This window comes from Amia ocellicauda, chromosome 16 (assembly GCF_036373705.1).
Source record: "Amia ocellicauda isolate fAmiCal2 chromosome 16, fAmiCal2.hap1, whole genome shotgun sequence".
NCBI classification, from domain to species: domain Eukaryota; kingdom Metazoa; phylum Chordata; class Actinopteri; order Amiiformes; family Amiidae; genus Amia; species Amia ocellicauda.
The window spans coordinates 6,326,235-6,470,413 of record NC_089865.1 but is presented as its reverse complement, the minus strand read 5'-3'; the positions used below and the strand labels follow the sequence as shown (position 1 = coordinate 6,470,413).

Genomic DNA, 144,179 nt, shown 5'->3' with positions numbered 1-144,179 from the left:
GGAAATGCAGACCAGATGAGGTGTTTTTGCCAGGATTCAGGGCTAAACGCTTGGGGAGGTCTGGCACAGGAGTTTCAGCACTGATCTCAGACAGCGAAGCTCAGATTCGAAGTCGATGATATTGTTTAAGGACCCTGGACCACTGAGAATATGCAGGATGTATCGAAATTGATGGCGCAAGGAAAAGATCTGGAATGAGAAGGAAAACAAAATCCCCACCCCCACCACCAAAGAAAAAGGTTGCGCAGTGGATAGTATTAAAACATCACACCACAACATATTTACAAACAACATTCCTGGACTGAAAGACTGCAAATGTGACTCATGATCGTTTGCACCGTAACAAACCTTGCAGCAGAGCCTCAGGAAGGAATGTGGAGAAGAATGCAGGAAAGCCATGACTGACACTAGCCAGAAGCAGTGACGAAAACGTATGATCTTCAAACCAGCATTTTAGTTTATACTTGCACACTCTGAGCAATTCTAATAACTGTGATTCGTTCTGATAACTTGGATTAATAAATTATGATCCCCACAAAATTTGGATAAAGCAGAGCACACACTGAACTAACAAAATCACAGAACCCTTTAAACAAAAATGCTCTGAGCTGTAATTTTTGCAGCTTTCCCCACAATGTTGAGGGAGATCCATCTATCATGCCTTTAGCAACTAATGATGATTGAGTGTCCAGAGCACAGGCTGAAATGATAAAACCGAGTGCCAGTTTAGGTGGATTTGAAGCCTGCAAAAGGTTGTCACATTACGTAATCTAAACCTGCTCCTTCATCAAGACCATGAAGTGAACGAGAAGGACAAATAAACACTGGTTGAGGGGAGGGATGTCCCACACAGGGGTCTATTGCTTCATGCCACTGCCTGCTATAAAAAAAAGCTGTCATGCATATGCTGTGAAACACCAGATCTGCAAGCAATATAATAGCACCTGGGTCGCTGGAATGTCTTTGATAAGGAATGTATTTTGCGGACAACTAATTGTGTAATTTTGCTGACATTTACATAGTATCTACACCATAATTGTCCTATATTTCTAAACAATCTGCTCAACAGCACGCTGCATTCTAACCTTAAGCATGTTTGTGTGCTGCAAACATTTTTCTCGAGCACGTAATTATTCACACTCTTTAAGACTCTTTTCTTTATAAAGAGGTTTCAAAGAAGGGGCATGTGTTCTATGCAAACCAGCTGAACTCCACGGAAAGTTTTAAAAATCTCCCAGGCTTATTTTATAGCCAGGGATAAACCTTAAAAGAGATTTCACTCAGTTTCCCGTCCAGCTTTGGTCTTTAATTTGGTATAAATCCCCATTAGAATAGGCAGGCTTAAAATGCAATCAGAAAAGAAATAGCATTCTCTTAAGCTACAGCTCACTGCCGGAATAGTATTGTCACAGAGACAGGTGCTGTGTAAAAGGTAGGATCACTTCTTCCTTTTGTATCCCTGTATCTTTAAATCCTCACATTCATAATGTTACTTCAGAACCCATTCAAAACTATTCTATTATATTTTGTTGCTTTGTGTCAGTAATATAAAAGCATTTACATTTAATGGGTACTCATTTTTGTTTTCTCAGATGTATTCACCTTAACATCAAAGTTTACTTGACACTTAAGTTTACTTATTGTGCTTTCAAAACACCATCAAACATGATTTAGCTGTCAATATAACATGTAGTGCAATAAGTTTGGACAGCAGTGAGAACGTTTAACCTCTTGCTTCCACACCATGACCACTTTCTTATTAGTGAATACTATATTTGAGTAAACGTGTTTAGTAACACAGCAGTTAGGATGAGGAATGTCTTTTTTGAATATTTTAAGCCTTCAACGTGTCATCTGTTGCTGGAGTTTGTTTCCACATATCTAGAAGTTACCATAGCAATAGTATTTTCAGAGCGATATCAGGATGATGAATGATTTTATACTGGGTTGCCACACCAAAGACAGTTGCCGACTTCAAACTGCTTGGGGTCTTGAAACAGAGCCTAGCCTATAATATAAGTGCTTATTAAGGCCCATAACTAACGTTGTTATGTCAGTTAAATGTGATGGAGAAAAACTGTCTCCTTCACAATACACTTAAATGAAGTAATGTGGCTAAGGAGGTCAGAGAGTCTACATCAAATAAAAGTAATGCCTTGCAGATTTTCATTGAAAGTGAAACAGACATAAATTTGCTTTGAGATGTAAAGGATTGGTAAAATACCTTGTGGTCAACCATAGTTTAGATTAGATTAGTATTCATTTTGCCTTTTTTTTTTGTTGAATTTCTGGAAAGCTGATGACCAAGGCAATGCCCAATGACACGGTGGCCATTTCAGTCCAGACCCTTTGTAAAGTATTAAATAGCCTCTTAAATGCAGTGCACCTTTTATCTTCTTTTGAAAAAGGCAAAGAAAAGACGAATTAATAAGAAGCATTGAAAAGGTGATTGAAGGTCAATTTTAGGAATGAGACAGGAGTTATCTGAATTCATACACCATTTCATTATGTAAAAGAAAATGTTCTTAATTTATTAACCAATAATCACATATTGCATTGCTTTTACTGTCTGCAGGTTTTCTGATACCTTCAGCCTTTCACTAGAGTCCTAGAAATCTGTACTGAAAATGAGGATTCATAAGCCCTTTAGCTACATCAGAAAAGAAGCATCTTCATTTTCAGTGTTTCCAGACAGAGATTGTTAGGAAAATCCCTCTTGTGTGGATTTGGGAAGCATCCAAATGAAAGCTTTTTTTTTCCTTGTATGCTTCTCAAGTACATCTATTTTAAACACAACCAGTTATCAGCCAGAAATGAATCTCAGGAAGTTGTCAAGAAAGAGATTTACAGGACACATGTACTTCACATGATTCTCTATTTTTTTTAATTAGATCTTTTTACAATTACTTTTTGTAAAAGTCTAGAATGGATTTGCATATTTCCTTATCAATCAAAGCAGTCTTAATATAGATATCTTTCAATATGTCTTTTCTTATCATATGCTTGTTTTTAGGCGAACCATAGTAAATGCAATAATCGATTTGTTATGGTATTGTAAGCGTGGGGATTTGCAACAACTCGGATCAGCGAACACGTCGTTTTTCTAACCCAGTCCAGGGCTCTTCAATTCAGTGTACTACAGTGTGTGGCTACAGTCCAGCCTTGCTAGAACGCAATCTTAAGATCAACAACTCACACAGTCTAACACAACGAGACAGGAAATGATGCCTTAACTAACACAAGCTTTTAAGGTAGTCCCCCTAGCAAACCCCAAAAAGCATACTAATAAAATAAGATATGTAAGTTCAATGCAGTGCATGACTTTATACAGCAGGATTATTATTTAATACTTTTTCTGTTATAGTAGTAGGACTAGGGCCTGTGTCATACACACATAGATATTCAGTATACCTTCCCATTTTAGTGAATTACTTCTAATCTTGTACAACTCAGTTTCCAATAAATTCAGGTTGGTCAACACTACAGTCGGAGTTACAGAATCGACAGGGGGGAACATATTACACTTGTTTCAATGCCAAGTTCTGCTTTAGCTGGAAACGCTACACAATTGAATTGGCTTTGACAGATACGTTGAGAAGCAGCATTTTCTTTCATATCCAAGAGACACTTATGTAATTGTTAAGAACACGAGAGTCCTGGGTGATTTGGGATCTGCAAAGAGCACTATTAAAAATCCAAGCAGGTTAGTGTCAAAATTATAGGAGACAAAACTCGCAACAAAACTGCTGTGCATGCTTACATAATAACATGAATGGAATATTCTTCTTGCCATGTAAAAGTAGAATGCATGTAAAGAGAGCACGTATATAATATATATCCCAAGGTCTTATATTCCTTATACTTGAAATTCCAAAAACTTGTGCCATGCAAATGTACTGCTACAGAGATTTATGGGTTGAGATAAAGTTGACAAACAGTAGAGGATGACTGGACTGTAAAACATGCTTGAATAATGAAATAAAAGGAGAAACACGACCTTCTACATTATATCATCAACCTGCTACAGACGCGTTGCCCTTGAGAAAGGTAATTGTATTTTCATGTTATCTTTTTATTCAATCCAAAAAGGAACTCTTGAAAACTCTTCTAAATATAGAATCAGTTCCTCAGAAGCTGTAATCTCAGCCACACACAAGTGCTGCAGTGAATATATGAGGGAGGTGCACACATAATTTGTTCAATGACTCAAGGCACTACATACAATAACTGTTCTTTCTTTATCAAACAAATTGTCTACTTTATTGCCCGTGGACATTTGTTGATCGTTGTCTGAGAGCATTCATGTACATTGCGAAACTGCAGGGAAACAAGGTTGTCTGATTGGCTCAATTCCAAACTATGTGATTATCAGGTAATGATAATCAACACATGTAAATCCCAAACCAAGCTTGATGTCAAAGACCTTTCGGTACACTGTTACAAGAATAAAGTTTATATATGTCTATGTATGTATGTGTATGTGTGTGTGTACACATATATATAAAGGTACAAATTATTTAATGTGGCCGTGGTTGTGTAAATGTTTGATAAAGCTGGGAAAAGAAATGCTGACATGAAAAGCAGTGTAGAGTACTGTGATTTTCAGAGAGATCAAAGCACACAAAGTTAATTGGAGCCATCTGCAGAAATATAAACATGACAAGGTTTATGTTTTTAGAGTCGAAGTGGAAAGGTTACAGGTCTGGAACTCAGATGCATGTAAAGACTCTTGTATTGTGTGCTACTAAGCTACAAGCTTTATGATTAAATATAATATATATAATTTAAATATACAATATACAGCTCTATATTTATTTTCCTTCACTTTTAGGATATATCAATCAAAGAGCTTTACACATTTAGTTTAAATCATGAATGTCTTTAAAAAGGTAATGCATTTTCTTCATTGTGCATCTAAAAACAAACAAATCAATGAAATAAAGCCATAAAGCCGTATGTCAACTGCAAACCAGTCACCTATACAGAAACCCCAGGGGACCTGCTCTGAAACCCAAGTAGGTAACACTTTGCATATTCCAAATGCTGAAATGTCAGATTATCAGTCATTTTAAATGGAAACACATTTTTCTGCACTATGTCAGTTGTCAGCAGTAGTATGAGCAGGACTGGAAAGCCTTAAACGGCTGGGTTTTGGTCCGCTATCTCGGGCACGTGCGGTTTACCAGTAAAGCAAGAAATGATGGGGGGGTCACAGGCTTAGGTATCCATGGCAACAGCTGCTTCTTGACCCTCGGAGAGCGTTCCTGTCTGATAAGCCCTGGCAGGACCATCAGAGGAGACGGTAACGCACTTATGTCAAGGTACCTCAGTATCTGAATGGCTATGACTGACAGTGCTTTCCATGTAATACCTGCAGATTCCTTCAGTTCTCCTCTCCATCTTGCTTTTCCTGGTGGAGCAGCTACACATTTTCAAGCCACTGAATGCCAGCAGTGTTACCTCATATCTGTGGTTATGATGTTTCTTACACGAAAGGAGTTCTATATTCTACTAGCTTTAGCCCAGGTTCAGCACAGTTCTGTCCATTAACAATCAGCGTGATGATATCGCTCTATTCGAAATAATGTGAATAATAACTTATTTTGTTTAGTGCTCAAAAAGGACGGTTTGCAAAGAAAATCCATTGAGGGGAATATAAAAGTGACCTTACAGCGACAAAACTATAATTATTCGTGACTGCTAGTGCCTAATGATGTGTTGTTTTGCAAATATGAAGGCAAACTTTCCTATTCCTATGTTGTAACAAATGAGAGATAGGTACACTCTAGAATATAATAATAATTATTATTATTAATATATACCATCAAACAAATCAGGAGAAGACTGTGGTATATATAGGTTTCTATAGAATTAGAGGAGGTTTGCCATGATCAATTGCAAATGTCATTTTAAATCCTCTGCTGGCTCTTGGTGCCAAGGTTAGGTCAGATTTATTTAATCCCCCAAGTCTTTGACTCCACTTGTAGAGATTTATGAGCTCTTTACCGCATTTTTTATACATTAGGTACCTGCCACTCACTACATATTTGAGGTAACTATTCCAAAGAAAATACAGCCACACTGTTGGCTAAACCACTGGGTTTGAATATGAAATGTGCCTTTGCGATTCAACTGAAAACAGAATAGTTTAAAGTTTAAAGCCCAGGTTAAGAACAGATTTTCTCCATTAGCAATAAACATTATGATATCCCTCTATCCAAAATGATTTAAATAATAACATCTTTGTTCAGTGCTCAAAGAGGGTTGTTTGGAAAGAAAATCCATTGAGGGAAATAGTAAAGTGACCTTACACTGAGAAAATAATAATTATTCATAACATCTAGTGCCTAATGATGTGCTGTTTTGCTGATTATACTTTCAGAAAACTTTGAAAAGAATGCCCTTCTGAAGGCTGTTTTATGTTAATGCAGCCAATTATTTTAAAATTCAGTTTGCAAATATGAAAATGAGACTGGCTAATCATTATGCATTCCCTTTTGTAGAATATATCATATTTAACTGATTGACATGGAAAAACAGACCAAAACTGTAGCATTTTTTTGCAACAAATATATATAATTCTTATCATGGCTTTTTCTAATTTCTTAATTTATTGACCACATGCAACGTAATGTATTATCTTGATGGCAGAGGATAAATTGGTGCTGCGAATCACTTACAATTACATTAAGCATATTGTTTTGCCCGGGGTTTTAAACCAGGTCCTGCAATGGGAGACCTTTTCACCACTCCTACAGAAGCAAGAGAAGAGGCCATATTGAACTATCAGAGCACATTTAACTGGGTAACATGAGCTATAGATGAGCTTCTTATCTTCCTGGGGCAAGGATGCAGTTGCTGGGAAAGAATTCACACCCAATTCAGTGGCATACCTTATAATATGATCCCCCACACCCTAAGAAAAACACGTTATATGTATTCCTTTCACTGATTCTATAGGTGAGTATATTTAAGCTTTGTCACTAACCAGAGAATAAAAAGCCCAAACATTTGAGATGTCACATGAAGATGGCATGTCAGTTCAGCTGAAATATCAGTTTTTATGTTCAAACATCAGAAAAAGTTCAATCTTTTAAACAATGACACTTTTACTCCTGATCTATTTAGATGAACATTCTGCGATTTTTAAATAAAATACGTTTTACTCTTACTCAAATGTGCAACAGTGCAGTGGCTTGTGTTTCTATCAGCTGTCACTAACCAAATTGCTATTGTTGTTGTTTGGATTAAACAAAATATGCTTAAAACATGTCTACACGCCCACCTTTGATAAATAGATTTGTTTATTACCAGGGAATTTTTAAGGTCTGAACTCAGCGTGTGAAGATTAAATATGCTATGTTAATAGTTTGGTCAGTGCAGCTCTACAAGGAAAATCATCTGAATAATGTATTTTCATGATTGTATATCAATGCACTTGATGTATGAGCCTCCGTCTCCTGATCGCTCACCAGCTGTTCCTCACTATCACTGACACCACCCATGCTGGGGAATCAGATGAAATCCCATATGCCAACAGGGATGTCTTAGTTCAGTATTCTCATTTAACTTCACTTCCATTGATTGAAATGTTTTACCTCAAAATGGAGAGAATAATATTGTTGTGCGGCTGAAAAAATGTTTACATCCTCTCCGACAGGATTTCCTCATTGAGTTAGAGCGGCCTGACATCTTTCACTTGCGAGGGATCGACGTTTATTAGCTATAACTTTGACAGGGGAAAAAACCCAACGTGAACTGTTTAGGCATAATGGGTTATTTGATATGGAAGCTGCACCATTGTGGTGAAACGGGTTACTGAGTGTTTCTATTGCTTATTCACCCGCTGTGTCAGGAATTCCATTTTCCACTCACTATTAAAACCACATCCTTTGTTTTTCCATATGTCATTTGTGCTGTAATAATATAATGCCTTTAGGTCTGTGTTGTAGCAGAGAATACATTTTTGTCTGCCCGCTTAACAGCAATCTATTTTTAATGTACAGACGTGAACCACGGTCATAAAAGGGTTGGGGTTGAGCAGCCGGTGCTTTGGATAGTTCCTTCCTGTGGAGCAGTAAGTGAAGCCATGCCAAGTCCGTGGCTCCCATTGCTTCCTTCGAGACCCTGCAGTAAACACCCACGAATACAAGGTGCTTAACATTTGACACACAGATGGTCCGAGCCCGTGTTCGGCTGAGGAAGTTCTTTTCGATCAAACTGTTTCGAGTGCGATTGCTTTCAGGCTATGTAAACTGAAGAGAGATTTCTTGCTATGCTCTAAACAAGAGATGCTTATATAAAATATCCCACTGTACATTTAAAACTTTTCCTGAGGAATGTGCTCACAATGAGCAATACATTTAAAAATGGGCAGTTCCATAAAAATATAGAATGATGGTATAAAAATATAAGAATATGCATATTTTATTTCTGATTTCATGGATTGGAAAAGCATAATAGAATTTAAACCATTTTACTGCCCTAACTTCAGATCATATACATGAGTGTAATCTGGGAAAATTGTTGATTTATGATCATTGTCAGCTCAATTCACATACTGGAGACTCAAAGCACAGTGGGAATGCGGGACTGGCCTGAACACCCTGTAAAATGCTTTGGAAGAAACAGGCGGTGGTGACAGCTGATGGGGCCACCTTCTCTCTAGTGAGACTGTTAAGGCATCCCTGCAATTCCCTGAACAAGACTACATCAGGATAAAACTAATTACTGTTAAGATATAATGTTGTCAGTAATTGAACAAGCTTGTGATGTGTGACTGTTACAACATATTTTATTTTAAAATATTGTCTATGGGTGTATTCTATCCTGCAGTGTTACCCTGAGGCTATAGCTCAGTGGATATTACACTGTAGACAAATATTACAATAAAAGCAGCTGAGACCATCACACAATTACAAAAAGCGTGCATACAAAGGTATCTTGTAGTGGGCTGAGATATATCTGTTAATAACTATTGCATTATTATAGCCAGAAACATCATTTTTATATCACTGGAAATCAAATGACACCAAGATTGTCGGTGTTGTGTTGAGATATTGTTTGTGCAAAGTAGGGAAACAATATAACAATGCTTTCATGTTCTTATGCTATTTTCACCCAACAACTTCTACAAATTAAAATATGAGTGGTATTTCAACGTACACTTTTCATATCAAAATTTCCTATAGACTAGAAAACGGTCAAAGAGGTCAACATTTCAAATAATTAATTTCTGTTTTTGTGAATAAACTTGGTAGTACTGTAATATTGTTTGTCTAATAAACTATGCAGAATATTACAAGTACAAGTTGTCTAGTTTCATTTGATAGGTGTCACATACCTGTACTCCTTATAATGTCCATAAGAGGTTCCAACCCGGCGAAAATGGGTCTGAGTTTAAAGTGTTTATATTCTTCCGATTCCTTTAATCATCTCAATTAGTCACTCTATTAACACTCATTGGCGCTTTGATTAAGCTTGAGCAGCTACAGACATTCATTTAGTCATGCATCACTTTATTACTAATATGTCTCATTCAAAATTATTTGTAATGTGTAAATTCGTTTTATTTTTAATTTAAATTTAAATCATTTAAACGAACACATAATATGTCAACAAGAACAGCCCTGATTCCTGAAACAATTTATATAAAACACTGAACTCATCGTAATACCAGTTGATCAAGGCACACAGTGGCATTCTTTGAAGTTTACTGCCAAATTCAGGACATTTAATGCCCACATAATAGCCTTTGCCACAGCTGGGAAAATCATTTTCCAAAAGTGGATAAGCTGGTTGCAACTGTTACAAAAATGAAACATTGCCCAAAAATAACATTTTGCTTTAAAGACCACCTGACAGAAGCAATCCATCCAGAATGCTGTACTTTACCCATAAAGGTGCCACCTGAACCCCACATACCACGGTGGGGCACTTGGCATTCAGCTGCTGAATATCAGTCCAAATACATCCCTTTTTTATTCCAGGATTTGATGCTGACTGTAAATTGAAAAGGACAAATAACCTACCAAGCATTAGAAAATAATAGAAAACTTGAATAACTTTAATAGCAACATTTATTGCACAGGACATTCTCTTAATAGTATGACTAATTGAGATAATTAAAAGAATCTGGAGATTATTAATCAATACGTGGTTTAATTAAACTGGTTACATGTCAACCTTGCGCTGGGAGGTAATAAATGCAGCCTCACATTTGGTCTCATAAAACACCGGGCCGTAACTGTTAGACAGCAAAGTTATAAACTAAGGTGAAAATAGACCCAGCAGTCAATAAGTGGCGAGAGCTGCTGAAAGAGGGAGAACAGAGGACAAGACTTGACCGCAGTGTTGGAGAATTCACAAATCCCCAAGTATTTGGTGAGGTTTTGTGAGGATCCTTTTAGTTGTTGTTTAGAAAAGGGGACAAATCTCCATCCAGCAACATTCCTCTGGACCAAACAACTCAGCTGGAACTCCACACCTATCAATTACAGTCAGTCTTACCCTACCAATTTGTCTGTTTTTGTTTTTTGTTTGTTTGATCGTTTGTTTTGAGAAAATAAAAAATATTCTTTGCATTTTAAGATATTCAGTATGCGGAGAATACAAAGCAGTGCTTCAAATGTGGAGACCTCTTACTGAACTGTTACAGGCTGTGATGAAACAGACATCATAACCTCACTGCAGTGACATCGGCTGTTGTTCTCATCACTTTAGTTTTTGATCATGGAAATAATAGACCAAAATCCTGAGGTAAATTGGACAACCTGTGACAAGGAAAGAAAGACAGACCGATAGAAAGAAAAATAAAACTTTCCTATAGATGTTCGTCTTTGGCACCAGAGCTTTGAGAGGAATAAATTGGGCTGCATTAGTAAACCTGACCATGAAACCAGGCAAATACAAGAATGAGAACAAACACAGATGTAATTTTTTTTTTTTTTTTATATTTTATTCTGATTTTATAGCCTTTTATCACTCTTTCAACAATGCAACTACAGACAGCAATGCGTTTTACAATTTCACATTAGGAGAAGTTATATTACGGCGTCTAATTTCCATCTAAATCACATTTTTAAATATTTATGTGTATAATACCGTCTCCTAGAGATGAAAAGGGGCAAAAGCATTGCTGTAGAATAAGAGCAAGCAGAGCCAGATTAATGAATATTGCTCTGCTTCTGAAAATGGCACTAGTGGCCTTTCACATAACACTTTTCCAGCTGAAATATTCATTAATGTCCAATATAGTTCAACTCATCGCAATACTGTGTCATTATTATCAACTCTAAAAGGCTGATTAGCATAAGCAGAATGGCATGTCTAATCTGTTAGGTTGCGAATAAGTAAATGTTTTCACTCTCAGGTGCATAAAGCCTGAAATAAATATTATTTATATATATATCTCAAGGTCATATAATACTTCGGTCTTCCAGAAGATTTAACCTTCTATGTCAGAGTGTGAACTTCTTTTGTTTTATCAATGCATGTAGCTATTATACACGTCTTCTTGATTAAAGCTAAATCCTAGTTTGACCTGAGAATGTGTATCCTGCACAAAACAACTGACGAACGCAAGCTTTAATGAAGCATACAGATACAAATAAGTATGTTTAGAGAGTATGATTCAGTATTTGAGTTGCATTTTTATGTAAAGTGTTAAAACTAGTGTTAAGTTTTGGTCCGGGCTAGGATTAGGGTTAGTATACTATTTACTGACCCTCTTAGTATAAATGAATAAATATGATCAGAGAATTGGGATGCCATAAATATGTGTGTGTGTTTACCAAAGAGAATGGACATTTCTAAGTACCGCGGTTGGGAAAGTAATGGAGGCTTGATGTTTGTCTAATTACAGCTCTGTGTTGTGGTCATTCCTCAGAGGTGGAACTACTAATGCCAATTAGAGGTCAAAGGTTAAAATCCACAATAAAATTACTTCTTCCGTACTGTTACATGATTAGCAGAGATGTGTGGAGTATCTACTAATGGCTTAACTTCCACACTTACCCTGTGGATTTTAACAGTCTTAAATCTGATTGTGTGCTTTTCAGCAAAAAATCTATCATATTACTGTTTAACTTCCTAATATCCTTATGAATCTCTTGTTGTCAAGCCCTACTAACCATTCTCTTTTAAAATAAACATTTCATGTTTTAAGTAAAGCAGCCGTTTCCTCAAATTAAATACTGTGTGTTTACAGCCACCGCCGGAGAGATCTGAGTGCAGGTAGCTGGATGAGCTGAATATTAGCTTTACAAAAATAATAATAATACATAACGGAATTATATTTTTAAATATTATGATCAGCATTTCCTCTCCCTTTAATCGAACACCATGTAAGAAGATATGAGTATAATAATGTTCAATGTCTTTACAAATGCCCTGTTGCCACACAGACAGGGCTCTGTATATTTTAGAAATTGCTGAAAGATGTTTCCATTTATGTTAGTGGACACTGAGAAGATCTAGACAGCCTCATCAACGATTCTTGCTCGTGGCTTTAATACGTGCCATCATCCATCACCTTTTATGAGATTCAATTCAGAAACATTCAGAGCAATACAGGGTAGATGCAACATACCCTTTCTCTGCAGTCACCTTTGTTGTAAAATCTGATATCCTTTATGCAGCACAGCTGTAGTGTGTTTCATGGAGGCTTGTCTTTTGCTTAATCTATATTTTGTTATATTTGTGTTTCAGTGGAGTAGCCTTACCCTTCCAAATGACCACCTGCTGAATTAATGTTTAATATTGTGAATTGCTTTTGTAAAAACCTCAATTTCTGTTATGAGAAACAGTACATACCTTTTCATTACATAAATCAATCTGTAACACCCCCACCCACCCTACTCCAGCCCCACTACCTCACTTTGTTATTTTACAGGGCAGCGCACTTTATATTTCTTTTCATACGACTCGAAGTGTTGACACAAACCCACCTCGGTGTCTCATAGGAGTACGTCTGAATGGGGATATATTGCTGTAATAAATAATTCTGTCCAAAGCAGCAGACTCATTTTTACCTTGCTGTGGGTCCCCATTGGCCTGATACCTTCCTGATCCAGGAAAATCATCCGTCACGCCTCCCCCCCACCACCCCCAATGCACCTTAAATGCTCTGCACTTTGCAATGCTAATGCACTGTCTGAAATAGGAGCTGTCCATTCTCAGACTGAACCGGAAACACATTCCTGTTTAGAAATCAAGGGGCTCAGGGCAACAAAGAAACGTTGAAACCCAGCTGTCATAAGAGAGACTAACAGGTAGCCCTAACTCTCAACCCTTTCATGGTGAAATCCCTGTGGATATGTATTACATCGGTGGGATGAAATCCACACTTGAAAGCATTTTTCTTTTGTTTGAAATGATATTTATGATTGTTACCAAAGACTATTTTCAAACACGATGCTCAAATTATGCTAAGAAATCAAGGTTTATTCAGACAAATCCAATTTTACCACTCTAGACCGCAGTGAAATGTTGTTGTAGGATATTGCACAAGAAGAAAATGAATGTTTAGTCTTATTTTATTCTTCAAACTATATTGAATTCAAATGTGGTTGTGCTGGCTAAATCATTTTACAAAATAACAATATCAGATTAAATATATACATATATATACACACACACACACACACACACACGTCAAGGGTGAAAGGCCACACCAGAACCTACCAAATGCTTCTGATGAAACTCGACTACGCCACCCAGTGGTTGACTTAAGACGCTGGGACCTGTTGGGGGAGATTCTAGTCCCCATTAGCCACAATAAAAATAACTTTTTGTTTTGTTTGTGCAGGTACTCCGTCGGGGGTTCACAAGCCAGGAGCACACAATACCACAGATACATGCAGCTAAGATTTTATATTTCTTACACAGAAAAACTATGAAAACACAACTGGGGGTGGGGTGGAAAGTTAAAAAGTCCAAAACATAAAAGTTCTTCCAGAGACTGCTGGCATCCACAGACTGTATTGGGAAAAATGGGAGGCGCAGGCAGAAGTCCAAGCTTCCCTTGATCCTTCTTGCATATGCATCTTGTACTCAACCTGTCTCTTGGGCCTCCCTGCTGTTGTTCACTCTGCACTGCTATAAACATGGATTCGCTGCTGATCTTTGAGTTTCCCCCTCAGTTTCAGTTTCCCTGTGTACCTGCTTCAAATACGTCTCCCTCCTTTGTTTTCAAACCTGAAGGCTTTTATACCCCAGTCCACAGGAGTTCCCTATTAAACATCTTCTCAGGTTAAAGGTAAATTGAAACCAGACTAAGACATTCTCTCTCTCCCAAAAGCATTAAGTCACATGAAAACAATAATTCAATTAGTCAATACTCATGCACAACCGTGATTAGAAAACAAACATGATATAAAGCCTGATTTTAATAAATAATTGTGTTCATATAATGATTTTATAATGAATACATGAAAAAGAAACCACACACAAAGAAAAAATACCAAATACATTAATCACACACTTTCTTAGTTTTTAATATCTGACGGGTGACATGAATAAATATTGCACTTTCACAATAAATAAATAAATTCCCTTTCCATAGCTTTAGCCGAAGCTATAATAACATGAGATGCTTTACTATGAATTAGAAGTTTCTTCCAGTTGGAAAAGGAAGCAGAATTCAGATAATGTACATGCTTCATTTACAGGACATCGCAATTCTGTTTTCATTCTCATCTCCATTGTGAAAAGACAGACTGCTTTGCCACTTGTTCCCAGTTGCGAACATGAATGTTGTCTACTTTCACTCTTTGTTTCTGTTCAGTGTACGGTTGTGGGGGACACCATTTGTTTGCCATTATGCAGAAATAAGGAAATACAAGGAGGTCACGGGAAGTGGTAGTGGGAGAGCAGTTTAAGCATCTGTGAATAATCAGCCAGGTTTAATCGCAATAACTTCAAATCAAATGACATTTCAAGAAAGATTTATTTACACTGTCAAAAAACACATACCTGTTCCTCATTAATACTATTCTTAGCAAAGACCCTTATCCAGGGCAACTTACAATGGTTTTAATATATCACCTAAAATGGAGTAGGTAACCAACTGATGTCACACAATGGCGTACAATCTAAAGTCTCTCAATGTGTCAGTGCAATAAAAATTCTGATTATTATTTAGGCATCAGACTAATGAATATGTATTCATGGTTGAAGTGAAGATTGTGATGTAGGCAGGTCAGTAATGTAGTGATGTAATACAATAAGACAAAGCACAGCACTCTGGTAGGGAAAAAAACTGCTTTTCATTATAAAAACAAAACATTGCCTGCGTTTGCTTTTATCACTGATTCGTGTTTTTAAGCTTCTTCTTCTTAAAGCACAAAATCGCTTCCCTAATGAAAGGCAACAAAGGGGGCCTGTCATTGTCTTGAACCATGATGCAGAGAGACTCCTCTAAGTGTAGCCCTTTATTATACAAAATCTCCAGATTATCATGAGCGGGGAAGCCAAGGATCCCGCTGTGCTGAGTGATGAGTAAAACTCCATTCCAGGCCTGCCCTTGAGTGATTTCTCTGTACTATCTGTGCCTGCAAATTCTTTTACATCTTCTGAACCACACTTTTAAGGATTGTACTGAAAAGACCAACATGACTACGTTATATTTTAAATCATTAAAGAAGGTGCTCTCAGCTTTCCTTGCTTATCTGCAGACACAAGTACAAGTTGCATGACGGTGAGTAATGCAAAAGACTTGTACTGGTCCATAATTCTGTCCCGAATATCTGCCCACTCTTACTCCTCTTGATATGTTCTGTCATTAGTATGAAATACAATGTGCATCATATCCAACACACAACACACCTGTAATTCATTAATGACTCATTTAGTCCTTGCCAGTTGCATACACAATCCACAACACACAAGGTTATTTCTTACGCAATAATTTCAGGATATACAAGATTAATACGCAATCTGCTGCAGTACGCTCAGACGGCCATTCTAACCTGTAGATAACATGCCACAGGTTAACAATCAGTCCAGTCAAACCCTAAGAGAGATCAGGATAAATAGGAGGAGGTACTAAAGGGACTAGCAGAATTAAAAACCAACAAATCACCTGGGCCAGATGGTATATTTCCAACAGTACTTAAAGAAATGAGGTAAATTATTTATAGGCCGCTAACTCAAATATTCCAAATGACACTTAGAACAGGGGATGTGCCAACTGACTGGAAGACAGCAAATGTCAAACCAATCCACAAGAAAGGGGACAAAACTGAGCCAGGAAATTACAGACCAATCAGACTCACCTGCATGACCTGTAAAATATTGCAAAAAATTCTTAGACAGAAAACAGAGGAGCATCTTAATGAAAACCATATTCTTGGAGATAGTCAACATGGGTTTAGACGAGGCAGATCATGTCTTACTAATTTATTAGATTTTTTTTAACATGCAATTGCAGCTGCAGATCATGCGAAAGCATATGATATGATATACTTAGATTTCCAAAAACCTTTTGATTAGGTCCCACACCAATAACTGATCCTCAAACTGGCTGTAGGCATTCAGGGTAATGTAAGTAGATGGATTATGAACTGGTTGATGTCTAGGAAACAGAGGGTGTCGATTAGAGGAGTCGCTTCTAACTGGAGTGAGGTTGTTAGTGCAGTTCCACAGGGATCAGTATTGGGGCCTTTGTTGTTTCTAATCTATATTAATGATCTGGATTCTGGGATAGTTGGGAAACTTGTCATATTTGCAGATGATACCAAAATAGGTGGCTCAGCAGATACAATCTCAGCAGCACAGGTTACTCAGAGGGACTTAGATAATATTCAGTTCTGGGCCGACACCTGGCAGATGAAATTCAATGTGGACAAGTGCAAGGTAATACATGCAGGTAACAAAAATGTCCACTATAATTACACTATGGAAGGAATAGAACTAGATGAAATAACACATGAGAAAGATCTAGGAGACTATATGGACGTCAGAATCTGGAACAAACTCCCCGGCGATGTGGTTGAAGCTGAAAATTTGGGAACATTTAAAAATAGACTGGATAGGATCCTTGGATCACTTGGTTATTAATGCACACCAAATGAGTATGATGGGTCGAATGGCCTCCTTTCGATTGTAAACTTTCTCATGTTCTTAAAACCTTCTCATCTCCTGTGCTAAGGGAGTACTTTGCATAAAATGCCTAATTTGCATATGAAATAACCCTTGTTTAAAGGCCCAAATGAATATATGCAGAGGAAATCTGTGAAGTAAATTGGGGTAAAAGTTCAGTGTTTAATTGTTAGTTTACTATGCATTTAAAATCCCCTTTGTGTTCCATCTTTTGAAACAGGAAAGGAGAAACTATAATAGCCCCTTAACTACCCTGGAATTAGAACCGTTAGACATCAGCCCTCACTGTGACTCCAGAACATTGCATAGAAACTTGTGAAGCATATCTAAGCTCTTCAAATGTGAAAAGCAAAGTTTACAGTGTGGCTCTCATTAGTAGTTTTCTTTAAAAATGCCATTATATTATGAATGCCCGCAAAAAAGAGGAGTTCACATAGTTCTTCTTTTGACAATATTGGCTCTGCCTAGGCGAAATGTCACTTGTGTCAAAATTAATTGGCCAGGATTGTGATGCGAATAATTGGCGGTGAAGGATTTAATATTTAAAGCCATCCCAGAAAGCCGAGTGGTAATGCATCTTGAATTCACCTCCGCCAATCACAGCACAGCTCTTTCGGAGGTAATGGCAATCTTGTGTTTTGCATAGCCTAAATAAGTCCCCACTTGACCTCTGCACATATGTTGCATTAACTTTAATAATCTATTGGCAGCACTAAAGGTATTTTGTTCATATTTTCTTGTAATTTATCCCTAGCAAGGAACACGAGAGACAAGGAAAACTATCACTAAACCTAATCACACCAGAGTGCTAAAAAGCCTTCTCTCAGTGTTCATACTTTTGACCTTCACTGCTTACTCTTTTGTTACAGCCCCTTCATAGGAATGAAATCAATTACATATAAAACTTCATGGCCTGGAAGAAGGTTATCCAGCAAAACCCTGGTGTCTTCTGGCTGGTGGTCTACTTGAGTCAGTTACACCAGTTATTCCACTGGGTATTTCTAGGTTATAAGACTTGTGTTGCTTTAAATATTAATTTGATAATGTTTCCTTCCAGAATTGATTTCCACACTGTATTGATTAGGTCTGAATGATCTCTTCTAGTGGTGTTCTTGACATATTGCTTCTCCTGGGCCTATAATTATTTTATTATTACTATTATTATTATAATTAAACTCTGTAACAAAAATCCACATCAAGTATGGGCAATTTAATATTATACAGAGTTGTAAACACCTAGGAGCATAAATCAGTCAGGCTGCAGGTGACAGACAATATGATGATCGGGTTCTGCTGTCAGCGGTTGTGTACATGCATTGGATTTATTGTTCTGCTACTGACTATTTAGGCTGGGATTGGGGTATCCATTACTATTCAACACACCTCTAATCTGATTTAATCTGAATCCAAGAGGTTTGCAGACTACTGACCTCTGGTGGACAGATAGTTAGCACTGAAAACTATGCAACAAACTGCCCTCCAGTGCGTTCTGTGGTTTTACAAGGGAGAACGTCTCAATCATACGTTATATTATTTACAATATTTATACAAAATCTTTATGTCTGCATTAAAAAAAAGGTTTATGCGAAAAAGTCACAAGGTTTTTGTGGATTGCGGAAATTATTATCGCAGAGATGGACAGTATTTTAAAAAGCATTTTAACGAATCTTCTTTACAAGATAAAGATACGTATTATATGCCGTATGAGGAATTAAGCTCTGCTAGGTTTTTAGAAATATTTATGGCCACAAACTCTTTTCAAATTCTCTGTTGTATATTTTGGATTAACCACAGGCCAGATTCATTTAGCCACAGCAGACAGGGAAGTACAGAAGGGGACACTTTTTCAAATGCTATGTTTTATGCATGAAGCGCTCTCTAAAATATTATATTTATAATGGTTATAGAAAAATACTGCGGTCTGGTGTGTGTGTGTTATTTTTTTAACAGCACATTAAACCGAAGTGGATCCAACACCAAAAGACAGAGAGGTGTACAAAAATGCATAATGTGTCCCTGACCATGTTTTTCCCATCTGCCTAATTAATAGGTATATGTAGATTAACTAATTAAAAGTGAAAAACAATATGTATATTCCTTCTGCATAATTCCTGTTTCAGTGACTCTAAAGGAAATGTTGTATTATTCAAGTATTATCTTTATTATGCTAATTAGCAGTTTCTAAATTAGGCTACATTATGCTAAAGCCCAAAGGTTACAGGTGTCCTGATTCCTGAATGGATCATTAGAACTACTAATTTCTCATTATAATTAATAATACTAATATATAATTTGCATTCTCACTGACCACACATCCCAGCCTGGCACACAATCACTTCTGCAGCAAACAGATTACACAAACAACATCTCATAAGAAATTAAATTATACTGAATTTATTGGTTTTATGCAAACTACATGAAGTTTGACCTCCTGTGCATTTACCGTATATACTGGCTGACAATCTGTTTAGTCTACAGTGAAAATGAGTAATGATTGCTTTTAACCTTGGCTCTGCACCAAATGGGAATTAATCTATATAATCATGATATCCATAATTCATTAGCGACGGATATTATTTGCTCAAACTTTAGCCACGATGTACAAAGACAGTTGAAAAGATGAAACAAGATTTAGCTTTGAAAACACTCACAGACTTGCTGGCCTCAAGAAAGTGGACTTCATTGTCGGCTCTCAGTAATGGTGTATATTTTATTATACAGGCAAACTGTATGAGATTAAATATTTCAAGGACTTTTTGCAAAAGTGACATGTTTTGGTATTTTTAATCACTTGCAACTGTGAGCCCCCTCACTCAAAATAGGGTTTGTTTTTTGGTTGGTTGGTTGTTTTTTAGATTGTGGGGTTACTGTTGTTAGACCTCTTTCACACTTTGCATGATGATCCTAATGGATGTCAGCTACAAAACGATTTTACACCTAAGCCCTTTTTAAATGAAAAAAGCTTAAAAAAGGGAACAGTTTTTATGTTTAGTCTGCAGAAGGTTTTATTCTCTCCTCTAAATTCCGTGTTTTAAAGTTTTATTGTTTGAAAGGGTTTCATAAAACATGTCTCCTATAATTCAAAGTTACTGTTATTATAAATCACTACACACTATAGCTCGGTTTAATAGCAATAAGTAACAAATGATAAACCACACTTGTATTACAGATCTTGCAGATACTCTGCAAGATGTAAAAGCTGGACATCAAGGACAACTCCATTTACAAGTCAGCTTTCAATTACTTCAAAAGTCCCAGAATAAGGTCATGTTACTAGGAAAATAAATACAAACATAAATAATATTAATAAATCAACCGCCTTCACATTTTTACTGGTCTTAAAAACACACACAAAATAACTATACAATTGTTTTAATTAATCCCAAGGACAATATTTCAAAAAGGTCCAAGAAACATAGGTGAGATGGGCTGACGGCCGTGCTGTGGTGTCTAGGGCTAGGTTTCTGGTTTTTACTAGTAAATCTTAGGGTTGGTATCTTAACCTCTTACCCTCATCCACACCAGATACTTTTTTCCTTTCATTATACATTCAGCCTGAAATATACCATGTTCTTCAAGTGAAATTAACTTCCAAAAATAAAGCTTTTCCATGAGTTATATTTCTGAGTGCGCACATATATATTTCAGCTCTGTTTTACCTCGTGTTATACAAAAAGTCAACGTCAGAAGAATGCATCTTTTACAAAATAACTGCCAAAACATGAGACTCTAGACAGGAAGCATGAAAGCCGTGGGTAACCATGCATGTGACACTGTTTGGATCAGGGAGGAGCAGGCATAGCAACTGCACCGTAGTAAAAGGCTGTGTAAACTGCACGGACAGTGTTGAAGCGGAGTTACAGTAAATAAATAAATCTCTCGGACAGCCTTGAGGTACCAAAAAAAGCCTAAAATCACTTGCAATGCGTGCTTGAAGTATTATGCGGGTATCAAAACATGCTCAAAGAGTTTTTCGTATTTATAATTTTAACAGTAGTAGTGGTAAGATTTACTTATGCTACATGTCATGTCATTTTACAGTGCATAGATCCATATAATTGAGATAAATAATGTATATATCCTCCAAATTCTGTAAAGAGAATCTTAAACATAGATTTAGATTTAAGTTAAAGACTTTTTTGCCTGCTAAAGTGTTTGTTTCTGTAGTAGTCTGAGAGTCTAAAACCCAGTAAATACCCAGTATTTCAGTGCTCTTAGGTGGCACACGTCTCTTTTGTGTTTACTGCTCACTTGCCTGCACACCAGATGGACAGTTAAGCTTCGCTGCAGAACGGTACCTGTCAAGAATCCAGTAGTTAAGGGGAAATTAAATTACACAATCTGCTCATGCAGACACAAGTGGAGTCTCTTCTCTTCTACAGCTGACTCACCTCCGCAGAAATGACACTCCGAAACTGCAATCAGAGTCAAAGCTGAGGGACAGGTTGTAACGGCATCTGTGAAGAGCAGATTTAATAGGGACAAACGTGCCATTATTTTATAGCACTAACCAGAGCATTTTAAATGTATTTTCCAAAATAACAGGGGAAATTAAATGAAGTTGCCCTAATCTAATGTTCATAAATGTACTTATTTCTTGTCTTTGAAGTAAACACTATCTTAATGATTTGCTCCCTAATACAACTAATGCCGAGCCATAGGATATTTCAGTTTGTCTGGGATCTGCGACTATGACAGTATAATAAAATAATTGTTTGATTATAACAATGTATTGTTACAGTTGTTATATTATTTTAGAATTCTGGGATTATTATAAATTGTACCAAAAAAACATGCATAATTCTTTTGAAAACCTGGCTGGCTTGCAGTCTAGACAGTGCTAATGGAGTTTATTGTTTTTGAAGTGCCATGAACCAGCAGGAATCATTTTCTCGCACCCTCACAGATATAGAGCACTAATAGAAGTTGAAATGGATAACATTTTGAATCCATAGATGCTGTACTTGTCATATGTCAAGCATTTGCAGTAAATTCACACAATATTCGATACACTAATTCAGTGAGCTGAGTGTTTTCTGATGATGTTTCATTGAACACATAGGTAGCTCTTCAGTTCTGTATCTCTCATTGTGTGTAAATAAGTGGCCCATGTAGAAGACGTGTTTAAAACCAGAGAACTAGGTTCTGTGCAGGAGTCCTGTTTCTTTTGAGATCAGATCGCTCTTCTAAGCACAGGCTGCTGTGGGTAATAATCAGACCGCCGAAGCATTGTCATTCAGAGAGGAAGCTGAGGATTTTTGGCCTCTAAAACAGAGACGAGAATGATTTTCTGACAAATAACTTGGAGGTTAGATCTCTCAATTGAAAGGCTTTTGTTCCTGTCAGGACAAATTCACTGCGCACGCATCCTCTCATTGAATTATAGTTAAAAGTCAGTTCGAAGACTGCTGACCTTCAAACTCTGTTCTTTTGATAAGCATTCATTCTGTGATTAGCTTTTAGCATTCCTTTCCTATGTATTATTGGAATACATCACTTATTAAATCATGGTTTGTGAAATTAGTGAAAGGGATAATTAGATTATGATTTTAAGAAAACCAAACTAAAGCTCTCCAGACAGGGTGTGTTTAAAAATCCCCAGAGAGGTTTACCAGTTACTCACCCTGTTATCGATAATACAGACACATATAATGTACAATATGGCAACCTCTTTGGTTTGACATTTGTTGTTGAATGTATTATATTTCTATATTTATACTATTTGTTTCAGTAACTAATACATTAAGATTAAATGAAAACCGAGTTCCACCCAAATTACCTCATGTTTAAGCTGACTGAGTAAGAAAACAGCCTCAGAATTCAGTGAAAAGGGTTTTAAGTACAGCTGCTACAGACTTAAATATAAGATTGTGAATAAAATATGAATAAAAGTACATATGGAGGAGTGAAATGCTTCCAAAGGGGGAACTAAGTATAATTTAGTGTCTTATCAAGCAAAAATTTTCACAGAAATCTGTTAGTTCAAGATATTTGCTAAATAATTCAAAGTGTGCCTAACCAAGATGTGCTCTTACATAAATGAAAAGTGTCCAGCATTGGACAAATATTTTTTATGAGCCTTGTTCATTTTATTCCTCAGCAATGTCTATAGGTGTTTAAAATGACAATAATGCATTGCTATTAATGGAAGTGGAGGACATATAAAACACAGGCATTTTTACTAGGTTTCAAATGTTCTGGAAGATGGTAATCTATTTGCATGCAGTTTAATAGTACAGCATTCACTGATATCCTCTGAACTTTAAATGTATTAATTGTGTATATGTGAATAATCTAACATTTATAGTTATGAAAAACTTGATGATCATTCTCTGAAATTAAGATTAAGGTTTCTTTTCACCTCAGTATCAAGTTTTGCATTCCTAGTGAGTATACCATTATATAGATGTGTTTTTATATGTAAAGATTGTGTGTCTCTCTCTCTCTATATATATATATATATACACACACATTTCAAATATTTAGATTTTAATTAAATATAAATGTATATATGCACTTCTTGCCAAGGCCTTCTTATTAGCCAGCATTTAAATCCTGTTTTTCAGGTAGGCATATGACAGTCTAAAAACATCCTTACTGCACTGGCGACTATGGTGCTTAGTTTCTTTATCTGAAATAAATTATATTACAAAATAGTTAAGACCTATATTCTTGAGCGCTGTGCTATTTGAGTCACATTACTGGGAATTTTATAGCTTGCTCTGTTTCTATAGCAACCTGGTTTCTAACCAATCGTAGGAGGGAATTGCAGACACAATGGGATGGCGACCAAATATTTACTGTTCATTCCATAATAACTGTACTTGTTATGTTTTCCTTATCAACATTCTGTCTGAGGCGTTCACGACATTTTGTGAATCTTTCCAAAAATGTCACATTTTTCATTTCTTTCAGGTTTTTCAGAGTGTTGAAATGTCTGTCATTGATTATACATATGATTTTTTCTTTAACTGATTCCATAACTGCCAATATTCTTGGGTATGTCAGCAGCAATTGTATTTCTTCTCTCTCCTGACAGTTTCCTTGTAAATCAACCTGCCTTGAAAAATGTAGTGTGTAGACATTACATCTAGTTCACTAGCACTATGTGCAGTGCTTGTTATTCTATTTTAATTGTATAAGTCTAAATGGTCCAATTTGACAGTCCTAAAAGGTCCATGTACTTACAGACTGTTCTAGTTAAAGGGGAACTACACCCAATTTTGTTTTATCTTGATTATGCTAGCTGTATATATTGTTTTAAATATGGCAATGTCAAAAATAGTCTGAAGTGAATAAATATTTAGGAAAAACTTGATTTATGAATGCATAGGTGGCCACCATTTTATCTCTAGCAGACAATCAGTGAAGTCAGCGCGTCCTTTTTTTCCTAAAGCAGTTATACCCAAAACCATGCTCCGTTTCTGCTAGAGTGCTGATTGGAGAGATTCAGAGAGATTCAGATGGAGAGGGGGCTTAATGTTTTCGTGCCCGAGACCACAGAGTACAGTTAGAATTAGGTAGAATCAGGTTCGTTTTCATGCATCACTGCCATATTTTTTCAGGGCTCAGTTAACTTATATTCCCATCACAATAATCAAGTGATCTCAGTTTGTTTCGTATTGATAAAACACCAGATATGTACATTTTATATAATTAGTGCACATAAGAAATGGCAGCATAACACTTACAATAACAAATATATATGACAGTAATAAAGTGACTACAAACAGTAGTCCAAACACATTTGACAGTCTATTGATACAACCAAATACACGTGCGTTCATCTAATCATTCTGCGCAGATCTGACCAGCAAAGCAAATTTTTCAGAATCTATGACGAAATCGTGAACGCATCCAATATTTAAATGCACTGTATGCTGTTATTCAATACAGCAATAGGCAAATGTTGTTTAATGCTGAATGGTGATTGTTTTGTGTATATAAAAAATACAATACAGTAGTGTGACATCCCTTAAATATCCATCTAGTAGTATTTTACTGCTACTGCCATACCTAAAAATATAGTGCTACTTCTCATAATACATTAAACACAATGGTGTGTATTCATCAACGTTTTTTACAGCAATTTGTTATTTCTGACACAGAAACAAAAGTACAAATAAGCTGCTAAATGAGTGATAAATTACTCGCTCACATGCAGCATCTTTAGATGCTAAAGAAACTGGCGGCAAAAGCAAAGATTCTTCTCTAGCAACCAAAGGCCGGAACTCCAGGCGAGCGCGTGAGCGATATTGACTCAATTGATATTGACAAGTTTTGCTCTCGCTTTTAAATTATTTGCTTTCAATTTTTTTAGTTTAGTTTTCACAAAATATTGTTGATACGTTTACAAGTTTATTTTTCTTGTTCGTGATATATTTTATTTTGAATTTGTTACTTATCGTGCTATTTTGAGCACATACGAGACCACCTGTCAGTGGTCACTAAAACTGTTTCCCAATTATGATAGTTACAAAAACAAAGAAGGAATTATATATACATACATCCAAACAGAGAGAGAGAAATCCTAAAAACGAGATATCCTCTGAACATATATGTTCACTATAGCAGTAATAAATGTAGATAGCCTGTTAGTTGTGGTGATAAGTCCCTCAACCCCAAAGCAATATTACTTGAACTGGCACACAGATGGCTTTGTATTAATGGTTGGGGAAGGGTGCATTTCTAGCTAGTCCATATTTCAATAAATTATTCAGTGAGGATAGCATAAGTCTTATTTTTCTGATTGAAAGAAAGTTAAATAATTCATGTCGCAAAATTAGTTTTAATTTCATAGTCTCTTGGGGTACAAGACTAAATTTCTGACAGTAAATTAGGAATAATAAAATGTAGTGATTATTTTTTAAATGTTTTTTATATATTATATCCTGGAGGACTTGAATTCATGTCATATGGAAGACATTTGTAAATTTGACATTTAACTTTTATTTCAATAGGATAAACCTGGGGAAATTCAGGATTTCACCTTGGAAAAAAATAACTGAAGCTCTGTGTGAGAGCCCCAACATCAAATACACTTTGGCTTGTAGCTGTAAAAAAACAAAACAAATAATAAATTGACAAAAACACTTCAGAGATTCATCAGAACAGATTGTTTGTTTTAGATATTCAAATATATTCAGTACAGCAACATCTAATGATTGTTTCTGTAGAGAGGGAAACCGCTCCAATCCTCCAGATATCAGCAGAGGTATTGTATGAGATCAAAAGCGATTCAGAAGAAATTACTTCCAAGCAGACAAATATCACAGCGCATCTCTCTGGAGCGTTTCTGATGAGCACAGCTGGGGATCTGTGCAAAAGCACTGCCACCCAGGTGAGAGAAAGATATCATTAACTGATGAGAGATCAGACAACATGAATCATCGCAACTGTAAACTGCTTGGACACAAGTGATTAGTTCCTGACAATTAAGGGCTACAGAAGAACACTTATTTAAATTCAGCTTTGGGAGATCCCTAACCTATTTAGAAAGCAGGGAATATCTACATGTGTCAGACTATATAGCAAGAATTGAGTGATGTCTTCAGTTTCAAGCTATAATTCTGTACTTCCTTCAGGAGTGTCACTTCTGCTTCAAGCTAAGTGTGTCATTAGACATTACAGCCTTCCGGTTTTTTTTTGCCATGGAAACCCATCAATTTATTCCTTGTGGAAAAACCCGTTGTTGATCTCTCATGACAACAAACTAGGCTCTCCTGGGGAACATTCCAGTTCTTCATTAACATCCAGCAAAACAGTCTTGCTCCAGTGAGGGAGGCCGGTAATCAAGCAGCTTCTGATTAGGTTTGTGTGCGTCCCCTTATCAGATGTGTCTTAGGAATCTTGTCTTGTGCTGAATCTGCCATATGAGGTCAAGCCCACAGGGAGTCATCTGGAATAACTGTCTGTCTGTGTGCCTGCTAAAACTGTCCGTCACAATCTGAAATTCAGTGAGGAGAATTCTTGAAGATCTGGGTGTCATTTAAGAAGATGCAATAAATGCAGGAACCTCCCTTATCACCTGCCAAATTAGGATCATTCACTAAACCCAACCAAAGCCTTTAAGGATGAGGATGTGTCCAATTCTTATTTCATTTTTAACTGTTGTGGTTGACGTGAGTTGCTTTCAAAAGAAACAAACAATTTTTTGCATTCCATTGCTCATCCACAAACACTAAGGCCAAGATTCTTTTTTGCAAATGGTGTATGGAAACATAAAGCAGAATTTATTCAAATGATAATGCAAACTGGATCATCACTATGCAATATAATCATTAAGGTACATTTATGCACGCATTATTTGGGACAAAATGAAAATGCAATAATCCTATTTGCACTTTCATTTTCATATACTAGTACACACATTTGCTGACAATATTAAAATGTTAATGCAAAAGCCAATTATGATTGCATTTTCAAAGACTTCCTCCGCTTAATGATAATGCAACTGTGAAAAGAGAAAAATGCCGCCCCTCTTTGAAAATGTCCTAGCCCTTTTCCCGGACAAAATTAAAATGCAAATGCAACTGCAGTTGGCTTTTGCATTAATATTTTAATATTGTCAGCGAATGTGTGTACTAGTATATGAAAATGAAAATGCGATTACTGCATTTTAATTTTGTCCCAAATAATGCGAGGCTAATTGGAACATGATTATGCAATTGTGGGATTACATAATGATGTTCCTTTTTGTATTATCATTTGAATTAAGTCCTCTATATGTTTCCATATTGGTGAAGTCCAGTTTTTTTACATACGTGTGCAGTGCTTTGGCAAAAAACTAATCTTTAAATAGCCAAGTGAAAATTGTATGTTAACTTGCATTCTTTATCTGACAATCTTAAACGTTTTCCAAGGTTGTTATTGCAAACCAGCGTTTAAAGAGATCCAACAATCCTTTAACCTGCAGTATCCCAGAGCTGTGCAGTTTGTGTCAGCAGCGATCATTGCTGAAGACAGTGATGCTGGAATGAGCTAAAAGCCCTGCGCTCTGATCCAGTGAACTAATCACCTGTCAAAGCAACACCCTTTTTCAAAGCGTAAGTATGGAATTCTTTTAATAATAGGGACTTATCTTAAATTTTTTTAAAGCAATCGTCAGTCCAAACCAGAAATAAAGCACACCCAGAGCTCTCAGGAATGGAACTTATCTGGATTTCTTTTGAAAGCCCTGTTTAGTGGTGGTCTTACAACTTACTTACAGAAAAATGAATAAAATAATTAAATAAACAAAAGCCCCAAGGCTGTCATTACCGAGGTCACCTTCCTGCCTGCATATCCACAAGTATCGTCTGAATAAATAACAGAGACTAGTACTGTGAGCCTGGGATCTAGTACATGACAAGAATTCATGACTCAAGATGGCTCATGACTATTCTTGGCAGTGTCTGGGATAGTTGCGTGTGATATGAATGAATTTCCTCAAACCACAGAGCTACTGTACTCATGTGGTTCATTATTTAGGTTTCCTTTGAACTGAGTCTTATTACCCACAAAATCCTGCCCCTTTCTCAACAACAACCAAAAACAAACTTAGAGTATATCTTTATCATACAACTATCATTCATTATATATACAGACAGGTAACAAATTAAAGGAAAAACTGAATAAATTAGTGGAGGAACATAACAAATGCAGATGCCTCCAAATAGGTGAACTGCATGTTCAATAACATCCTATTGTGCTCTGTGGCATGTATACAAATGCTGAGCAGGCCCAATTGACCTCGATTTTGGATCAAGATGGTAAGAGGAAAGGATTTTGAAGTGACTTTGAAAGAGGGGTCATTAATGGGGTATGAATGGCAGGAGCTTCAATCACACAGATGTTCAACTGGCTAGTTTCAATAGGAACAGTGACTAAAGTTACATCTGCATTTAGATCTATGGGAAAGACATCAGTAAACAGGGTTCGAAATTGTGTTGGAAAGCACACATTCGATGGCCATGAGGCTTGGGCATTACTGCAATATGTAAGGAAAAACAGAAGAGCAACTGAGAATGTCAATGCAGGACGTGTCAGCAAGAACAGTCCGTCGAGAACAACACAGAGAGGGGTATTATAGTAGGGCTGCAGTGCATAAACCCCTCATTACAAAGACAAATGCACATTGGAGAGGTCAGTGGTGCAAAAACCATAGGCACTGGTATACAGAGATGTGGACATAAGTGATCTGGTCAGATGAGTCATCCATCACCATATTCTGGACAAGTGGGCGAGTGCATGTGTGGCGACACCAAGAGAACAGGACAGGCCTGACTGCTGGACCCCTACAGTGAGGGGGTCCGGAGGCTCTGTTATGCTATGGGGGGCATTTTCCTGGCATGGTTTGGGTCCACTTGTCCCCTTAGGGAAGGGTCACTGCAAATCATGACAAAGTGATTCTGAGTGATCACCTTTATCCTATCCTATCATATATATAATGATATGTACCATATGTATATATAAAACACTTCTAAAACCTGTTAAAATATTGTAAGCAGATTTTAGAAATACTTTTAAATAGGATTGCTGTAGGTTGTTGATTTATTGTTGAGACTCTGCAAACCAAACTATATTATCTTGCTCAATTCATAACCAAAATAGTATTATCTCTCTGATTTCAATACAGTGTTTTGCAATTCCTTTATTATTCCATCCCAGTGCTGACTATAAACATAGCAGAATAAATCTAATTTGTTCCCGCTGTAAGGTGTCAGTGCATTCAAAGACTTTTTAGGTCTACAATGAAAACAGACAGTTTGGGGTCTCTGCTTGAATGTAATTTTACATTATGAATAAACATCACCTCACCTCATGTTCACATGAAAAATGCTTTGGTTTGATTTATTGAAAAATAAGCAAAGAACAAACATATTTCATTATAAATAAAGCACAACAGAGTGAGGTACCTTTCACATCTCTTAGTGTTAAGATCAAACTAGACATCTATTCGTTTTATATATGTTGTTTAAACTCCTAAAACGTGTCACCTTATCTGCAGGCCTGGTTTCTAGACAAAAATCGAGTTCTGATCCAGAGCCAAACAACAGAACAGCAGCCAACAGCAGAACCCTCTTCAAGTGACACCACCACCCAGACTCCCCAAATCCCTGCTCACGTGGATCACGACGGAGGGACATTGATCTGATTCAGAGGCTCGAAGCCGCTGCGTGAGGTCTTTATCTCCCACCAGTAGAAAGTCTCCAGATTACGAGGGATTTGTGGACTTTCGTTGCATTTTAACGATTTTCCAACTGGCACTAATATGTATTTCTCAATGTTTGACATGGGAAGGGTTATAGAGGGTAAACATGCCCTAAAATAACTTATTATTCTAGTTTTATAGATAGATTGATATAGATATACGCCATATATGTGTTTGTATTAAATGGCCAAATCAAGCTGTCAAAAATCAATTTTAACAGAAGAAATACAAGCAAAATGATCAGTATATTAATCTGAACATCATAACGCTTTTTTGTTTTATTGTGTGATTATCACATCATAAGGGAAAGGTTAATTATGGATTCATAATTAGTTGATCACGTAATTACCACATATTTTTTCCCTTTGTTATTATTGTTTGTCATTACCTACTAAACAATAATCCAATGTTTGGATTAATAGGGTTGTATCCTATGCAGAACTGGAAAATAGTAGCAGCTTTAAAAAATAATCAAGATTCTGTTCCCATTGGTTTACTGTACGGCCCACATCAGTTAAAATCAATTCATAACATAAATAATGACTGAATCATAAAATAAAGTGATTTGATTCAAACATGTTATTCTAATATTTTAATTAATCAGTTTCACCTGGACACAGTCCAATATTTCCATCTTTGGATAATTAAAAAGGATTTTCAAAATCAAAAACCATTTTATATGTCAATACATAAATATATGAATCTGAAATTAAAAATACATACATTAAAACATATCTTCCTTTTCACCACTAAAACCATAATCAAATTATATGGCTGGCAAACTTTTATTATTGCCACATAAATAATAAATAACTAAAATACAACAATACTGACACCCAGTGGCTACAATGTATTATACACATATAAAAAGTTAATTTAAGATAAAGCTGAATAATGTTAATTTTGCATTTTGCTAGAGTTTAAGTTTTGTTTTTTTGCTTTTACTTTATTCTGACGCCTTTGTACATCTTCTGTCTTTTCAAATGCTACTTGATCTGTTTTTCAAACACTTCAAATACTTTTTTTTCCCCTTCATCTCAGATTTCCAGTGTTAATTATTTAAATTATGAATACAATAAACACCACATTACAATGTTTAAATTATGGGCATCCTGAAATCTATTTTAAATGTACATAATTCCTTTTTAAAAAAGCAAAGCAAAGGAACTAGTTAATGTTCTTTTCACATGATTAAAAAATAAAATATTAATATAAATATACCTATAAATTATGTAGAGGCAAATGCAGGCAGACAGAATCAGTAGGGAATGTTTGACCATGCAGTTAACCATCTGGGTGAGACAGCCAGAGGCAAAGGGGACAGTATTAGACAGACAAAAACAAAATATATTAAAAAATAAAGAAGTCTTCGAATTCTGTGTCATCCTCATAAAACTAGGGCCTACTAATCAATCTGTCCAGTCTGGTTGTCAGACAGGGATGAGTGTAGATGGCTTTGGTTAAGCAAGACAACATTTATAACAGGCTTTAATTAATTGTGAAGAGCATACCTACAGTACATTTACATTTTAATTAAATATGTCTTACAGGCTTTCAAATGTTGAATGTCTGCAGCTCCCTGCAGTGTCACATCTGATTTTCAAAAATAATGAAGTAAATAAAAACTGCTGAAAGTATATGTACACATTAATAAACACATCTCTCTTTTCCATCCATTGTCTTTATTTGCTTCCACAAATCTTTTTTACACGTATAAATCCAATCAATATTTTAATTGCTTTTCAGCCCAAATGCTAGGACATTGATGAAAGATTATTTGTTTGGAACAGATATCCAGTACTACAATACCAATCCTATCAAAGGAGATACAGATATAATAGAATCATGTTTAGCATTATTCTAAAACAGTAAATAATCTTTTTTAACACTATGAAGCAAATACAAACTAGGCAAGATTGTAAATATAAGAACAAAAAAGTAAATTGGGTCCTGCACTGTGGGTTATACTGTAACTATGTTTAGCTGTCAGAAAATGTACAACAAACCTTTAATTAAAAAAATCATTTAACCAGAAAAGTGTAAATAAACATTCCTATACACCTCAATTGTTTGCAAAACCATCCATAACACAACTATTGTACAGGTTTGTGTAGAAATGTGCGGGAATTTGTATTTTTGACGAACTACTAAGTTGATAAATAATGAACAAACATTCTGGCTTTTCCAGCAAGTATGAACTGATAAGCAAAAGTCGTCAAGTGAACGTCAGTAATATTTAGTCAATAAAGCACGTCTTCATTCTGCTCATTGAACTACATACATTATTTCAAATATTCAGATCATTATCAACCCGATTAATTGTGTGTACATAAGTATGTACAATATAATTCTTTGTTTAGTTGGCTTCCTGGGTAGGTTTTCAACAGTTCAATGGTATTCTGGGCTACGGATCGGGTCCATTGGTCCACTGCGGAGAGAATATGGCTCTCTTAGTCGCCCCGTGTTATAGGAGCTGGAGGAGGCGGCTGCACCCAAAGCCGTGTCTGAACCGTCAGCGGATGCAGCCTTCAGTTTGCCCTCGACCATCTGACAGAACAAGAAACAGCTGGAAGACGGGCCGACGATCTCAATATGAGCTTCTGACGGAATGATAAGAACCGTGTCATGAATGTGGTTCGATTCCTTACAGATCCGTAACAGCTCCTCCCGCTGGCGTCGGTCGTCACTGGTGTGCTGGATGATCTGAGTCCTCAGACGCGGCTGCAGGCCGGCGATCAGCAGCTCAAGCTCTGCCTGGGCTCCGACACAAGGCTGCCCTTTGGTGCTCAGAGTAACTTTGGTCACCTCTCCTTGCACCTCTATGGCAGGCGCGACGTCATACTTACGCAAACACAGATCAAAGTCTTCCTGCCTGAAATGCTGAATGTACCTGAACACGTTGGTATCCACCCAAACCGAGCACTCCCGTTGGCCGGGGGGGTCCATTACTGACGGTTTCCCCGACCTCTCTGGGCTTAGCTGAACCTCTCTGCTGCCGAGAGGACTCTCATACCCACCAGCTCTTAAGAGCGCTTCCCTCACTTCCTTCAAGGCTTTGAAGGGCCCCTCCAGCAGAGCCCTGCCGTGTGGCTGCAGAGAGGAGATCCTGACACAGCGGTGTGTCGCCTGAAGATCCTCGATCAGCCGCTCATGATCACTGAACAGGGAGAAGTCCACTTCTGCGAACGCATAGCAAAACACCTACGAATGGGGCAAACCCACTGTAGGACAAATCAATACGTAAAAACTAAATCAGTGCAAAGGGGGAGAGTTTTGTGTTCAACCCAAAGTAGAGATTAAAGGCGTTTTTAGTTCTTTAGTATTTTTAGCAGGCGGTTAGATTGTCTCATTGAAATGCTACGATAAAGTCAAAAACACACTCGCCAAAAGCACTGGATTCAAACAAATGAGGGAAAACAATACAATGTACCACAAAGGGATTTCACTAAAGAAAGCACAGTAAAAAGTGCAGTTTAAAGTAGCTGTAATGTATCCACCGCCACATACATTTTTTGTGTCGCAGCATCCACTGTGCAAGAAGAAAGTCGATGCAACACAGATACACACCGCACTCCTGTTAGGCAAGGTTTTTCACATTTGATTAAAATAGGACATTGCACGCCCCTGTCTAGGAGGGACATTAAATCATTGGATTGAATGTGTGGGAACAGCAGATCAGTAGTAATTATAATCAAATCCATCTGGGTTAGAATCTGATATTTCCTCCATGATCACTGCATAAGAGTAATATGTTAGTGATTCAGACCAAGCATTCCCTCTAAGCAGGCCAGTATAAAATGGCAAACGACAATAAACTGAGTGTAAATAGTGCAGAATTGGGTCATTTTTATCGATGCAAACATACTTACATCCTGAGTGAACTGAAACACGGTCAGAGGATAGCCCTTTGGCAATGCTTCATCTTGCAGCACCTGTTGCACTTGCAGAACCCGGGCTGCATCTGCAGTAAAGAGATTGCAATTCATTAACAGCAGCAGCATGCAAGCTCAAGCTGAAAACACACCACGGTGTGCAGTTTAAAGCAGTCGCGTTGCACCCACTACGAAGCACATTACACTACTATTGATGATGCCTGGATTGCATCTAAAAATAAATATAAATGAGACGCGTTGAGACCCGAGACATGAGACATGCTGCTGCTGACGATGATGATGATGATGATGATGATGAGATTACCTTTCTGCTCTTCAAACATGACGAAGGCGACACCCCTGAAGGATGTGGGGTACTGGATGGCCGCCACGTCCCCGCCTCCGCTCCTGGCTCTTTGGAAGTGGATGACCAGCTTGTCCGCCATGGTGCCGCAGTCCAGCAGCCCCTCCGGGACCCCGGACACCACCACGGCCCGGGCTGCGGCGCTGTCTGCCGTCATTGAGGACTGATTACTGGCACTGTGTGGAGAAACGGCGGGTTCACAGTGAAAAGGGGGTCTTTTTTTGGGATCCTATGGAGGCTGTAACGGCTCTGAAACTTGTTGATAAGAAACCCATAATGCACGTGTTTTACTTCAATACGTTGCATCAAATGAAAGATTAAGAACGACAGCCTTACCGAGTGTTGCCAGTGTCTTCCTGATTCTGAAAAGCTTTGAAAAGTATTTTCCTTTAAAATAAGAATACATAAAATCCGTTAAAGTACAACTACTTCCTTCTTCAGATGCTGTCTGTGACCCTGGCAACACGGCGGTTCTGGGTATTGTAGTGACGCAGACGCACGGCGTAGAACTACATCCCCCACAATGCAATTCTCTCGCATTTCAACGCGAACACCTGCACTTAGGGATAGTCAACCTTTAAACCAACCGCAAGAAAACGTTGCTCAAAATTCAATATTGCAATGACCGCTGGCAGACTATGCCAATACGCTTCAGGTTGTGCATTAGTGGTGTATTGTAGCGCCCTCTCATGGCCAAAGCCTAAGCAGGGGTTGCTGCTGGGGCAGAAGTTTCCTCAGGACCACTGCCATGTCCCCCTCCTGTTGGATGAGCCAATGACATTATCACACTAGTAGTTTGTTCTGAACCATACATACATTCTCCCCAGCAAACACTAATGCGTTATTCTTGTAGGACACCTGTATCTATATAGTTTCAGGTAGTTTTGTATTTTCTGTAGTGAGTGTTTGAAAGTCACCCTCTTACACACACTGTTTAACTAATTCACACAAACAGGCAATGAAAGGAACAGATTACATGTTTAGGATGTTTTTATTGATATTAGAAGAGTTCATGATCATTAACAGTATCATTTTTAATAAGGCCTATAAATCCAGCTTTGATATTTATTTTATTCCCAGAAAACCTTACACAGCCCACATCTGAAGAAAGGTTTTTTGAATATGTTTGGGAAGATATTTTCAAGCCATTGGAAAATATATAACAGTGCATTTAACCTTGCAGGTATTAGGCACTACAAGGCCCATGCCAAATCAACATTTTGTCGCACCTGCTCATTGCAAATTAAAAGCACAGAACTTGTTCGCTGGTTTGCATTAGGAAGAGTCATCCTCTCGTAAACCAAAAGTACTGGAGTTATAAGATTGGTGAGCAACTCAAAGGTTTTGATTTGGTCCAGCCTTGTTTGATCTTCAGGCAAAATCAGAGCATACGATTTTCCCCGCAGTAAAATATAAATGAAGAGGATATTGCATATACAGACTTACATTTGAATAAGACTGTTGTGAATGTCAAGATGACTATATTTGCAGTTTTACATGTGATTAACACTCCAATACCGTACAGTTTATCCTAACGGCCTTCTAATGGTTTATCTTTATGACCGCAGCTTTGCTTGTATGATGATGATGATACCAAAAAGGATTTTTCATGACACAAGAAGGAATATCCGATTACTTGAAAAAAAAGTTTCGAGCTTCCAACCAAACTTAAAACTATTCCGCTTCAACAGTGTCTTCATTAAAGTAGGCCTCGGCACTTCCGGTGGTTTTGGAAATGTATCTGATGCTCTCCACCTCCCCCCCGTAGTTGCTGGGTTTCTGAAAATGGATCTCCAAATTGTCCTGCAGGTCCTCCTCATCAAGGGCATCTTCAATGCCTGCCAGCAGGACCGTGCGTTTGGACACGCCACAGAATGTCTGTGGGGAAAAAACAGAGAACCCTCAGGGTGGCGACGAAATCATAAACTGTGCCGGCATGACATGGAAAAGGGAAGCTATGGATCGAAGGAAGTGGAAACGCTTTGGGGAGGAATTCATCCAGCAGTGGATTAATATAGGCTGATGACTACAGTTAATAGATTGAAATAATATTAATAAAACATTCTTACCTGGAATTTTCTCATCTGATACTGGAAGTCCGGGCTGACACGGATCTCTCTGCATGGGTGCCCTGTATCCACTGGGTATTTTTTCTTGAGAGTTAATCTTTCTGCCACTGCAAAAAGAAGACAGTATTATGTTAGCTTTCACCTTGTCTTACTGAAAAATAGCAATTCTTTCTGACCATTACAGGAAATGGGTTTGACCTGTGCCACGCTTGCATTTATCAGCCTGGAAGGGAAATTACATAGTTTGGTCTGACTGTTTACTCCGCGTTTCTGATGTCCCGAGATTCACAGACAAATTCCCATCCATGTTCACAAAAGCCGACACACAAACCTCCAGTGTTAAGAAACGTCACGAGGCCTGTCCCGGACTCCTTGTTGTATTCCACAGACTCCACCTCCCCACCTCCCAGACTGGGCTTTGAGAAGCTCATCTCCAGCCTGTCTCTCATCCTCTCATCTGATAAAACGGGAGGAGCGTTCGAAAACTTAACGGTCTTCTTTGACACACTGAAGTGCACCTGTGACACAAGATGTGTTTTTCACTACATTGTATCAAACAAGGAGGTGCCCTTCTTAAGACAACAAACAATGGTTTCATTTTCGGTTCCTACCTCAAATTTGACAGAGGGATCCATCATCACATTGAACGGCTTCACGTCCATCTTGGCGTTGTCAAACGTCACTGTGCACTTGGGTATTTTTAAGATTCTTTGTGCCACTGGAAATCAGAAAAATACAGTCACGTGAATTCAAATTAAAAGATCTTTAAAACTACTACTTGAACAGTTTGTTTTATTCACTTTATTGGACACACTACACAGACTTTCAGCAAAGTGTCATCAGATGCTGCTGCATTTGTTTAGAAGACCTTCTATCAAACCAGTGCACCACGTTATGAAAATGCAAGCATAAGAGCCCTCCTCCCGTACCTTTCTCTTCCTCAAAGGTGATGAGTGCCTGGCCTCCCTTCAGAGTGATCGAGGGTCTCTGTATAATGGTGAACTGGCCTTCAATGTTGACAGAGTCTTCAGAGTCTTCGGAGTCTTCGGAGTTTCTGGTTTTGGTGAACTTCACTTTCTTTTCTGGGATTTCTGCGATTATCTTTGTGAGATAAGGAATTAAACATGAAGCATAGTTAACCCTTCATTGTGACAATAAAGACTCATTTGGGCAGTAATGGTCCCAAACTATAAGATGTTCATAATGCATCCACATCCATCCAATATTTGTTAATTTGAATATCCTGCAACCTTGATATTATGCAAGAGTTAAAGAAAGGGAATTACATCAACACCATTTATGATCATTGGTGATTACATGATCTGCAGGTTTTAACACTTAAACTGGGTACCTTATGCTGTTGCTGGAGAGATGCTTGTTCATTTTTCTTCAGTTGTAGCTGTTCTTCATAGTCCTTCAGTTTTTGTTTCAGCGCATCATTCTTTTTCTGAATGTCCAGAAGCCCTTCCTACAAAACATACACAATTAGTTTTCAATCGTATGGTCAGTCATACAATTATTTTTTTCAGAGGGCTGGCTTGATCTTCCTTTTTTTCCGTATAAATGCACTATTGATCATTAACAAGCATTACACCAGTAAGAATACCAATAAGTACAACACCAAGCTAAAACACTAACTTAAAAAAAAAAAAGAGATGACACTGAATCTTAAAAAACTATTGCTGATTGAAATATATTAAAATAGCTGTGTTATCCATCTTGAAATGCTTAAGATAGTTAAAGTTTTTGTCATGCAGATAATAAAATGCTTTTCAAAAGGAAACTGTACTGAATGTATCGGTATTGAATACAATATAATGTATGTAGTTTGAGAGAATACAAAAAGATTATTTCATTTCAAGATACATGATACGTCAGGATTTATTTTATTAAAATCTTTATTTCAGCCCTACAAACCCAATAAAATAGGCTATATTTTTTATTAAAATCAAAATGGGACCCAAAGCCTTACCTCCATTGTCTTTTTTTTGTTATTAAACGCGTGGGTATTAAGATCCTGCTGTTTGAGGAGATCCAATGCCTCCCTCTCGGCTCTTTTCTTATTTTCTTCTGTATCCAATTTTTCCAAAATCAGCCTGGACTTTTCAGTGTCTGCCTTTTCGTGCTTTAGCTAAATATATAGATAATGAGAAAGGATTTAACCGCTTTGTCCATTTCACAGTGGAATACACTGTCAATGATTTAAAACAATGATAATATCAAACTTACTACCAATCAGTTTAGAGTCACAGTACAGAAATGGTATATTAATGTCAGTGAGGCCTGTACTATTTAATTAACTGTTAATAGTGTTGTGTTGTTGTTTTGTTGATTTTTGCTGCGTTCAAAGCAATAAACCTTCTGAAACAAAGTGAAGTTTTAGACTTATTTAGCATATAACTGGTGATATGTTCATATAATAATTCAGATCATATAATAATTGTCGCAGTGACCTGACTTAAAATAATAAAGCCAGAGCAAACATTCAATAAATAAACAGCACAATTTGTATGCCATGGTTGGATCATTAGAAAAAACAGCAAGTTTCTAATGACAGACAATAGTATAGATCACACATCGGTTATGTCCATTCATTGTTCACAAATAAATACATGTGTGGACATGTTAACCCTTTACCTTCCACTCTTCCAGTTCTTCCAAAGCTGCTTTGAGTTCCTGCTGCTCCTCAGGGGACAAGGTTTCACTTTGAAGGGACTTTTTATGGGCATGAAAACGAAATACCACAGGTAACTTTGCTTTAATGGCATTACTCAATTATTTAGATGCAGATGTATCTTAAATAATAGGTGTATTCTATTCACTTAATTGATCATTCTTAGTTACAATACATCACATTATTGTTTACATACAACTACCCATTTATACAGTTGTGTATTTACCATTTTAATCAAATAAAACACATGTTAAAATAGTGTTAGAAGCTAATTATGTTGGTGTATTGTTACCCTATAAATTGGTATAGCCCAGGGGGTTTCAAACCGGTCCTGGAGTACCCCCTGCCTGCTGGTTTTTGTTCCAACCTAGGTCTTAATTACTTAATTGAATGGTATATTGCTTTGTAAGGTCAATTAAGGACTCAATTAAGCAATTAAAACCAGCAGGCAGACCGGTCTGAACCCCCCAGGTATAGCCTATACTGATGCAAGGAAGAAGAATAAAAACATTTCATATAAAACATCTTCAGTACTCACGTTTCCATTTAAAAGTGGAGAAGCCGTATCTTCGTTTGAACCCATTTTTACCTTTTTACCTAAAACAAAAGAGCGACGTGTAATATTAACTGCGTGTTTATCAGGAAATCTCTTTCGGTTTCAGTCATTTCCCCAGCAGCCCCCTCTCTGTAACTGTGAAATAATAATCTAATAATCAGTATTTTAAAAGTAGCCCACTTTTGGACTATTTTCATATATAACAACTTACCTGAAGCAGCTTTCCTCGCAGCAGCGGGCTGGGGTCTGAACTGTGAGCGCTTCCGCGTCTGACAGCGGCTTTGCGTGTTGTTTTGGTCCGCAGTTCTGCGCGGGTCTGCGCGGCTCCACCAATGGGAGCACCGGGATTGTGCAGATCTGCGCAGCACTGCGGACATCTGCGCTACAAGAACGCGAGCTCCTGCCCGATTCCCCGAAATCACGTGACGGCGAAAGCAAAAGTTAAAGTGCAGCCGGATGACTTCTGTTACAACAGCGCAGTCCTGCCGTGTGTTTGAGCTTGAATGTCAGCTTTGATTTCATCTGACCAGCACAGGGTTTCCCCAGTGCAAACCCAATAGCAGTGTCTATAGCCCACATAATATGAATGCACTGTGATTATCTGCTGCCTGCTCATGTAAGACAGCGCTGCACAGTGCACTGGCAAAACTGAGTTTGCACATTTTTTTGCGTCCCACTGAAGTGCCCTATCTGGCCAAAACAATGACGGTAGCTTAGCCTTGTTTTCGTGCAACGTTAAGAATGTTAATGCATTATTAGTAATATTTATGCAACATAAAAATAGTAACTTATGTGTAGGTATATCATGCAATGTTTTGTATAGTGATATTGCCCACCAGCACAGTCATTCACGGAAGTTAAGATCAGCTATAAGTACATTTCTTTCACTTTCGGTTAATGATGCATTTGTGTTTCCCAGGGATTGTCTTGTTCGCCTGGGTTGGCATTGGTAATTAAAAGTTGATCGAGTGAGTGATCTTTTAGGGTAGTTTATGCATGTGTTGGGGATAAATCACACCCCATGGCCATGTACTTGGTGGTGTTAGAAGGTCTCCCGGATGACCTGGATCGGGTCAAGCCTAGACTGGATTTATATTTTCAGAATAAGAGAAGATCGGGAGGAGAAGTTTTGGAAATCCGACATCATCCCGATGACAGAAGAAAAGCTGTGCTGGTGTATCTGGACGAAGCAGGTACAGCTTTAATTGCATTTCCCTTGAGGGTGTCCTGGTTTTCTTGTGATTGTGTGTCAGACAACAATATGTGAACTGAATAAATAATGGCAAGAAAACCATGTTGACAGAGGAAATATGTAACATCTTGAAATAAGGTGGTGCGGTTCCTCATTAAATATAGGGATAGCACAGGATTAAAACATCAATAGCTCATGCACGTCATCTGAGCACATAACCCTGTTATACAGGTGAATAAAATCAGAAACCAGAATGCATGCCATATTCATGTTAATCCTGTGCTTTTAATATGTTCATTCATGAGGAATCATACCTCATTTTGAAGTCTGACCAGTTTTTTTTTTTAATTTGCTTTCTCTCTTCAACTTCCTTTTCCGTATCTCTAGCCAAGAACAAGGTGCTAGAAAGAAAAGTCCATAAGGTTGATTTTAAAACTCTGGGAACCATCAGCCTACAGGCGAAACCTTTTGATGAGGCTGAAAAAGGCAGGTCTCAGGTGAAGCAAATTCATCCAGCAAGAGCACAACATGCAAACACAGAGACATCTACACTCTTGGGGAAATCTGCAACAGCCACAGGTGGAAAGGTAAATCTTGAATTGAATACATCATTATATTAAATAATATGACCTGTGCTTTGTTTTCATTAAACATTTCAAACTGGGAACAACAAAGTGTTTGCATTGCACATAATTGTGTCGCTATTTGTCGATTTTTACACCGAGATTATGCTGACCCTGTTTGAACACCACTCTCTGCTGCTTTCAAAAGTAATTTTTTTTTCCCATTGTAAATGAAAGGATAACTGATCAATAATATCAGTTAAGTAAAGGTATAATCATACATTTTGTGGATTCTGTTTCTCATTTTGTAGAAGCACCATGACGTTGAAGACAAATCTCTTTGCCCAGGAGGTAGGATAACCTGTGTTGTTTATCCTGAGATTCATGGCAATCCTTCCTTTAAGCCAATGCACATTATGTGTGAAACAAAAACAAAGATTTATTGAGAATTAGCCATGACTACCCATAGGTCATTTACAACAGGAGGAAGATAAATTAGCAGGCAACTGAAAGGAAATTGATTAGTCTGTTGTTTCTTAGATTCACATGCAATTCAGCAGAGCAGGACAGACAACATTCATGACATTTGTTGTTCTGGGACTGGGGATAAATGTGAATTAATCCACTGTGTTAATTGCAGAAGCAGAAGACTCGTGGAGGCACCAGGATGATGGCCCACCGCGAGATGCATTGCTCTTGCTAAGCAGTGATTGTCCCGTTAATAAAGAGCTCCTCCAGCTCCACTTTGAGCAATACGCTGAAGATGTCGAAATTAATAGCCACCAGACAAACCAGTGGATACTGAAATGTGACAACCAGACAGGTAAGAGCTTTATAACAGCAAGCTATGGTGTGCTGTGAGGCACCTACAAGCCTCTTACCATATTTATTTCCATATCTTCATGTCAACTCACTGCTGTTAACAAAAGGTTGTTCTTTTTTCGACCTTATACAAACTTCCAGATCTAAAAACAGTCCTTACCAAGGAGAAGCATGATTTAAATGGCACCACCATCACTGTGAAGTTATATGATGAGAAAGCTGAAGAACAGAAGTTCGACCCCCGCAGGGTCATCTTGAGTGGCTTCAGTGGGGACACCAAGTGGAGCTTCATTTCCCTTTATGTCAAGAGCTGCAGCAAGGGAACCGAGCATGTGTGGGAGATTCTGGAGGACGGGAGAATCGCAGTTACCTTCATGCAGGATTTAAGTCAGTCCTGTCACAAGCACTTGCACTGTTTTGGAAATTGCAAAACAGCTGACTGAGGCAACCAGAAATCAAAATGGCTCAGAAAGGAAATGTCATTTGGTTTTCCTTTCTGTGGTTAAAGCAGCAATAATAGATAAGGAACTTCAGCTGCCTTTTTTCAGTTTTTATTGTGTTTTATGCTAGCCTTTCCTATGTACTGTATCATGAAACCCATGTTTGTGCTGTCACATTGAACTCCTGAATAATCACATCTAAAACAAACCAAAGCACTGCGCTATAATTTAAGCCTGCAGTTGAAAGTTTTAATTTGTCTTAAACAGTTTCATGTATTCTTCTTTTAGATATAAAATCGTTTCTGAAGAAATGCTTCAATAAACCACTGCAGAACAGTTACATCACAGTGTCACGCCTGGAACGCACCGACTCTGTCCTGGTTGGAGGACAAACTAGTAAGATCTCCGAGGAAGTCCTGAAGCTCTATTTTTCCAACTTAAAAAGAAGCAAAGGAGGGCAAATAAAATCACTGACCAGGTACACAGAAGCAGAAGGTGTCATTATTGCCTTCGAAGACTTTCATGGTGAGTCAAATGAAGAATCCTATCCTGCTTTCCCTTTTATTGATTATATTATAAGTCAGTAAACTTTTATGTAAACAATGTAAATGTTATAATTGTTCATTAAAAAAACTCGTGCAAAAGCTGATAACATTTGGATCAATTGTAGAAAAACATTAGAAAAGAGTTCCTAATGGTGCAAATCGAAAATGTTTTGTCTATAACTTAAGACTTGTCTATTTGGACATTAGTAAGCAATACTACACCAGATTGAATTCATATTCTGTAACCGTGTATACATTTTGTGTACTATTTCTTTGCACGCCTTTCTCTGTAAAGTTGCAGATTAAATACATCGTCCTTTCTGGTCTTATTCGACAGCGGCGTACCGAGTCTCTGAGCAACAGCATGAAGTTTGTGGAGTCAAGTTGACGGCTCACCTATACTATGCGAGTTTGCAAAAAGCTTTGACTGGCGAATTGTGCACACCACCGGGCCTGCCCAGGAAAATATCTATCCCTGTGGACCCGCTGCTTCTTGACTACATTAAGTGCACAAAACAATATCAAGAAGCGTTTGAAGAAACTTTAAGTAAGGTTTATGCTAAAGTCTATTTTGAAGGATCTCCCAAGCCTCATCAAGTGTCACTGGAAGTCACAGTCGCCAGCAACTCTCTCTTGCTGTACCGTGTTGCTCCTGACTGGGAAAGCAATGTCAGGCAGATGGTTCGGTCCTTTCTTGACAAATATGGTGTAATCCAACTTGAATCAGAGATAGAAATCTGGGAAAAAATTAAAACCAAGTGCCTGGAGATAATTTCCGTTGACTTACATGTGTCCTTTGACTTCTCCTCCAGCACAATAGTGCTGATTGGACAGCGAAACAAGGTTAAAAGCCTTCAAGCTACAATACAGGGCCTGATGACCGAAGCAAATATAGAGCTGGTGAATGAAAGGAACACCATAGAATGCAACATTAAAATGGACAGCAAAGAGGAGATGGATTTCTTGTGGAATTTGATCTTCCCCAAGCTTACAGATGTACTGCCTACAAAAGACGAGGCAGGCTTGGTCTTTCACCTTAAGGGGCACAGAGACAAAGTGAGCCAAGCAGAATCATTAATCAGGGAGACCCAGCAGAAACTTGTAACTCGGACTCCACGTTTATCAGCTGGTATAATGCAGTTTCTAAAGACAGTGGACATGAAGAAGTTTGAGCGGGACCACTTTCTCCAAAATGGCATTTCAGCTACAATCTTAAACCATGACTCCATGCAGATCCTTGCTGAAGAAAAGGACATAAAAGAAGCTGAAGATAAACTAAGGGAGTCTGTGTCTGAGGTTATAATCACCCTGAATGCCGATCAAGCTGAAGTTGCCAAAGGTGAAAAATGGAAGCAGTTTTTCAGTGAGCTAAAAGAAGAAGTAGATTCCAACAGTAAGGTTCCCAGCCTCAGCATTGGACAAACCGATACCCAAATAACAATTTGTGGGTTTTCGGATGTGGTGGCTGATGTTGCAAGAAAGCTCAAAGGCTATTTAGCTAACAAAATGCCTGCAACTGAAGTTATTCTGCTCAAAGCAGTGCGTGAGTTGGAATTTGTGGACAGTTGCATGAAGCTCTCTGAAGATGCTGAAATCAAGGCCCTGGGTGCCACAATCCTGCCAGTGAGAATTCCAGCCTCTCCTTGCTTAAAAGTCACCGCCGCCACTGAGAACATTAAGAATGCAGTGGCGGCAGTGAAAAAGAAAACTGATTCTATTGTTTCAGAAAAGGTCACCTGGAGCAAAGCTGGAGAATCCAAAGTGCTCGAAAAACATCAAGATTCCTTCAAGGCTAGAGCTGCAGGGTTTGGGTGTAAACTGTGGTTTGCTGTGGAACAAGCCAGGAAAATCGCTACGACCACATCCTACGATCATAAAATTGGCGACCTGTTAAATTTGTCCATCGTCCACGGGGATGTTACAAAGCATGCTGCAGATGCCATGGTTTGTCCATTAAATGGTGACCTAGCCTTCGATAACCCAATCTCTCAACAGTTTCTCAAAATTGGAGGGGCTCAGATAAAAGTTCGTTGTGATAGTCGTCTGAAAGAACAGCAACCCATTGTAGCTGGAGATGTGATACTATCCAGCCCGGGAAATCTCGCCTGCACGTGGCTGATTTTTGCAGTGACTCCCATATGGGGGAAATGTAATTCTAGGGAAAAGACTTACTTATACAGTGCAGTTCTTCAGTGTCTCTGCTTAGCTGAAGTCAAGCAATGTAGCTCCATTGCCCTGCCAGTCCTGGGGCAAGGCAACTTTGGGATTCCCACGCTTGACAGTGCCAGCGCCATGCTGCAGGCAGTGCAGGATTTCTGCAGCAGTAATCGGAAAACCACCCTGCACCTGAAAAACATCTTTGTGGTTGAGTCTGACATCATGATATTTGAAGAGCTTCAAAACGTCATCAAAGGAATGGTAAATATTGCTTATGTGTAGGTGACACAACTGCAAATATCATTCTTGATCTACAGTACTGAGATCACGAGAAATCAAAATAAAAAATAGGGGGGTAGCTGAAAAACTAAGGTTCGTGGGCAACATAGTTTAGCCTATTCAATAAATATAATTCCTCTTGCATTTTATTTAGCATACTCTGGTATCCATATTCTTCATTAGCAGAATGTACCTGAAATGGTAACCGGTTTTCTGTTGTTAACCACACCTTCACCTTCATAATATTATCTCAGACCCAGAGTCCAGGTGCTTTCACAGAAACAGCTACAGTACGTGTCTGGCATACCTGCCTGAGCTGGGCTTCCCCAGATAATGGGTGCTTTCCAGTCTTTCTCAATCTTAACGTATCTAATTAGGCGCAGATCAAAATCCCCTCATATCTTGCCAGTGTTGGATATTAAGATTAGCTTCCTTATTATGTTATTATAATTTTTTTTTAACTTTACAATACTTTCTCATCCATAAATAAATACAACATGATATAATACAATAACTGCACATGTGTTGTTTCTACATCTCCACAGGGAAAAATAAGTGCAGGAAAACTGGAAAGTGGAGCACCACGATACATCCCACATCTTCCACTTAAACCATTATCACTTCTGCTTAAAGGTATTACTCCGATCAGAAAGTGTTTTTAATCATTACCTGTAAACATTATTCTTGTTTTTGACCCATTAGTATATAATCAACAGTACACAAATAATTATTTCCATTTTTAAATTGAACCATCTTCCTTTTGTGATGTTTTTTCTTTTCTTATTTTTTTAGATCCAGAGCTATTTAGTTTTAGGGGAAAAGAGACTTGTATTAGTCTGCACGAGTCGAAACCATGGACCATCCAGTAAACAAAAACAGGGCTATATATCACTTTTACTTTTTGTTTCTGTGCTCTTGTGCCAAACATACCATCATTTTCAAGGGCACAATCTCTCTGCCCTTTAAAGGCCCATGTCACAGCAATGTGTGAAGCTTAGTGAATGATTTGGTATTCAGTGCCGTTTTGTTTATAACATTATCTTCAACGTTTTCCGGCATCCTTTCTTTTAGCAGCAGCAACGGTCAGTGTCCATGGGATCAGAGTTACTCTGAAAAAGGGGGATATTACCACAGAGGCCGTGGATGTGATTGTGAACTCTACTAACAGCAGTCTGAATCTGGACACTGGTAAGCTTCTCTCGTCTGTAGTGGATCACTGGCTCCAAGGTCCGAATTTGTGTTTTTTCTCTGTAAAGTCCCTACTGTGCTCAGGGGCAAAAACACTAGCTGGATCAACAAAGCATACACCGATCAGCCATAACATTATGACCACCTGCCTAATATTGTGTAGGTCCCCCTTTTGCCGCCAAAATAGCCCTGACCCGTCGAGGCATGGACTCCACTAGACCTCTGAAGGTGTGCTGTGGTATCTGGCACCAAGACGTCAGCAGCAGATCCTTTAAGTCCTGTAGGTTGCGAGGTGGGGCCTCCATGGATCGGACTTTTTGTCCAGCACATCCCACAGATGCTCGATTGGATTGAGATCTGGGGAATTTGGAGGCCAAGTCAACACATTGAACTCGTGATTCATCAGACCAGGCCACCTTCTTCCTTTGCTCTGTGGTCCAGTTCTTATGCTCACGTGTCTAGTGTAGGTGCTTTTGGCAGTGGACAGGGGTCAGCATGGGCACCCTGACTGGTCTGCGGCTGCGCAGCCCCATACGCAACAAACTGCGATGGACTGTGTATTCTGACACCTTTCTATCAGAACCAGCATTCACTTTTTCAGCAATTTGAGCTACAGTATCTCGTCTGCTGGATCGGACCACACGGGCCAGCCTTCGCTCCCCACGTGCATCAATGAGCCTTGGCCGCCCATGACCCTGTCGCCGGTTCACCGCTTTTCCTTCCTTGGAGCACTTTTGATAGGTACTGAGCACTGCAGACCGGGAACACCCCACAAGAGCTGCAGTTTTGGAGATGCTCTGACCTAGTCGTCTAGCCATCACAATGTGGCCCTTGTCAAAGTCGCTCAGATCCTTACGCTTGTCCATTTTTCCTGCTTCTAACACATCAACTTTGAGGACAAAATGTTCACTTGCTGCCTAATATATCCCACCCACTGACAGGTGCCATGATAACAAGATTATCAGTGTTATTCACTTCACCTGTCAGTGCTCATAATGTTATGGCTGATCGGTGTATATCAAAACAGTGCTTCTCTTCAGCAATGTGAGAATTCCCTTCTATTCTGATTGGTGCTTCAGTTTAGCAATCTGTCTTGAACTCAGTCTTAATGTGTGCTCCATATAACGAGTCTCAGTATAAATATGTAACATTTCAAACTGGAACTTGATACATCCTTGGTGGCTACAGCTGGGAAATTAAATTATAATTTCTAAGCAAGCACAAATACTCTGATGGCAATGTGTTGCCAAAAAAGCATGAAGCCTTCTATATTTAAGTAAAAATCAGTTCAATTTTAAATTATTCTTTACTATTTAAACTGTGGCAAAGCAGCAAGTTTAATTAAACTAATTAGACTGATTTGTGTTATGTACTTGGGTTGATGCCAAAGAGTAAAATCTGCATGGAGTTATAGTTCAGTTTTATAGAGACTTTGACATTTATATTCCATTTAAATATTTAAACTGGCAATTTATCCAACCCACACTGGATCTAGCGGTTCTTAATTAAGGTCAGTGAAAATAATAACTAAATAATAATGTTGTTAAAATGTGTTGTTTTTCCTTTCAGGTGTCTCTGCTGCCATTCTGAAAGCTGCAGGGAAATCTGTTGTTGATGAATGCACCAAACTGGGTAATTGTACACAAATAGGTTTGAGCAGCAGTAAAAAACAGACCTTATAAAATTTGACATTAAAAAATGCAATGTTGTGCAAAATTTAGTTTTTTAGTAATCTGCCCATCATTATAATCATAATTAAATGTCAGAGCAATACAAATTGTTGAGGTTCATTCAAAAGAAGGATCTCTGTTTTGTCAGGTACTCAACCAGCAGATGGGGTGGTGTCCACTGGAGGGGGGAATCTCCAGTGTAAACACATTATCCAAATGGTGGGGCCCATCAACGTGGCAGGCATCACGCTATCTGTGGAGAAGGTCATGAATGAGTGCCAAAATAAGCAAGCCACCTCTGTAGCACTCCCAGCTATAGGCACAGGTAAAACAGCACTAGCCCCTTTGATTGTTTTAGCACTAGCTGGCAAACACATTTACATGTGACTGCTTGTGTTGGTGCCTCGAAACAAAGTCCAGAAGCGGAGTGCATAGTTCACCCGCCAGTGGAAAACATTTTGGCACATCTTGGCAAATGAAAATCCAGCTGTGTGTTCATGCGTTGTTGTATCACGGAAGTGTGTTGCATTGTATTACAGGAAGAGGTGGTATTGCACACAGACAATCCATTGAAGCTGTATTGAAGGGACTTGAAAACTATTTCTCAAAGACCAGCCCAACAACTATCACATCTATATACATCATTGCTTTTGAGCAGAAGGTTTATGATGCATTCCAGGCCTACTTTGCTGAAATAAATCTGCAGTCCGGTGGAAATGTGCAGGTAAATGTCTCCATGTACCTGTACTTTGCATTTGCTTGCCCTGTTCAGAAGATGCAAGCATGTTTTCTATCTCACCGAAGCACTGAAGCAAAGCTGAGTTACATTTCACTATTTAAAATAAGCGAGGCTTTCTGTGCTTAATCTGGATTCCATATTTGATGTTTGTACAATTTATTTTATGCAGGTTGCCTCACAATCTCATCTAAGAACAGCTCCTACAAACCTTTCTTTGAGTCAAGGTACTGTATGTTTCTCAATTTATTAATTTTTTAAATATTAATAGGTATGAAAATAATATAAATAATTCCCGAACAACTTGTATTCTTCTGTATTTCATGGGTCCTTTAACATAAAGAAATACAAAATATAATAATTGGGTGATACTTGCCAGAGGATTATATACAATTTTCTTCAGTGAAACTAAAACTGTCTAACCTATTTTTCTGATTTTATTAACTATTATTAAATTAGATACTTCTGCATTATCATATTTACTATAATATTTGTATCTGAGTTAACGTGCATTTTTGGTTTCAGGGCTCCCTAATGTGCAGGCTATGCTGTCTCCATTTCTTGTGAAAATTTGCAATGTTACAGTAGAAGTTAAGAAAGGCGATATCACTAAAGAAACCGTTCGTGGGATTGTCAATTCAACAAACCATGGCTTGAACTTAAAAGGAGGTATGCCGATCTTTGTTTTGTGTTTAATTTCAATATAAACCGAGCAAATAAACACACGGTCACAATGACACGAAATAAAATCCAATCTGTGTGTGTTTGCTGTAGTTCATATTTGTTATGCTATGGTGTAAAGAGGACTGTTTATTTCCTGCTTGGATACATGAATATGCATGTTTTACACATTCTTTGCATTTTAGTGATTCTGTTGCATATGTTTTATTATGTAGGGGTTTCAGGAGCTATATTTAAAGCTGCTGGGAGTTCAGTAGAAGATGAGTGTAAAGCACATGGTGAGTTACAAGTTATATAATATGAAACCATAGCATACCAATCACTATATCAAACCATCATCAAAATGAAAACTACCAATTCTTCATTTAAGTTGCTGAACACATTTCCCTGTCAGGCAAGTGATGGAAATATCTGGGGTTTAAATCATGATTAAAATACTTTGCATGAATAATTTAATGTACACAGTATTTAAAAAAATGGCTACCCTAAAAATAAACAGAAATAACTTCTTGTTCAGGTAAGCAGGCTGATGACGGGGTTGTAGTGACCAGCGGAGGAGAGCTGTACTGTGATTTCATCATTCACATGATTGGGCCAAAATCCCTGCAGGCCGTGGAGGCGCAAGTGCAGAAGGTTCTTCAGGAGTGTGAGAAGAACCAGATCACCACCGTCTCCTTCCCTGCTGTGGGCACAGGTCAGTGTTCGACAGAAGAAGAAGAAAATACGTTCCTTTTAGAAGTTCCACTGGTGGATTATGTTTTCAACGTTTTCTTCCCTCCGTTGTTGTGCAGGTGGTGGGGGGCTGAAAGCCACTGAAGTGATGGCATGGATGCTCCAAGGGTTTAAGAATCATTTATCTCAACAAAGCCAATCTGTCATCAAGTTCATATATGTCATCGTTGCGCAAGATAACATCCTGGATGCCTTTAGGGATGGCCTGAAGAAATGGACAATTAAAACACTAGTATGTAATGATGATAACTTCTATTTCTGCTACTACTAATAATAATAATTCCTAAATCATAATTATCTGAATGACATTTCTTTTTCCTTGGTGTTTTTGTATCAGGTTGGTTCTGTGGACGACAGATGTAGTGACAGCTGGGAGTCAGCGTCTGAAGAAGACGGTAAATACGATTTTATTTATGTCCGACGGGCTTTGAAAGGGGTTTTAGTGAGATAACACACAGTTGCCCATAAGAATCCAGTGAGCTTTACCACAAGGAGACTCGTCTGTTTATGTATTGTTCTTGTGACCTGACAGATTCATCCCAGCCGCCGGACAGCATTGAAATATTAATCGGGCGGATCCGAGTAAAGGCAGTGTGTGGTGACATCACCAAAGAAAATACGGATGCCATCGTAAGCAGCACCAACACAACTCTCAATTTAAACTCAGGTGAGCAAACAGCATTGCTTAGATTTTTCATACACTGATAGCAAATGCATTGTATATACGTATATTTCACCTACTATAAGAAAACATACATAATGATGAAGATTTGTATTACAATGTTCGGGCTAAGGGAAGTCCTTTAGCAGCAGACCATCTAGAATGGTGGTAAAAATGCAAATGTATGCATCTGTCTATGAAAGTCCCCGTTCGTGACATTTGTCCTGCGCCCTGTGAGGGGGGGATGCCTCTGACCATGTTATCTACCCTCTGCAGGAGTTTCCGCAGCGATTCTTAAGGCAGCGGGACAATCGGTTGTGGATGAATGTACAGCTCTCGGTATGACACCAATTATTTGCTTTTCCTTTGACCAGAAATGGTTCCTGCTTTGTATTTTAATGGCCCTGTTATGTAGGGTTAAAATGTATGCATTTTCTGTAAAGGTTAATATTGCTTATCTGAAATACCCAATACCACTCGCTCTCTTGCCTACCAGGGACCCAGGCAAGCAACGGCTTCGCAATAACGTCCCCTGGAAATCTGCAAGTAAAGCACATTGTGCACATGGTGGGGCAAACCACAGAAAAGGCCATTACGGAGTCTATGTGTAAAGTGCTAACTGCTTGTGAAGAGAAGAAGATGCAGTCCGTGTCATTCCCAGCACTCGGAACAGGTGCGGTATTATGCATAAATGATCAAATAAGTGTCTAAAGCTAATCCATGCAGTCATGGAAAGCTTTGGAAATTCCTTTCTACATCCATATTTAATAGAATAAACATGTTTTATGTATTATTTTCAGCTGTAATCCATTTGCATGTCATAAAACTTAGATACATACTTTCATTTTACATACTTTCATTTATATGTATAAACATCTAGGTTTATGTATGTTGTCTTTAATGCATCTTCTACTCTATTCTGGTGTAGATGCATCAAAACTATATATATATATATATATATATATATATATATATTTGTTTTTATTTTCAGGAGCAGGAAATTTAGGTGCAACTCAGGTAGCCAGTGCCATGATTAACGCAATAGGTCGTTTTGTAATCGACCACGTCAAACCTTCGGTCACCTTCATCCGCATCGTAATATTCCAGAAGAAACTGATGCTGGATTTTGAAGACATCATGAAGAGGTTCAAAGTAGTCACTCCTAAATCCACACGGCAAGGTGAGTGTCTACCTTGGTTGGAATCCACATAGCTAGAGATCAAATGGAAGAAGGGTCCAGGTAACCAAAGTCACAAAGTCAGTCTTTTCACACCGATCAGCCATAACATTATGACCACCTGCCTAATATTGTGTAGGTCCCCCTTTTGCCGCCAAAATGGCCCTGACCCGTCGAGGCATGGACTCCACTAGACCTCTGAAGGTGTGCTGTGGTATCTGGCACCAAGACGTTAGCAGCAGATCCTTTAAGTCCTGTAAGTTGCCAGATTTCCATGGATCGGACTTGTTTGTCCAGCACATCCACAGATGCTCAATTGGATTGAGATCTGGGGAATTTGGAGGCCAAGTCAACACCTTGAACTCGTGATTCATCAGACCAGGCCACCTTCTTCCATTGCTCCGTGGTCCAGTTCTGATGCTCACGTGCCCATTGTAGGTGCTTTTGGCAGTGGACAGGGGTCAGCATGGGCACCCTGACTGGTCTGCGGCTACGCAGCCCCATACGCAACAAACTGCGATGCACTGTGTGTCCTGACACCTTTCTATCAGAACCAGCATTCACTTTTTCAGCAATTTGAGCTACAGTAGCTCGTCTGTTGGATCGGACCACACGGGCCAGCCTTCGCTCCCCACGTGCATCAATGAGCCTTGGCCACCCATGACCCTGTCGCCGGTCAGTGGTCATAATATTATGTCTGATCGGTGTACGTGTCTCGGTTTGAGAGATAAGTGAATCTGGACCAGTGACATTTATGTTTTCTGTTAACATCTCCAGTGCAAAGAGAAGGAAAGTTAATAATGCACTGTATGTAGATAATTAATCAGTATTTTTTTTTTTTTATTTACAGCAAAAACAAAGTCACAACCAATCACTCCGAACAGCAGCCTGAGAAATCTCACAGCGTTGGTGACACATCCTGTCATGACAGTGGAGGTGTATGGGACCGCTAAGGAAAGTATTACCCAGGTGAAGAAATGCATCGAGGACTTGGTCAGAGGAGAGTGCACCAGCCAGGATGTCGATGCCAAATACGCTGACCATTTCCTGGAAGTGGAAAAACAGGAGATAGCTGGCCTGACCCAGAAGCACCAAGTCAGAATCGAAGTAGGGCCCAGCAAGATGACCGTGACGGGGAAAAAAGACGACGTTCTGACCGCGGTCCTGGAGATCAATGGGTTCATGCAGAAGGCCAAGGACAGAGAGAGCAGGAAAGAGGAGCAAGAGAGAATGAAGAACATTGTCCAGTGGGAGGCTGTGAAATCTGAGAAACCAAAACCTCTCTCCTCCGATATAAACTACGAGCTGGAACTAGCCTATCAGAAAAAGGAGAAAACCTATGTGTATACATGGCATGGCGAGTCCTTCACCATAGATTTTGAGAAAATGCAGCAAACGGGCAGTAAAGGAAGAGTCATGAAAATTAAAAGGACCCCTCTGATCAATTCCGAGACAGGTAGGTTAATCCGAGTGAATTGTTTTACACGCACACAGGGGTTTTGTGAGTCATTTCTTGCACTGTTTATTTTGCGTCTAGAAGAATTTAATTTGTAAGATGGTTTACAGTAATTCCTTGAAGCATATTGTTCAGAAGTGTAGAGTTTAAAACTTGGAGATGATGATAATATGAGAAGTCAACTTTTGAATTATTTTAAGTGTATTTTCTGTATTTATTTATTTTATTTTCAGCCCTCATAGAGCTACCTGTGGAATGGACAAATATGAAGGGGCAGAACATGGAAGTTATTGGGCTTTTATCAACCTCTGAGGAATTCCAGAAGATCTCAAAGGAGTTTATCAAATCCTGTCAAAAAGGCAGTTGCAATGTTGAAGTGGTACAGGTAAAATATACTTTAAATACATATCTTAACCAAAATACTTTAAATCTTTCAAATCAAAATTGGGTTGATCATTGTTTTAATTGAAAATTAGCATAAATTTACTCTGTCTGGTATCATATGTAGAAATCAGGAATTAAATGTTCATGAAACTGAAGGCATACCTAATGTCTGTATTGCGCAGAAAGCTACCAGATAGGGTTTTCAACTCTAGTAGGATTTTATTATGTGGCTTAATGAGCACAGAGCACAGAACATATTTATTTTGTGTTTCAAATGCATATGTACGGAACATCCAAGAACCTCTTAAGAGGATGAATCTAAATTGCTTTACTCTGGACATTTAGATTAGATTACTTCTCCTGGATTTGTCTAAACATTGTCCTGGAGATGAATCTGTAATTACTAGGAAACTCCAGCAGTGCTATCATCTACAGGGACACTTCAGTGTTTGTGTGCTGTAATTTTATACATTCTCATATAAATGCCATATTATTATGAGGATGTATTTTGATATATACTACTTAAGCATCTGATTTGTATGTAGATTGAGAGAATACAGAACCGGGAGCAGTGGGAGAGATATGCAATAAAAAGACAGGCCTTGGACAGGAAGTATCCCAAGCAGAAGAACGAGCAGCTCCTCTATCACGGGACAACAAATGACATCTGCCAAAAAATCAACAAAACCGGCTTCAACAGGAGCTTCTGCGGCAGAAACGGTAGGGTCATCTTTATCCTGCGGCCCTTGCCAATTCATCCTTTCTGGATTGTAACTACTTCAGATAAGGCACGCTAACCCTCAGATGTTTCTTTTTCAGCTACCAAATTTGGCCAAGGAACATACTTTGCCAAAGAGGCCCATTACTCTTGCCACGATTCCTATTCCAATCCCGATGCCGTGGGCCACAAATACATTTACAGAGCCAGAGTGCTCACAGGAAAACTCTGCAGAGGAGTCGAAGGCATGAAGGAGCCGACGCCAGTTAATCCCAACGATCCTCACTCGGACCTGTGCGACTGTGCCGTTGACAGTTTATCAAAACCTTTCGTACATGTCATCTTCTCCGACTTTGGAGCATACCCAGAGTACCTAATCACTTTTAAAACAGTATGAAAAAGAAGTATTTTTGTAAGTGCCTTTTCAGCTCCATTTTTATTACCGCTACTATACAATGTCTTCCGCTCCGACCTAACACTTCACTTCTGCAGCCCGCCCAACAGGTCTCTTGCAATAATAAAATGTGTGGACTAACAAATACTGCAAACCACACAGATTAATATTTCAGGAGATTTCCAAGTAGAAACCAAATCAAAAACACAGATGCATGGATTATTTATTGATTTATAGCTTTTAACATTCATAGAAAAAGATTGATCATGTTTAAATAGAATGGTTATCTGGGAAAACATAAGGCCACTGAAATAGCTGTATTTTATTTCGGCTTCAGTGACATGAGTAGTGAAATGCCGACTCTGCCCTCACCCTGTCAGAAGAGGTCTAGGCTTCTCTGCTCCTACTTCCTTGTTCTGGCCTGTGACTTAAACACTGGTCACTGGAACTGTTAGGATTTACTTTTACCCATCTGCAAGTATAATTTTAGAGAATGCAGAGAAGTCTGTCTTCATCATTCAGCTCTTTGCTTAGTGGCCACCATAAAAGCACCACCTGTGCCTTAATTTAATGAATATTTTCAATCTAAAATCAAGTTTACGATAACCTATATTTGCTGTGTATGTTATGTAGCATCAGCTTGAACAATGTTCTTTATTACTCGGGGAGATGTATTGCAATAAAAAGTTTGAAAATGTGCATTCTGCATTTATTTAAGGACGATGCCTGTCCCTGTGGAAGTACCGAGACATTTTTATATATACGAAGCCAAACATTTCCTTTCAGCTAATGTTCACTGCTACCATTAGTACACCCAGAAAACACATATTGTGCCTTTTTTCCAATTAAATAAGTAGCAGAAACAGCAGTTTTCTTTAAGCAGCCAATACACAAGAGCAGAAACTAATGAGGCTTTTGGACAATAAATATATTTTGAGTTTGAGAAATGGAGAAGTGAAACCATTTTAAAGTCTACCGACGCTTCTGCAACATCCCTGACAAAGCAAACCAAAAAACAATGATTTGTTGAAAAACATTTTTATTCCTATTGTTAAATGAGAGCTGGAAAGTAAAATCAACTGTAACTTGAAGAAAACAAAAACAAATCTGCTGCGATGGCAGATTATACAAGTATGAGGGGACACAACCTATATATAAAACATTATATGTCATCCCTTCACATTGCGTCAATCAACCTGGTTTTCTTCATTAGGTAATTGGTAAGTAAAACGTATGTTGTCTCAGGTCTAGGAACATGATAGATATAGTAACTCTGTGCCAATGTCTCACATGGCAATTTTAATAAACACACGCACACATCCATGTTTCCTCATACGCAAGCAACCATCTCAGTGTCTTTCATCATATGCTAATGAGGAACAATTAGGCAATCAGCATCAAAACAAGAAGAAAGGAAGTACTGTTCAAGCCAGTCAGGAGTCACTTGATTATATTTACCCATGCAAAGGAAGTGGGGAAATACAATTCCAGGCCTGTACAGAAAAAAAAAAAAAAAAAAAAACGCCTTCTATCAGCAGATTCATCAATATAATTACATTTACTCAAACCCGATGTAAGAAAAGTTATTGCACATTAGTAGTGGTCAGTGGGCTACATCTGCTGGGTCGAGTTTCCATTCCAAGTGTTATTGTCATCCTCGCTGTCTCCTTGAGTCCTTAACCTGTAGATTTTGCCGTCTTTTTTAAAGTCCTCTGGACGTTTTTCCAGCACTCGCTTCCGAATAGTTTCTCTAGGGGAAAATAAAGAAACGTAAACATAACGGTTAGGTTTGTAGAAGGTATTGATCCCATTCCCCCCCCCCCCCCCCAAAATTCTTCACGGCGATAGTCTGGCCCGATGCTCTAGCGTACCTCTTTGGCTCTGCTGTGGAGGCTGAGGGGTGTGGGCGTTGAGACTGCGCCCCCTGACTTGTGGAAGAACTGGGGGCAGGAGGGCTTGAGGTCAGGAAGCTGCTAATAAACCTCCAGAACGCGAGGAGAGGATAGAAGATCGTCCCCAGGATGGACCAGATCCCCCCTCCTGAAGACTGAACCACTGTGTTAGTTGGCCTCCCCGTCTGCTGTAAGATGAGAGGAGAGATTCCTCAGAACCTGACCTGGTAAAATCCCAGTTCAAAAGCACCTAAATGACTCCTAACCCACACTCACCGGCAGCAGCACTACAGAGGCACTTGGGGCTAACTCAAGCTCAAGGAGGGTTCTGTCAAAATCTTCTCCGGTGAACTCTCGTCTTGGGAACATGGTAGCCAGTGAAAAATTGCCATATCTATTGCCAACCTCCTGAAGAGACAATTACATACAAGCTCGTTAAACCTCCTTGCGCATAACACCGATTCCCTTCTTAAACATTATTCTTTAGTGATAAACACTGAAGTGCATTTAAATATACTGCACAAACCTGTACAGCAAATAGCCTGGCTTCCTCTAGCCTGGCTTCAGATGGAAAATGATTGGTAAAGGAAGAACCATCTGGCAGCCGAAACTGTATTCTTGCTGTGGCACTGAAAGAAAAAAGCACCAAGGACTTACGGAGACATTAGTCACACAATAGCAGGAAAAGCCAATATATTCAAGAAAGGTCCAGGGTGTTGGGCTCAGTACCACACCTCCTCTCCCTCTGAGAGGCCTCTCTCCGGGCGTCCAGCTCTGCTTGTCTGGCCTGGAGGGCAGCGGCCTTCACGGCATCCATCTCCTCCTTCGTCTTGGCGTAGCGGGCCGCTCTATCCGCACGGTCCTGGGGACGGAAAGAGCAGAGCGATCTACGGCAACCAACACGGATCACGTCGAAATAAGACAAAACCAGACAAAAACGAAGCCACACAGAGGGGCGCGGGCTGAGATCTGTCGGAGAGGCTAAAACCGATCCCTCATCTTCCAGGCTCAGTAACTGCACGCTTACTGCCCGCCAGGCCATGACCTCTAAGGGGCCATATACTCCTTCCTATGGGCTATGGGGGCAGATGGCCAGAGGCGGTCTTTACCAGGGCGATCTGCTGCTTGACGCGGTCCCTCGCCGCCTTCTCTTCGGCCTTCTCCCGGTTCCTCTCCTCCAGCATGCGCTTGGTATTGTCTCCCTCGCGCTTCTTCTTGAAGTCCAGCATTTCCTTCCCCAGTTTCCTGCGTTCGACTTCTTTCTTTAGTTCATTCTGTACAGGGGAAGGGGGGGACTAATGAAACGAAAACTGACATTTTATAACGCACAGTGTACAGCCTTTTGTCAATGTCAATGATTTCAGAGGGGTGCTGCAGATATACATGCGGAAATAAAACGTTCAACATGAAACTAGAGGGTTTAGTACAGACATGGCTCTGACACCACACCGTTACCTCCTCTTCGCCTTTCTTTTTCTGCTCCCTTCTTTCTTCAAGTTTCTTCGTTAGTCTAAGGGGGGGGAGAGAAAAATAAAAACACTTAGATCAGGGATGGAAACAGACTACAGAGACAATGTTGTGTAAGTGTGATGCACATTTATTTGTATGGTTCAGAAAATATATATTTCTTTTCTGACACAAGACTTGTATATTGAAGTTCTGTCTAAACGATGAGATATATTTCAGTAAAAGAGATTTTGTCACCTTATTATATCACCTGTCAAGTCGGTCAGTTTGGCACCACAACACATCACAGTTCAAAAAGCTACAAATGAGTCCATATTAGATATTGAATTTGATCATATAATTTAAAGCACGTTTACAAATTGCTGTACAAATCCTATATTTTGAGTCGCTGAATATCTGTTCAAATTGATTTGTATTGTTTTTCCAGCACACGGCACCAGAAAGATCGGATTCCACACTCGACTCGATCTCGACTAACCTCTCGACCCGCAGATTGATGTTGTCGTCAGGCTGGGAACTGGCCGATCCTTCATCAGGCGAGATGCTCATGTCCTCTGCCGGGGTCACCTGACCGGAGCCGGGGCCTTCCTCTGTAGGTCTGGACAGGGATTCTGAGCAGAAAGACAGAAAAGACACACAGTCGACATCAGCTACTAGGAGTCTTTCCCCTCTGTGAAAGGATGATTTAGCCGTAAACACTACAGACACGTAGTTGCCGTATCTATTTCAGAAAGGGATCGGGGCTCACCTTTGGATGCAGCCGGTGCCGTGGTATTTTCGTTCGCTCGAGCCGTTTCTGAAGCTGGGCTGGGCTGTGGCTTGCTCTTTTGTGGGGTCAGTGAATGCGGGGTTGCCGATTCTGAGACGGACACGCCGGCCGCCTCATTTCCATAAGGGCCTGTCGACTTCTGTGTGTGCATCTTTTGTCAAACAGGGAGAAAACGTAAATAATTCAAGTCACCAGGTTGAAAAGGCAGTCAAATCAAAACGCATCCATAAAAATATAGAATTGTCCAAATAAGAGTCTACTGTGGATTAAACAAGTTGTATATATTCAACTGATACCGAAATCTGATTGGATATTGAATTGTATGTGTCCCAAGTCCTACAATTTGAAAGACAAACTCTAAAGGGCTCTTTGTGTTTCATAATGCATTCCATAGAATGCATTGGCTCCTTTTCACAGGATTTCCACAACAACTGCATTACAAAAACTATATAATAATGCCAATTGTACCTGCTTAACTTTTTCAATTCGCTTCACTAACTCCACAGCGGGGACGCTCCCAGCGATGACCTCCAGAGGAATCCCGTTGTCTCCGATAAAGAAACTGGATGGGACGCACACGACCGGGTCTTTACAGAGCGTTAAGGAGAACGCCTCTTTACTACACGTCTATATATTGCACGGGTAACACTGCATTTTGACAAAATCTCTAAAATGGAACAGACCGGGCTTTTGAGAGCATCATTTGAGAAAACACATCTTACACAAACTAGTCTTCAGAGAAAGAATGCCCAGACACAGTTGTCTGCAACTCTAAACCAAAATGAAAAGCCAAGGTCAAAGGATACAGATTTGTGAAAACTGCACACAGGTTTCACTGAAAGATAAAAAATAAGAAAAGTATAATTAATAAAAAGTCAAAATAAATGTGAAACAGACATCTTAAAGAATAAACCCCTATCTAGATGCATCTGTATGTGTGCATAGCACGTTTATGTTAAGAAAAACTGAATTTGTAAATACTCAGATTTTGACTGTACTCAATTCTTGTTCATTATAATACATGACTAGTTTAGGGACAAAAATGTGCATAACATACCTCTTGGCATCAATCTTAATCGCTACAAAAGAGTTGGCTGTTGCTTCACCAACCCTTTCATCCTCCCAGCTGGAAACCATTTGTATTGATTGTTCGTCATCTCCTAAAAGGCAATCCCAAAACGCCAGGTCAATGATTAACCGGTCAATGGAGGGGCACACTGCAGTGGTCTGTATTGGGCCCTGGCATCAGGACAGTTGGCAGCTTTCCCTCACAGCTCCTGACAGTGAGCTGCATTTTCACAACACTCAAGTTTTCAGGTTTAATCTCTGCAGTATTAACATAAGTAAATCAATACATAAGTCAAGTGCAGAGTTCAATGTGTGCTGAGGAGAACGCCATTATTAAATATATAGTGCCAGCTACAGTGTGACATGGAGGTACGTCACAGCTCAAGATTAAACATCCTGTCTGCATTTAAAAGGGTAAAGGCAGAGCATGCATGTGCATCCTATGGTACAAATACAATCATCTGCAGACTGAGACGCGGTGTTTATACTGTTAATATGCTTCACACAATGCGCTGGCGAGCTATGGATGCGCACAATACGGATCAACACAATCCGCGACATTGTCAACTTTACTGCCACAGCCAATCACGGGATGTCATTGTTTACACTGTAAAGTTTACACCCGGACCCCCTTCATCCCGACAGTCGCACACACTGTAGTCCACCCTTCACAGTCATTCAGCGACCTGTTTTAAACCACTACACTCCGCATCTTAAATCGCTATTTAAAGTCACTCGGCGTCTGTCCCATCCCCTCTGTTGATTTAGTCATACGGTTAATTCGCAGCAGCCCCGTTCACACTTCACGAATCGGCTGATTGGGTGCCTTTATCCACACAGATAATGGCAGAGGTTGTTTCTTGCTAGGCCTATTTTCCACAACTAATCCCCTAGTTGTGCAGCTGGGACACAACCGCAAACAAACGGCGTATACCTGTGATAACGACGACAAAAATGCAGTTCTGCTGCTTGGCGGAGGCGATGGCGGCAGGGATGGTGCCCTCAAACCAGAGCATTTTGGACAAAAGTAACGTCGGTCCCCCTGTTCACGGCTGCGGCTCTTTGATCGCATCAGTGATGACTAGACCCTTCAATCTCATTCCGGAACAAGGCTGCGTTACAGCGGAGAAGGGCACGACGGGAAATGTAGTCCCCACAGGTGCGTGTGGCTTCTGGGAGTTGTAGTTCATTAAAACAAGAATGACACATGGTTATAAATTGATAATAACGACACACACACATTGCATGATAAATTATTACATCATTGCCTGGAAGTAGTACGATCGGGGTTGTTGTTGCGACGTGAAAGTGTAGTATTTAGTACAGCACAGTACATTACTATATTGCATATTAAAACAGTAATGGTGAACATAGTGTTGGGGACTTTTTCCACTGTATGACCAGTTATTATGATCTGTTATATTAATAATATGTAGTAGTGATACTAATAATTAGCTGCTCATGCCCAGAAGCTATTATTATTGTTAATTGATATTAGTAGTATTGGATTAATGAGGAAGCCACTGTCCCAGCTTCAGACAAGATTTTTGTAAAAGACTGGGTTATAATTCAATTCTTCAATTGCGTGTCAAAACCATTAAAGGGCACATACCAAGTGGCAAAACCAGTGGTGACACTCAGGTCTAAGGTCAGATATATTGTGTGTGTGCGCTGGGATGTTAATAAAATCAAAAATCAATACACTTTTTTAAATTTGTATTTATTCCCCCAGTTACAAAAATAGAAATCCCAATGCCGTCACTCCCACAATCAAGTAACTCAGACCTGGACTGATAATGATATTCTGTTTGTTTGTTTTTTAATGACAAAGTCTGGCCAAACAAGCACTGGGACCCAGAAACTGTCATTCAATAAGTTGATACTTGCATATCGGGTACTAGATTCACATTAAGAATAATATCTGAATCAGAAAGCGATCTCTCTAGAAAACCACAGTAGCTTCCTTTGAGGGGTGCATGTTGTAGCACCTCACAACCAGCAGATAGAGCTCTCTCCCCTGAAACTAATTTTATTTTTATGATTTTCAACATTTCACCTCCTCTAAATCAGCTGAAACCACTTTGACCTTCTGTTCTTATTTACTATTATTTTAGAATGTCCCTTTATATCAGAACATTATTATAATTACAAAAAACAAACATGTGCAAGAATATTTGGATTTGCAATTTCCTTTAATACAGAGCTAGAACACAATGCTCACACTTCACTGTCTCCGGCCCTTAGTGCTATTTAGCAGCACATCCGTTTGTTCTGCCAAGAGAAATCAAAGCAGGGAAGTTGGCCGTTTTATCTTCCACAGTGTCGGATTTCAGCATTATTCCAGTGAGAGCAGGTTGGGAAAGTCCACATTCTTTGATCAGCTGTTCAGGAGCTTGCGAGATGCCAAACGACAAATTGACATCCAAATCCTGAAATGAGGTTTCAAAGGAGCAATTTAGATTTACTGTAACCTTGGCTCCTAAAGGTGGCCCTCTATGAGAGTAAATCAAACTCCCATGTCCCACAGGGGAAGTAAAGGCTTTTTAATTTTAAATACTAGCAGTAACAAACACTAGATCATAAAGAGATAAAACCTGCACTTGAGGTAGACTTCAGTTGAATCTTTTCAGTGATCGCAATGAAAAAATAAACAGTGACAATGTGGATGAAAGGTCAGTCCCCCACAACGACAATGGCCCTGGTTTGAGGTAATCAACATTCACATCCACATATCGAAGATATATTTCATAATTCATCCTGCATTTAGTTCCTTGAAACAACATTAATCAGCTCTCAAGTTTGTCAACACTACTTTCCGTCACGAATATGTATGTATATACAGTGTGCATTTATCTCAACGGGATGCGATTGATTTACATTTCTAGAATATAAAAATATACTACAGAGAGGGAATATGAGAAAATAAAGCACACAAGACTGAAAAATGCTGCTATCATGAAACTGACAATTTGTAAATGGTATTCCAGTCCTAATCACCCGTTTTAATTGTACATCTGAGGAGAAATAACTTAAATGTTTAAAGCCTTAATTACAAGACCAAAACAACAGCCCAAGGGTTTTTATGCTAGAGTAAAGCATTTTCACAATTACCATATTGGTATTTTAACCGTAAAATCCTGAATATTTAAAACGCTATTATGGGCATGTATTACACTTGGGTGGAAATAATTAATATTAAGGTCTTGTGTTTGGATTAGAGTTAGTTACTGTGTTGGACAGAGACATGGCTTTAAGCAAACATGGGTACAAAAAATGACGCCATATGCTTTGGTGGACTAACATTAAAATCAGAAACAAACAGAATCCAAACCTATAAACCACTTTTATAAAAACACAGCTCACGAGTCTTTAGATCATACGTTTGCACAGATTATGGTGGACCACTGTGGCCTTTTTAAAACATTAATCTGAGAACTGCAATGAAACTAGACAATGAGGATAAGGTTTAATGGACTGAGGAATGAGCATACCTACCACAGAGCAAAAGAAAATGACTATTTCAAACTCCAAGAAAACAAGAGACATCACAAAGGGTGCCATGTTTTCTTGGAGATGTTTTCTCTGCAATTTTTTGTTTTGAATTATTGCTTTGGCCGTGGCACTTCAAGCAGGAAGACAACCTTAATAGTGTAGACAAAGAAAGTGACAACTGGTATAAAACTGGTATATAACAAGTGGTCTTCTTCAATAGCGATCAAGGAACAAGTTGTCGATAGTTTGACAGAGATCATCATTTGGTATTTTGTAAACATTTATTGGTTTCAAACTGAAATAAAAATGACTTGCGCCAGCAAACATTGTACAGCCTTTCATAATCCACACGTTTTGGAGGAAAGTAAAATAAAAAGAAATAGGTTTCAGTTGTATCAATGTGCAAACTGATTTCCAGTGCCCCTTTTGTCATGGAACGTAATTAAAAAAGTAATTTTGAATGAAATGTTGGAGTCAGTTGGAGATACACAGGGAGGGGTGGGGGAGAAAGTGGTACTGAACATTTGAAAGCGGTGAGCATAACGTTAAAAGTACACCATTCGGGAGATATTACTTTTTTAAATTAAGTTAAAACCAGGTATTTTGAACCAAGGATTCAGTTCTCATTTGTGCCTGTTGCCAGTTTAACATTCACACTTCAGAGAATCGCTAATATTTAACTTATGTACAAATGCATGGGTCCTTTAATGGTTTAGTTGTGTAGAAGTTGTTCTTTACATCTAGGCATCTGGTTTTCTATCACATGAACAGTATAGAAGTCTGGAAGGCACAAAAACAAAACGATTCTCTAGCTCAAGATATCTCTTTTGTGTCGTGACCACACTAAACAGAGACAACCTGTGAAATCCTCTTTTGTGGATTTGTTTTTTCTTCTTTAAATGGTCTGGGGGGAAAAAAGAACGAGGCGATAAACCTGTAATTTCAAAATAAAGCAGCTGTACAACAGAGCTTTGGATCGGACACGAATTCACAAAGATAAAACTAAAACTAAAACAAAACTGTGGTGGGGTGGGGGGGGTGTACATGCCGCTCTTTGATATGCTCCAGTCAATCCTGAAAAAGAAATGTGATATTTGGAACTTTCTTTTTTCCTTTTTTTTTTTTTTTTTTTTTTTTTCCCAAATCGCTAGAACATTACAAAGACAACACATTCCCAAAGTCTCTACAACTCAAGTGAAAACCCATTATAATCAAGCCGACTGAGTGCGAAATAGGAAGAGGGGTAAATGCAACTGGAGGTAACCGAGGCTACCAGTCCGACGCTGCAGTGCCTGCTACTGAGAACTAGCTCTCTCCAGGTTGTGAAATTCGTAGTGCCTCTTGCTAGTTCTCAGTTTGAACTTGTTTAAGGAGTTATTGTGTTTTATTAATGCGTTCTGAGCAGCATGTTTTGAAGGAAACATCGCTAGGATTGTGTACGTGGAGGCCAAGTCACAAGGGGGCTTCGAGTGGTCCAAGTGCGCGTTGCTGTCCCCGCTCCCGCAGTGCATTTGTTGCGGCTGATGATCTGGAATCCATTTAATTATGGCCCCAACTTTACAAAGTTCACCAAACAGCTTTTCGGCTTCTGTGCGGCTTATTCCTTCCGGCAAATCGGTTACTTCTAAGACTCTCCCAATTACTAGATAGAAGAGAAAACAACACAAAGACACAAGAAAGGAGAATTAAGACTTTAATTTCAGCTTAGTGGCTATCAATTTAATTTAAAAGATTGATTTAAAGAACCAACATTGAAAATACCACATCAGCTAAGAAATTCTGCGCTTTTTACTCATTAGAAAGGAGGGAAAAAAATGTAACAGGATTACAGAATCTGGCATTTCACATATGCATATTTAAATGCATTTTTTATGCGCATATCAAAAATGACCCGTTTAAAATAGAGTATAATAACACTTTTACATGTACAAATTACGTGAAACTGTAAATGTGAAATGTTTTCTAAATCGTCAGCAAATCTGTACAGTTTTGATTTTCTTAACATCTGCTGTTTATAACACCCGTTTCTGTCCTAGCGGTTCTGCACAAACTGCAATTTTCAGCGCTTATATTTTGTCAGCACTGCAAATTATTTTGCTTAGATACACAATATTTTTTTTCACTCATAATCTGGTAGCCACACACTGTACATAAAGAATAATTAAATACGCCTCCATTTTATACATGTAATAAAAGTAATTACCGAACGTAAAAGGCAGACTTCCAAGTAATCGCATTTTTAAGCTCTTTTATAGTACGGCACAGAGAACCTTGTTTCCGATTCGTATTGTCTTCTCAGGTAAAAGGTTTCTACAATCCCACACCTAAATCCACTGTGACCCGTAAGTGACAATGAAGGTCTAGGCGCACAATGTATGGCAATAAAACCCTATTAAATTATACATTAAAATATTGAATGCTTGCAGGTATGTGGTAAATGTACTGCCTGTAAGAGACAATGTTTGGGTTAAAAATAAATAAAGTGCATAAGCAGTGTGGATAAGATGAGAAAATCCAGAAGTCCTTATTATTTTAGAGTGGGGGGAGGGGGAAAATGCCTAAAATCACCTATTACCTGGTTCACCTACACTAAGATCTGTGGACAGTGCTTTCCGTGTTGGCTTCTTCCCTCTGCCTCCATGTCTAATTCCTGGGGGACCCTGGGAGGAATCAAGAAGTTGACATTTACTGATGCGTTTAAAGACTCAGAAGACGGGCATCTTCTATTTTGTTCAGTTTTAATCCTTTGTTCTTAGTGTATATGCAAAGCTTTGAACAGTGGAATACGGGGGTCAATGTGCTGCCTGAATACCATGGGAACAACATTTAACAATAGTGTAACTGCACGGTGGAATAAAGGACTCGGACACAACCAAACCCGATCAAAGTTTATCTCAACTACCCTGTGCCCGGTATTGACAGAGCCCTAAAACTCTGCCACTCTGTTCTAGACGAGCATGTGTCAGAGAGGGTAGGCACTGCCATCCATTAAAAGAGTGTCTTTGTTTGAAAGCGCAGACAACCAGGTGCTTTTAATAGATGCATCCGTCACCAATTGCGTTCGAGGATGACCGGTGACTCATAGGTGGAGAATAAGGCTCAACTGCAGCACCATCCAAGCAGCACAAACAGCACATAACTAGTCTCTTCTGCTTTTCAGCTGGAACGGGACAAACACAGTCTGTCACCTGCTGTACGGTCTATGTTCTGGCGGCTGACATCATCTTGTCTGCATTAGAAGAGACCTTTCATGGGTTCCCAACTCGGCCCAGTGACTTCACTTCTCTATACAGCTTAGGTCTCTGGTCTGTGTCTCTGTCCGATGACCCACTTACATAGCACAGATTTGTGAGGATGATCATTTGGACATTGTTGTTCATGAATATGGTTTAAACTGTATATATGTTCACAGCTTTTGTATATAAGCTCAAAGAGACCGACGCTGTTATCCCCGGCATAGGAAGAGAGCCAGACACGGGCAATCTGTGAGAGAATACGTCTGAACAGAGGAAAATAACACCGCTTCTTGTATAGTTTTGGTTTTATCTTCGCATTGTCCAATCAGAGGTAAAGGTGATGTGTTGTGGTGTGAGCGATGCAGAGTGGAGCATGAGAGCAGGGCTCTCTGTGCCTCGGGTACCGAACACTCACCTGGTGGTTGGGGATGATGTGCGGCCCATGGAGCAGCGGAGGACGGATCTGAGGGTTGTACTGTAGTGGCTGGCCCAGGAGGGGATAACGGGCATCACCTGTGAAATATAGGGCAGTGAGATTGATGACATCCACCTCGGATCATAATATAGGTTATGTATAAATATATATCATTATGTTTTGATTGCGAAGAGCTAGTGTGTCTTGTCATGCAATTCAGATGCAAAAATTAAACTATTACAATGTATTGAGTGACACTATACGATACTTTTTCCACCTCCCGTTTTCGAGCATCGGTTTCCACACACGATCCCAGGGCTTACCTTGGCCGGTGACTAACGGTCTTGAGAACTGGGGCATGATAGAGATGGAAGTGAGTCCAGGACGGATGTTCTTCATGTTGGTGAGCTGTGCGGGGGCGGGGGACTGTGCAGGGGAGCGGGCGGGACTGCCCAGCTGGGGACTGCTCTGAAAGGAGAGGAACACAGGGGGTCGAGATCCACACACACAGAAATTAACCATTACTAAAAGGACTAACCTGAACAAAAATTAACCGAGCAGAAAAAAAAACTACAATAAAATCGAGTACAAATGTCAGTGATATCAGAAATCCATGGATACCTGTGAAGTGTCTAAATTTGAGAGTTCAGTGGATTTCTGGCCCCTCTGGTGGTCAAGGCTGTAGTATTTGTGGTGTTTCCACTGGGTCGGTGAGTGGGCCCTGGGCTGGTGGTTTGTGGGTAATGTCAGCTGCATCAGGACCATGCTGCTGCCATGGGGGGGTGCCACAGCTGAAAACAAACCCCCCCCCACACAGGGGGAGAAATCTGTAAGTGAACTTTGCATTAAGATGAACAGCACAGTTATTTTGAAATCACTGCACTAATGTATTCAAGATAAAACAGGACAGGGGTGCAAGAATTAAATCATTTATATCTAAGTGGGCACATTTTTCTTCTTCCGAGCCCTACTTTTAATATGAGGCTTTTCAAAAGAACATAAATTCGTCTCGAGATTTAATTAAGCATGGCTTTAATCCATGGCTTTATTAAAAATAAATGTGTCAGAAATAATTTAATTTCCTCTTTTTAATATTAGCATATGGTGAGAATGGGTGTTTACTTATGAATAATGCATCACTTATTGGACATTGAGTACAAGATCCAAGGACACATGAGCATAAATTCTTAATCATGTTCAAAGTTTTTAAAAATATCCCATTAACAGTGTAAACACAACAGCAAAGTTCAATACAAAAAGGCTAGTCAGGATGGTTTATATTGCTTATAATAAAACCATCATTAAGAAACACAATATTATTTAATCTTTTAATGGTGACCGGTTTTATACATGCATACATACATACGAAATGATAAGTTATCATATTTAACAATCTGGTTTCATTCAATTCTATGGTTTCATATTGAAAACATTTGGAAAGTGCATCGTTAGAAAGTGTCGGAGTTTCTAACCCTTTTCAGTCTGCGATGGTAAAGGACACAACATGGAACAGATGGAAATAGCATGGAGACTGGCAAGCATGCCTGCAAAGCCTCTCTCACAGAATTAACTGTAATGGTTTTACCCTAAAGATATGACAACTAATCAAAACATGTTTTTGTTCAAAAGCAAAATTTAACAACTTTGATCCTCTCTGCAAGCAGATTAAGAAAATTTCATTTCATTTGGTAATCCCCCTGTCTGACATGATGAGTTTCAGACACTGCTGCTCTGTAGAAAAATCTAATTTGAGGATTTAAAAAGCTATATTATGATCAATTACAAAATGAAAAAGAGAAGGCCATCAGAATTATTACTGTGGCTCAAAATTAAAGGGAACGTTCATATTACTGGAAGAAACACAAAAATCGCAAATTAGATTTAGAAGGACAATAGCATCTTCTTTTTTTAATATGGCCATAATACAGTATGAAGGAGTGAAGGAATTGCTTTATAATTATCATCCCTTATCTTTTCAATAATGAGATTGTTAGGGCTGGAAGGTGTAATATGCATTAGTTTCTTAAACATTACAGCTGGTAACAGAGAAGCACTGCCGTCTTTTTCATCAACAACCTGGGACTGGACTCAGTTCCCCTTCATTGTGGAGAACATGAAATACCCTCTGCTTTTAAAAATGCGGATCTCCATAAAATGTTTTCATCACGAAACATTCAATTTTTTTTTTTTTTTTTTAAGGACTGTAAAGCCTAGCTGAAATTCATTTATTTCACAGCCACTTCCATTGAATTAATTTAGTTCTGGGCACACACAATTGATCCAGGCCGCTGTATGAAAACGGGGGTTTTGAGCTGAATGGCGAAAAAAGTAAAGCTGCATGGATTTAGAGAAGGTATGTAAGACGTAAAGAAAATGAAAAGATTGAATGTGAGTGAGCTGTGGAGAGCAGGGTGTTCAGAGGGTTGTAGGTTCTGGTTATTCTCTTTGTTAAAAACTCTGTCAAATAAGAGAATTCGCTGAGGAACTGTATACCATGATAGGGATAATAATGTATAAATATGCTCTGATAACAAAATAAAAACACACATTATATAATTGATTTCAATATTCTGAAGTATAGATTTTTTTAATGAATCCGTAAACCCTTCCCGTATGGCTTGAATGTTTTCATCTCAGTTTTGAGTGGAGGGGTATGGGAGGAAGGCCGTGGGGATGCACCGGGGGTCAGAGGTCAGCGGGAGAGGCGTACCTGCACACTGTTGGCCGGGGTGCTGCTGGGAGCCACAGGGGGGGGACGTCCGGGGGAACTGCATCTGCTCCGTTCCTGGGGGGGGCAGAAACCCCACTGAGGAGCTGAAGACAGACACGCCATGGGGAAAACCAAAATGAAACGTGGCAAAGCTGGAGAATGGCAACCTTGAATGAACAAAATGAATGAACCTGCAAACAATGTGTTATTCTGAGCTAAATAAGAATAAGAATAAAAGTTTTCACTTTATTCCCCTCCCATAAATTATATCTACATAAATTGTCTAGGTTTGAAGATAATGCTGGTAGCACTTTATTGCTGATTAACAACCATTAGTTTTGTCTGTTGCTCTGGGTTCTCCATTTAGAAAGAATACAGCAACTGGACAGTTTTAATTGTATCTTACGAACTTATGAGCTTGCACTATGCATTCATTCTAAAGGCCCTTCTCAAAAACAGTACAGCAAATATTGTTTTCTTTTTAGAAGCTTAATACTGTATTATAATGTGTATGCAGCGAATGTGTGTGCTATGTAGAACAGAGCAGGTGTTGGCAACAGCCTATTCTCCATGGAGAGTCACATGTCTATAAGGTAAGACATGAAGGATTGCACCGAGCAAACAAATCTGCACATGGGTCCTGCAGTGCTATATTAAGAACTGCTCTACCTCTTAGCACATAAATCATGTTAGAAATTGACCTACTACACAGAGCCCCATTGTTTAGAAATGAGAACGTGATTGTGACCTGCCTGTACTGTTATTTGAGCTACTGAAGCAACAGATGACAAACACTGTGTAGAGAAATAACTTATAGCCGAGAAGGCAGGATAAATCAAATACTGTTTTTCTTTCGCTTTCACAGTTAGATACAGCACCGTTTCAGACATTTACAAACTGCGATTATTTCCAGTCACTGTTAGATGTATTCAAACACTTCTCTGTAGCCAGTCTTCTCACACCGGTTCCCTCAAAGACTGCATATAATAAACAAACTAAAAATAAATCGTTCTGGTATTGCCAATTCGAGTGATTTATTTCCAACTGAGAAAAGGGAAATTGCAATCAACCAGAAAATTGAAAGCGACATTATTGTCCTTAATAGTTTTTTAAATCAGCTCTGTTCTCCATTAAAATGCCACATTGAATATTTGTGTGGGAAAGTATTTAACAAACCTTATATTATTCTGCTGATTTGGTGGTATAACACTGTAATAGACTTGCACTCCTGATGCCGGTATGGGTCCTTGGTTTGACTGATTGGGTATTATGATTGGCTGCTGATAGGTCTGCTGGGGTATGCCCTGGGATCCTTGAGGCATTGATACCTGCACAGACAGACAGCCACCAAGGGTTAGGATGGTTTGAAATGACTGATTATTCCCCTCCCCCACTTTCAATTTCCACAAATACAGATCAAATATAACTGCAACAAAACAAGCGAAAAAAGTAATTATGTGCTGAATGGTCTCCCAGGGGAATACTATATATATGACACACATATACATAGCCAATGGAAAGTGTACACCCCCTTTTCAAAATGTCCACCTTTTGTTGCCTTATAGCCTGGAATTATGGAATTCAGTCAAATATATTTGGTTTTCCATTTATCTACACATCCTAACCCACAATTTCCAATTGAAAAAACATTCTACAGACCTGAAGAAAGTGTATTAAAACAGAAATAGCTTGGATGGGTAAGTGCTCATCCCCCTTGCAATAGCAATCCTAAATTAGTTCAGGTGCAAGGAATTTCCTTAAAATCACATCCCAAGTTAAATTACCTCCACCTGTGATTCACATGATTTCAGAATACATTCAGCAGTTCTTGTAGAACTGCTAGGTAGGGCGTTTCAAAGAAAATACTATTGTTCAAATCAGGGGATGGGCATATATAAAAAATATATATAATCAAAGACAATGAATGGAGTAAAGTACAGAACAGTATTTGAGGAGAACCTGCGGTCCTGCAAAAAAGCTGAAACTGAAACAGAAGTTAATCTTTCAGCAGGACAATGACCTGAAGCACACAGCCAAAACTACACAGGAGTGGCTAAGGAACAAAAAGGTAAATGTCCTGAGTGGCCCCAACTTAAATCCAAACAAAAATGTATATCATAGCTCCTCAAAAAACTTGACAGAGCTTAAACAGTTTTGTACAGAATAATGATCAAATATTGCCAAATCTAGGTGTGCAAAGCTGTTACAGACTGCCAGCTGTAACTGCTGCCTAAGGGGCTTCCACCAAGTATTAACTCAGAGGGATTTTGACTTGTGCAATTATGATATTTCAGATTTTTTTTTCCCTTAACAGTGTGGAGTAAGGTGTGTACATAAGTGGAAACAATCCTCATTTAAATGCATGAAACTGAATCACTGGCACAACAAAATGTGAAAAAAGTTCAAGGGTGTGTAGACGTTCTATAGGTAATTAGGGATAGAAATAAACTAAAATTATGCATTTATTACAGAGGTTACAATTCCTCAAATCATTGACTATTTGTTGGCCAGCTGATGACAAAGCCTTTTACAAATGGAATTAAAACTGAGTTTGTTAGTGGGTCAATGCTGTATGTATAATTTAAACATTAAAAAAAAAAAAATGCATCACAATATCATACAGGGATGGATATACAAGCTATTACAATCTACAATCTAGGATATAGGAGTTGTATTTTGTATTTTCCTATGCACTCATTATGTATTGTATTATGTTTTGATCTTAACTGTAATATTGCACTTTTGTAATGCTCTTATTTTGTACGTCACTTATATAAGGGCGTCTGCTAAGAAATAAATATTATTATTATTAATATAAATACTCCTCTACTCTTCACATTGGGAGCACTTGATCATGATGTCAAAAGCACCCTTCTTCAGAAATAAAATGTTTACTGGCAGTTTAATAATTTGTAAAGCATTTAAAAAAAACTTCAGTTAGTCCAAGAGCAAGCAAAATTAACCTAATTTGCAGTTTTCCATCTTATATTATGCTAATTTCACTGGTCCTACTATAACTGTTCTGTACTAAATTGTTTGGGGCTATGGTATATTATGCTCACATTTATTATTAATAATAATCCTACTACTACTAATAATAATAATAATTTATTCAATTGAGTCAATTAATTAATGGTGACCGATTGCTATTAAAACAATGATTGTTTTAGAAATCGAAATGAGGGTTACACACCTGATAGGATTGCATGGAAGGGTATTGGACCATCATGCCTTGCATCTGGTTTCCCATATTGCTATGCTGGCTGCTTACTAGACTTTGATTCTGTGGCTGTTGAACTCCTACCATGTTTTGATAGGTCTGCTGTTGGTTTGGCATCACAGTCTGGTAACCTGAAATAAGAACGTTTGCTGATGACAAAATGAAGACGAAGCTTTGATGTGAACAAGACAACCCAGGTACACACAACACCAATGATTTGTCATTACCTGAATCCTGAGAATTAATGAAACTGTTATGGAAGGTAAATGTGATAATTTAAAACATTGTATTATGCAATACTGCTTATTAAAAGGTATCTAATTATAATGATTGATTAATTATACAATACAATTTTACAGAGTGCATAAAAATAACAAACAATTGACAGAAAATATGAATAGGTGTCCTTAACACCCCGGTCATAAATATGTATGCAAATACATAAATTTCAATCCACAATGATATATCACAATGTAGGGAAAAAAGCAGTGCAATAAGGTACACAGCAAACCACTAAAGAAGATGTCACAATTTATATGTCCACCATTTCCTTCCAAGCACACATTCATGCAAGGCCGAATATTCATGATCACACCACAGCAACATCGGATCAGAAAATGTCAATGCTTGCCTTTTGAATTATCACATAAAAATGCAGGTTCAATCAATAAGACGCCCTTCCAACCTTTACAAGATGTCCCTTAAAGGGTTTGATAAAGGCCACATTAAAGTATATATAGAGAAACAGACACTTAAATATTCTTTTCAGAACGCTATTTAAAAGCACTGTCCTTTCATGAGAATCAGCATCGGTGTCAAGGTTACAAGAGGAGTTATCCCTAGTGATGTTATCTAAAATTCTCACACAAAGTGCCCAGGGACAGCACCACGGCTATGAAGATTTTTCAATTTCTTCCAGCTTTCGGTGAGGCAACCGCAATCAATTTCACAAGATGAAAAACGAACTGGGACAAAAGAAATTGATGGCTCAGATTGTTCCCTGCAGGGCTACATGAAGAGGTCTATTTATAGCTCAATTCTCTCACCTCAACTTAAAGAAGGCATGAAGTGAATATAATATTAAGTACACACTATTCTAGCTGACTGAGCAGAAGCAAAACGAAAATAAGATGCTTTCTGTAGCATTGTATGTGATCACATTTTCACAAGCAGTTATAGGTTTCCGTGGCATCTTTTCCCTGCTTCAGGCCAACTAGGCAAAACTCTTGTGTGAATGCAAATATAAAACCAAAACATTTTTTTTTCCTTCTTACATGGAAGATATTTAAATTAAGCCACTTCTCAGTGGACATTTTGTGTGTCCTTTTGTATTACTATCAAACCAAAGAGCTGCTGAGTTGAATTTTAAAACTAAGGCTTCAGTGAATTCAGAAAATGAAATTGCACAACACCAGGAAACGGCACATGAATCCTGAAAATAATAAAAATGTAAAATAGTATAGAACCACTTCTGTGAGTTGTTGTTTAACCAAGATCAAAGCAGTGTGTTGGGTTTGATCATTTGTAGAGTTTAAACTCGCGTACCTAAAATGAGTTCTTCACTGTGTTTTTTCCCCCCCAGGGCCTGGTACCAGTGCTGGAAGCATGTCAGATACATGGATAACTAACAGCTGTACTTCACAGGAGAGCAAACACACGTGCAGAACACACCGATTATCAAAAGCAACCAGTTGACAAGTCAAATGATGAAAAACATAGTAAAATAAATACCCAAAGAAAACATACAGGGGCAAAAACAGATTATTACATGATACTTTAACCTCACCGTGATAATGAGTGCCTGCTCAAAAACAGCTCTGACACCAGGATGGTCCCGAGCACAGAGCCTATAGTGAACACAGAGCCAGATCCACGCGTCTGGACAGATAACCCCCCGCTTGCCATCATTGGGCAGTTCTTTACACACACTACTGCAGAGAATGGAGGGGCTGAAAAAGAGACCGGTTCACTGTGAGAATCGTAGTCCTCTCAGACAGTGCTCCGGCCCCGGATCCTGCCGCTCAGGTTCGCCGTTCATGTCGCCTGGCCCGTGAGAACCGGTCAAACGCTGCCCCAGAACACAATTTACAGACCCGATCTGGCTCAACACAGGTTTGTACACAAGTGCCTTCATCCGGCCACATTGCAATATGAAAGCACGGACTGATAATACAGGCAATACAGGGATTCACGGTGTTGCCTGTATTCGAAATTAAATCCTTTTGAATGGCAGAACATTTAGTGTTTCACTGTATTACTGCCAGGATTTAAGCCACACATAGTTAAAATGAAACCTTCCAGTTAAATTCAGAGTGAACCTTTGTTAAACTTGAAAAGATCCCTGTTAACATTTTATTTCCCCCTCACAGAAAGTACAATGTGATAATGAAAACTGTAGGGTACAAACAATGTTAATTGCTTGTGTGATTGGACACCATTACCGTCACAGCTAAAAGGTATTTTATCACAATATAGATGCTTGAAAAGAAAATCAATGTGGTATGTAATTAGCTTCCTTTATCCCCAAAAGCACTCGGCAGGAAGCAGCGAGCAGTTAACGCAACAGATCCCATTGTGTTCCCACAGTACAGCTCACAGAAGACAACGCAGCAATAAACAGGAGAGAGTCATCATTCCCCCCTCAGCAAAATAAAGGCAAAACCGAAAACAAACACACAAATTGAGTTGTTTTTTGCTATACAGATCAAATCTGCCAGTTGAAATCTATGGCGATCTTTCCATCCTTAGTGTCGCTCGTCTTCCCTGTGGCCTGTTGCAGACATCTGTGTGAAACCAAACTGGCACCTGAGATACACTGGGTAGCGGTTTGAAGAGAGGGTGATGAGAGGGGTCCATACCTGACTGCTGAGGGGGCTGCGTCAGAGGCTGGCTCTGGGCAGGGTTGTAGTGCACTGGGGTGACTGGCCGGTACTGCTGGCTGGAGTGTGGGTACTGGCTGGGAGCACAGTAACAGGTGGCCATCTGGCGGAGAACAAAACAGCCTTTTATCCTTTTCCTTTTGGAGACTTAATCATTGGTGTTTAATATACACCTTAAATCGGGACATTTAGACTTATAATTGAAGGAGACCAAGACTGCGTGGCAACTGGTGAGAATTTGAGCGCACAAAAACATTGTTATCAAAAACTATATTCAGCACACCCCACATATCCATTTATCAGAAGAGCAATGATGTGATCTATGTGCATGTTACACAATGATGATTTCTGAAAATTATTAATAATGAGATCAAATCAAATGAATGCTGGGTGTGAAAGGTTCGAGTCTAACGCAAACATGTAGTACCTGCTGCATGGGTTGCTGTATGTATGCTTGCTGCTGAATAACCTGCTGACTGACAGGCGGAGCTGAGGTGGAGTAGGTGGGGGCAGGAACCGGCTGCCCCGGGGGGGCTACGATGTAGCCAGTCTGCTGGGGTGGCTGAAGGACGACCGATGAGGGGTACATGGCAGTGTGAGCATCGGGACCTTCACTGGAAGGCTGTCTGGCGAGGTTCATATGGCTGAACTGGACACCCAGGTTTTCTTGCTACAGCAAAACATTAAAACAACGAATTAAATCGAACAATCGGCAGCTTTCTTAGGATGCTAGACATTTGGTACAACACACTACACATCTAGGCATTCAATTGGTTTATTCCAACTCCACTGCCTATCCTGAAACCCTGCTGATATATGATTTAGATTTAATCAAGCGAACACAAGCTAATTTCACGAGAAAACAGAAAATGACCTTAACGTCTGAGCTTCACGCACAATTTCTGTGCTCTCCATCACACGGATAATTGGAGAGTAAGGCCAACTTGGCTTGTTTCAGTAAGTAGGTCAGGAGAGAAGTTAGTAGGACAAATAATTTACATTACACATACCTTTGAAGTGTGACCTACTGATTTCGCAGAGGAAAGGCTCCCATTTAATACATAATAAATGTAGAATTTCTTCCATTTTCTATAGCACATCTTGAACTACCTCCCCCAAAATATACCCACCAATACTCTGATTCATATTAGGGAAATCAGTGCATTTTATTTTACAGAACTCTGTTTTATGAGTTTTATGAAGCAAAGACTTCAGAGCTGAAACCTGCCAAGTATCACTCCACAAGTCTGCAGAGAGTCAAGAACTGCACGTATTCATACAGAGCACACCATGCTGGCATCAATCGGTCTCGATAGCTCATAAATATCCGCACGGTACATACAGATTATAAAGTGCATCACTAGCCATTTAGGAAAACCAACTACGGAACAGACAGTCTAAATCAGAGGCAGCTAGCCTGAAGCCACAAACACGTACACAGGACACAACTCAACAACATCAGCATCACCACATCCACAATAACGGACGCTCGGCAGAAAGAAGAGAAGATGGGGTACCACAGTGTATTGCTGGCTAGGGGAGACTGTCAGGAGCTGAGGTTGGTAAGAGATCGTAGAGTACTGCACAGGCTGCGAAGAAGGCTGCAGGGGCCGCATAGGCTGAAGAAGCAACAGTGCACAGACGTAGTTAATGGCTCAGTAAAAAAGTTCAAATGAGTGATTTGAAAGACAGTTTGAATAAAGATTAAGAGTCAACTGTTCAACTAGAAGGCAGGAAAGTCATTAGTTCAAATATAAAGGTGGTTGATTGTGAGATACTCAAGTTAGAGGGTACCTGGTGTCTTAAGAAAAACAAAGTTTGGTAATATTTATCTTTTAACTAAACTAGCCCTGAAATACTGCAGATTAACCCTTTCTTGTCAAGCTGGTGTTGTAGTCAAATAAAATTCAACAAAACTACAGGAGCATAATGAAAGGCATCATCTCATCCATATAATTTTTTACCATCTTCCTGAACTCTGACCTGCACCGTATTTCCTGATGGACGACTCATACTCAATATAAAAAGTTTGGTGCCACAGTGCACATGCAGCTATGAACCAAAGGCGAAATCTTAATTATAGGGCAAGACACCACAGTCAGTATTTTGATCGGCGAGGCTAAATCAATTTCCTAATCTGGCATTTAATTAATAAAGTTTAACATCCTTTCCAGCTCATTTGCAATTCTTGACATCACGGGGTGAGAGAGTCATAATGAGAATTCGAAGACCCCTATGGTTTGATGGGAAGCTGTCACTTCTGTACGGCCTGGAAGCACAGCGAGGTGGATTCTGTTGTCTGGGGATTTTCTGTACTGTAAGTGCAAGTAGTGTCCTGTGCAGGAAAAGCTATGTATTTATGAAGTGCACTTATTGGGGAATGCGTTCCTTGATTTTCTTTGCGTTGTTCATAAGAAGGAAGAGAGGATTGCTCTTACGGCCACTGCTGCCGGGCTGTGTGTTGCCGTAGATGTGGACTGCAGTGCACTGACCTGTGAGAGGACGTGGTTGGCAGTATGATGCGGCTGTGGTACTGGTGGGGGGGGCGGAGGTGGGGGGGGCGGCTGCGTTGAGGTCCTTATAGGCTGCTGGACCATGGTGGGATTGTACACAACAGTACTGCCATCAGGGTTCACAAATGGCTGACCTAGAAAAGTAAAATATGTTAAATAACACATGGCTTTAGTTAACTTAGAATTAACTCTGTGCAAATGAAGACCACTCATGAAATCTCGAACCAGTTCATTATAGTTCAAAACATTTTTTTATACCCCCATCCCTCGCACTGGTGGTCATCATCATCATCATCAGTGCAATAAAAAAAATCTAATTTTGCTTTGCTGCTTTATGCATCACTAAAGTGATGAGAATTTAAGTCCGAGAGAGGTACGGTTAGCTCTTCAGGCTAGTGGGGACCACATATCTCTTCCATACAGACTGCTGTGATGCTCCAATACCAATCATCTCCAGAGGGAGGCTTTCATTTTCATATTGTCCTGCGTAGCCCAGTGTGGCTTTAGGACCCATCCAGCTGCCTACTCCCAAAATCACATTCCACACCGAGTCTCTTTCTAAAGTGAATTCCTAACACTCGACTTGACAAAATTTCCCAGAAGTCGGCTGCTTAAAAAAGGTCAATAAGCAATTACACATGCTAGCTGGTACTGTGAATATATTAAATGTCTGTCATATGTCCACATTATCTGCTTCATGCATATTTTAAAATGTATCAAGCAATGTGGAATACTAAAAATATCAGACTGGAAAAAAAAAAAATCTGCACAACTTTCTGATGGTTGTTTTGAGAAATACATATTTTGGTTAGAAATGAATAGTAATGGTTTATTAGTTGCCTCCGATACTGAAAAGGAAGAGCCACAATTTATTTCAATAATATATTAAAATGTAGAAATAAATAAAATTTATGTTATAAATAAATACACTCAATCTTAACAAATTGTCCTGCTGTAGGGGACAAAGGGCGTGCCACCCCATCACCCAAAAAGGGCATGAGAGAAGACTTGCAAAACAGTGAGACTCCAGCCTTGTAGAGTAAAATATGGGGAAGTAAAACATTTGATGAACCCTCATGCTTTTAGTCTAACAGCATGACTGTACCAGCACTGATGTTTCTGCAACCCCACCCCCACCAAAAAAATTAATCATATCAGCATCACTGTGTGCCCAGTACAAAAAAAGATGGAGGACATTACATACATGTTTTATTAAAAATATGTCCATTAAAAAAAAGCAATTAATGGGAGTTATCTGGAGCCGTGTATTGATATCTTTACACTATGGACTGGATTTGTAAAGGTCTTATTATTTTGTCAAAAGGACATGAAATGCATTACCACAATTGTATTACAGCGAATATTAAATGTGATGAATGATTCAAGTCCAGAATATGTAACTTGAATTCTGTGGTGGGTACCTCCCAGAAGACTAGGCATCTAATGAAATACCCTGAGAATACGGCTTTCGTTAAGATCCCTGGTGCTGTTAAAATACCACCCAACAGTGACTTACTGTTGCAAAACAAGACTAATACAGATTTGTTCATGTAGTAGTACTGAGAAGACAAAACAGGACATCAAAGCTCATAAGCATGGCACACTCCAGATACACAAAAGCACATTCAAAAAAAGATCTAAGTAGAAGCAACACTCTTCAACATTGCATCACTCTATAAAGTCAGTCGAAGGTTATAAAAATTTAAAACACGCAAAAACTAAACATTAACTGGTATTTTTCAGTTTAGCACACACAAAAAAATGCGCACACACACACACACACACACACACACACACACACACACAAAGCACAGTCAGTCTAAATCAATTTATAGAGACTAAACTAAGAGAGTGTTTCACCCGTGGATACCAACCTGTGTGAGGGTTGATCAGAATACTGCCAGGTGGTATCCCTGTGGCTTCCAAGGGAAGCAAATAGTAGCTAGCATTAGTTGTAGACGCCACTTGCCCACTCATGCCACCATCAAAGGACAGAGAACTACTAGTGCTGACAGTTGGATAGACGGGAGGCGCACCGCGGGTGGGCTGGCTTAAAGCTGCAACAGGAAGTGGTTGCTGGGTGCGAGAAAGCGAACCCGTGGAGGACCCTACACTACTAGAAGACTCAGAACCTAGGAAAGGAGTAACGAAAAGTTCTTTACCTACAGACAGAAACATCATGCTCATTATCCATGCATCAAATGACATGCCAATTAAGGTTTAACCAGAATCAAACAGCAGCCCAAAGCAATGCATTGCATTATTGAGTTGATACAAGCTTGAATTCATTGGGTATATATGAAGTCAGCTGTTACCCTGGATCTCGGACCCATCTCTTTCTTCTAACTAGTCGTTAGACCTCAGTCATTGCAATAGAAACTGAACCCTGTAGTCATATCTAATTATTTTACACACGGATGGATTCATGAGAATTATCCTTCTTCAAACTCACTACTTAGGCTGGTAAAAAATGCACATGTTGATGTTCAAAGGCTAAAAATGATTTTCCAATACATTTCTACTTAAGATTTTCTTTGCTTGTTCAACTCTGGTGCTCTTGGAATAAAATTTGTTGTACTAGAAAATCAACATAGTCACCACCTTGTGCTTTAACACTGATAGGATACACCACAAAAGGTTACCAATTGAGGTGAAACTAGGCACTGGATTTTAATTTAAAACTTTTGTATGTTGGACAGGAAACTGCTATTTAATTCTGTATAGAAATTGATAAGATGATAATTAGATGAATCATCCATGTTATTCTTGTTTATCTAAACACAGTGCACAAATAGCTACAATGCTTTTAAATTATAGTATTACATTACATTTCACTTCGGTAACCAGAGCTGAAATAACCAATGAATTCAGACTTTGTTTTGTCCAGGAACAAACTAGCAGATACTTGGTATTAACTGGTATTTTTAGAAAGTCTTAAACCGAATAGAATGAAAACAAATGTATGGTGAATAAACAGGCATGCACAAGCAGTTATTTCTCTTTAACATTAGTAGCAAACGCAAGGACTAGGATTAGCACATTGGATTGAAATGCGTGCAAAAGGACAAGACAGAAAAAACACGTGATACGTGATTTCTTGAAAAAGCAGTCATTCTGATGCAAGAAATGAAGGCAAAATGTTTCATTACCAACTAAAAACAATGGAAAAGAAGAAGTCCCTTGGGGCGATATAGACATTGAGAGAATAAAATGGAAAGAGGAGAAAAAAACTAAAAAAAATCCCCAAATAATGTAGGCAGATAATATGAAAGAACTTCATGTACTTCTGTTGCTGTCAAAGGAAAGTATATGTTCTTTGCAGTTGTCTGTCTACATTAGATCAGGAAAACATCACACGTAACCACACAGTGAAGCACCTATTTCAACTTCACAAACATCGAACGTAAAGCATACAGAGGCTTTCGGCACATCCATGGCTTGCAGGTACTGCATCAGGTACACAACTGCAGACATGCACAAATTAAAGGAGAGTATTTGTGTTTTTTTTTGTTTTTTTTGGCTCCGTCAGGTGGGGCGGGTGCGAGTGTGAAACAGCATCGAATTCTATACCCTGTGAAAAGCACAGCGGCCGTAGCTGTGAGGAGACGTTGGGTGACAATTAAAACCGGTACTTCACTGTGATGTGTACAAGCTTGCTAAATTATTTCTGCGCTGTGAACAGCCTGACTTGCCTGTCTTCGAGAGCCTGCCCGTGCTCTTGCTGCTCCCCGAGCTGTCTCCCCTAATCAGCACCGGAATGCCGCTGAAGCTGCTGGCTTTGGTCATAGCCGGCTTAAGGTTGCGGTTGGAGCTGTCCGAGTCGGTACTGCTCCAGGGCCGGGGGTCCGAATACTTGGGCTCGTTCTCTGAACTGCTCTGTCGACTGTTTGCCGAGCGACCGGACACGTCCTTATTCACTCTGCGGTGTCATTAAAAAAGAGAAGGGAAAAACTGAAATCAATACAAAGAAAGTGTTCACCTTATTGTACACTGTTTATGCGTTAATCAACCAGAGTGGGAAGACATACATTTCCCCCAAGCACATGGCTTCCAACACCATGCAATTTGTGATTTAGGCAAACAAGAAACAAGGTACCTAAATATCTGTCGTCTTTGTTGTGTACTATTTGAAGCTTCATCATCCTGGATTCTGTAGGCATTTTTGGAAAAAGACAGGGCATGATTTTTCTCCTTTTTTAAATCGGGTTTTCAGGTGTATTGTACACAATGTTAGTGCCAAAACTAATTTATATACTGACCTTTTATCGGGTGGAAAATTTTCTTGGGCACAAAGAGCCTTTGAAGAAGAAGAAGAAAATAAAGTTAATCCTGAAGAAAGGTTGTGTAGAGACTTTTCTGAGATATTACAGAATTATGCATTACAAAACTGTTACATGAAATAATTTGCTACAGTTATCAGTTTACACATATGACAGTAAAGTTTCTTGATTAATGTTCTCTTCATCTGGAAAATGGGCAAGACAAGTCTTCAGTGAAACAAAAATCTGCGTTTGTGGATTTATTTTTGGGCGTGGTGTTTGTTAATTTTCGGCCATTATGAGACAAGTTAAGTGTTTGCGATTGTCACTGTTGACTCATGCATGGTTTTTGATCTCAGTTAGCTCAAATCTCAAATTATTTCATCTCACATCTTGTGCAAAAATCCTCTCTCGCGCTCGCTGGTACTCCTCTTCCCGTTCTTCTATGGATTTGCTTCTCCGGTCATCTTTCAAACGGATTCGCATCTGGAAAAAGAAAACCTTCATCAACGTTAACTTAGTAAAACCATATACTTCCGAGCTAAAAAAAGAGGGCTCAGATAAAACTGCTCAATAGGGACCTACCGTGTTGTCATCCTTGTCCATGCTTGAGTTGTCCCTTTTCAGAATGTACCTTTTCTGAAAATCATCATTTTTGTCATCTTTAATATGTTCTGAAAATTTCTGATCAGGTCTATGCATGAAAGGAAAGGAAACTGATTAGTAGGCACACCAACAGATACAAAACTTTTGTATTTTCTACCAAATGCTGTACTATATCTATAAAATACAGAGAATCATGTTAATTAAGGCAATTTTCTATCCCGGGCTATAACATTTTTATTATTTTTCACAACTCAAAGACTGTGGGTTTCCACTCAGCAGAAATATGAGGTTGATATTTGTAAACCATTGCTTTCTACATTTAAACTGTTATAGCAGAGAAAGTTAACCAAGGATAAAAAAAGAGAACTGAAGGGAAGTCAAGATATCATGATACTCACATTCTTGTACTGCTAGTTTTGTTAATAATGACAGATTTTCCAGTTTGGTCAACATTGTGATCTAATCCAAAGTAGGCGGCTACTCTATGTAACAACATTCGATGGTAGGATGTCATGGGAGGGAATTTTCTTCGCTGAGTTCTGGAAAAAACGAAAAACAAAAAAACAGTATGATGAAGCAATGGGGGAGGATACATTTGTAAAAACATGGCATGAATGAGGGGGGAGAAAAAAAAAAAAAAAACTTACTCATTATTACTGATAAAATCAAGGATTTCCTGCTCCAGCTTCAGAAGCATCATTCTATCCCTGGAGAGACAAGTATATCAAGTTATACACTTCTGCTACCGATTTGTTTTCATGCGCTTATTTAAACACAGCGGTGTGACATGACAGATTTAGTGAACACCCTTTGCTTTTCTCAATCTACCTGATTTTGTAACAATGTGGTTTATGGATTAATACATCACAAATCAAGATCAATCAAAACTGTCACTAAGATATTAGGGATCAATTTAATGTAAAAGACCGCACCAGTCTGGGAAATGCAGCTGTTTGATGACAGTAGATTAAAGTATTAAATGCAGGTGGATACACAAGATATAATTACCCAAAAATGGGGGCTGTAAGTTAAAACCAAATAAGCAGAAAACCGTCCAGGGTGTGCTATAGGGGTACATTTTGTTAATGGTTTCACATGGTAATACCTTTTAAAGTGTAAACGCTTTCACATAGAAAAAGAATCACTTAAAGTAATAAGTAAGTCTTGTGTAAACTAAGTTGTCCTGAATAAGGGCGTCTAACAAATAAATAATAAGAGTATAACGGACAATCGATATCTTATTAAAAACTACACAAAACGTTAGAATTCAAAATTAGATTAACAAACCTGGGGTTGTTTTTTAAAGTATTTACTAAAAATTCATGAAGGTCAATGCCAGTGGAGTCTGTGTATTCCTGACTGGAGTCTGAAACACAGAAAAAAAATACAATAAAATAAAAAACAGTTTCCTGAGTGAACAGTCATGAACTAAAATCCCAAGTGGAATTGTGGATCAGAATCACTACAGACCTCTAGACAACATTTTCCTCGGCATCTTATCTGATCTGTCCAGCTTGTCTGTGCTTTTCTCTGGCTCATCTTCATCTTTAATGGGCAGATCTTCCTTATCAAATGACTGGGTGAACTGGATCTGAATTTTATCCTGGGGAGTAAAAAGAGACAATATGTAATTGTGTCCTTAATAATATATCCCTGGCACTCTTCTTTAGTGAAAATAAATATAACACCTTAGACAATAAAAGTAGAAAACAGCATCTTCAACAAAAAGGAATGGAAATACAACATACTGGTACAAATAAAACTGTGGTTGGCCTGTAACTGTACATTTTTATCACCTTCACTTCACTTGGTTAGACGTTAATTACTATATATTAAGGAGGTTTTCATGCTTAGTTATGCAAACAAGTCTATCTGCCATCCTTATTTTGTGGTGTAACATTTATTTACTTAAAAGCTTTCCATTTTAAATTCAGATTTACCCAAAGCTAGCCTGCCTAATAACACAGATAAGCCTCATAAATATAAACTGTGTAATTAATATTGATGGATTACCATCTCTTCCCCTCAAACTGACAAAACAAGTGACAGATTTGAACAAAGAAAAGCCGATGGTCATAAACTAAAACAAAACAAGTAATTAGGAATCCGAGATTTTTTTTTATAGTTATCATTTTATATTAAGAGAACAACTACAGCAACAGTATAATTTACAACTTGACAGGAAATTGGAAAGGTGTTTTAAGGCTCATTACGTCTATAATCTTTCTAAAGGTCTGAATCTATTTTTAATACCTCAAGGGCAGGAATGGAAATAATACACCAATTGTGTAGCAATTTTAGCCATTTCAGGTTTTAATGAGCTGGATTCTCCTGCATATCAGCCTGAACAAGGTGCTTTATTTCATACTTAAATAATTTTAGTAAATTTCTGCAGACAGACATGTGGAGTTAATATGGTATTATATATTACTTTTCTGCTTCATAATAGCACTTGCAGGATATTGGATCAACTTGCTATGCAACAGCCTTACTTTCATCACTGCCTTAAAAGGACAAGCGTGTGTGTGGGGATGTAAAAAGTGTGGTGCATTGTAACATCAGGCAGTCTGCGGTCTACACTACATTACCGTTGAGTTTGTGATGTGGTGACGGGATCAAAAAGGTTATTTTCAATAGCAATCTGCAGCATTCGCCTGCTTTGTGAATTTGCTATTCCCTTGACCTATATACGGTACGATTACTAGAACAGTTTATATTAAAGGACCTTGCAAAAAAAAAAAAAAAAATGCACATTACTTTAGCTCTTTGGATATAAACCATATGAAAAAATTACCATCATAAGTAATTTAAATTTAAATTTTTAAACATGGTTTGTAATATCATTGAAGTATTTCTCTTAGTGCATAAACCTTAACACATAAAAGTAAATCAAATGATCAATAAATTATATATATACAAACTATACATAGGGATTTAACTGTAAAGAATTTAAGAGAAGGCTCATTTGGAACTTTGTTGTTAAAATAAATTGTTGGTTACCAGAAAATGTTTCATTACCAATTTTCTGTTTAAATAATCACCTCTAAATAAACAATCAAAAGCAATGCACCTCATTTCCTTAATCAAAAGTAGGCTACATTTTCCTCTTTTTATTAGCAATACTGTATCCCCATTGTGATGACCTATTTCTTATTTCTTGTATTTCAGAGATACTTGGAGATCTGTGGTAAACCTAAACAAATAACATGTTTATGGTTCGCTCATTTCAAATAAAAGCATTAATACAAATTAAACCCATACAAAACCAATAACAAACAAAGGAATATAATCTGTATAAATCAAAACTCTCCACAGAGTAACAAATTCCATATCCACAACTGAAAAAATATACTTCTGTGGTACATGACCATCAACATGTTTTTAATCAAACTATTTTGTAAGTATATGGTTCTGCAAAGGCTCATGCAATGTTTGGACAGTACAGAGTTACTTCTATTACTCTGAAGCAAGTGCAGTAAAGTATGTATAAATAAAACTGAATAAAGACAGTATCTTTAAGAACTTTAGTTTTACTTAGAAAATGTTATTTCACAAACTAGAGCAGCGTGCTTTGTGATATTTATTTATGAAAGGCGCTATATACAATTAAAACTATGATTATGTTCTAAAAAGTGTTTTCATGGTGCACTTTTCCTTTACCTGGTGTTCTCGTGGCAGTTCAGTTATTGGGGGAGGAGAAGACTCTTCACAAACAGCCAGGCTCCGTACTAACTTTAACTTTGCATTAGACTGAAGGAAAGTATTGATTATTAAAAAGATAATATTACTATATTCAGAAGCTGTAGGTATAGTCATAACACAGGAAGCAAATGTACACAGTTGTAAACAGAACTCCGTTGCGCATTCCGTGCAAGCACAGCAATCTTAAAGAGAATTTTCAGAGATCAAGATCTGCTTCTGCACCTTTTCAAGAGACGTTTGTTTATAGAAACATTTTAGATGCCTGGAGAGCAATTCCAGTCTCTCAATTAAATTGGGAACAGATCGTTTTTTTCTTGAATGTCTGAAATTCTTAACTGCAGAGACCAAGGCACATGAAACGAATACAAAGGAAATCCACTACAGCACACCAATACAAAATTTGTTGAAATGAAAGATCAAAAATACATACAAATTTAAATCAAGCAGGCACTTATGGTTAAAATGTAGCACACTTGATACTTGATGTGAATAAAACGTTTTGTTCTACATATAGGCTAGATTTAGTCGATGACAAAAACATTAAAAAAAAAAAAATCACAAAGAGGCACCAAGCAAATACATTTCTAAACATGCCTGAACATTACTATACCTTTGACCTTTTTCCTGTCTGTCCAGACGATTGCATTTGTCGCTGTGCAGTAGGTAACAAGACAAAACATTCAAAATAACACCTGTAATAATCCTGTATCCTGCAAGTCAAACATTGTGCATGCGACTTAAGCTAATGACTATCGGCTAAGTTGCGTTTAAAATTGTGCTACATATGCATTTTCAGCAGCGAACCCTTCCTCCAGTTCAAACACCAAGCTTTCGTATATTATAACCACATTCAACCTTTGACAAAATTCAGCTGGAGCCCTTGTATCTCATGTTATGTTATGGTTAAAAAACAAGAAAACAAAATACCAGAGCAGTGAAGCAGTTACAAAATTTAGTGCCAATACCAACTATACCAAATCTAGTGCCATCAAATGCCTCTTTTTCCGGCTCTAAAAGGGTATTTTGAAACAACCTCCCAGAGAGAGTTTAACTAATGTGCAAACTGAATGAAAAGTCAAGTGGCCTAGTGTTACATCCCTCAGCCCTTGGCAAGAGGGTAACTGGGAACCACAGAAATCGGAAATTTCCCCAAACGGTAATTAATGGTGCAATGACCAACCTTTAATATGGTGAACTCTGCACCCAAGGAAGACTACATAAATCAATATTTACATTTGTAACAGAACTTATTAAATCACACAACTGACATCTGATACGCAGAATGCATTGAACACAGAGCTACAAAGCTTATACTACACAGTCATTAAGACTTTTTTCCCCCCCCAATCAAAGTCATTCAGCAGTAACAAGAAACAAATTAAACCAAAGGATAAAGCCATTTAAATAGAGACGTAACATCTTATTTCACACGATCGTTTTTGCCAGTTGCCGAGACTGAGGCAGATGGTTGCAAAGTCATCTACCTCCCAGGGTAACCGAGGAAGTTTGTGGATAAGCTAGGATTTGAGATCACGATTATCCACCTTCCTGGCTCGATGCACCAGGCTACTCTGTCTGCCTCCTCTTTTTCCCAATGGCTGAAATGTTATATTTCTCTCAATTCATCAAATAATGATACCAGAGTTAAAATGGTAAGCCTCAGAAAAATGTTCCACCAGAGTTCTTCAAAATGAATACAGTTGATAGTATGTAATACTTCTTACATACAAGAAAATTCACATAAATACCACACATCTATATGATTGTAAAAGAAACTTATAAGTGATAACAATTCTGCTTTAGTCTTATTCACTATGGTTGAAAAAGGGCAATATATATCAAGACATTTATGTGAAAGAATTGGCATTTTCAGAGACAAGAAAAATCTATATTCTGCTGGGACAGAAAAACCTACAGCTTTGATGGACTCCAAGCACCACAGAATCTGTTTTCACTCCTTTCTTTCCCTGCAACTCCACAGAATGTCTTGCACAGGGAGGGATGCAGGTATTTCCATGTTTTTGAACACCTCAACAAATATTCTCCCGTTAAATTTTTATAACTGTTAGGCAGTTAAGATTATGCAGGTACACCCGTATGACAACACAAAGAGGGTTTACACAATTTACCTGGGATTCGTTTTTGTTGTCACAATAGCTTTCATCTTTCTCCGGCTCGATTTGTTCCTGGATTTCTGATTTTGTCAGGCTGTCTCCTAGTGTTGAGTCATGTTCCTCTACCTCTGAACCTCTCATTGTTTCAGTCGTTTCCTTTACAGTAACAGTATCAGACATCCTCATTAGAGAAGGTTACTTGGAGCTTCTACCAAAAGCGTGGGACCTGCAAGAGAGTTTAAAATATTTTATGAAACAGATAATGTTTCTTTGAATAGCTTTGCGTTGTTCAGTTTGTGGGGAGGGGAAATGTAAACAAAACATTACTTGTAACAAAAGCTGGCCAATTTAGGATGTATGTTTCTCTGTATTTGGAAGAAGAAAAGCAGTTTTGTAATTATAGAATATGTTCTCGTTATACTTTGTTGACAACATTGTGGAAGCAGTTCACAAACTATCAGTGAACTTCAAGAGAAAAACAATGAACATCCCTGTTCTATTAAAGTTGTAAACCAGGGATTGTATTGTTTTATTTTTTAAAAATGAACAAGGAATAATAAACACCTGAAATAACTATTATGTTCGCAAAACCCCCCTGGGGGGAAAAAAAAAAAAAAAAACTTTTGAAATGCTGATAATTGCGGCACTGCATGTCTTATATACCCACCAATATAGTCTGCCTGAAATGAAAATGTGAACAGACATTACAACAATGTGTTCTGGATGATTTAACTTGATCATTACCACAGTGCATCGCGTCTTTATCTAAACCAACAATCTCAGAGAGGAAATTCTGCCTTTCGTTGATTCCTTCATTTCACGTGGCAACAAGCAGCCTAGTTTCAGAGCAGCAATATTTACGCTAGAGTTCCTCCCAGATGCCTTACAGCCTTTTTAAATAAATAAAAATATTGTTCAGGTCAGTCCAAAATCTGTATTTGAAGGCAGTGGATCCATATACTTAATCTCAGTTTTACATCTTCTGTTAGACATGTTTCCTGGATTATCACCATATACTGATTTTCTATTTTAACATTTCAAAACTATATCACTTGCTACAATACTACATATTAGTTATCAGTTTTATGTACTATTCTGTGATGGTTTACAGCCCTTTGAAGTCAAACAATCCAATGTAGTACTTTTTCTCACTGAATACAAATCAAACAGACAGTATACAGAGGAAGAAATGGTTGGTGAACTGTTTATTTATTTTTCCTACTTCCAAGTACCCAGCTCCAAAGATGTCTAAGAATCTGCTGAATGTTCAAATGACTGGATTCTTTTCTTCCATGAGCTAATTCATAATTTAAATATATTGCACAGAAGTTCAGATAATAATCCTTCCTGCCAAATATTACTGAAACAAAACAAAACAGAGACAGTACCATGGTGTAGTAGTGCACTTCGAGAGGGGCTCAACTTATTCTGTAAATGGAATTTAACAGTAAGGCACGACAGCCAGGCTATGATGTAGGGATCTTTACCCAATGCGTTTTCCAGTGATAGACCTGTGGTGTCCCGCTAGTGGAAAGGAGAAACCCCGGGTCCCTTTCAATGCTGTCAACCACGTTGTCAGTTGTATTGAGCCTGCTGGAAGCCCCGAGGAAGAGTCCCATGTCCCTGTCAGCAGCACTGAGTCCAGGTCTGAACAGAGCTGCCCTCGAACAAGCCGGTCATGCCCCTCAAAAACCTGCCACAGGAAAAAAAATACAATTATTGGCATGTGTCTCTCAAGTACAGTACTGGAATAAAGAATTTAATATCATTTGACTACACTATTCATTTACATTAGTTCAACAATACCAAGGATTTTACAGCTTCACATTCACAGTAAAGTACATATGAAAATTCTGTTTATTATTGTCCACCTTGTTCTCAGGGCAATCTTCACACCTAAAAGACCTTCCAAGGCAAGTCACATGTCAAATGTGTAAAGTGGTCTCCATGTTACAAAAGCTCCCTTTTGCCAGGCTACTGTGCTTTATTGTAAACAATGGGGTGCACACTCAAGATCAACAACAACAAAATAAAAACCTTCCTTTAACATCTCAAAGAAGTGATCTGCTGCGAATATTTATTTCCCTTTAGCAAGGGTGGCAGTACAGTATGGTATGATACGAAATTACAGTATTGTACGGAATTCTTTTGGCCCCAAGTACGGTTTGTTACAAAAGTAGGGTATCTGTTCCGTTCCCTTTTAGTACCAACATAATTAGATGGCTATCGAGTAATATACAACTCAAGAGGATAATCAGATCTTTGGCGTTCGAAGCATCCGTTCTATTTCATGTCTCAGTCCATATTTCTCCTCTTGACTGTAGGCCACAGCTAGAACATGTGCTTATTGGAAAAAGCCATTCCCATGCAGAGATGCTACAAAACTGTATGCAAGCGCTTTAAGGAGTGTATTGCCACTAACGGGCATCTCTATACAGAATTCTGAAAGGCAATACAATAGAATTGGATTTCCCCCCCCCCCCCACTGAAATTCACTGTCCAAGTAGCCTTACATGAATTCAAAGCAATTACGACCAAATGGGTTAATAAAGGTTGCGTGCCTTCAAAAGTCAATGACTCTCATCTCTCTCACTCTTGCCTGTACTGAGGGGTCTGTAGTAGCATGCTCACAACAGACCCAATCTCTTCCATCTTCAAGTTGCGCTAGACAAGTTGCTTCCATCTTCAAGTTGCGCTGGACGAGATTATTGATGCCATCATGGTTTTTGCAATGAAACGTAATTAAAAATAAGAATTGCCAAATTTCCCAACAAGCTTAATGTTAATGCGTGTCATTTGCACCATGCTAATTTGTGCTGCAGGAACATAGACCATGGAAGTAAAAAGCAATCATATTAAAGTGATAAACGAATTAGCCTAATTGTTTAACAATCCACTTGTTTTTTTGAGGTATGAAATTAAGTATGAAATAACTGTACATTTCACCATTTACGTTAAGAAAGATTTCTATAGGTACAGTTCGGATATCTTTCCAGTTCCAATTATGAAAAACATATCATACCCGCAGCATACTGTCACCCATGCCTGTTAGCAGGTAAAAGCTGCCGAGGACAATAAAGGATGTGGATCTGTCAGTCTAAGCTCAGAGTCCAATATCAAAGAGCACCAGTTTGATGTCAACCCATGCCACACAGACACCAAGCACTCTGCTCTGTGTCACTACAGTTACTCAAACAGAACAGAAATAGATAAAGACAGCACAGTTCTTCCCCTATCTGTGATGATGGACTTCATTCATTATATCATGTTTCAAAGGGAAGGTTAAAATTCTCAGATACAGAAATAACATCTGCAAAATGCCAGTAGGTCTTGTATTCAAAGCATTAATTTGGAAGGTGGTGGGGGGAGGGGGCAGGAAAAAAGAAAAAATATTTCTTCATGAAAACAATTTTAAATTGTTCATATCTATAATAAGCTTGAAGAACAAAGAGCTGCCAGGAACAAGGTAATCACATGCAAATTTTTCATGATGCTCTCAAGGACCATTATGCTGTTAATCTAAAACACAAATTCTTATTTGGAATCCACAAGAGCAGATTCTTTTTTTTTCCCCATTGCCATTGTAATACAATCATTCGGTGCCAGGCCACCCACGCTTACAGCTCCATTTTAAAATCTGAACTTGCCCCTGTACACCCCCTCATTCGATTTAATAACACCCGTGTGAGCTGTAAAGGTTTGTCCACATGAACAAAATGCTAAGTTCAATTTAAAGAGGGTGATCAATGACACCAGAAAAAAAAAAAAAAAACATGGCAGGAATATTTAACTGCAAATCACTAAGAGCTCAATGCTGATAGGAGATAAATGCACAAGCGAGCACAAGCTCAGTTCGGTGTGATCTTGTTCAGCTCACTGAGATGTCCAAGGATCCTATTTAGGTATGCAAATGAAATCAGACTTTACAAAAGGGCAGCCTTTGGTTCAGTAGTGAATTCCATTTTTTATTTTTTTCATTTTAGAGATCGTTTTTCTTCTTCTATTATTCGGATTTCATAAAATAAATTGAATATGCAAATATAATTTTCTCACTCCTTGTCATACAATGTGATAGAGTAGGCTGTGTGTTCATGCCCCTGCAAAGCAAAACTGCATTTCTGGAATTAATGTACCCTTAGCCTAACAAGGTAAACAAGAATTCCGCATGGGACACCATTATTGAACAAAGGAAACAAATGTAATTGGTGTCTTATACTTCTCCTGGGGGGTTATAATGAGGTGCGCAGGAGAAAAGAAAATAAAAAAATAAAGATAGATCTGCCTTAACTACAGTTGGAAAAGCTGCTAGCAGTCCTGAATGCTCCAAAACCCATGTTTAGAGTTAATTAGGGACCTAAATTCAAAACTACTGTACTGCAACCTGAGAAATGGATGTACTGATATATTTATATGATCCAGTGACCCCCTGCTGTAAGGCATTCATTTCATCATGGCAAAAAGGTGCTGTTAATGTATTTTATGGATTACAATTTCAAGAATTCAAGTACATTTTCTGAAAACAGTTCACAATTATGTTCTACACTCGGAGTGGTGAAAAACAGGGTTTGGTTCTTTTACTGAAGCTGAAATTCGCATGTTCAAAATACAGGCTAAATATGACCAGGATCTCTCCGAGCAGTGGCACTGATAGATCCGCTGTGATGGCACGGCATTATCAGAAAGATGCTTTCCTTGTCAGGGGTGCGGTGAAGCCAGAGACTATCATGGAAGGACAGGGCACAAGGCGGGACCAACAGCACAATACTGCTCCACCCTGGATGGGACTCCAATCCATCACAGGGCAACAGAGAGAGGAACAGTTTAGAGAATCAAGTATATAACTGTCAGATATCCATTGATTAGTGGTAGAAAAGGCTACGACCTCACCAGCTGAGAGAAAACAGTTCAATGAGAATAGAACATTTAAAGTTTGGAAGTATTCAGTATAGTATCTTTAACAGGATTTATAAATGTTTCACATATATATAAAAATGTAATTTTGATTCCTCACACTAAGGGTGCATCAGAGTATGAATTTTGAAAGAAAAAGGCTGTCTGCAAAATGCACAAAGTAGTTGGTTGTTGCTGTCAAAACAGATGAGCTTTAGACTTCCATTATAAAAATAAGCCATATAGGTTTGTAATATAAAGTTTTAATATCCTCACCTTCATATGAAACCATGTTATTGAGAGATAGTTGAAAAAATATTTTGGTCATTAAACTATATTCATTAAAGGATATATTCAACACAGACAAACACAGACGAAGTGAGTTAGAGGTGTGTAAATCTTGGACTGTCATACCACTTAATGTATAAGGAAATTGTATTGTATATATAAAGGACACTTCCCAAAATATATCTTTAAAATAAAATTATATAAACAAATAGAATACACTGCAGAAAATATACTGAGGGTCTAGAAATGAAAATGATTATATTTTTTTCACAATGTGGCAGTCAATGTAAGGGATGGCTTTTGTTGCAGTGTGTAGGAATAAAATATTTTCCATTACCATTTCACTCTCTGCATCCAAGTCCTGACAATCATGAAAAGTCACAATCTATATTAATTCACACATCACTTCAGAAAAGGCAAAAAGTTTATTTATGAAAATGCAAAGCTGTAGATTTTACATTAATCATTACAAAAACTTGGATAAGCTTATGTGGTTCATTAAGGAGCCATTTACTGTTTTGTATAGTTTAATCAATCAATGCATTTTAGTACTACTTCCATACATCTTCCATTAGAAAAATCTGCCTTCTGCATTATGAAAGTTTATTTTTGTATTAACTAATTTGGGGGGGGGGGGGGGGGGGGGACTGCATTCCTTACTCTATACCCAAACCTGCCAAACCTTGTACAACACCTTTCAAAACAGCATTCAGTCCTGAATCCTGTCTTGAATGGCTTGTTTTCCAAAATGTTATACAGCCCACCACGAGGCAGAAATGCTATACAAACAGCCCATCGTGATCCCAGACTGCGCACTAATGCTGTCAGCAGTACATTTAATCTGAAAAGAATAAGGACTATCCATGCCAGTGCTGTTATTACAGTATCCATAAATTGCAACATACATTCCTGCCCTTTATATTTCAGCTCAAGCCACCTCGAAGACACAGTCCCATCCTCCTTTTAACCTTGTCCCACTTTTTAGTACTTGATCGCCCTATTTACATGAATCAGTTTATTATATCCTGAATGTGCCATTGCTTAGACGCAGGCAGCAAGGAACAAGAAATTGTTATAAGGGTACATTACTGTGCAAGTGCAAACATCCTACAAGTTCCTACATTTGTCTGAAAAATAATTTTCTGAAGAGCACTAGATTACAACATAGACAAGATGATTTAAAAAAAAAGGTTACATTGTAAATAGAAAGCAAAACAGTGGATTGTTTATGTTTTACAGACTATCATAAATTAAATTTCAAAATTCCTTAAAATTAAAACAAAATGAAGAACTGTAGATTGTTGAGTAAACGTTAAAATAAACAATAAAATATCTACAAACCTATCAGCAGTATTAAAATTAAGTTAGGACAATTTAGCTGCTGAAAAATCAATGTTATTCCGTATGATAACAGAACAGCTGTGACAATGTTCCCGATCCCCTCTCAATACTATACTGAAAAGAAACTACAAATGTTATAAATTACCTTGAGTAAATTGTGTTTAAAAGTAGTACACACATTTATGTGTGCAATAGGGGACTTTCAGTAAGCGATATAATAGTTCTTACTTAATACTGTGCACCTTATCGCAGAATTATCTTAACCTGTGCCAATGAAAGAAAAGATTATTATCGCTATTGTATTATTTTACTCTAAACCAGACACTTCATGCCATTAAAGCCATAAACTAAAAAGCAGGTTGATACAAGAAGGGAATGTATGCGATCCAAAGAGTCTCAGCAAAGAATATTTTCCCCTTTGAAACATAAATGACAGTTTCACAAATCATATAACAAATCTCGAATCCAATGCAACACGATAGAATTTTGCAGCAAATGTTATACTAAAAAAGGATAACTAATTTGAAATAACAGTATTATAATACTGCCTAGAAAAATCTAATTGCCTAATACTCTGTACTGTATTGACTGTTCTGTATCCTATTTTATAATCTGGACTCAAACAAAATATCTTCTACTAGAAATGACATACCTGCAACATAGTAGCTTGCTGATTCATTATCTCCATTGATTAAAGGTTTAGTTTCCATAGTATCTAAGGCAGCATTTGCTCTTCCGCTCAAGTTGCTCCCTTCGCGAGCTTCTTGCCTGAGCACGGCATTCAGCTTCTCACTTGTCTGAATCTACCTGCTGAAGCCGATCATTAAGGCACTTGCTGCAGCCTCGGAGACAACGCAAAATCAACAGCTGTATGGTGTGATGTCAGTGGAAGCTCAGCCAGTCATAGCTCCCAAGAATTACAACGCATCACAGGCTAAATTGAGCTCTTCATTAGCAATTCAGCAACCAGTGATGCAAAAGCCCAGAGAAGCTGTGAATGCTCAAGGAAGTGTCTGCCAGAGCTTCACGGATCTCTTTTCACTAATTCAAATCCAAAAAACTGCAGCCATTAGAAACATTTTTTTTTATATATATATATATATATATATATATATATTAAAGGGGAAACCTAGTACCCTCAACATAACCGGAAAGGCCATTTAAGGAACGTAGCAATTTGGTTGGACTGGAGAGGATACATTATAATTATTCAGTATTTTCAGAGAGAAAGTAATCCATAAAGATACATATATATATACACTCACCTAAAGGATTATTAGGAACACCATACTAATACTGTGTTTGACCCCCTTTCGCCTTCAGAACTGCCTTAATTCTACGTGGCATTGATTCAACAAGGTGCTGAAAGCATTCTTTAGAAATGTTGGCCCATATTGATAGGATAGCATCTTGCAGTTGATGGAGATTTGTGGGATGCACATCCAGGGCACCAAGCTCCCGTTCCACCACATCCCAAAGATGCTCTATTGGGTTGAGATCTGGTGACTGTGGGGGCCAGTTTAGTACAGTGAACTCATTGTCATGTTCAAGAAACCAATTTGAAATGATTCGACCTTTGTGACATGGTGCATTATCCTGCTGGAAGTAGCCATCAGAGGATGGGTACATGGTGGTCATAAAGGGATGGACATGGTCAGAAACAATGCTCAGGTAGGCCGTGGCATTTAAACGATGCCCAGTTGGCACTAAGGGGCCTAAAGTGTGCCAAGAAAACATCCCCCACACCATTACACCACCACCACCAGCCTGCACAGTGGTAACAAGGCATGATGGATCCATGTTCTTATTCTGTTTACGCCAAATTCTGACTCTACCATCTGAATGTCTCAACAGAAATCGAGACTCATCAGACCAGGCAACATTTTTCCAGTCTTCAACTGTCCAATTTTGGTGAGCTTGTGCAAATTGTAGCCTCTTTTTCCTATTTGTAGTGGAGATGAGTGGTACCCGGTGGGGTCTTCTGCTGTTGTAGCCCATCCGCCTCAAGGTTGTACGTGTTGTGGCTTCACAAATGCTTTGCTGCATACCTCGGTTGTAACGAGTGGTTATTTCAGTCAAAGTTGCTCTTCTATCAGCTTGAATCAGTCGGCCCATTCTCCTCTGACCTCTAGCATCAACAAGGCATTTTCGCCCACAGGACTGCCGCATACTGGATGTTTTTCCCTTTTCACACCATTCTTTGTAAACCCTAGAAATGGTTGTGCGTGAAAATCCCAGTAACTGAGCAGATTGTGAAATACTCAGACTGGCCCGTCTGGCACCAACAACCATGCCACGCTCAAAATTGCTTAAATCACCTTTCTTTCCCATTCAGACATTCAGTTTGGAGTTCAGGAGATTGTCTTGACCAGGACCACACCCCTAAATGCATTGAAGCAACTGCCATGTGATTGGTTGGTTAGATAATTGCATTAATGAGAAATTGAACAGGTGTTCCTAATAATCCTTTAGGTGAGTGTATATATATATATATATATATATATTATATATATATACACACACAACATGTACCCAAGAGATCAGTCACTATAGCAATGTTCATTGAAAGAAGGCAGTTTGGTTACATTTAATAAACATAATAGCCATTATTTCAGATTAATACAAAATCTATATTAAAATGTACAGAAATTCTTCCACATTTACCTTGCATTAGTCAAATCCTTTCCATAGTCTTACACTCATTTAGGAAGCCTACATAGCTGTTTTACACCACAAAACCCTTCTCATTAAATTTGTACATTTTCACTAGGAATATTGCTTCCTGCATAAATATTACTTAAGCCTAGCGAGAAACTTTCTAAAACTTGGTGCAATCTGTCCAGTCTGCCCTGCCTTTGCTAATGTAGCAATAATTCTGTAACTCTAATGGCAAGGGAAAAAAAGATTTTGAAAGCCTCTTTACAAATCTTTATTTTTGAATGCTAGGTTATTGCCGCATTAAGTGTAGCAGGATTGTATCAAGACTAAATTCCCCCGCAGGCATCTCTTAAGGTATTAATATTTTATGGTTAGTCCTTAAAAGCTTGATATTACAGAACATTCACCCTCCCATTGCTGCAATAATCTGAATATTACCCTTTATGCATGATCTATTTGGTGAGAGAATATTGGCATTAATAATTAATAAGTGTATTGTCAGTTTGCAGTTATAAGCAATTGTTTTTTTTTGTTGTTTCTTACTAAATCATAATTCTGTATTGCAAATATGTACAAATACAACTACAGACAGATCATCATAAAAAGATAATTCTGTCAGTCAGGTTTCTCTGGCTATAAGGAGACAGACTTATCTATGCACCAAAAGAGACAAAAAAAATGGCATTTTGTTTTGCAAGACAAGTGGTACTTTCAGTGTCAGATTTAAAGTATAAACTGTAATTAGAAACAGATATTGTACTAGACAACATATTGACAGTCTGTTGTGGTGTTTACAAAGCACTTCAGTCAAGTCTGTATTAAGATGACACATGCTTTCTATAGCAGATTAGCAAAAATGATTTGTTAGACTAATGCAACTCCGCTCCACTTTAGCATTGCCATCACAGTACCAGTAACTTTGAGAACCTCAGAGTAATATTATCCTTCTAATCAAATATGTGAAATAAAAAAATAAAACAATCAGTGCCATCAAATTAAGTTCAATTTGTTAAAAAAAATATTTCCCTTGCCACCCCTTGCTTTGATACTTTGCTACCGGGCCCATCCTAATGATAATAAAACCAAGCATTTTCTTTATTATCTGCTTAAAAAATGAATCCCATGTCACATGTAATGTACTGTATACATTAGCTGCCCTGAAGACATTGTCCTGCTCATGTTCATGTTCATAATAAGTTATTTGAAAAGAGAATGCAGAACAAAGGTTTTCAAAGTCTAACCCCCCCTTGGTAACTGTCACATCTTGTGCTTATACCTTATCAACCATTCAGTTCAATTTCTCAGATGTTTCTTTTGTTCGTTGCTTCATGTGATGATAAATCCCAGACCTAAAACGGACAGAGTGTTATCAGATGAGTATAACAGAGTGAATTCCCTTATAAATATCCTGATCTGCTGGCCTGCCACAGGGGTTTGAAACTTAGTATTTCACCATTAATCAACCACCAATAATCACAGCTACATAGACCACTTAAAGATGTTCACTACCTTTTGCAATTCTTTAAGGTGCTTGAATGTACTGAATGACAAACAAAAAAGCCAATTCAAAACAGTATAGTTACATTATCTTACAGTAGACTAGACTGCAGAGCCAAATCTTAGGAGGGGACTGGATAAAATGCCCAGGTTATTTTTAGAAATAGATAAAATAATGTAAGTACTTATGTTGTGAGTTAAATGAAAAGGGAAAAACACAAAATTCCACTACATAAATATAGAAAGAAAATAAAAACAGTATGGGTTTTTTTTGTTTATAAGACCTAGAAATACTTTCCCTTCTTCCTTTGTAAAACTCTCACTATATTCTGGTAAAACAACAATTGGCGAATGTGTTCATGAAAAAAACCTCGTCATTTCAAGGGGATCAACCAATTCATTTACATCATAAAGAAAGCATGATAGCAATGCTGCCTAATTAAGCACTGCAATGTAATTTGCTCTATGAAAATGACAAATACATTTATTTGCATGCTCCCAAAAGACTTCTAAGTGCTGCAATACTAGGAAAATAAAAAAAATAATGAGGTCCCTTGGTAGAACAAAATTTACCACCGTCTATCCATTTACAACGGATTTTGTCAAGGAGTGCCTATGTCCCCAGAAATACTCCATCCTCATTACAAGGTTCTGGGATACTGGATAGCAATGATTCCAGCTTTACATAGGCTAACCTACATCAAACCAACACCAAGACAGAGACCATAAGAGACCCAATACTGTGTTTGTGGTAGATAAGGGTGCCAAAGCCAAGTAAGAATAAATGTTGATCTAAAAACCTCCTATACAAACTGCACATAGACATATCTACTACCTAAAGCCTTCACTAATATGCTGATATAGGGGGGGAAGTTTAGTGTGGATAGAGTAGTAAAAATACTCTCATATGTACCCATTTCGAAACCCCATTTTTAAAGGATGTTCTTTGCGGAAACAATAGGAATATCAGCAATACTAAACTACCATCTTTGGGAATTTAGCTTTGCTTCTGCGTCATTATATGCAATCTAATCTAATGGCTACACAGAAAGACTTGAACGAATAAAAGGCAGGACTGGCCACTGTAACTGCATGACATGACCTGACTTGAGCAACACTCTAATGAAAGAACTTTGACAGGAGACAATTTCTTCCTTTGGCTTGTTAAAAAGAAAACCTTGTTTCTTAGCAACTGCTTTTTTCTGGCAAGCATGAATCGTTTACCATGTTGTGTAGTTTGAATCTTGAAATGCAAAAACAGGTCACATTTTGGTAAATAAGTATATTAATTTAACGGATTACTGAATTCATGTAATCTAACATGCACAATATAAAACGTTAACATCTTACGCTAAAGTTTCCTACCCCAATCCACATTTAGATGAATATGAAATATGTACCCCGATTAATTTAGTTTTATTTTATTTAAACAGTGAGGTAAACAGTTACAAAGTCTATAACCATAATCATCATTTAATTAAACAAGAAAAGATAAAGATTCAAATTGAACCAGCTTGAGTTTTCTAGAGAAATTATCAACCTCAACAGCAGGTTTTATTTTTTCGACCAAAACTGAGCCAAAAAATTCACTCAGACCATGCCAGGGAAGAAAATAAAACATGCAATCTGATACTTTATCAGACAGCAGCAGAAGACAGACTGCAGCTTTTTTTACAAGGTAAAATGCAGGCAAAGTATGAACACAATTTCCAAAGAGGGGTGTTGTCAGTTCAGCTCCATAATTAGGTTATCTCCTGTCCTCTATTTTTGCAAGAAATGCCCTTGATTTAATGAAGCCTTGTGGACCCGTCTTGTGCACAGACCTCTAAGGGAAGAGACCCTCGAATGAGCAGCACTGCTAAAGCATAGGGAGGGTAGACAGCACTATACTGTCAGGAGAAATTGTGCATGCCTCAATAGAAAAGGTTCTTGTTTATAGCTCAATCGTTTGTTATGATTACCTCATAGATAGGAAGTCTTTGCTATAGCACAATTGCCTTAAATAAATAAAGAATGGCACATAAATGTATAAATAAATAAATGCATACAAAGACATGCATTGCCATCAAAGATTCTGCTCTGCACATAAATGATTCAGAAGCAATTATTACAAAGGAATATCCTGAACAGACACCAAATGTATTATAATGATTTAATTGTAAAACTACTGTTGTTTTAATTGATGGACATTAGAATTCTGCTTCACCTGTTCCATCTGGAATAGGATGAAGGAACAATTCTAGCACTAGATAAATACTGATTCATACTGATTTTTCACACTCAGATTATGCATAAAAAAGAAAGAAAAACACAACATTAAGGCTGCACATTCACCACAAGACAAGAGATATTCATGGATGAACAGCCCTGCAGTATCTAGATGAGGCAAGTATGCACAACATGTTTGTGTGGCAAACCCAGAGAAGTAATTTAATTTCAAGATGTGATTAGAATAACCACTATTTATGTGACACACTGGAAATCAGATCTTCAAAATATTAAAAGAAGAAATATTATGTGGTCACTTTAGGTCTGTCCTTTAAATATAACCTATTAATGTTCTAAAAGACTTTGAAAAATGTAATTGCAATTAACATGCTGTGCAGTGCAGTTGCAGGAGAATAATACAGACTTTTAGCCATATGAAATGACATTTAACATGCATGCTAATAGTACAATAAGAATTTATGTTAATTTGATCAATTGTTTTAGTAATACGTATTTATTGCAAGACTATTGATATCTCATGTGGTACAGTTGCAAAGCACTACATCCATGTAGGCTATATGAGCAACATATGCAGTTCTCACAAAGGCAAGTAGTAGACTGCTATGTCCAAATAAATTATGGACATTCGAATAATGTGGCTCAATAAAACGTAAAACATTATGTGATTAGTAGACCTGAGAAAATGTAACATTTGTTTTTAGGTAGCAAATGAGACAAAGGGAAAAAAGTATTAACAAGGTAAGATAGAAAAATATTCAAATTACAGGCTAGGTCTGTTATTCATATGGCCATTCACTCATTAAATATGGACGGGCTGCAACTAGAATCAATCAACATCATCCTTGAAGCATAAATAAAATAAAAAGAATACTCCCGTACAAACTTAGTTGAACCAGAAATTGCTGAATTTTCTGAATGCTTCTAAAGCATTTTTCTGACACAAATTTAATCCGACTCCATTCTCAAGTGAAAACAATAACTTGAGAATTAAGAGGTTCTTACAAGTTGCGTTCCCAATATGCTGGCGCTCATGAATCATTCCACGTACAGCATCTTGTAGTTGCTATTAATAATCTTCATGACAGATACAGGTCAGGAAAAGAAGTCTTTGCCAAACAATACCGTAGTAAGATTAGCCCTAATGAGATTATACAGCCCAAAGAATCTGCACTAAAAACACGAAAAAGTGACTGCAGCTTCTCCAAAAGTAAAAGAAAAATCTTGAAGTGAGGGTGTTAGTCAATCAACGATAATACATCAGTATCCTATGTTAGACTGCATGTTTTGAACACATCTCCATCTGAGAGGGCAATTACCTATTTGAACACCTTGACTTTACTGAGGCTTTGCAAATTGGCTTAATGCCCTTGAGTAAATGGGTGTTGTGACGCATTAATGCTTCAATCTCTTCTCTAGGAGACAGGAAGAGTAATCCAGTCACAGTCAAACTCCCATGCTAATGTATTGAAAGAGAAAAATGTTGCAGAAATATTATCAAAACCTGATAGTAACAGGTGTTTCAAGTATTGTGTAAACCACTTATTTGTTTTTGAAGTACTGTAGCTTAATCCCTACTTCTTAGATTGACTTAATCACAATAACCTGCTTGTTCCCGGCCTTCAGCAAAGTAGTGTTGAGAACCTGGAAACCAGATTACTGGGTCAGTGTTAGATCTCCAATATTAGCTTGATAGGAAAAGACCTAATGAAGCAAGATACTCTGTTAATAAAATAAGGTACCTGAACGATATTGGACTAATAAAATAAATAACTGTTGCCTGAGTTAAGTCCATATCAGTATGTTTCTTTAGGAATTAAATTAAAATGTACTAATAATACCTATATGATTAGTACGTTTGAACACATTTTTGTATATTTCATGTAAAACTATATAATTATAAATCCATTTAACTGTGGTAAAAGAGACAAGCAGGCAAAATATTGGCATGCTTCAGTATTTCACCGGGGTTCAGGTCCCATATTGAACAATGGGCAAGGGAATGTGTTTTAGTGTTGCGTTTTCTTTTTAAGTAACACAAAGTCAAACAATTATACACAATGCAGATTCTGATGTTACATGGACAGTAATTGCTGCCAAAAAATGTGTCTCTCTTGTGCAATATATTAAAACTTAGGCCTACACTTATGTCAAGAAATAACCATAGGCTACATTTAAATTATGGGTGTTCATTTACAATACTCCTATAAGATAAGGGATACTGCAAAAACTTACAACATATAGAAAATATATATAATCTTAAGACAAATGTGATTTAAAACCATATATAAAACCTTCAGGAAGAAAGCAGACATCAACATATAGGCTATACAGTGTAACTCGTTCCTATATTTATGTTATTTAGTTACACAACAACAACAAAAAAGCAGTAATATCAAATATATGGACAATTAGCAGTTTGGGATACACACCAGTACAATAAAATCAAGTTGACATAATTCAGGAAAAGCCAGTTCAATTTAATCCTGCAGTACCGCATATACATTACACATTAACTTTCAAATCAAAAGTGGTAGTTAATACTGGAGCTTTTATCTACAACTGATCAGACCCAGACAAACTAATGTGTCACCATTAATTTGAAATTCACCGTTTCTGACCTACTTTGCACAACCGGTGCAAAAACTCCTGTCCTTTTTCCATTCAAAGTTGGAAAAGACGGAGCTTGTGAGGAGCTTTGCAGTGGCAAACAAGAATGCATGGCGATTTAAAACTACTATCTGAGCAGCTACTTACTACAACACCTACTCCTCACATTGCAAAAAGATATGTGCATAGAAATAAAAGCTGAAATCCCAGATAGGCTATGTCAGTGAGCATGAATTTACAGTGACTGTTGCTGCTGTCAAGAAGCCACAATTACAACGCGACGGGCCTAAACAATCTCTAATTGGACCCATTTAAGGGACTATGATCAGCACCAATATACCTACACGAAATAAAGAAACCAGTGGCATAGGTAAAGCAAGCCAGCAAAAGACAGGATCAGCACTAAAATGCATACAGCTTTCAAAACAATGAGCACCAACGGCATAATAATAACACACACACACACACACCAAGTCCACACAATGCCAACCGAGAAGACTGCTGGAGGCCTTCACATGTCTGAGACAGGATCTCCCTTAACTTCTCCCCTCAAGCCTGAAGTCCCGGCAATTATAACACCGTGTTAAAAACAGAGCTTAAACCCACATCCAGACGGCCATTGTGTCAAAACACCGGCGTATATAGCGTGTATCGCGTCTGGATATACAGTAGGCAAGTCTAATTAGGCCTTCATCAACATTGGACCGACTTGTCTTACAGTAGTGCACGCCAATGACTTGAATCCCCCTCCAACACAACCTCGGCAACCGCCGGAATAAAATAGAAATGCCTCCTTACCGGGTGCGTAAGGGTGTCAGTTTTCTGTGTTTGTGCAATGTAGATATTTATATTGGTGAGGTCTTATATTTCAGTCTGTTTCAGCAACACAGTGCTTGACGAGGGCAGGCAGTGGCTACAGAGAGAGAGACAGAACAGCAGGCAGCAGGAAACCCGCTGACTGACAACGTCCTCGTCCAATCGGAGCGGCCGCTGAGGGAGGAACGCGCCAATCAGAGGCCTCTTGGTATGAAAGAGGTGGGATTAAGTTTTTATTTTATTTTTTAATATACAGCTTTTCATCAATTAAGTACAACAGCAGCTTGGACTTGCAGCTCAGTGTAATTATGCTATATTGTAATACATTGCTTTTGTCAAGGTTTCTACTACAATGATGTTAATGTTACTAGTGTAAATAAAGTTATTCCGGCTCGTCCAACAGGAGTGCTTCATTGCAAAAGGGGTAGGACGCGTTTGTATATAAACTAAGAAGTAAGACTACTACTACAGTCAAACTGCACATTTAAAAAGACCGACAAAAGCCATCGGATTAAGGTGGATTTCAAACGCCTGTTTCAGCCACAAGTTTTCCTAAGACATATGACAAGCGTTGACGGGACCATGCATGACTAAATACATGCATGCATACAAACTGGCTCACATTTAGATTTAAAAACACAACTGTAAGCATATATAACAAAAAGCTATTTTGATAACAGCATTGCTATGCTTGCAAGGGATCTTATTACAAATCACATATGCACACACACTGAGCATGTGCATCTGTAACACATTATAATAAGTTAGCAAAATGCACAGTTGTATTTCTGTTCTGCAATAGCTGAGTATTTACTAAAGCGCAGGGCTTACCGATAGTATGCAGTTTTAGCAGCGTCATTTACTCAGTTCTGCCAATCAAGAGCAACAGATCACTCTCCCTGCCTGGCCGGGGATTTTGCAGGTCGATTATCGATTAGTTGAGGCTGGTTGAGTTGGGCATTGTTAAGGAGATCCAGATCCACGCCCTCCTTGTGGTTGGGGCTGATCTGAGGCAAGATGCAATGTGCTTCTGCAGAACATGTAACTAAACGTAAATGCAAAATGCAATAGGTTATACAGTGAAATCAGTTTAATCAACTTCAACAAATAGTATTGCAGTAATATAATTGTATATAGTAATAAGCTATACAACTGATTTAATTGAAGTAGTTTAACCAAATAGGTATGGGGTCTGATCTGCCAAAGTGATTAAGCAGAGAGGGGTTGCTGATAGATGTGCAGTCTGAGAAGGTGAGTTGTGTCGAGCTACCTGCAGACTGATGTAATGCGGGTCAGCATCAGGGTTTCAGTATTTCTGGAGACCTAGGAGATACAAATAATATCAATTTAAAGTACAATTTAATATTTTTTTATTTCCAAGTTTGATGGTGATCATTACTGATCAAAATAGTGATGCATATATATATATACGTTAGATTGTTCTCGAACTTTATGGGGACATTTTAAAGAACAAAGTCATGTTTTTTCAAGTATTTTAGTTTTTAAATGATAATCATTCGGTATTTTCTCTCAAAGTAGTTTGGAGGAGGAGAGTCGTTCCACAAGTCGCGTCTCAGAACGCCTGACGTAACAGCGTCTGACGTCAGACGCAAAGCGTGGGAAATGTCAAAATAAGTTCGGCGGCAGCAACAGAAGGCAAGTTTCACAGGACTTGTTTGGCTGGGGTAAATAATTAATTATTCAAAAGCTAAAATATCAAGCGATGTGAGGACTTTATGAAGGGAAACTACATCAGTAACCGTTTAGCGCTAAATTGTATATTTTGTATTATGGTTATCACATTATCTTGGGATACATTCCCACGCTGGAATATCTTAATTCCTCTATCCTAATCATAGCAAACTCATCGAAATAAATTAAACACAGTACAAGATACAGTATGCACAACAATACATACAATATGCTAGATCAGTAAATAGTTTTCTGGACTAGTTAGATTTTGATTTTAGGGTTAGGCGCTGTTGAGCAGGTGATAACAGTTTCTCATTTGGAAGGCAGAGAGATCATTGGACCTGCTGGTGCTGCAAGATAGTGGACTACTGATGAACAGGTAACTGGTTGGACTGCAGTGGCTTACTCCGGATAATTGCAAATCTCTGGACAGTTTTATGCATTACAAAGGGTTAAAGGGGAAACATTGTTAAAAAGCTTAAACATATCTTCCAAATGAGGATGATACTTAAAAATAAGTTCCATAACAACTGTGAAAACTCCTGTCTGAATAAATTGGCAGAAAAAGCAAAATGTATCTATATTTTGCCTCAGGCATTCATACAGGAAAGTGCAAGCATCTGCACTACTTGCCAGTTTATTCAGTAAATGTGCTGATAATCTTTTGCTTCATTGAGTGGCTAGTCAGATGGTGTCTGACTTTATTTTATATTGTTGTTAAGTGACAGGATAAAGTGTAAAGCTATGGCATTATGTTGCCAAGTGAAATGGAGGTGACAATTTCCTTCAGGGAGTGAAATCCTCTACTTGTGGATATGTGTAGATGTATTTTGTCAGCATTACGTTGTTTTAATTATTATTATTTTGACATCAAGACTTCAATTCTAGAGAAATAACATTATTATTTGTATTTACGGGTGTATGGCTGAGCAGCATGACTGAAGTCCGGCCGATGAACCCGAGCCCTCTCGCGGGCAGCAGCGGTGCCGGGTGTGAAAGTGGGCAGGATCGCCAGCTGCTGTTCCTTCCTCCAAAGCTGTATCACAGACTGATGCCTTTTCAGAGGGAAGGTGTCAAATTCGCCCTTTCCAGGCATGGCAGGTATGACGTGATTACACATTAAAATTCTTCCGCTAGTTAGGAAGGTATCATGTGGAAAATCTGAAATCTACTGTGCTGAATTATTATGTTATTTCATTTTTTTTTCAAATGACATATCATTATTTCTAGATTTAAGACATCCAAACATTTTGGGGGTAGGCTTATAGATTACATTCTTGGAGGCAAAAATAATAATAATGAAAACAGTTGATAATTAAGTTAGCATCTATTGAATTCCCAGCGCAGTACTAGTACTGATGTTTGCTCAAAGAGATACTGATTAAACGCATTAATCAATGTGAGGCAATGCACAATATGGTTTTGTGTTGACGGCCTATTCCGTCAATTAGCCACAGACACGACAATGACAGCAAACAGCAGGACTTTGAAATCCGCAGGGAGTGCCTCCTGTTCTTGGTGTTCCTTTAAATTGGATAGGAAAGTGTGTGTGTTTGTGATGCACCACACGGGTCTCCCTAATGAGCAGCAAGATGACAACCATAGGTAGTGTTCACCAGAGTTGGGCTTTCTCAGTTTATGGGGAGCAATGAATATGTGACCAACCAGTGCATAAAAGTTTGTGTGTTTGTTTGTTTGGATTTCTCAGTACATTCTTCAGAGTGTTCAGGCAAATTAATGAAAATCTCGTAATGTAAACTAATAAAATACAGAGTAGTTAAAGGAAAAATAAATTAACTATTCTTGATTAGTGTGGTTTTCTGGCCCAGGTGCATGACAGAGTTTGTGTTTTGTGTGATTGACACACCAGAACCGATCAGCACTATGGAGACATACCTTTGAAGCACAAATTAGCAATGCTGCTTACACAAGCAACACTTATTTAATTTTTTTTAGATTTGAGTCATAATTTACTGCAGCAGGTGCTGTGAAACCCTGGATAGAAAGAAGTGCAGTGCTATTGTTAAATACCTTTGAAAAAATGGTATTGACGTACACTTCTGTGTAGAGATGTTTGAACTGACGCCTTATGTTATTTTTATGTAACTGCTGTGTAGGAAGTCCATAACAATTATGAAAACCTTTGAGCAGATATAGCAAAGAAGCTATGTTTGGAATTGTTGGAATGTGTAGGCAGTGTTGAAATGCTCTCAATAAGTAATGTACATGTGGTTAACTGTAGACATAGAAGCAGATTATTTTAAATATGAAGAGAACTAAATATTGACATTCATTTCCAATATATTCATATATTATTTGTTACAAATGAATGTGGACTGTTCTTTTCTCAACAAAGATATTGTACAACAATGTCTATTGAAAGCCGTAGAGTAATCAAGTCATTAAACACCTTACTTTAAATATATTCTAGAGCTGCAGAGTGTCTATTTCATTAACAATATTCTGACCATAGATGGAAAAGTAGGGCACGTAAATGTGACATTGGGAAATGCAAATAGTTTAATTGGGGTGTTTGTGGTGGGCATTGAAAAGCTTTGCATTTTTACTTTTTCTGTTTAGTTTGTATTATGCTAAGGTTGTGCAAGTATGCTTTTTCTTTTAGACCTCTTATTTTAAATTATTAAGTTGCTCATGATACTGAGGATTTGTTGTATTTGGATGTTATTCTTTTTTGGCAGTACTTATTTCTTTATGGCATTTATACAAACACTGATGTGAACAGTCATTGCCTGCTGTTACTGAGAGTGACTTTGCCTTGCTGAAGTACTAAAAATGAACATACTACTTAAGGTGCAGCATAATAAAGCAACCTTTCTAATAACATAGGATTTTTATCTGAAGTTATGGTTATTTCTAGCTGTGTACTGTGTTTTATCTCAGCTGGGTACTAGTGTCAAAAGGGGAATAGGCTCAACCTCTCTGGTTCTGTTACTGGGATCTGAGTTGCAGAATTACAGACATCACACTTAATGGCGGATTCCACTTGGTAGAAGAAAGAAGCTTTAGCTGACACTAAGCCACCATCAACTCCAAGGTTTTTAATTTACAATTGATAGGTAGGTCAGAATTGCGATTTAATCCAGGCTGGCTTTGTCTCCTAGTCTTAGGCCGCGAAGAGGATACAGTATTGGCATTGGCTGCTGTTTCGATTTTAAAAATAATCACATTGCTAATAAGCAAAGATGAATTCTGTACTGAGGTTAATTTTGAGTCCGCCACTTCCACATGACAATCAGAGAGAACTGACTTTTCATTGCAATGTTAAATGTTGTCCATCCCCGGAGCTTTGGAGGTGTCAGTTTTAGTCGTTATTGTTCAAACAGGAGCCTCCATATGGTATTCTCAGTGGTCGTTACTTATTTGTAAATTGGTTCTGAAACCCCACGGGAGGATGTCTGCTTTTACACATCTTTTTTTGGAACTGGGGAGCTGGGTAAATCTGCCTTTATTCTTCGTAGCTTTAGTCAGCTTAATGGAATAATGTGCCTGAACGTGCTCTGAAATTAAACCCCCTTCTGATGGATTTTAGTTTTATTTGCTGGTCCTTGGCAACTTTGTTTTAGAGGACAATTACCTTGATAATGCATGCTTACTTCCCTGTTAGGTGGCATGGGCAGCATATTTCATGCTCATTTGAACCCATCATTTTGGCATTCCACCAATACATTCGTTTTCATGTAATTATTATTTTTGGTCTGAATTATTATTGAAGGCGATATCTAATTGTTGCCGAAATATATATAAATTCTCCTCAGGAAACCTTGCTCTGAAAAAAAGTAAAGACTAAACCCTTGGCTTCATGATTAAAGGCAGTATAACGAGGTTTTGGCATGTTTGCCTGTTAGAATGTGTTTTTTCTGTAAGATAAGGGTTCTTGTAAGTCATCAAATGGAAACATTTTCATATTTGACAATGACACTTGTGTGGGTAGTTTATTGATGTGCACAGCTCTCCACATGACATAATGTTGTAATATTAATAATCATGTTTTGAGTAGTAATACATGTGAGGCGCCAAGAAAATCATTATCATCAAACGTCTGCATTTATAATTTTTAGTAACATAATACAATCCCCATTTGGAAAACATTTTTGAATAATAGCTTTACTCGCAAAACTGTTCCCCTTTGCTTGCCAGTTTGAATTCTGAACAGTTGGATGTGACACAAACTATTTAAAAAAATACATATGTGCATCCCACCATTGCTCCCTAGGACCCCCCCCCCCTCAGCCTGCTAAAAAAGAGAAAAAAGAAATGTGCTAATCTTGCAGTCGAGAGGATGTTGTGTTTTTGAGTGGGTGGAAAGTAGCACATTGTTCCTCGGCTACTGTATAACTCGACACTGACTCACAGAAGTGGGAGAATATCTAGCTAACATCGGGACACCTACATTGACAGTGGGCTTATGTGATATTCTCCATTATCCGGCTGTAGGAATATTCGTGTCCCTCATGTGGTTTTCATTAAGATAAATTTGTGCTATCACCACTGCCATATACACTTTTGTACACATGCAGTAATACCTTGAATAATATCACCTCTAGGCATGCTGGTACCATATTTGGATACCGCAGCTACCCGAGCTATGGAACTGGCAGTCCATAGTAGTGACAATAACCAGAAAGGATTAGACCTCGTTGTTTAATTAAACGCAATTTACAGACCGAACTATGTCTTAGATCTTAGGAACAGTTTGGTGAAGAAGTAGTGATTTGAATGCAGTGCAATACAATGGCAGTAATCAAAGATCTGGAGAATGATTTATTTTCCCTCCTGGTTTGACTGATTTGCACACATCACACCAATGCAAAATCCTGGCACCGTGAACAGAATGAACCCATATTATAGTTTTTATTGTTATTTTAACATCCAGGCTTTTTATATCCTTGGATTAAAATTGCACAGTGACTTTGTCCATTTCATTGTGTTTCATCCTCCATTTCTAAAGTCTGGATTGCAGTTGGATGTGACATTTGCCACATTGCTCCTCCTGTGATGGACCTATATAGGAACACAAGTGCTTTTAGATTTTTTGAGGCAGTGATTTTCAAGAGATCCAATAGTCTTCCCCTGGGTCTATCTGTAAAGGTCATTATAGAGGAAAAGAGTCCAGTATCTTTTAGCCACTGTTAAACCTGTACCAAAATTTAACACATCTTGTACCTCAGTTGTAAGCATAGATTCATATTGTGGATTACATCCTTTATTGAGGTTAGGATTAAACAAAATCACATATTCGTATGCATTCAATTCATACAAAACATGTTTAAATTCCTCTTTTAAATATACATTTGTTATTCACCACCAGATAATAGAACTGTCTTTTCAAATATCGCATTTTACTGGAAAATACTCGGTACTTTTTTCTTTGGAGGTCACTTACAGCAGGGTCTTGAATTTACGTCTCAATCAAAGCACAAGAATACGACATGATTTCATTGCTATGTTTTATCAAAGCTTTATTTAAAGTTATCATGCTTTTTATTTGTGGATTTCCCCTCTAGGCAAGCTGTATGTAGAGACTTGTCTCTTATGTACGTAGGTAATTTTCACTATTAGTGTAGCAGTGGAAAGGAGAAATGTAGGTGAGGAATGTCCTTGAGCTCTCTGTAAAAGGTCTAATGAGATAAGGTGTATGAAAGTGAGAGGAATGAGAGAACCAAATGGAAACGATTCACTGGGGTGCTTTTTGGAATAGTTAACTTTAAATTGTGTAAATTAATTTACCATTCGTATTCGCTAAACCATGATTGCAGAATCAGTGATGGTATGCGAGATTCATCATCAATGTGATGGACAAAGAGGAGATCTGACAACAATAATAGACAGAACAGAAGGCACTATACCTAATAATTCCTTACTATAGCCTTTGAAAGGATGCAGGATTTTCACTTCCTTACAATTCCATCTGAGACGGTTAGTCTTCATTACACTGTAGTTAGCACGGTGCATACATTGCTAGACATTTGCTCTTGGTATCCCAATGGTTTTTAAAGATAACATTTAAAGTTTGCATGCTGTTGTTAAGCAACAGTGACAGAGCATCTGCCCAGAACCAGCCGGCTGGTGTGCCTTGTTATATAAAAAGGGATGATTAATGCACGGAAGAATCGCAGTTCTAAAATGAGGTTTTGCTTGCCTGTGTCTAGAGTACATTGGATGAATGAGTATACAAGCAATTAAAAAAAAAAGAAAGTGGCAAGGAGGACATTAATCAAGGCCTTCAGCTGGATGGAAAACTAGAACCATGAGCCTAGACGCCTTTCTTTGTGGGCCATGCATGTAGCACAGTTTCAGTTTTTTCCCCCATTGGATTGAAAGCTTATTCAGAAACAATAAAATGCTTTATTTTATATAGCACCTTTCAGAACCCCTAAACCTCATGCTTCTTTTTAGCAATTAAAACTGAACAAGAAAATGTAATTGTAGGAGGAATGGGAAACTACATCTATTACTAGCTTGTTCAATTAGTGTTTTGTCCCTTAATGGAGCCAATGAGAAGAGAAAACTACATGAAACGTATCGTTTTCAATAACATTTACAAGTTTACACATGGAATTTAAATTTGTAACGCTTCTTCTGGGTGGACTAATGGGTGGAGATATTTTCTGCTTAAGATGTTAAATAAATGAACCCAGCAAAAGAAAAAGAACAAAACTGGGAAATCACAGCTCAATATATTTTAAAAGGAGGGAAAAAAGTATATGAATCAAGTTTGTTTCACATAGGCATGTTCAGTTACAATTAGAGAATGGTAAGGCTATGATGCAAAGGTTAATCTTATATGTTTAGGGTGAAAGTGAAATGTAACTGCCATGGTGGCACCAGTAACATTTTTAATTTTAAAAGGCTAATGTCACAATTTGCACATACAACGTTAGTGCATAAAACAAGATATGTAACCTTAATGAATAAGTGATGAGAAATGCGCCTCTGAAGAGTACTTTAGTCTACTTTTGAAGACTCTTATTTGCTGACAAAAAAAAAAAAAAGAAATTAATTGCTTATATTACCAGAATCATTATGGTAGACAATTTCCCTTATAATTTGCAATTCTAAATGAAAAGCTGCAGTGTAACTTGCAACAAAAAAGACCCCAGGTTTAAGGCAGTTTGATGTACAGTCAGAGTGATTCTTAGATTTAAATTATTTTCTTCTCATTCACTAATATAGTATGTAGATTGTAAAATGTTTTCCAGAAACACTTTTTTCTGATTAAGTTCAGTATGAACACATCTATATACTCATTGTGAGGACCCACATTAGAAATGGATTAATATTGTCTTTTTGTTGTAATGCTGCAGTAATCTTGAAAGTATTTTCTTCAAACAAACTACTATTAATTTTACCAGGTGTGTGCTGGGGATCTTATGGGAATTTATCAACCATAAATTACAAAGTCTGCTATTCTGAATTCTGTTTTCACATTTTTTTGTTATATTGGGAAAGTTGTGCTTATTTTTAATTAAAAAAACATGCAGAATTTCTCTCATTATTTGAAGATGATATAAAATAAATAAAGGTAGGGAGTACAATGACATTTATTCTGAGGTTTATCCTTAAATTAAATCTTTCTTGACAATCCTCATTGTCATTTAATGAACCTTTTCAGAGATTATAGGAGGCTCAGTGTTAACTGTTAGAGAGATAAATAACTTTTCCCCCTTGTAATTATTTAAATAAATTAAAAGTCTTTGTCTGAGGCTGTGCATTATTGATGACTTACTATAATATGTCATGGCCATAAAACTGTCAGTGTTAAATATCAAAAGCAATTGATTGGGATGCTGACTTTCTTCTGTTTACAAGGAACATAGTTCACACAAATAGTTAAAAAGAGAAATGCTGCAATATTGTTTTCCCATTCATATGAAGATACTATATGACTTTTTTTCTGATTCTTTTTCAGGTGTATGATTGCTGATGAGGTAAGGATGATCAAGTTTTGTATTGGGGGATTAAAAAAGTATGTCGGGTAGAATTTCTACAGCTTTAGGCCCGAAAAATGTATTCCCCTCAAATGAGGTCTAATATGGATGGAAAGAAAACTAGGTGTTTTTACGGTTTTTGTGTAACCTTTTAAAGTTACGTATGATTACTTTATGGAATGAATCGTGTGTTTAATTGATGGAGGAATTCATAACTGGGTCCAGTCTTATCGAACTTTATAGACTATAAGTAGTGCAAACTTGTTTTTTGGTTGTCTGGTTTGGCTTTGAACTCTCTCAACCTGATTTGCAGATGGGTCTAGGCAAAACCATCCAGGCCATCTCTGTAGCTTGTTTCTACAAAGATGAGTGGCCTCTTCTCATCGTCGTTCCCTCGTCGCTGAAGTACCCCTGGATTGAGGAGATGGAGAAATGGATCCCGGAGTTAAACCCTAATGACATCAGTCTCGTGGAGAACAAAACCGACATCGGGTAGGAGTGCTGCGTTTTGGAAAGTCTTATTTATAAAATATATATTGGAATTAGTAATTATAGATTTTTGGTGTATTTGGCTGGTGTCTATGTATTGTAGGATACAGCCAAGGTGATGAATTGACAGCTGAATGTCACTCTCATATCCTACAGTGCTTATTGATTTTGTTTTTAATCAATATTTCTCAGTACAGTTTTAAAATGAACTGTCATTGTATTGTGGCAGAATTCCCCACCTTTACATTTAAAAGTAATCATAAAACCACCAGTTTATGGCAAGATGTGAAGACGGCGTCTGTTTTTCTTGTGAATCCAAAGTCCTCTATGGATATAGTTCAGTACATCAGTATAGTGCCAATTATATTTTACTCTGTTGGTTATAAACACATTTGTAAGACGGCATGGTTTATTTTTTTTATTGTTAAAACCCTCTTGGTTAATGAGCCAAGAAGAAGACGATCTCTACAGTTTAATTATTATGTTTGAAAGCAAAGACATCAGAAATGACAGTGTTTACAATGCTCTGTCAATATTGTCATGTTGGGGACAGTAGGCTGTTCTTTTAGACTCTTTGATGGTGAATATGTGGTGTTTTAAAGCCATTCCTGTCCCTTATTATTGATTACTTTTGTTTGTTTTGACAACAATGCACTTGGAGTTGTTTTTCACAGTTTCTTTACATCAGCTGAATTCACCATGGTGGTAATTATTCTATTAATATGCCACCTTCGATGTTGTGTTTGTAGCATTAGGCCATTTAGGGGGATTTGTGTCTCGTTTCTCTGCATGATTTTTCAATTATAAATCCCAGTTCTGAGGTAAATAGGCTTTACATGGCTCTTCTGACCTCCAGTGACATGAAGGCTTATCTCGCAGTGAGAAGACGTTTATCATACTAAACAATTACATCGTACAAAACGAAAATAGGTTTGAGACCATTCATTTTTTCCCCCCAAGAATCTTTTATAAGAAGGCTTCTGATCCGTTAAGTCCCATTCCATTGAATTCATTTCTCTACAGTTAGAGGCAGATAAAATGGTTAGCTTGTGTTGTTCTAGCAGAAATGTGATACGTTGCATTATTGTCAATCAGCTAATCTCGATGCTGCTATGGTAATATTCAGTGCCTGTAGTCTCGGGAAAGATGGCTAGATGTTAGGGATATTCAGTGTGTGGTAATGTAGTAGTCATTTTCAGAATAAATATAAGAGAAATGTATTAAAGATACAGCATGGTAAACTTCATTTCACGTTGACACTGTATTTTTAATGTCTAGGAGGATATCCACCAGCAAAGTTACTGTTTTGGGATATGGGCTTCTGACCAATGATGCAAAGATACTGGTTGATGCCCTTTACAAACAGAACTTCAAGGTCGTGATAGTGGATGAGTCCCACTACCTGAAATCAAGGAACGCAGCCCGAAGTAAGATCCTGGTGCCCATCATACAGAAGGCCAAGAGAGCCCTTCTTCTGACGGGGACTCCGGCACTGGGACGGCCGGAGGAGGTATGCCTGCTTGTGCAAAGGGATGAGTGGGAAGAAAAGTATCTGGCCGCTTAAGAGAAGTTTAAAACAGTCGTTTGATGTAATTCATATATTCTATTCATTCAAGCTGAAGGCCTTAAAAATATAGGCTATACTTCGATATACTGAAATTAAATGTAACGAAAGGTTGCCAGCTTTACCAATCACAGAAATGTTGGCCTGTTTTATTTTTTTAAATAAAAATCTTATGGGTATGTAAAATTCGAACTCTTTCCTCTAATTAGGAAAACTAGATTAGCAGTTAGATTTAATGATGGAGTATTTATTAGCAAACGTGCTATAACGTGCCTCATAATTAGATTTCATATGCACTCTGATGGATTTTAAGATATTGAAAGGTTATTAAATTAGCATTATACACGCAAATCTGTACATTCTGCAGTATAGCTCTTTTTGGTCAGCTAACCATTGGTTTTAGAAAGGATCTAATTGTATATTTTAAAAACAGTAATGGGAGCTCCATGACGTTGTACTAAGGTATAAGTCTTGAACATTTTTATCTTTAAGCTTTTTACCTCCCTTGGAGTTATAAACAGATTTTCTTTTATCTCTCCACTATATACGTTAAACATTGTCATGCTATATAGGTTAAAAAATATATGTTTTGTTTCTGTAAATCAATGAAATGTTATGTGATCATATTGATTGCATTCTTCATATTTGGTTATTTTGTGACTTCGGCAAAACATGCATCTCCTCGAACTAGCAAAAGAAGTTAATGCTACCTAACTGCAGGGTAATTTCTGACCCGATGGGAATCAAATGTAGATTAGTGGATGAACAGTTAATGTCATTCATCACTGTTTGAATTTAAAAATGTTTTTCAATGAGTCTGTCAAAATGTCTGGCCTCCTCTCTCTAAAAGTCCCATAGGCATTCATGTTAATGCATTTTCAGTGTTTTGCCTGGACCTGGTCATGCAGGGATTTATGTCACAATATTGCCACCTTTTCGGATAAACGTCTTTGTCGTGTCGACTATATTGTGTCTCAGTATATTTTTTTGTACAGAGAGCAATTCTTTTTTCTCTTCCATCCTTTTATTGCAATTTCTCAGACTCACATAAATTAATATCCCAGTGCCTCAGGGAATGCACTACCTATTTCAGCTCATATTTGATATTATTATTATTATTATTATTATTATTATTATATTTCAAGTTCCATATATTGTGTGTGTGTGTGTGTGTGTGTGTATATATATATATATATATATATATATGATGTGTGTGTGTTATATATATGTGTGTGTTGTGATGCTTTGCATTGGTAATAGTGAAGTAATACATCATTAGGCATCATTGGTGTATAAGTAACTAAAGATTGCACTGTAAAGAGAGGCTTTATTTAAGATGGTGTGAGAATTCATTGGTGTAAACAAATAGTTACAGTGGTTGAGAGAGCCATGATTTTTCATGGTAGGGCAACACGCTAGATTTAGTCAAAAACGAATGTATCTTCACAAAATAATCCTTTCTTTACTTTTAGAGAAATTTAGATCTTACTTACAAGGCTGAGTGAAATATTTCTCACCACTTGCTGCTTGGAAAAAGAAAGTGTGCGTTTGTGTGATATGTGCAGATAACATGAAGCTGTCAGGCAACACATCAGATATCATTACCTTTTAAAAAAGCTTTTGTCTTATGTTAGTACTAGTACTTTGTTCAATTACAGTCTGTCTTTAGATGCTCACAATGCATTTGATGATCCTTATTATCAGATGTGTGGTATTACAGGGGATAAAGCTTTCATTCCCTAAACTTTCTCTACAGCTTTTTATGCAGATTGACGCTCTGTATCCTAGGAGATTTGGAACCTGGTCTGATTATGCTGCAAAATATTGCAATGCTCATTTCAGGTAATCCCTCTTTAATGCATTTTGAAGCAGTAACTCTTCTCGGCGTGTTACTCTATAGGCATTGTGAACGTAACTTGCATGAACACCTTTCGGACACCAGTGGGACAAACGTGTTTGCTTTCACTAAAACTCGAATGAATGATAGACACCTGATGTCTTTCTGCAGTTCTTTAAGTTATCTTTTCCCTCTACTAGAGTTGTGAAACTGAATTTAAAAATAAAGACAATGCAAAATACTGAAATGTCGAATTCAGTAAATTAGGGAAAATTAAAAATGTAGTTGTTTTTGTATAACACCCCTGTCACAATGCAATATATTAATGAATCCAGGTTTCAATATTAAATTAAAGAAAGAAAACAGCACATAGTTCTTGATTTGGAAAATGTGGTAATATATTGTGAATAAGGAGTTTACACAGTAGCTTACTAGTTATGTATTTCCATTCAATAATAAAGACTCCCTATTCTTAAAATATAAAATTAGGTCATTTATAATTTTTTTCTGGAAAGACAAATGCCATGATTTGCCATGACTGCTTTGTAATAGAACATTTTGAAATAAACCCAGAATTAGAAATGGTTAGACCAATCCTACTTTGTTTGTATCCCTAATTAAAACTAAACCTGGACAAATTGATTGCCTTTTGATAAGAGTGACTTTGCTTTACACAGGTTTTTTGGAAACAGGCGTCAGTGGGACTGTAGGGGGGCTTCTAACCTGGACGAACTGCACCAGCGTTTAAATGAAATCATGATCCGGCGAATGAAGGATCAAGTACTCACTCAACTTCCTCCTAAAATCCGTCAACGCATTCCTTTTGACCTTCCAAAAGAAGCCGCTAAGGTAAGTGTCTCTGAAGATCCCGTTTTGTCCTTTTTGTTTGTCATCCTTGTCCTGAAGATCAGAGAGTTGTGCTACTAAAAATAGATTTAATTATTTAATTATGAAACAGTCTTCCTGTTGCTAAGCAGTAAGATCAGATTGACAGTAATTATAATTTGATCACACTTCCTCATCATAATAAACGTTTTTAAGGCCGAACTGAGAATTTTATCGTTTGCATTATGTATAGTCAGCTAGGTCCTCTGAAAGTGTTTATCCAAACATCTTTATTTCATTTGCTATTACTATGTGCCAAGGCAGTAGATCTTTAGAGATTAAATGCATTTAATGTAATATTGGTATGTCTTCAAATACAATAATTTTGTTTATAAAGATGTTAGGCAAAATGATAAACTGTTAAGCAGTATGTTTGACTTCAGTTTTAAATGCATGAAAAAATGAAACTATCTTGATTGTCTGATGCACTGTCATTCATTTCTCCAAGTAACAAAAGCACAGTGTGCATTCCCATAACGATAAGTAGAGACCCTTGCCTACTTTGTGTTTCCCGCAGGTTCTTTGCTATTTAATGCAGGAAATTATAGACCAGCTACCTAATTTAATATCTATAATTGCCAACAAACAAAAAAAGATTTGTGTGAAGAGGGTGTTTCTGTTAATTCATTTAGATCCTTCTCACTTTAAAGCTTCTAAGAGTGGCATCCTTGTAACTCAAATAATAAGATTTCCCTTTTAGTTTAATGTATTCCAATTAAATGAAGGCAGTAATTCAGGCTGGGGTTGAAGCATTGTTTTCAGCTGGCCATTGTTCCGTTTTCCATGAATAATTAGAACACACCGGAGTGTCATCTCCTTTGACAGTATGAAAAATGTAGGGCCTACAAGCCTTCTGAATAAGAAGTTGATTTGCAGACACCTGAAAGACAATGCAGAATGCATACACCATTCATGTTTAAAAAAAAATACACTTTTGCTCTAGATTAAACTCAAGTGATTATTATGCTTTTTCCCCCCACACATCGTTTTTTATTGCTTATATACTATATCATTTCAAGCATAAAAACATTATGATGGATTTGTGGAAAATGGACAAATGTTTTCAGAACTGGAATGCCTTTTTTCTATTTTCTCTATATTTCTATTTTGTTTTTTTATCAATGTAATGCAGTATCTCGTTTATTTCTATATGCATGCTTTTCTGAATGGGTGTTTGTCCTCTTTGGGTATTCCATGCTCCAAATCCTTTCATGTAATTCCTGGCTTTCTAACTTCCTAAATACTACTTACGTTTCACCTTGAGAGTGAACTATCTGTCTTTGATTTATGATGTTGGTGCACAGAGTTTCCATCTTCGCCCCCAGCTTGTCACAAGCTTTCTATAATTGGTGGAGCCATGTGACTGACCTACCCTGCATTGACGTTTCATGGTAGGAACAGACTGGTATCTTTGGGAATTTTCTCCTTTTTTTCCTACCTTTACGCTATGAGATGGAAAGTAGGGCACGATTCACAGCTCCATTAATTGTTCTGCCCTTTATAGCTCAAAAAAAAAAAACTTTTCTCTTTCCTCTCTTGTAGGAAGCATGTGCCAGCTTCGAGGAATGGGATAAATTAATGAGAACGCTGGGTACAGGGACTGCAGGGACCGATAACCCCTTTGTTGAAGTCATGGGGCTCATTACGCGCATGTACAAACAGACTGCAATCGCCAAGGTACGGACACCCCCTATTTATAGGCATTAATGTGTCACTTTCAACTTGATCTCCAGGCGTTCTCGGTGCAGCACGTCGCCCTGCTGTTCTTCATGAACTTGTTAATTGTTAACTGTAGGAATCTCAGGAATGTGAGCAAGAGTGCGCGGTTTGACAAAGCGTTTTCTTCGCTGCTTCTTCCGAGGGTGAACTAGGCACCCCCATTGATCACAGTTCAAACTAACAGTGTTCTGAGGCAAACGAAGAAAGGCTGTGAAGGTATCTGAGCACCAAATACCAGTCTTGTTCCCATTTAGTCGGTCTAGCTGGTCTTTTCAAGCCCAAAACGCATCTACGCAAACAAACATTTTGTGCGGATCGCCAGCCCCTCCCACTCAGCCACCCCGTTGTCAACTTTAAAACAAAACTTACTTTCAGCACGAAACCTGACCACTTTCTGATCTATAGTTCTACACTCACCTAAAGGATTATTAGGAACACCTGTTCAATTTCTCATTAATGCAATTTTCTAATCAACCAATCACATGGCAGTTGCTTCAATGCATTTAGGGGTGTGGTCCTGGTCAAGACAATCTCCTGAACTCCAAACTGAATGTCTGAATGGGAAAGAAAGGTGATTTAAGCAATTTTGAGCGTGGCATGGTTGTTGGTGCCAGACGGGCCGGTCTGAGTATTTCACAATCGGCTCAGTTACTGGGATTTTCACGCACAACCATTTCTAGGGTTTACAAAGAATGGTGTGAAAAGGGAAAAACATCCAGTATGCGGCAGTCCTGTGGGCGAAAATGCCTTGTTGATGCTAGAGGTCAGAGGAGAATGGGCCGACTGATTCAAGCTGATAGAAGAGCAACTTTGACTGAAATAACCACTCGTTACAACCGAGGTATGCAGCAAAGCATTTGTGAAGCCACAACACGTACAACCTTGAGGCGGATGGGCTACAACAGCAGAAGACCCCACCGGGTACCACTCATCTCCACTACAAATAGGAAAAAGAGGCTACAATTTGCACAAGCTCACCAAAATTGGACAGTTGAAGACTGGAAAAATGTTGCCTGGTCTGATGAGTCTCGATTTCTGTTGAGACATTCAGATGGTAGAGTCAGAATTTGGCGTAAACAGAATGAGAACATGGATCCATCATGCCTTGTTACCACTGTGCAGGCTGCTGGTGGTGGTGTAATGGTGTGGGGGATGTTTTCTTGGCACACTTTAGGCCCCTTAGTGCCAACTGGGCATCGTTTAAATGCCACGGCCTACCTGAGCATTGTTTCTGACCATGTCCATCCCTTTATGACCACCATGTACCCATCCTATGATGGCTACTTCCAGCAGGATAATGCACCATGTCACAAAGGTCGAATCATTTCAAATTGGTTTCTTGAACATGACAATGAGTTCACTGTACTAAACTGGCCCCCACAGTCACCAGATCTCAACCCAATAGAGCATCTTTGGGATGTGGTGGAACGGGAGCTTGGTGCCCTGGATGTGCATCCCACAAATCTCCATCAACTGCAAGATGCTATCCTATCAATATGGGCCAACATTTCTAAAGAATGCTTTCAGCACCTTGTTGAATCAATGCCACGTAGAATTAAGGCAGTTCTGAAGGCGAAAGGGGGTCAAACACAGTATTAGTATGGTGTTCCTAATAATCCTTTAGGTGAGTGTATAATCATGGTAGAAGAATATTTAATATCTCATTCTTCTCATGTGTGTCTTCTCCAAAATTAGAATAAACAATAAAGATAACTCAATTTAAATGAAGTGTTAAATTTAGTGTTAGAATTAGAATCGTTAGAAGACATAGGGTTTCTTTAAGGTTGGGGATGTTTTTCTACTGACTCCGCTGAATTGGGTGTTGATTTGAATGGGTCTGGGGGCTTGAAATGTGGGTGTTGTTTAAGGTTGGGGTTCAGCCAGTTGTTCTGGTCAAAAATGGGATAGGTAACCTATTGATGTAAGGCAATTGTTTATAATGGCAGGTCTCTCTGATTGGTACTGCAGTGCAATTTCACAGGTCAGATTAAGTATTCTAAATTATAATTTAGGTGTTATGGTAATTAATCGCCAAATCTGTTTTATATGATGTTTAAGAAATGTACAAAAGGTACATAAAGTTGGATTTACTGTTTTTTAAGCATAAGTAGAATATGGCCATAATGTCAGGAGCAATGTTTGTTGGCAGAAGTGAAAGCGGTTGAGGACTTGCCACCTGAAGAATAAGCAGAGAAAGAAACCCCCAAATAGCCCTGATTCTGGCTTCCTAAAGTTGTTTGCTTCAGTGCTGAAAGGTTTGCGGTGGTTTTGACTTTTCAGCACAGCTAACAGTTTCCATGGATACCGTGCTCTTCAGTGACATTTCTGCCTCTTTTAAAATAAAATAAAAACTTCCTACTTGACAGCTGGCTTGATTTTTTATTTTTTTATTTTTTATAAACAAAGTGCCTTTTCCCCCATGCGATATCAAACTCAAACAAGACATAATTTCCCCTTGTCGTGTGCCGAGACGCATTTGTTTGTGTTTATCGGCATTTTAGCATCTCTCTCTACAGAAGAGGGCAGTCGGGGAGAATTATAGTTATTTTAAATGGATTGAAAGACATTCAATAAACCTTGTCATTAGGCAACCCGTGCTTGACACAAAGAGGAAAGCCATGCCGAACACCTGCTTTGAAGCAGGTCCAGGTTGCTGATTTCCTTCAGGGCTGACAGGTCTTCTCTGCAGGTTGTCCTTCCCCATTAATTCCTTTTTTATATGATTTGTTTTAATTGTATTTATTTTAGCACTCCAGTGTGAATTTCCAGCGTGACAGAACTGAAAACAACCGTGTTTGTGGTTTCTAAACTCGGAGCAATCTGTTGGAAAATCAGGAAAGGAAAAAAAAAATCTGTGAGGGTACATATGCTCTGTGGAATTTTGTCTAGTGTCACTTCTAATGTGAGAATGCCAAGCTACAGGATTGAAACAAGCCAGAATTTATTTTTACTCACAAACATCTGTCATAAATTATCCAGGGGCCCAGGCTTTCAATACCGTTTGTTTTTTTAAAGATTAGCCTATTTTGGTTAAAGAACAAATCGAGAGCTTTACAAACCAATTAAAAAGTTTTGAACATCAAGCTGTAAAGAACAGGATCAGGTGGTGCCGTTTTCTTTGTCCTTTTAACACCACCTTTAATTAAAGGTATAAAACCTTTTCAGATGGCAGGCATGGAAATGGTAAGGTACAAATTGTGAAACTGACTGACTGCAGCTGTCCCAGGAGTAGCTATGGATAGACAGGCGCTCGGATGAAGTTCTCAGCAGGTATCGTTACAAATGACAGAACGGGAAGCGTTCACCGGGTGATTCGGGAGAATTACCTCTGGAAATTGTAAGGGTGCAGACAAAAATAGATCGAGAAGCGGTGACTCATATCATTACTTCATGCTCTTCTGAAATCCAAGTTTTTTATTTTAGTTATTCATTTTCTAGCTTATAACAAACAATGGGAAATTGTAACAGCTTTATATGCACAGCCTAATTGGTCAATTTGGGGGGGGGGGGGATGAGAACAATTTATTATACTATATTGGTGGTTTATATCAGATTACCACGTAGCTTCAACATTTTTAACTGCTGGCTATGTTCATATCTGAGATGCTGAGATAAAAGAAAGGAACTTTAAAAATGTGCTATAGCTGTGATGTGCAGGGATGTAATCTGTTGGCAACTCTGTAAAGGATGTCTTTGATTTCTGGGTCATTAGGCAGCTGTCCCTGGCTCTGGCTGTTTCAGACACCGTATGATGCTGTATGATTGTAGCCACCAAACCTGTCAAACCACATGGCTTCAGCAGGGCGGCCATGGATTGTGTCTGTTTAATAGCCAAAGAGCACACCGGTCTAAGGGACAAATACACAATGAAACTGAATCGCCCTACCTGTGTAAGTTTAAGGTCAAACTGAGACATTCATTCCAGGATTAAAGACACTGCAAAGCAGAGTGAGAATAAAGCTTTTCTCCTGTGTATTAAGAACTGACCTGATTCTTATTGAAATGTATTTTACAAACTGCAGTACGGAAATGGTTATTTATGAGAAGCCTTCAGAGCAATAGTGTAATAGGCAGCATGAAAGAGTTGTCATTAAACTGCAATGCCATGGATGAATGTATGTACAAGTGTGTCAGTTGTGTCCTCTATTTTGTGTCAAGGTAAAACAAAACCCTAGAGGAATGACTGTCATTGAATGCTTAGTTCACATCAGAAACGAGTGGATTACGTTGATTCATTTCTTTTTTTAGGCAGGAGCCGTAAAAGACTACATCAAAATGATGCTGGAAAATGAAAAACTGAAGTTCCTAGTTTTTGCTCATCATCTGACAATGATTCAGGCGTGTACAGAGGCTGTCATAGAAGCCAAGGTAATTTCATTTTCACCTGCCCTGATATTAAAGTACCATCTATAATTACTGATACAGTGTAGATAGTCCTTTGCTCCTCCTTTCTTACTTCATACTGTACTGATTGTTGCTGAGAAGGTAAAATAATCCCCAAAATATTCTGAAAAAAAAATATTGAGGGAGCTGCGATTGGCTGCTGACTGCAGGGATGTCCACCAGAGCTGCAGTCGGGTCAGGACCCTGGTGAGGACGAGGAGCCGCAGAGGAGCTTCCCTGAGATGCTTTCTGACCGTCTGTGCAGATATTCTTCGGTTGTGCAAAAGCATCATTTCATCAGCTGTCCGGGCGGTTGGTCTCAGACGATCCCGCAGGTGATGAAGCTGGATGTGGAGTCCTGCGCTGGCGTGGTACACGTGGTCTGTGGTTTTGAGGACAAATTCTCTAAAACGAGGTTGCAGGCGGCTTATGGTAGAGAAATGAACATTCAATTCTCTGGCAGCAGCTCTGGTGGACATTCCTGCAGTCAGCAGCCAATCACACGCTCCCTCAAAACTGAGACATCTGTGGCAATGTGTTGTTTGACAAAACTGCACATTTTAAAGTGGCCTCTTATTGTCCCCAGCACAAGCTGCACCTGTGTAATGATCTTGCTGTTGAATGAGCTTCTTGATACACCACACCTGTCAGGTGGACGGATTATCTTGGCAAAGGAGCAATGCTCACTAATAGGGCTGTCAACAAATGTGTGCACATAATTTGAGAGAAATAGACTTTTTGTGCATGTGGAAAATTTCTGAAAAACTCATGAAACATGGGACCAAAACTTTGTATGTTGCGTTTATATTTTTGATCAGTATATTTGTTAAATATGTTACAGGTTACTTGTGCACTGTATAGCCATGACCTCCTTAAATGTACAATATTCATTTTCAGATTTTCCGAGTGTCTGATGATGGTCTGGAAAATAATAATGTTTTATTAAAGTATTTCCACTCAAGTGTTCTTGCAGCAGACGACGGCCTCATTAGTCTTCAGCTCTCTCAGGAAAGAGACGGAGTGCGATGCTGAAACAGCTGTTTCTGTAGTTCAGAACTGTAGCGTGAGCGTTCTCTCCACCAGACACTGACCTGAAGACCTCTGACGGGATGAGGTCAAAAGGGGGATTTATATATAACCTTACCAGCGAAATGGAGGAAGAGATTTAAGTCCTTTGTTCTGTTGTCATTCTTTTACAAGTCTGGAAATAAGAAAAGGCATAACCTCTCACTTTAGCCACAGCATCCCATTTGCCAAATTGTATTGGAATTTTGTTTTCCCAAACCTTTTTAAAATAACTTTTGCTTCCAACAGATGAATTGCTACAATTGCCCATATTCCAAATATTTAAAATGCTACATACAGAGGCATTACTAAGAAGTTGTAGTTTGGGACTCTAAACATGCAGTTTTTAATGTGAATCCATAACTTCAAAATCCCTCCTGGAACTTCTGTAAAATCCATTGCAGTGTAGCTTCCTTCAGAAAGTTTTCTCTTATTAAAAACATTACCTTACATTGACTTTGATCCAAGTTTTTTTAACCACTTTCACAACTGAAGAAAAGCAATCCTCTCAACACACTGCTAATAGAATGCCAAGGATGTGTGAAAAGAAAGAGGGGAAAAAACCTCGACTGTTGGATTCTAAGATCTCTCACCTTCTTGTGTGAATATTGTCAGACTGTCAGTTTTGTAATTTCCAATTAACAGAAAGTTGCTAAAAATAGAGTCCCTGCATATTTTAAAGTTGGATATATCTTAATCACATTATGGTTAACAAGTCAATAACTTGAATACAGTGATAACGAATCTCACCAGAGAATAAACGTTTGAAACCGATCTAGTCTAATTCTGTTTAAAGCCAACATCATTATACATTGTCATGCTTTATCATGCGTTCTCATCATTTTCAACATTTGTTGATCCTCCCCGCAATATTTTTTTAAAACCCCTTTGGCTGATTGTCCTTTCTCGTTCAGACCCGGTACATCCGTATAGACGGCAGTGTGCCATCGTCTGAGAGGGTCCACCTCGTTCACCAGTTTCAGAATGACCCCGATACCAGGGTTGCGGTCTTGAGTATACAAGCTGCTGGTCAGGTAAGGTATTTAATTTCATCCATGTTTAATTCATCTTGAGGACATATTTGAAGAGGAACAAGCCTAAAATATATCGATAAGTGCACATATATTTCCATGTCATGGAGCAGTCCTGGAGGTTTACATTCAGTGTACTTAACAACTCATGTCATTCAGCTGTAAGTTTGAGGTTAGATGCTTGAGGTCAGTCTTAAATTACTTTTACTGCAGGACTGATGAACTGACAAATATAAGATGTGTTCTTAAAAGCTGCATGGTTTCATCATCAGCTTCATGTGACTTTTGTTTACAGTTAGCATGGGTGAAGGGGCAAGATGATTGCCCTTTTAATGTAAACATGTCAGTTCATCTACACACCCTAAGATCTGTCTTCTTTTTGTCAAGCTGCAAGTCTTAAGCACGGACAGCAGACCTATAGCACCACTGGGATGATTGATTGTACTCTCGCCGACAACACCGCAGGCTCACAGACTCCCAGTAGCCCACAGGGGTCACAGTTGTGCAGAGGGCTGAGGATGACTGTCCAACTTGAATACCCATGAGGCCAGACAATCCCCTGCCACCCTATTGGGGCTATTGGTTACAGTCATATTGGAGCTGTTTGGATGTCAGTGTTCAGCCTAGCTCTCAGTAGAGACTGCTACATGCCACAGGTCCAGGATAACTTGGTTTGAACATGTTGCTGATTATTTTCTGATGGACAGTAATTGGAAACAATACAAAACTGCAACCAGTTATGGCTCACAAATCTTTTCTCAGGCATTTTTCACATCATCTGGATATTCAGTAAAATGTTGGATTATTATATAAAAAAACATATCCCTGCTTATTTTCTCCACTTCTGTAGTGATACCTTTCTTTACTCTCTTAACTTCCAGGGCCTGACATTTACTGCTGCCACCCATGTTGTGTTCGCTGAGCTGTACTGGAACCCGGGCCACGTGAAGCAGGCGGAGGACCGAGCGCATCGAATCGGGCAGAGCAGCTCGGTGCACGTCCACTACCTCATCGCCAAGGGCACGTTCGATACGCACATGTGGGGGATGCTGAATCGCAAGGTCAGTAACACGGCACAGGATAAAGGGAAATAAAAAGATCAACACCACGACTGTCTTGATTCTCTTTTTCTTTTTAAATCCTAGGCAGGTTTTGTTGTTGCTTTGGCTAATTTACACTGTATGTTGATGTGGCAATGTTTGTTTCCGATCCCTAACACATTGAGCTGCTCACTGCTGTCCATGAGACAGGGAATCTGAACTTGTGTACTGATGTTAAGCTGTGAGAAAGCAACTGTGCCTGGCCCACACTAAACTTACATGCCAGCTATAAAATTTGAAAGAAAGGGAATATTGTGACCCTGATGTCATCCACTAGTTCCTTTTGTAAAGCAGTTTTTTAAAATATGTGATGAAACCAGAGCGGATGAGAGTGGACTGAGTGGTTCTCCTGATCTGGGGACCTGGCTGCTATGGTTTATGAATAGATGTTTTTTATTACACTTTTGTGCATAGGAGACAGTGACAGGCAGCACCTTAAATGGGAAAAAAGAATACTTGAAAGCAGAAATTGGAGACAAGGAGAAGTGGGATTTCCTGAATTTCTCCAGTGCGTGGACACCAAGCGAGACTCTTCCACAGGAAGACAGCAAAGATGAAGTGTTCTTCTCCCATGTGAGTTTTAATTCCCATCAAAATTAATACAAATTGAAACCCTTTAATCCTATTAAATCTGAGTGTTTGAAACCTAGCAACAATTTAATGCTGTTCTAATGCCATAATTCAGCACATTGGTATCACATTTGGATGGACTTTTCATATTAAAAACACTTTTGTAGTTATATTTCTGTATATTAAAGTTGTCAAGATTAAACGGAAAATCTATTTCCAGGTATTTTGATACCAGGTGAATTTTTACTTTTAATTGTCAGCATGCTCGCAGCACCTTGCTGAATTTGATCAATAGTTTTGACCCTCCACTGTTAGCTTACAATGGGAACAGAAACTCTGCCAAAATCCCTGACTAGATAGATGTGGCTTTAACAGCAGCAATTTGCTTTTCCTGTGACACTCATCAATGTATCCCACAGATATCTGTGTGAACTCCACATGTGCAAAAGTATCTGATCATTTCAACCCTTGTCGTGAGGTATTCGGTAAGAAAACTATTAGAAGTCAAAGTGAATAAACAGCCCTGACTTACCCAAGCAAAAATGTCAAACTGCATTCCTTTATAAAACCTTCTGTCCAGAGGTATTTCTATAGAACTCGATTTCTATAGACCTAAGGTGGTTCACAAGAATTTCTTCATATTTGGATCTTCGTAAAGATAACATGAATGGGATAAACACACAGCATTTTTGCTTCTAGAAACGTAGAACCGTAGAAACCAGCTGCAGTTTCTCAGAAAGCTGGTCTATAAACAAATCTATTCGCAGCTCACCATGCATATTTATATTATTATCAGTGCGTTGTATATAATCTTAATTTCTAAAAGACTAATTATATCTGAAAATGTGGGACTATATTTAACATAATACACAAGTTATTTATAATTACATTTCTCCCCTTTAAAACTTTTTTTTATAGTGACCCGACTCACTGACTTTAAATGTATTTGCCTGGCTAATAGTGTAATAACCACAAAGCAATTGCCATGATGTCCCCATTATTATAATACAAAAACTTGAAAGGAAGTCATTAGAGTCCAGCCAGCTGCGAGGATTAAAATCAGTTCTTCTGTGGGAATTTCTAAAGAACAGTAGACGTGATGAGAAATAGGATTTCAGATTGCTTAATTATCCCAAGCAAAATGTGCTTAATGTACAACAACAAAAGTACAGGAGGAATCCACACATTATGCATGGCAGTGCTTTCTGATGTCTAGTTTTTTAAGGCTTTTACTTAATTTTACTGCTTATTACCGCTAGACAATGGTAATGCTTTTTAGTGGGTACTTTTAAAATATATAATGTTTTAAGGATATAACATTGTTTGTGGAAGAGACAGTTCTTCTGCAGAATTCTTTTGCTGCATCTTAATGTTTTTGTTGTTGGTTTTGGCATTTCAGTTTGAGAAAGAGAAACAGCACGACATCCGCACCTATTTCTCCCCGGGCTCAGGCAAGGAGAAGAAAAGGAAAAGGACCACAAAGGAGGACTCTGCGGTCCCTGTCATGGGGCAGAGCCCGCCAGAGGCCTCCACAGCGGGCGGGCCGACTGAGCAGGACAGCAGCGATGCCCTTTGTGGGGGAGAGACGGCGTCCCCGATAGTGCTGGGGGATGATCCGCCGGAGCTCGACTCTGAACCTCACAAGAAAAGGCTGAGACAGGCCAGCCAGCCTGTGGGCAAGAGGACGGCGGGAGAGAATAGGAAGTCTTGGGCGGGTGAAGCGAGCTCCCCGTTTTCATCCCGAGGAGCCCACAGAGTTTCCGAAGGGGCTCCTCTGGCACCCAGGAGGCTGCTGTCAGACGTGAAGAGGTGGGATTGTAGCACCTGCACGTTCACCAACAGCTCCCTCCTGCCGTACTGCGAGATGTGCGATACCCAGCGCGCCAGCTGCGGCGGTAAGTAAGGCTTTGTATCCTCTTCGTCAGCTGTGATTATATTAGCACAAGTCCAGAGGGAGAACGACTTTTTCCACCTTTCTGTACAAATTCCACCTTTTTTTTTTTTTTTTTTGCAGCAAAGTTTACTGAATAGTACAGCGCCACAAGGTTTTAAACAAATCCAATTAAAGCACAGTGTAGGACTGTGAAGATATTTTTGAATGAAGGTATGAACCGTACTAACAATATATTTTTAAAATAATTTTAATACAAATATAATTGTTTGCAATGCCTCATGACCAGTTCCCTCCTGTTTTCTGACTGACACTGGTAACCTGAAATATTACTTAAGCAGTAGATCACATAGCAGGCTTTTTTATGGCACCCCATGAAATGACCAATCATCATGACTTACCTTCCATGCCCAGTTAATAAATAAATAATTTGATCCTGCTAAGATGAAGAAAAATTGAAAAAACGACACACTACTGTAGTACGTTCAAGTTCAACAGCAGAATGATGATGGCAATTGAAATATAAATGTAACACATCACCACAAACGGAAAGGCAGCAAGTACTCAATGATCAAACCACTGTTATTGAAACATTTTTCACCATGGCATTGCAATTTACCCAGCTCTATTGTTGTTAAATAGCTGCTCAGGCAAAAGGCAATCCAAGGCTTCCCTGTGACCTGCCCGCCAGTATTAAGTAGGAACAGCCAGTGAAGAATTCGCCTCCAAACCTGATCATAAAATAGACCGGCTTTCACACTTTGTGTTTATTGAGGGATTCCTGGAGTGGTCTGGATTGTGCTCTAGAGGTTGCTTCCACCAATGTGCAAGTCAGGTTAAAGTAGAGTTATATAAATTCTGTTCCATTAAGATTTTTTTTCTCTCTCTCTCCGTCAAATGTCACGGTCACAGAATATTATTACAAAGCATAATAATTATACACACCCACACTTATGTTACGTTTTACGATGAACAAGCTTCTGTCTCAAAAAATTATCTAAGCTGATATATAGTTGTTGATCTGGTTACACTCCCTGTTATTTTCGAAATTATTAACATGGACATAAAGGATTGTTATCTCTTGCGAGATGCGAGTGTGGGCATTTCCCAGGGGGTGTGGGCGTTCATTTTAAGCTGTATTTCGAGAAAATCTATAAGGCCCTCATGAAACCGTACCCGGTGTGGAAAAGACAATTAACCAAGTTCCTGAAGTGTACCAAAGAGCATTTATTTTATGTTTCTTTATTGTGATGTCTAAAGAGAACTTCTCAGGGTTTAAGTAAGATTGGAAATTGTTAAAGCATGTTAAGCCATTATTCAGGTCAATGACACTCCAAACTGCTATTGCAGATAAAGGTGCCTTCAGCATACAGATGTGCGGATCTAAATGATTTCTCATATCTGTGTGAACACTGACCTGCACACATGTGTGGATATGTTAGTGAGGGGCTATAGGATTACTCATCTCTCTCATTTCTTAATAAAATAATAAATATATATTGAGCGTAAAACAAGCATAAGCCTTCAGTGTGTCAGGAATATGAGTGTGTCGTATGTGTGCAAATCCGCAAATAGACATGCACAGTTGTTTATCGGCACGTTTGATTAATATTTTTACTTGCTGTATGTACATTGCATCATTAGTAATGATTTATTTATGTATTAGTAAATAGTATTATTGTTTTATGTACTAGTTTCTTCATCCTAAAGTCATTATTATATATGCATGTATTTCTGTATTACCAGCTCATAAATAGTAATAGCAAAAGGAGGAATTATAAAAAAAAAAATGTATATGTCAATTTTCTTTTTTCCCTGTGGTCTGCTAGACCCCAGTGTGGGTCTCGGTATTCAGAGCGACGGGCCTGTATCCGAGCAGCCGGCGCAGGAGAGCCGGCCCCAGAGGCGCGAGCCGAGCCCCAGCGCTGCCGGAGACTCTGACAACGAGGATAATGAGAGCCCGCGTCCCCGTCCCGCAGTCCCTAATGAGGGGGAGAGACAGGAGGCTGAAGATTCAACCCAGAGAAATTCATTATCCCAAAACAATGAAAATGGTAATGCATGTGCAGTCTTACAGAGCCTTTTGATCTTTGCAAGGCTTTTTGATGTGGCTGTGTTCCCCTTTGTGCCTCTACGAGCTCTGTCTTTTGGTCGTCCAGCCCCTGTCGTTTTGTTTTATTCAAATTTATTCGAATGGCAGCAATGGCTACCACTGTCATTAATGCTGTCTTGTAAAGGATGCATAATTTTGAGTTTAATATTACAGCTATTGCAGGTTTTGTAGATAATAATCTGTTAGAGGATAGTGCTGGTTACGCCCATTTATATTTATATATCTACACACACACACACACACACAGTGCCTTTAGAAAGTCTACACCCCCTTGAACATTTTGTTGCGTCTATCCCTCTGAGTTTCATGCATTTAAGTTAGGATTTTTGTCCACTTACATATGCATCATACGTATATAGTCCTATAACTGAAATATCATAATTGGATAAGTATCCACCCCCCCATATTAAAATTTGATGGAAGCATGAACAATCTTCAAGTCATGCCACACATTGTTTATTGGATTTAGGTCTGGGCTCTGACTCCTCAGGACATTTACCATTTTATTTCTTAGCCACTCCAGTGTAGTTTTGGCTGTGTGCTTCGTGTCATTGTCCTGCTGAAAGCCATGTACAGTGCTTTAGTCTGTCTTCTTTTCTCAAAAGAAAAATTATCTATATTCCCGGGGGTTTAAAGTTCACTGAAAGGTTAGGAATGTCCTAATTTTTAGCATGACTTAAAGCACATCCTTTATCAAAAAAGTATAATTTTATTATTTAGCAAATGGAAGCCAATATATACTTTACTTTGTATAATTTTCTGTTGTACTTTTGGATGTGAAGTACCGCATACTTCTTTATCCCAGCCAAGCGGAGCAGATGGTGTTTATAAATCTCAGTTGCGATACTAGAATTAGAACAGTCAAATGGTTCACGATGACACTTTTTTTTGTGTCGCAGTGAAAGAACTAGGGTGTAACCCCTTTCTGTCTAAATACATTCCATGACTAATGTAAATATACTGTACAGCAACTGCAGCTGAAAAACAATCTATATTCAGTGCAGAGACTTGTACAAAAAAATGAAGTTTACTTTATAATGTATTTGATAAAAAAATAATTCAATCCTGCAGAACTGGAGCAGACTAACATTACAGAAATTGCCTGTTTAAGAGGAATTCGACTACAAAGCCTGTCATACCATTCGTAATAATAATAAAGTTTAGTTTAAAATGGTCTTTGCAAGTGGGGGAATAAACTGACAGAGAATACCTGGAGCTGCAAATGGGAACAGATCTTTTTAAAGCCCTTGGTGTTCTAACGAGGAACACTTATGGATTCTCCTAATTAACAGTTAAAATGGGCTAATTTACACTAAATCAAGTGTTAGCACAAAATAATATCTGGAAAACAAATGCAGCACAATTTTAGATGTTGAAGATGAAGTGCTGTATTAATGTGAATTGAAAGAGCGTGTGCTATTTTGTAGATAAGCCTATTGTCGTGTAACATTAAAATGTGCTTCACAAATGGTTTGAATGGCACTGAATAATGTCATTGTGTTTTTGTAATGTTCAAATGCCAACAGATTTAGTTACCCTCTTCTCAGGGGGAGTCGGTTTCATGGAGAACATAACAGTTAACCTATAAACATGGCCTCCAGGGAATCGTTTGTGATATAACGACTACGTTCAGATGAGCCCGGTGACAGGATGACACTTCTGGAACATTCCCACTGTCCAGCTTTGGATTTGATGAAGATAAATGACCTAATACAAAAATCTTGTAAATTACTGCATCTTACATTCAGGATCTCTGATGGATGTAATCTGTGTTCGTAGTTATATAAAGTGTACACAAATTCAAACTATAAATGACCTAAAAAAAACTAGTTCTGAACTGACCTGGGTTAGTTTGTAGCACCACTCATAGTTAATGTGTGGAGCATAAGCATCGCTGCGTTGTTGACCTGCAAACATGTGGCTCCCCTGAGGTCATTCTCAACAGCCCTAAATTCTCTCTGATTTGAATCTTCACCCAATCTAGTAATTATGGCCGTCCTGATTGCGAGTTATTTTGTTTCTTGTTTGACAGCAGCAGAGTGCGATTCTGCCGATGCCACTGCTTATGAAGATCTGAGATTCTGTGCCAGCAGGAACACGGACAGGATTTTTCTCTACACCAAGGTGCGAATGGAAAGTGACATCTTTCAGAGCCGCACGATATTTTCAGATTGGAGTTCTTTTTTTTTTATATATATATTAAACAAGATAAGTAGCTTAGCCAGTTTAGCAGCGATTCATGCCTAATGTTGTTCAGATAGCTTGGCTGAATTTCTTCTTGCAGTCTTTGGGTTTTGGCAATTTGTGTTCTTGGCTGACAGGACAGCTGTGAAGAAATTTTGAGGAACCAATTCATAATCAATTCAGATTCAGGTCTATGGGGAACAGGTCTATAAAGAGACCATTGCTGATACTGAAGAGCTTAGAAATGAAGCACTATGCATTGGATTTTAGAGAAGAGAGATTTGGATCCCACAGAAATTATTTTATAATGTAATTAATTAAAAATGATTTATTGTTTATTAAAATGAAATGAATAATTTAAAAAACACACTAGAGACCATTATTAAAATATGAATATTGGGATTATCTCCATGACTGTACATGATATCATATTTTTTTCCAGAGCTGTATATATATATATATATATATATATATATATATATATATAAATAAAGAGACCACTGCAAATTTGTCTTAAATCAGCATCTCTACATGTATGGTAGCCATTCCATTCCATTCATATTTTTATTTGGAATTTGGGAGAAATGTTGTCAGTAGTTTATAGAATAAAACAAAACTGTTCATTTTACCCAAATACATACCTATACATAGTAAAACCAGAGAAACTGATAATTTTGCAGTGGTCTCTTAATTGTTTCCACAGCTGTATATATATATATAATTTTGTTACATTTTATCAGTGGAAATGTTGCATTAAACATTCTTAAATTCGCTTCTCAATTTAAATTAAACCGACTGAAAAAGTAGATTTAAAAAAATATGTAGTTCCAACACAAAATGTAATATCCGTGTCTTATTTAAAGTAGGTAATTCTTCAATTTATTATGCATGTCTATAGAGTAGTTTTAAGTGCTTGAAATGTTCTTCGTATTTATAAAGAATTATACAACCGTGCAGAACCACAAAGATGAAAGTACAGTATCTCTTGTTCATTCTTCTACAAAGCACTTCCTAGACAATGATTGCAATTGTAGGATTATTTTAATCCCTGGGAGCTGTTGTTCAAACTCTCACACAGCTTTATGCGCTCTTGACATAATTTGTGTAAATGTGTGATTAAATTACTGGTGGTGAAGGGCTGATATAGCTTCAGGAAAATTAACGTAAGTATAGGATGATTTCAGTTTTGAGATTATTTCCTTTGCTGTAAAATACTCTCTTTTGAACGTGTGCAATTGCAAACTTTAAAGTTACAGTGCTGAAAACGTTTTCTGGCCAACTAAGGGTGTAGTAGCATCATGATCAGGAGAACAATTAATGTGTTACAATAGTATGACAAACATCTAATATGATTCAATAAATTACATTTCACTCTTTATTTTGATGGCTTATCTAACCTATAGTGTTTGTTCATCTTTCACTTACAGGATGGAGATCCAATGAACTGCAATTTCATCCCACTGGACATAAAACTAGATATATGGGAGGATTTACCAGAGAAGTTCAAACACATGGCGTACCGTCGGCAAGTAAGAAAGTCAATTAAAAGCATCCGTATCATTTTTTAGTTGTGTCATTCAATTGTTCAAACACCGTGAAGTTTATTCCTCATGAATTGTAAAGAGAAGAATGTCATTTTAATGTCAGTTGGACGTGAGAGCCGTCCTCTGTGCTAATAGCGACTGATCTCGCTGTCAGATCGTGCGCTTCGTGCGGGCGTGGAGCTCCCTGACAGCCATGAAGCAGAGAGCGATCCGGAAAAGCGGTCACCTGTTCCAGAACCCCGTGCTGGCGCTGGAGGACATCGCCAGCAGCCAGCGTCAACAAAGCAGCACTAAAAGGCAAGTGACTTTGGACTCGGCGATCAAATCCCCTGCCTGACTCCAAAGGGGGCTATTTCGAGGCCTGTGTTGTCAAGGTCTGTGAGGAAGAAGCCGCACGCACACACACTCACTCCTATAAATTCCTCGGCCGCCTTTGCGTTTCACCACAGTGTGAAGAGAGCAAAGGCACGACCATTAGCTTCTCTATTCGAATCCGCCTGGCAGCAGCTGGGTTCCCAGTGTCCGGCTGTAGCGGCTCCTACCTCTCAACGGGGGAGTGGAGTGGAAATGAACGACGAGAAGTGGAAGGGGGGGGAGGAAATCTAAGGTAGAAATCTAATATTAGAGGAATCTTTTCCTTTTTGTCTCCGGAGGGATCACACAAAGTTTTGTGCCGACAGCTTCTGGAGATTTTTTTCCCCAGAATCAATTTGCACATCTCATGCGCCCCCCCACCCCCCCGCAGGCCTGTGCTTTATTACCCTGCGTGTGACACATTATCAGTGTATGACACACCTTTCATGTTGTTCGTTTTATCCCTGCGCTTTGCTGCACGCCCTTTGAAGAGGGAAGTTCTGTTTTTTATGTAAATGTGTGAATGTGGGTCTTTATGATTTCATCACTTTGATATGTCTTTTTTAATTTTCTTATTCAGATACCTCACCAAGGAGGATGTCGCACAGGCCTCTCTAACGAAAGCCCAGCGGGATGGAGGCACCGTCCGAGTTATCGCCAGAGAGAACGCCTTTTTCTCCAAAAGAAGAGGCGCTCAGCAAGCGAACGGGATCGCTAAGGAGTAGGCGTTTTCTTTTTCTTGGGAAAACTGTCGATGCATCCGTATTTGGTATTTTCAAGGCAGCTGGCACAAACACTCGAGGAACAACAATTCCAAAAACAGTTTGCCTGGGAAAAAAAATAATGGACTGTAAAAGATTACACATAAATTATACTGGATGAATATCTGAAAGCATGACTTCAGCTCCCACGCTGTTGGCAAGGTCATTGAGATGCACTTGAGTTGTTTTTGATCATCAAGACCAGACCTTGTAAACAGGGCACTGTTCATTGTATAAATCCCTTTCATCACCACTGACTAATGTGTGCCATTCCCTGGAGATGTAGGCCTTGGTTTGGCATGTGTAGTACACTTGTATTCATTTATTCATTTAAAACATCTTTGGGAACCTGCAAGCCTCTTCTTAAACTCTGCGTCAACCAGAGCTGAGGGGCTCCTGAGATTCTTTGTTAGATCGGCCAGGAAAAGAAACATATATACCCATTTCTTAGAGAGAATAACATTTCTCATGGCATTTCTTTTAAGCTACTTTTACTGTGTTGTAAAGGTTGTGTGCTTTTCTAAATGAGCAACATTATATGCATTCAAATATATGCATTCAGAATCTGTTATCAAACACAAAATTGGAAGACTTGGACAGTCTCTCTCATTTAAGCCGTATTCCCTAAACGTATTTTATTGACAGTGATTTTCTGCACTAGGGAGGAGGGGGGGATCTCGGCGGAGGACCCCAGAGAGGACAGTGGCTCCACTGCCGCTCCCCTGCCGCCTCGGGGGGAGAGCGCTCGGGAGGGAAGCTACCTGCAGGTGGTGGACGCGGAGGGCACCCCACTGTGCCTGTCCTGCCAGCAGCCCTGCCTCCAGCCCGGGGCGCCCGGGGAGAACAGCGCCTGGGACACGCGCTTCTGCTCCCACCGGTGCCAGGAGGAGTTCCTGGTGCGCTCCAGCCAGTCCTACCTGAGAGCCAAGGTCCTGGAGACGGAGCACGGCGTCTGCCAGCAGTGCGGCCTGGACGCCCAGGGGCTGTACCAGCGGGTCCGGGACGCCCCCACGACGCACCGGAAGGAGATGCTGGAGAACACCTGGCTCTCACAGCTGTCGCTCAGCCAGGTAAAGACAATTTGCAGGGGCTATACCTTTAGCACACCACCCCCCCCCCCCCGCAGATAATGTTTGATAATTACTATATTTTAGTTTCGATGAATAACAAAGTGTGGAAAAGAATGCTATAGAGGACATTTTGTGAGGGTAACACCTGGTGCTGGACAACTTCAGTGTCGGTTGCTGGATGGCTTTGTTTTTGGCTGTTCCTCTATCACTGGATCCACAGGGAGGGGAGTGTGTCGACGTCCAACACAGAGGGTCTAATAATACGTCTACTTTAGTTTGGAAATGTGTGGTTTTGTGCTTTTCTGAGATTGTTTTCGGCGTGGGATACATTCCCCTGAAACCACAGAGCCACGCACAGCTGCACTGCGCTGGGAGGGTTTTCGGCAATGCCTTTTAGCTACATAGCGGCTCAGCTGCTCAGAGGCCCGTGAGATCCTGCATTGATTTGTGTACTGCCGCTGAGCAGCGGGTTACGTGGTATTGTTTGCCATTTTTATGAAGCAGAAACACCTTCTCGCAAATCAATGCCCTGCGCCGGTTGGATTTGGGGATGGCAACCTTCACGATCGGGGAAATGGCCAGTGCAGTGAATCATAAATACTATTGGCATACAGAATTAGAGACATGAGGTTAGTTTAGTGCATCAGAAGGCGGCATTCCCTTAGGGCAGCCTGTAAGGACTTAAGGATATCGATCTGGTCACCATCCAATTTAGCAGTTGTATGGGTTATTCACTCTGGTGCTTTACAATGGCACTGTGGGCTTTTACAGGTCCTCCTCAGAACTTTGCTAATTACCTTAAAGGACTTTACGGCAGGAATAGGGATTGATTTCTGGAGCCGGCCTATCCCCAGGGTGCCTCGGCCTAAAAAGGCTACAAAACCGAAATGGCTTTTCAACAAATTGAAAATGCCAACATAAGGTCTAGAGTGGCTTTAGTCTTTCCTGCACTTCATTTGTTGATGTACTGTCTTGTTTGAAGGCAAATACCCTTCGCTGTTCAGAGACATGCCAGCTCTTTAAAAAACACAGCAGTGTGACAGATTGGGGTGGATCTCACATGATGGAAAACCTGTGCGAGACACTCACAGGGAGACAGCAGGTCAGCAAGGATGCTAATCTTGGGCCTACTGCCTTTGAAATTCATCAGGAAGCATCGGCATTGTTTTATGTCAGCATGTAGATACAGCAGTTATATGCCGTGAGGGAGATGGACATTTTGAGTCGCTGGTTAGCAGGACTGTGCTTCCCCGCAATTAAAATACCATCCAGGAATGGAAAGTTGTTTTCCCAGAGCACCGTGACTCGTCTTCTTAGGTATGAATGGAGAAAAAAAGTTGTCTCTTAACCCTTCAGAGCCCATCTGCTTTTGTCTTTTGTTCTAGTTGAATGAGATGATCAGGAGCCCAGCGGAGGGCCAGTTCTGGCAGGCGGACCACATCCGGCCAGTGTTCATGGGTGGAGGACAGTGTTCGTTGGACAACTTACAAACTCTGTGCACAGTCTGTCACAGGAAGGTAGGTGTCCACCTCTCAGTGTAGCGCGCGGCCGACTACCTTTTGAATGTGAGACTTTTCTGAAACGTAACTAAATCGAAATGTTCTTTGCTTCATAGAGGACCGCAATGCAGGCAAAACAAAGGAGCCAGATGAAGAAAAACACCGCCGCTTCGAAACTCGCTTCCGATATCGCGCGCTTTTTTGTTAAGAAATGACCGATTCTGTAATCTGAAAAAGACGTCACTGGAGGAGGTCCTTGATGCGGACATCCCATTCAGATCAAGAGTCTGTTGTATCAAAGTGAAAGGACACTTCTCAGCAACAGGACCTCGATAGAGACCCCTTCTCAAGCCACGGGTACTTTTACCGACGGAAGATGCGCATGTTGGCAAAGGACCTCGGCAGCAGGCGGGCGTCACCGCTTCACTCGACTCCATCATACACGGCCATCCTCCATTTAAATCAAAACAGTTTTCAGAGGAGGACGAAAATGATGCATTTATCTATACAACAGTTATTCACTTTTGTGTGAAAAATACCAACGAGTAAAGACTTCAGCTCGTAACGTGAGGAGTTATGCTATTTCTGTGCAAGTTTTAAACCCTGAACTTTAGCAGAGGCTGAAGATTTGATTTATGATGAGCTTTACCTGGATCTCAGGAAGAGTCTAAAAGAGGCTTGTGTTTGAAGAGCTAAAGCTATTTATAGCATTGCAAACTACATAGAAAATGACTTATTATTGCAGCAATATCCAACAAAGGCTGGTCGTATTTGTTTTCTCAGACTTCTACAATACCCAAATGTGTCAGAACGTTGTTACATACGAGCCTCTCTCCTTAATCATCAGAAACTGTTTCACTGATATTAACTATTTTAAACCTCTTAATACCACAATGCAAATAAAGGACAATATTCTCAAAATGTGGATTATCACACTATGTTAAGTTAAAAACAGCATCTCAAAATATCAACTGGAAAATCTAACTTTTGATTTGAATGGGGTTAAAAAAACATGGTTTAGGTCTACATGCAAATTCATCAGAGCATCAGACTTCATAAAATAAACATGAACTTTGTGAATCTGAGGTGTGTATTTAGACGCTTATATAAAAGCAAACATTATATAAGAAATTTCACGAAAAGCACAGCATGGGTAAAAGTTGCTATGGAAACCGGTCGGGGTAGTGGGCTACATATAGAAAAACATTTTGTATTCGAGATATTACAGTAATTCACAGCTCCGCTCTGTTTTTAGACCTGCTGAGGGAGGAGTTAGCGGCTCGAAAATGAGTTGTGAATTGCTGCCACGATTTAAATGTATTTAATTGAGGTTTCAGAAAATTTGCCTAATTTAGCTTCTTTCCCAGTAGCGTTGAGGAGAAAGGACTTCGCATAGAGATCATACATTTGTGTTTAGGGTTTATCTGTGGCTAATAGCACATGTATGTCTGGCAGTAAGATAGAAAATACACAATTCAGTGGGTTAAATATCACATGCACAATATGTGGACTATTAAAAAAACACAAACTCCAATGTATGTCATAGGTTAAAACCTTAACAGAAAAACCCAACCTTAAATGCTCTAATCATTCGGAAAGAATTTCAGTTGTGTGTGTGTGTTTATCGATTGGTTAATTGGACCACACTTAACTCTTGCTTGAGATAATGTGCGTCTTTGAACTCCAGGCACTTCCATCCCAAACTTTACACACAACGTGCATTAGGCATGTGTGCAATTGTGAATCTCTTGCTCCATCTCAAGGTTTTGTGTGAACCATTCCCCCCTACAGATGTGTGTGGATGTATCTTTGGATCTTCTTTCAGCTCAGCCTCATTTACAGGCAGCATCAAACCACCTCTGAGAACCAGAGATGCTTAAGAGATGGTCAACCTAGTGTCGGATAAGACTGACTTTATTTCTAGCTAAACCTGTCTAAGCACAAACAGCATGATTATTATTTTTTCATCAAAAGATGTAAACGAGGAAGTCTGTCACAAAGTATATATTTTTTTTTAAACTGCCTTTGGGTCAGTTAATAAACTTGTTTCAAAGGGTTTATATACACAATGCATCATTTATCAGAAACATGCGCTACACAAATTGGGTCACTTTGTCACTGACCAACTTAAAAGTGTCAGCAACTAAATTCAAGATTAAGTGTCGTCAATGAAATATCCAGCTTCACAA

The 144,179-nt window shown here is 38.5% G+C and overlaps 6 protein-coding genes and 1 long non-coding RNA gene across 26 annotated transcripts; 3 read left to right on the top strand and 4 right to left on the bottom strand.

Moving 5' to 3' along the window:
- Positions 1-31,955: 31,955 nt before the first annotated feature.
- On the bottom strand, positions 31,956-35,003 carry LOC136711710 (RNA-binding protein 43). The gene is made up of 4 exons (XM_066688136.1): positions 34,865-35,003; positions 34,490-34,704; positions 34,162-34,253; positions 31,956-33,493 (listed from the first exon to the last, which is right to left on the bottom strand). Exons 2-4 carry the CDS (start codon positions 34,683-34,685, stop codon positions 32,681-32,683), a joined length of 1,101 nt encoding a protein of 366 aa, XP_066544233.1. The 5' UTR covers positions 34,686-34,704; positions 34,865-35,003; the 3' UTR covers positions 31,956-32,680.
- Positions 35,004-35,500: 497 nt separating this feature from the next.
- On the bottom strand, positions 35,501-40,136 carry nmi (N-myc (and STAT) interactor). Of its 2 annotated transcripts, none has more exons than XM_066688059.1 (10): positions 40,039-40,136; positions 39,810-39,868; positions 39,235-39,312; positions 38,570-38,728; positions 37,949-38,065; positions 37,527-37,698; positions 37,209-37,315; positions 36,929-37,115; positions 36,598-36,704; positions 35,501-36,406 (listed from the first exon to the last, which is right to left on the bottom strand). In XM_066688059.1, exons 2-10 carry the CDS (start codon positions 39,852-39,854, stop codon positions 36,203-36,205), a joined length of 1,176 nt encoding a protein of 391 aa, XP_066544156.1. In that variant the 5' UTR covers positions 39,855-39,868; positions 40,039-40,136; the 3' UTR covers positions 35,501-36,202. The 2 variants fall into 2 exon arrangements, with proteins under 2 accessions (XP_066544156.1, XP_066544157.1); XM_066688060.1 differs by having other exon boundaries at positions 39,235-39,276.
- Positions 40,137-40,724: 588 nt separating this feature from the next.
- parp14rs3 (poly(ADP-ribose) polymerase family member 14-related sequence 3) lies at positions 40,725-56,321 on the top strand. 3 transcript variants are annotated; one of them, XM_066687359.1, is made up of 26 exons: positions 40,725-41,020; positions 41,407-41,606; positions 41,894-41,933; positions 42,223-42,405; positions 42,546-42,791; positions 43,133-43,369; positions 43,727-45,807; positions 46,371-46,458; positions 46,900-47,013; positions 48,583-48,645; positions 48,832-49,008; positions 49,223-49,407; positions 49,592-49,646; positions 49,945-50,088; positions 50,316-50,378; positions 50,618-50,794; positions 50,892-51,064; positions 51,170-51,227; positions 51,365-51,499; positions 51,770-51,832; positions 51,990-52,166; positions 52,485-52,673; positions 53,521-54,126; positions 54,360-54,511; positions 55,056-55,230; positions 55,315-56,321. In XM_066687359.1, the coding sequence occupies exons 1-26, from the start codon at positions 40,849-40,851 to the stop codon at positions 55,623-55,625; spliced, it is 6,264 nt and encodes a 2,087-aa protein (XP_066543456.1). In that variant the 5' UTR covers positions 40,725-40,848; the 3' UTR covers positions 55,626-56,321. The 3 variants fall into 3 exon arrangements, with proteins under 3 accessions (XP_066543456.1, XP_066543457.1, XP_066543455.1); XM_066687360.1 differs by having other exon boundaries at positions 46,897-47,013; positions 55,330-56,321; XM_066687358.1 differs by having other exon boundaries at positions 46,897-47,013.
- Positions 56,322-56,644: 323 nt separating this feature from the next.
- On the bottom strand, positions 56,645-61,924 carry ubxn4 (UBX domain protein 4). 4 transcript variants are annotated; one of them, XM_066687362.1, is made up of 13 exons: positions 61,753-61,924; positions 60,808-60,910; positions 60,557-60,585; positions 60,219-60,337; positions 59,730-59,901; positions 59,460-59,592; positions 58,970-59,024; positions 58,624-58,809; positions 58,249-58,376; positions 58,041-58,143; positions 57,791-57,922; positions 57,494-57,699; positions 56,645-57,372 (listed from the first exon to the last, which is right to left on the bottom strand). In XM_066687362.1, exons 1-13 carry the CDS (start codon positions 61,832-61,834, stop codon positions 57,234-57,236), a joined length of 1,587 nt encoding a protein of 528 aa, XP_066543459.1. In that variant the 5' UTR covers positions 61,835-61,924; the 3' UTR covers positions 56,645-57,233. The 4 variants fall into 4 exon arrangements, with proteins under 4 accessions (XP_066543459.1, XP_066543458.1, XP_066543460.1 ...); XM_066687361.1 differs by having other exon boundaries at positions 57,494-57,702; positions 61,753-61,923; XM_066687363.1 differs by having other exon boundaries at positions 57,494-57,702; positions 58,624-58,788; positions 61,753-61,923.
- Positions 61,925-64,572: 2,648 nt separating this feature from the next.
- r3hdm1 (R3H domain containing 1) lies at positions 64,573-107,210 on the bottom strand. Of its 11 annotated transcripts, none has more exons than XM_066687581.1 (27): positions 107,122-107,210; positions 91,452-91,657; positions 89,980-90,190; positions 88,461-88,502; positions 87,809-87,898; positions 85,619-85,751; positions 85,436-85,514; positions 84,796-84,855; positions 84,547-84,687; positions 84,128-84,236; positions 83,933-84,028; positions 83,543-83,580; positions 83,380-83,433; positions 82,976-83,202; positions 81,158-81,415; positions 79,263-79,417; positions 78,288-78,389; positions 77,198-77,440; positions 76,750-76,873; positions 73,865-74,022; positions 71,848-71,999; positions 70,672-70,775; positions 68,583-68,752; positions 68,285-68,429; positions 67,962-68,059; positions 66,886-66,970; positions 64,573-65,952 (listed from the first exon to the last, which is right to left on the bottom strand). In XM_066687581.1, the coding sequence occupies exons 3-27, from the start codon at positions 90,148-90,150 to the stop codon at positions 65,606-65,608; spliced, it is 3,381 nt and encodes a 1,126-aa protein (XP_066543678.1). In that variant the 5' UTR covers positions 90,151-90,190; positions 91,452-91,657; positions 107,122-107,210; the 3' UTR covers positions 64,573-65,605. The 11 variants fall into 11 exon arrangements, with proteins under 11 accessions (XP_066543678.1, XP_066543677.1, XP_066543680.1 ...); XM_066687580.1 differs by lacking the exon at positions 107,122-107,210 and adding an exon at positions 106,273-106,428; XM_066687583.1 differs by lacking the exon at positions 107,122-107,210 and adding an exon at positions 100,418-100,470.
- Positions 107,211-107,297: 87 nt separating this feature from the next.
- On the top strand, positions 107,298-108,363 carry LOC136711645 (uncharacterized). Of its 3 annotated transcripts, none has more exons than XR_010804764.1 (3): positions 107,298-107,541; positions 107,830-107,975; positions 108,306-108,363. It is a non-coding gene; the product is annotated as an uncharacterized LOC136711645 (long non-coding RNA). The 3 variants fall into 3 exon arrangements; XR_010804763.1 differs by having other exon boundaries at positions 107,827-107,946; positions 108,310-108,363; XR_010804762.1 differs by having other exon boundaries at positions 107,827-107,975.
- A 538-nt stretch (positions 108,364-108,901) lies between these two features.
- On the top strand, positions 108,902-142,911 carry zranb3 (zinc finger, RAN-binding domain containing 3). 2 transcript variants are annotated; one of them, XM_066687575.1, is made up of 20 exons: positions 108,902-109,083; positions 115,913-115,931; positions 116,245-116,423; positions 117,699-117,930; positions 119,741-119,826; positions 120,499-120,670; positions 122,249-122,383; positions 126,674-126,793; positions 128,788-128,907; positions 129,786-129,965; positions 130,419-130,577; positions 131,974-132,469; positions 134,295-134,519; positions 136,614-136,702; positions 138,190-138,291; positions 138,461-138,603; positions 139,241-139,381; positions 140,083-140,491; positions 141,877-142,008; positions 142,107-142,911. In XM_066687575.1, the coding sequence occupies exons 1-20, from the start codon at positions 108,917-108,919 to the stop codon at positions 142,203-142,205; spliced, it is 3,405 nt and encodes a 1,134-aa protein (XP_066543672.1). In that variant the 5' UTR covers positions 108,902-108,916; the 3' UTR covers positions 142,206-142,911. The 2 variants fall into 2 exon arrangements, with proteins under 2 accessions (XP_066543672.1, XP_066543671.1); XM_066687574.1 differs by having other exon boundaries at positions 136,611-136,702.
- The last annotated feature ends 1,268 nt before the right edge of the window (positions 142,912-144,179 follow it).

Coding starts and splice junctions, on each gene's coding strand:
- parp14rs3 (XM_066687358.1), top strand. CDS start 40,849: ATGGCCATGTACTTGGTGGTGTTAGAAGGTCTCCCGGATGACCTGGAT. Junction 41,934..42,222: donor CAAATCTCTTTGCCCAGGAG/GTAGGATAACCT, acceptor TGTTAATTGCAG/AAGCAGAAGACTCGTGGAGG. Junction 43,370..43,726: donor TGCCTTCGAAGACTTTCATG/GTGAGTCAAATG, acceptor CTTATTCGACAG/CGGCGTACCGAGTCTCTGAG.
- nmi (XM_066688059.1), bottom strand. CDS start 39,854: ATGGGTTCAAACGAAGATACGGCTTCTCCACTTTTAAATGGAAAC. Junction 38,729..39,234: donor AAGAACTGGAAGAGTGGAAG/GTAAAGGGTTAA, acceptor CTATATATTTAG/CTAAAGCACGAAAAGGCAGA. Junction 36,705..36,928: donor GACGTTTCTTAACACTGGAG/GTTTGTGTGTCG, acceptor TTCTTTTTGCAG/TGGCAGAAAGATTAACTCTC.
- ubxn4 (XM_066687361.1), bottom strand. CDS start 61,834: ATGCTCTGGTTTGAGGGCACCATCCCTGCCGCCATCGCCTCCGCCAAG. Junction 60,911..61,752: donor TTTTGTCGTCGTTATCACAG/GTATACGCCGTT, acceptor ATTGCCTTTTAG/GAGATGACGAACAATCAATA. Junction 57,373..57,493: donor TCCACAGCAGAGCCAAAGAG/GTACGCTAGAGC, acceptor ATTTTCCCCTAG/AGAAACTATTCGGAAGCGAG.
- LOC136711710 (XM_066688136.1), bottom strand. CDS start 34,685: ATGACGGCAGACAGCGCCGCAGCCCGGGCCGTGGTGGTGTCCGGGGTC. Junction 34,254..34,489: donor CATGTTTGAAGAGCAGAAAG/GTAATCTCATCA, acceptor TCTTTACTGCAG/ATGCAGCCCGGGTTCTGCAA. Junction 33,494..34,161: donor TGTTTCAGTTCACTCAGGAT/GTAAGTATGTTT, acceptor CCCCATTCGTAG/GTGTTTTGCTATGCGTTCGC.
- zranb3 (XM_066687574.1), top strand. CDS start 108,917: ATGACTGAAGTCCGGCCGATGAACCCGAGCCCTCTCGCGGGCAGCAGC. Junction 128,908..129,785: donor GTATACAAGCTGCTGGTCAG/GTAAGGTATTTA, acceptor CTTAACTTCCAG/GGCCTGACATTTACTGCTGC. Junction 130,578..131,973: donor ATGAAGTGTTCTTCTCCCAT/GTGAGTTTTAAT, acceptor TTGGCATTTCAG/TTTGAGAAAGAGAAACAGCA.
- r3hdm1 (XM_066687581.1), bottom strand. CDS start 90,150: ATGAGGATGTCTGATACTGTTACTGTAAAGGAAACGACTGAAACAATG. Junction 84,856..85,435: donor ACTTTAAAAAACAACCCCAG/GTTTGTTAATCT, acceptor TTGTCTCTCCAG/GGATAGAATGATGCTTCTGA. Junction 79,418..81,157: donor TCTGATCAACCCTCACACAG/GTTGGTATCCAC, acceptor TTACTTTTCTAG/GTCAGCCATTTGTGAACCCT.